At 51.2% G+C, this 136,992-nt stretch overlaps 7 protein-coding genes and 1 long non-coding RNA gene across 24 annotated transcripts in view; 3 read left to right on the forward strand and 5 right to left on the reverse strand.

The window, feature by feature from the left end:
* The first annotated feature begins 19,224 nt into the window (after window positions 1-19,224).
* Window positions 19,225-21,945, forward strand: HYI (hydroxypyruvate isomerase (putative)). 3 transcript variants are annotated; one of them, XM_036086072.2, is made up of 8 exons: window positions 19,225-19,498; window positions 19,589-19,700; window positions 20,687-20,801; window positions 20,993-21,071; window positions 21,164-21,213; window positions 21,327-21,396; window positions 21,521-21,655; window positions 21,781-21,945. In XM_036086072.2, the coding sequence occupies exons 1-8, from the start codon at window positions 19,300-19,302 to the stop codon at window positions 21,852-21,854; spliced, it is 834 nt and encodes a 277-aa protein (XP_035941965.1). In that variant the 5' UTR covers window positions 19,225-19,299; the 3' UTR covers window positions 21,855-21,945. The 3 variants fall into 3 exon arrangements, with proteins under 3 accessions (XP_035941965.1, XP_035941966.1, XP_035941967.1); XM_036086073.2 differs by lacking the exons at window positions 20,993-21,071; window positions 21,164-21,213; XM_036086074.2 differs by lacking the exons at window positions 20,687-20,801; window positions 21,164-21,213.
* A 145-nt stretch (window positions 21,946-22,090) lies between these two features.
* Window positions 22,091-71,826, reverse strand: SZT2 (SZT2 subunit of KICSTOR complex). 8 transcript variants are annotated; one of them, XM_036086054.2, is made up of 72 exons: window positions 71,695-71,826; window positions 61,940-62,065; window positions 61,461-61,634; window positions 61,006-61,176; window positions 57,376-57,507; window positions 56,538-56,679; window positions 56,020-56,126; window positions 52,807-53,017; window positions 52,422-52,592; window positions 51,776-52,010; window positions 51,456-51,585; window positions 50,645-50,787; window positions 50,264-50,416; window positions 50,015-50,129; window positions 49,582-49,799; window positions 49,276-49,491; window positions 48,803-48,881; window positions 48,487-48,581; window positions 48,059-48,227; window positions 47,746-47,860; window positions 47,519-47,632; window positions 47,140-47,310; window positions 46,878-46,972; window positions 46,514-46,637; window positions 46,248-46,412; window positions 45,953-46,157; window positions 45,547-45,662; window positions 45,181-45,427; window positions 44,173-44,314; window positions 43,920-44,012; window positions 43,701-43,779; window positions 43,301-43,594; window positions 42,996-43,137; window positions 42,712-42,819; window positions 42,561-42,624; window positions 42,156-42,341; window positions 41,626-41,793; window positions 41,454-41,532; window positions 41,247-41,318; window positions 40,858-41,059; window positions 39,988-40,087; window positions 39,150-39,279; window positions 37,253-37,405; window positions 37,069-37,171; window positions 36,874-36,979; window positions 36,675-36,786; window positions 35,927-36,045; window positions 35,656-35,820; window positions 35,324-35,408; window positions 35,016-35,180; window positions 34,769-34,936; window positions 34,290-34,423; window positions 33,709-33,875; window positions 33,489-33,586; window positions 33,265-33,397; window positions 33,011-33,141; window positions 32,809-32,909; window positions 32,574-32,735; window positions 32,088-32,355; window positions 31,911-31,990; window positions 31,698-31,823; window positions 31,374-31,573; window positions 29,272-29,362; window positions 29,043-29,123; window positions 28,886-28,960; window positions 26,213-26,426; window positions 25,673-25,826; window positions 25,403-25,525; window positions 24,888-25,293; window positions 24,642-24,758; window positions 22,980-23,048; window positions 22,091-22,844 (listed from the first exon to the last, which is right to left on the reverse strand). In XM_036086054.2, exons 1-72 carry the CDS (start codon window positions 71,719-71,721, stop codon window positions 22,701-22,703), a joined length of 10,275 nt encoding a protein of 3,424 aa, XP_035941947.2. In that variant the 5' UTR covers window positions 71,722-71,826; the 3' UTR covers window positions 22,091-22,700. The 8 variants fall into 8 exon arrangements, with proteins under 8 accessions (XP_035941947.2, XP_035941946.2, XP_077929401.1 ...); XM_036086053.2 differs by having other exon boundaries at window positions 32,559-32,735; XM_078073275.1 differs by lacking the exon at window positions 61,006-61,176 and having other exon boundaries at window positions 32,559-32,735.
* On the forward strand, window positions 71,800-88,348 carry MED8 (mediator complex subunit 8). 2 transcript variants are annotated; one of them, XM_036086067.2, is made up of 8 exons: window positions 71,800-71,931; window positions 73,275-73,393; window positions 74,232-74,376; window positions 74,904-75,044; window positions 75,251-75,332; window positions 75,705-75,953; window positions 76,771-76,831; window positions 88,036-88,348. In XM_036086067.2, exons 1-8 carry the CDS (start codon window positions 71,926-71,928, stop codon window positions 88,346-88,348), a joined length of 1,116 nt encoding a protein of 371 aa, XP_035941960.2. In that variant the 5' UTR covers window positions 71,800-71,925. The 2 variants fall into 2 exon arrangements, with proteins under 2 accessions (XP_035941960.2, XP_035941958.2); XM_036086065.2 differs by lacking the exon at window positions 88,036-88,348 and having other exon boundaries at window positions 71,889-71,931; window positions 73,212-73,393; window positions 76,771-77,151.
* LOC118531840 (uncharacterized) lies at window positions 85,393-88,041 on the reverse strand. The gene is made up of 2 exons (XR_004915417.2): window positions 86,075-88,041; window positions 85,393-85,454 (listed from the first exon to the last, which is right to left on the reverse strand). It is a non-coding gene; the product is annotated as an uncharacterized LOC118531840 (long non-coding RNA).
* Window positions 88,349-88,383: 35 nt separating the features above from the next.
* Window positions 88,384-93,156, forward strand: ELOVL1 (ELOVL fatty acid elongase 1). Its single transcript, XM_036086069.2, has 8 exons — window positions 88,384-88,459; window positions 90,946-91,005; window positions 91,177-91,367; window positions 91,542-91,622; window positions 91,779-91,835; window positions 91,922-92,027; window positions 92,117-92,253; window positions 92,418-93,156. Exons 2-8 carry the CDS (start codon window positions 90,960-90,962, stop codon window positions 92,637-92,639), a joined length of 840 nt encoding a protein of 279 aa, XP_035941962.1. The 5' UTR covers window positions 88,384-88,459; window positions 90,946-90,959; the 3' UTR covers window positions 92,640-93,156.
* A 135-nt stretch (window positions 93,157-93,291) lies between these two features.
* CDC20 (cell division cycle 20) lies at window positions 93,292-104,607 on the reverse strand. 3 transcript variants are annotated; one of them, XM_078073278.1, is made up of 11 exons: window positions 104,520-104,607; window positions 97,632-97,820; window positions 97,368-97,516; window positions 97,183-97,279; window positions 96,873-97,001; window positions 96,581-96,777; window positions 96,373-96,467; window positions 96,012-96,240; window positions 95,721-95,846; window positions 94,676-94,793; window positions 93,292-93,541 (listed from the first exon to the last, which is right to left on the reverse strand). In XM_078073278.1, exons 2-11 carry the CDS (start codon window positions 97,810-97,812, stop codon window positions 93,363-93,365), a joined length of 1,500 nt encoding a protein of 499 aa, XP_077929404.1. In that variant the 5' UTR covers window positions 97,813-97,820; window positions 104,520-104,607; the 3' UTR covers window positions 93,292-93,362. The 3 variants fall into 3 exon arrangements, with proteins under 3 accessions (XP_077929404.1, XP_035941956.2, XP_035941955.2); XM_036086063.2 differs by lacking the exon at window positions 104,520-104,607 and adding an exon at window positions 97,966-98,296; XM_036086062.2 differs by lacking the exon at window positions 104,520-104,607 and adding an exon at window positions 97,966-98,295 and having other exon boundaries at window positions 97,632-97,861.
* MPL (MPL proto-oncogene, thrombopoietin receptor) lies at window positions 102,701-116,842 on the reverse strand. Its single transcript, XM_036086059.2, has 12 exons — window positions 116,737-116,842; window positions 116,455-116,587; window positions 115,958-116,136; window positions 115,120-115,418; window positions 114,577-114,739; window positions 114,195-114,321; window positions 109,594-109,772; window positions 109,290-109,432; window positions 106,969-107,128; window positions 106,718-106,814; window positions 104,520-104,607; window positions 102,701-104,313 (listed from the first exon to the last, which is right to left on the reverse strand). Exons 1-12 carry the CDS (start codon window positions 116,813-116,815, stop codon window positions 103,921-103,923), a joined length of 2,040 nt encoding a protein of 679 aa, XP_035941952.2. The 5' UTR covers window positions 116,816-116,842; the 3' UTR covers window positions 102,701-103,920.
* Window positions 116,843-126,229: 9,387 nt separating this feature from the next.
* The window catches only part of TIE1 (tyrosine kinase with immunoglobulin like and EGF like domains 1), a 19,962-nt gene continuing 9,199 nt past the window's right edge, over window positions 126,230-136,992 (reverse strand). Inside the window, exons 11-23 of one of the 5 annotated variants that reach the window (XM_036073435.2) lie at window positions 136,758-136,895; window positions 136,261-136,557; window positions 135,361-135,651; window positions 134,881-135,071; window positions 132,410-132,620; window positions 132,130-132,240; window positions 131,785-131,975; window positions 130,691-130,804; window positions 130,519-130,589; window positions 129,348-129,388; window positions 129,164-129,260; window positions 128,982-129,081; window positions 126,230-126,916 (exon numbers count right to left, since the gene is read on the reverse strand). In XM_036073435.2, coding sequence (XP_035929328.1) covers window positions 126,845-126,916; window positions 128,982-129,081; window positions 129,164-129,260; window positions 129,348-129,388; window positions 130,519-130,589; window positions 130,691-130,804; window positions 131,785-131,975; window positions 132,130-132,240; window positions 132,410-132,620; window positions 134,881-135,071; window positions 135,361-135,651; window positions 136,261-136,557; window positions 136,758-136,895 — 1,925 coding nt within the window. In that variant the 3' untranslated portion in view covers window positions 126,230-126,844. The remainder of the gene's footprint in view (window positions 126,917-128,981; window positions 129,082-129,163; window positions 129,261-129,347; window positions 129,389-130,518; window positions 130,590-130,690; window positions 130,805-131,784; window positions 131,976-132,129; window positions 132,241-132,409; window positions 132,621-134,880; window positions 135,072-135,360; window positions 135,652-136,260; window positions 136,558-136,757; window positions 136,896-136,992) is intronic. The other 4 variants (XM_036073436.2, XM_036073437.2, XM_036073438.2 and 1 more) reach the window with 4 other exon arrangements.

Raw genomic sequence — 136,992 nt, forward strand, 5'->3', positions numbered from 1 at the left:
ATTCCAATTAAAAGGTGGAAATTGACAGACTAGAATTTTTTTTTTTTAAGCAGGACCCTTTAATTTTTCTTGAGCTTTGTTCTGGGGTGCAACTAAGTTACTTTCAAACAGTTTGATCCTTTCAGGTCTTGTTTTTATGATGTGTTAGGTGCGTCCGCAGCAGTGCTCAGTCTAAGACCAATTATTTCCCACTCCTGAGGGGCATTTCTACAAAATGCCTGAGTACTGTGCCTAATACCTGGTGAATTAAGAGTTTTCTAGTGTGGACTTGTGTAAGTGCCAGTGGTTCCCTCTAATCCTTTTCGATGATTCTTTCTCCAGTCTCAGGAGGTGTCCTCACATACATGCGCTGCCCAGGACTCTGTTGAACACAGGAGTGGGATCCTCTGTAATTCTTCAGGGTTTTCTCTCTGTGCGGCTCTCCCCACTCCTGTATTCTGTTCTATAAACTCTAGCTGCCTTGTCTCCAGACTCTCAGTTCCATCTTCTCAACTCATGGCATGTCTGGATTCTACCCAAGTTCTTCCTATTTATGCCATGACTTAGAAACTCTCCCAAGGCATTAAGTTTGGACAGTCGTAAGATTTATTTTTTAAAAAATATTTTATTTATTTATTTATTTGAGGGAGTGTGAGTGGGATGAGGGACAGAGTGGGAGGGAGAGGGAGAGAAGAATCCCAACCAGACTCCATGCCAAGCACAGAGCCCAATGCTGGGCTTGATCCCATAGCTCTGAGATTGAAACCAAGAGTCAGATGCCCAACCAACTGAGCCACCCAGATGCCCTGACAGTCATAGGATTTAAATCATTTGTTTCCCCTCTCTCAGGGATCACTGTTCTTCTTTGCCTGATGTTCACCATCTCGGAAACTTCTGTTCCACATACTTTGCCTGTTTTTGTTTCCAGTGAGAGGGTAAATCTGGTCCCTGCTACTCTATCTTGGCTGGAAGTGTAAGAAATTGTTTATGGCTGTTTTAATATTAGAAAAAGTAGACTTTTTTTGGTGAAGAGCACTGGGTGTTGTATGTAAGTGATGAACCACTGAATTCTACTCCAGAAACCAATTTTGCACTGTATGTTAACTAAGTAAAATTTAAATAATAAAAAATAAAGTTTAGATGAGGGAAAAAAAGAAAAAGTAGACCTTAAGACAAGGAATATTAAGACAAGGAATATTATCAGAGATAAAAATAATCATTTCTTAGTGATAAAAAGGATCAGCCTTTCAAGAAAGAGGGTGAAACCTCCAATGATTGTGGATTTGACTAGTTCTGTTGATAGTTCTGTCAATTTTGCTTTATGTATTTTGAAGCTGTTATTAGCTGCTGTCATGGGTTGAATGTGTTCCCTCACCCCCAAATTTATATGTCGAAGCCTTAATCCACAAAGTGATGGTTTTTGGAGGTAGGGCCTTTGGCAGGTAATTAGGTTTAGATGAAGTCATGAGGTGGGGCCCTCATGATGAAATTAGTGTCCTTATAAGAAAAGGGAGAGATTAGAGCTCTTCCCCTCTCTGGCATGTGAGGATACAGTGACAAGCTTGGTTGTCGGCAACCTAGGAAGAGGGCTCTCACTCTGAATTGAGTCTGCTAGCACTTTGATGCTGGACTTCCCAGCTTCCAGAACTATGTGAAGTAAATGTCTGTTGTTTAGGCCACCCAGTTGTGGTATCTGGTTATGGCAGCCCGGAGCTGACTGATACAGGTACATGTACATATTTCAAATTGTTATCTCTTCTTGGTAATTGATAAAAGAAGTGCACTAAAAATCATAAGGATACAGAAAATTTGAACTAACATTATCAACCAAATTGACCGAATTGACATTTATAGAACACTGATTTCAAAACTTCAGAATACATCTTCTTTTTAAGTGCACAAAGAACATTTACCAAAGTAGACTATTTTCTAGGCAATAAGACAAGTCTCAGTGAATTTCAAAGGACTTTAACCATACAGAGTATGTTCTCTCATCACCATGGAAGTAAAAACAAACAAAAATAAATTTAAAAATCAGAAAATACCTAAACATTTTGATATTAGAGGACACACTTTTAACCCGTATGTTGATAAGAAATCACAGGGATATTAAAAAATATTTGGAAATGAATGATTATGAAATTATACCCTATCAAAATTTGGGGGATGCAGTTAAAGCAACACTTAGAAGGAAATTTATAGCTTTAAATGCTAACGTTAGAAAACAAGAAAGTTTAAAAATCAATTATCTAAGTGGTGTTAGAAAAAGAAGAGCAAATTAAACTCAGATAATAAAGGAGAAAGGAAATAAAAACAAATGAAAGAGAAAGAGACAAATAAAACAAAAAAAATCAACCCTCAAATCAGTAAAAAAGACAAGTGACTGATACATGTCATAACATGGTTTGAATCTTAAAAGCATGTTAAGTGAAAGAAGCCAGACCAGAAGAGTACATACTGTTTGATTCCATTTATATGGGGTTCTAGATGACAGCCCATTGGTCACATCTGGCCTGATACCTGCTTCTCTGTATGACCTTGAGCTAAGAGTGGTTTTACACGTTTAGAGGATTGTAAAGGAGGAGGAGGAAGAGCAATAGTCATGATGCAAATCATTAAGTGGCTGCAGAGCCTGAAATATTTTCTATTTGTCTCTTTTTAAAGATCTTTTATTTTTAAGGAATCTCTGCACCCATCGTGGGGCTCAAACTCACAACCCCGAGATCAAGAGTCTCATGCTCCACCAATTGAGCCAGCCAGGCGCTCTACTACTTGTCTCTTTACAGAAGAGTTTTCCAATGTATGATTCAGACAAACAGCTATGACAACAGATATGAGAATAGTGGCTACGTCTGGGGGCGAGGGTGGGGGAGGGGTGACGGCAACAGGGCAGGGGAACTTTCCTGTGTAATGGAAATGTTTACTATTTTGATTGTAATGATGTTTGTATGTATACTCTTGTCAAAATCCATTAAAATCTGAGCATTTTATTGCACATAATAATATTTTGCCTTAATAGAAGAACCAAGAGGAGGTCCCCCCACCACACCCATGAATTGTAGTCATTAATTAAAATAAAAATGGATCTTTAAAAATCATGTTTAACTTTCCCCCCTAATATCTTTTCTTCTAAGTGGGATTGATATCTGGAACAGAGAGCTTTGTTCTAGAGGTCTTCTCTGATATTTTAGCTTGATTGAGGGCCAATCAAATAAAAAACGGTGTTTATAGGGCTTCAGAAATTATTGTTTCCTTAAGATTGTGCTTCCCAAGTAACAATTTAACATGATTGAAAATACAAATTTATGCTGTGAGCTGATGTTCTCTTTCTAACGTCTGTCTGCCTATATGTGAATGGGGCTGAGCGGTGTACACTCTGCTCCACCTATGTTAAAATTTATGAAAAACGCACTAAATTATTTTGCAACATATTCTGTTTTCCATCCATTGGAATGAATTTGCCTGATAGAAAATTGGCTTGGTCTTTAAACTGATATTAAATTCTGTTCTAGCATGACTTGGTTTTGAGAATCCAAGGTTATGAATTCCTTCTTTCACATTTATGATTTTTTTAGCACAAAATGATGTTGACCTGTGTTTGCTTCATCTGTACGTCAGAAGACCTAGCTCCCTCTTCCCTCTGATCAAGTGATAAAATTGAATTGTTAGAAAAAAACTTCATAATATAGATTTTTGAGATATGTTTGATTTATTCATAAAGCAATACACAGGAGTAAAAATCCCAGAGCCACTAAAGGAGTGAATACGAGTACAATTTTTAATTTTGGGGATATTTCACTTAAAAATAGGTTTCCATGACTCTTAGATGTCCTGCCCCCATGAGCAACAGGAAATAGAGTGGAAATATTGTTTTAAAAGTTGATTTAAAGGATACCACCTCTGGGGCGCCTGGCAAGGAGTTTGGACTGGAAACCTCCAGGTGAGACTGGCATTCCCTGCGGGTTAACCAGAGACATGACTGAGCTGAAAAATGTTACCGACGGAAAAAGACAATGAGGATGGGGGCTGTCCTCACTTGGAAGTGATGCCTCATACTGTGTGTCCAAAAAACCTCTCAAGTCTAAAACTTAGAAGTGACTCTAGGTTTGCAGTACCTCCAACTAGTTGGCAGAAGCGAACATGGAAGATTTCTCCTTGGAGGAGCACATTTTCACTGAGGCCTCCCTTCGCACAGATAAATTTCCAAAGAACATGAATTCATACACACTTTATTTATTACAGTTTGTATTTTTAAGTAATCTCTACACCCAACATGGGGCTCAAACTCACAACCCCGACATCAAGAATCGTGTGCTCTACCGACTGAGCCAGCCAGGTGCCCCCTCCATTTTTATTTTTATTGTTTGAGTGGGAGGGGAGGGGCAGAGGGAGAGGGACAAGCAGACTCCAAGATGAGTGCGGAGCCCAAGGCAGGGCTCCATCCCACCACCCTGAGATCATGGCCTGAGCTGAAATCAAGAGTTGGATGCTCAACTGACTGAGCCACCCAGGCACCTCAAGAAATACAAAAGACATCAAAAGTTTGACAAAGGAGCAACAGACCATCAGGAAGGATTAGGCAGAGTTGAAAAGAAACCAAATAGAAGTTCTAGAAAGTAAAAGTAAAGTGGGAAAGAAGAATAGAGACCACAAATGGACCCACATGTAAGTGGTCAATTTGTTTTTTTTTACAAAGATGCAAATGCAAATGTGGAGAAAGGATATTTTTAATAAATAGCACTGGAACAATTGAATATTCACACGCAGAAGCTGAACTTTGACGCATACCTTGCACTTTATATAAAAATTAACTCAAAATGGGTCATAGGCTAAATATAAAATCTACAGCTATAAAACTTCTTGAAGAAAACATAAAAGAAAATGACTGTGTCTTTTTTAGATATGATGCCAAAAGCATGATTCATTTAAAAAAAAAAAAACTTCAATTAAAAAATAAATTAGACTTCATCAAAATTAAAACATTTCTGCTCTGTGGAAGGCCCTGTTGAAGAATGAAAAGACAAGTCACAGAGTAGGAGGAAATATCTGCCCAAAATATATCTGAAAAAGGATATGTATCTAGAAGATATAAAAAAAAAAAAAAAAAAAAAACCCATCTCAAAACTCAGTAATAACAATAGCTCAATTTAAAAATAGGCAAACCTTTGTAACAGACACTTCACTCAAAAAAATATTTGGGTAGGAGGGGCGCCTGGGTGGCTCAGTCGGTTGAGCGTCTGCCTTCGGCTCAGGTCATGATCCCAGGGTCCTGGGGTCGAGCCCCGCATCGGGCTCCCTGCTCAGCGGGAAGCCTGCTTCTCCCTCTCCCACTCCCCCTGCTTGTGTTCCCTCTCTCGCTGTCTCTCTCTCTCTCAAATATATCAATAAAAAATCTTTAAAAAAGAAAAAAAAAAATATTTGGGTAGGAAATAAACAAATGAAAAGATGCTCAACATCAGCAGGTATTAGCGAAGTGCAAACAAAGTCCCCAATGGCACCACCACGCGGTTATTAGGGACAGAGGGCGGAGCAGGCCAGGGGGTGAGAGCTGACCATGCCAAGTGTCGCAGGCCGGTTGGAGCGGCGGGGACTCCCACACGGGCGCTGGTGAGCCCGAGAAAGTGGAGCAGCCACTCTGGGACACGGTTTGGCAGTGTCTCACAAAGGGAAACGTACATTTAACATGTCATTCAGCAATCACACGCCTAGGCATTTTTCCGAGGAAAATGAAACCTTATGTTTGCACTGAAATCTATACACAAATGTTTATAGCGGCTTTATTCATAATTATGGAAAACTGGAAGCTCAAATATCCATCAACTGGCAAACAAATAAACTGCAATACATCTATACAATGTGATACTGCTGCATGCAACATGACAGAGTGGCAAAAATGAACTGGCAACACGCGGTGGCAAGAATGAGTCTCAAACCTTAATGTCAGGGATAGAAAGCAAATCACAAAAGAGAACATACAATATCATTTCAATTTCACTTGCAGTAGGGTAACAACACAGGCTAAACCAAACAATATATAGTGTTGTATAGTATATATACATACATATATATATATGTGTGTGTGTGTATATATATATATATATATATATATATGAAATACAAGTATAAAGAAAAGCAATGAGGGGCGCCTGGGTAGCTCAGTCGGTTGGGCGTCTGCCTTCGGCTCCAGTCGTGATCCCAGGTACTGGGATCGAGCCCCAAATCGGGCTCCCTGCTCAGCGGGGAGTCTGTTTCTCCCTCTGCCCCAGCCCCCTCATGCTTGCGCTCTCTGTCTGTCTCTCTGAAATGAATGAATAAAATCTTAAAAAGAAAAAAAAGAAAAAGAAAAAAAAAACAATGAAATAACACCAATTTGGGATAGTGGTTACCTCTGGGTTCAGGGAGGAGGACACATTTGCCTTTGAAGAGGGGCACATAAAAAACCTCAAAGTTCTCTTCTTATTCTACTTCCTAACCTCACTATTATATTTTATTATTTTTTATATTGTTGAAATATGTATTATCTTTTATTATTTTTAATGATTTACCTATGTTATACATATCCTTTTGAATGTATTCTGTATTTCATAGTGTAACCCAGAAAAACACCTAAATATAGTAAAAGGCAATGAAGAGTAGCTTGTATTGGACTAACTTGCCCCCTGGAAATAAGTATAAAAGCTGGACAGGATTTCTTTTTTTTTTTTTTTGTATAATTTTTTTATTGTTATGTTAATCCCCATACATTACATCATTAGTTTTAGATATAGTGTTCCATGATTCATTGTTTGTGCATAACACCCAGTGCTCCATGCAGAACATGCCCTCCTCAATACCCATCACCAGGCTAACCCATCCTCCCACCCCCCTCCCCTCTAGAACCCTCAGTTTGTTTTTCAGAGTCCATCGTCTCTCATGGTTCTTCTCCCCCTCCGATTTCCCCCCCTTCATTCTTCCCCTCCTGCTACATTCTTCTTCTTCTTTTCTTCTTTCTTAACATATATTGCATTATTTGTTTCAGAGGTACAGATCTGAGATTCAACAGTCTTGCACAATTCACAGCGCTTACCAGAGCACATACCCTCCCCAGTGTCCCATCACCCAGTCACCCCATCCCTCCCACCCCACCCCCCACTCCAGCAACCCTCAGTTTGTTTCCTGAGATTAAGAATTCCTCATATCAGTGAGGTCATATGATACATGTCTTTCTCTGTTTGACTTATTTCGCTCAGCATAATACCCTCCAGTTCCATCCACGTCGTTGCAAATGGCAAGATCTCATTCCTTTTGATGGCTGCATAATATTCCATTGTATATATATACCACATCTTCTTTATCCATTCATCTGTCGATGGACATCTTGGCTCTTTCCACAGTTTGGCTATTGTGGACATTGCTGCTATAAACATCGGGGTGCACGTACCCTTTCGGGTCCCTACTTTTGTATCTTTGGGGTAAATACCCAGTATGGACAGGATTTCTAAACCGGCTGTTTGGAACATTGGAGAGCAACCAACATAGGCCAGACTGCAATCTTTGACACACATAGGCTTGTGGGTATTAATTGTGCAGCTGTGTCTCCTTGTCTTGCCATAATATTACAGGAGGGGGACTCAGTCATCTTGAAGTTCTACAGGATGTCACCCTGGTTCATTCCAGTGACGGGTGCTCTGCTGACTGACCTGGTGAGGGGGAAGTGCTTAGCACTCTAGATGCATTTGTAAGATGTATGTGTGCCTGGGGCTGAGAGCCCTACCACGTAGGTGCAATTTCTGGGGCCTCAATGGTCTGGGGTCTCCTAGAGTGAAAGGCAAGGTGCTGCCTCTTGGATTTCACAGCACAAAGAAAGACACACTGGGGTTGGAGGGAGGACCTGGGACAACTCCATCATGGAAGGAACAGAGCTTTGGGGAGTGGGAGAGGGAGAAGCAGGCTTCCCGCCGAGCAGGGAGCCCGATGCGGGGCTCGATCCCAGGATCCTGGGATCATGACCTGAGCTGAAGGCAGACGCTTAACGACTGAGCCACCCAGGCGCCCCCAGAGCTTTGTTCTTACGGGTTAAATACGTATTCTGCTTGTCTTCTCTGCCTGGAGCGCTTCTTCCAGCATCATGTGCAGACTTAGAGAACACCTTAGCCTTCACTGAGCTATCAAACATGGCACCGCCAACATTTTATGGCATAAGGAGTGTGGCCGTTGGCGCATGCCCGTGAAATTCACTGGTATTACCATGTGGCTTACTGCCTAGGATTGAGTAGCTGGAGAGAATGATGAAGCGGATTAAAGCCTCAGTTACGTGCCAGCAGGAAGAAAACAACTTCCAAAGAGCATATGCTTGGGGGCACCCAGCTGGGTCAGTCGGAAAAGCACGCGACCCTTGATCTCAGGGTCGTGAGTTCAAGCCCCACGTTGGGTGTAGAGTTTACAAACAAACCTAAAAAGAAAAAGCATAGGCTTTAAACCGAGGTCAGTATATGAGCCATCTCCCCCAGAGCCAGGATGCGTGGTTCAGAGAAGACCATTTTGCTCTCTGTCCTCAGAACGGCAGGCTTGGGGGATCCGAAGGTTCTAGTGTGCACTGTAGCAGTTCTTCCACCAGGAAGGACGATCATGGTGCTCATGAACTCGGAGCTGAAATTGACCCTGCTCATTTTAGGCTCTCATGTCCCCACTCAGCCAGGGCGGGGGTTCTCGAGCGTGGCTGGGGTAACATGGCTTCTGATCACCAGGGGGAAATTGTGTTGCCTCAGTGAGGGCAAGGAGGACTCTGCAGACGGTATCTCTTCTCTTGCTCTGAAGCTCTGGTCAGTGGAAGATGGACAACCCGGTACTGTCAGGACTACCGATGACTCGGCTCCTACAGAAGGAAGGTATGAGTCATTCCACCCAGTCAGGAGACTCACCCAGCTGAGGTACTAGAAGGGGGCAGAGGGCACCTGGATCGAGTGTAGGCAGCAGCCTGCTGGGATATGATTTAGGCCCTATCACCAGCTACAGAGATGAGGATTGTAACAGCTATGCTTATGTGACTTTCCTGTTCACCCCCTGTTTGGTTTCTATTGCTATCTGACACGTTATCACGGATATACCAGCTGAAAACAACACCCATTCATCAGCTCCCATTCCGGAGGTCAGAAGTCCAGGCATGGTGAACATGGCTGGGTTCTTGGCCCAGAAGGCTAGTATCAGTGTTGAGCTGCGTTCTCATCTGGAGCTCAGGGTCTTCTTTCAGGAGCATGTGGTTGGAGCAGAATTCAGTTCCCTGTGGCCGTAGGCTGGAGGCCTCCATAAGTGTTCTTCGGGAAGAGCCCTCACCCTTTCAAGAGCTCACCTGATTAGGTCAGGCTCACCCAGGGTAATCTCCCTTTCATAACTGGTTTGGGACAGTAATTACATCTGCAAACTCTCTTTCTAGCAGTGCCTAGATAAGTGTTTGATTGAATATTGGAGAGAAGGTGTGTGCATGCCTGGGAGCAGGAATTTGAGAGGCCACTTCGGGATTCTGCCGGCTCGCTTCCCCTAACTTTCACCTGATTCTTTACCCAATGAATATCAGTGGTAGTAATGTTTTAGCTTTCAGGGGGGGATTATGCTGGATTAAGATTGCTTCATGGTAAAACAGTAGCCAATGGGGCTCTGTGCATCCCGTGGGCTGGGACATGAGTTTCTCACTCAGATGCAGAAGAAGAGTGTATCCCGAGGCAGGAAAGATGTGAACTGTGCCAGATACATCGTGTTTGTCCCTCCAGAGCTTGTTTCCTCCTTGCTCTCTGTCCAAGTAGGCAGATCTATGTGGATTACATCAATGGATTCCCTTTGTCCTCCGTGTCTGTTTGGTTTGGCTTATCTGTTGGTTTATTTAGAGATCGGAAGGGGGGAGGAGAGGAAGGTCAGGTTATCTATTTCTTGGGCTTCCTCCCTGCTGGCTGCTTCAAGGCGCCAGTGTCCTTCAACTGAGGGCTTCTGCTCCTTGGGGGGCAGCTGTCTCCACAGGACCCGCTCCTCCTGGACTTGAGTCACCGTGTCCCCCCTCCCCTTCACCTTGCCAGGCCTGGGAGTGGTGGCAGACGCGCTGTTCCTAGCCCCAGGTTGCTGGGCTAGCCTGCGTATCTCACCTACGCCCTTCCCACACCTTCATAAATGGTGCCTTTTTTAAATCTCCTGAATTATCCTAATTTGAATGTGCCATCTGTTTTCTGTTTGGACTCTGACTGATCCAAGAACCTATCAAGAGATAGACACAGGAGTGTGACAGATGGAGAGACAAATACTACTTTTACCATCCGGGACAATATGGCTTAGGTCTGCTAGGCAAGCAGGTTTGCTGACATTCCATCCTGAGGTCAGCCCTGTGAGGGCCGACCTGTAACACTTGAGGCCCCCGGCAGAGTAGGAGGAATGCTCTCCCACAGAGATCAGGGAGGATGGGACTGAGCTGAGCATTTTGGCTCCTCCTTTCTGCCCAAGTTACCAACCGCGAGAGTCACTCCTTCGCCCGGAGAAGACTGAGGGCAGGCCTCCTTCCACACAGGAAGCTCCATGGTAAGGCGGCCCTCCTCCACCACTCTGAACAGCAAATGTTGCTTTAAATAAAGTGAAAGATAAGCAAAAGAGCCAAAGACGTAATGTCTGGAATTTCTATAAAGAGCACCCACAAACTGATTCGTGAGAACACTAAGAATCCAATTGAGAAGCGGACAAAGGCTACCAGTAAGCAAGTCACAGAAGAGGGAATAATAATGGCAAATAAACATCTGGAAAGATGTTCAATCTCAGTAATGATCAAGGACTTGATTTTTAGAGATGTTTCTTCTGGGGCGCCTGGGTGGCTCAGTTGGTTAAGCGGCTGACTTTGGCTCAGGTCATGATCCCAGGGTCCTGGGATCGAGCCTGTGTCAGGCTCCCTGCTCAGAGGGGAGTCTGCTTCTCCCTCTCCCTCTGCTGCTCCCCCTGCTTGTGCTCTCTTGCTCGCTCTCTCTCTCAAATAAATAAAATCTTTTTTAAAAATTAAAAAAAAAAAAAAGACGTTTCTTCCCCTTCAGGTTGGCAAAAATCTTTTTATTTATTTATTTATTTATTTATTTATTTTAGAGGTGGGGAGGGGCAGAGGGGGAGAGAGAGAATTTTTTTTTTTAAAGATTTTATTTATTTATTTGACAGAGACACAGTGAGAGAGGGAACACAAGCAGGGGGAGTGGGAGAGGGAGTGTTTGTCCCTCCAGAGCTTAGAGATTGGAGCTCTCACCCTTTCAAGAGCTCACCTGATTAGGTCAGGCTCACCCAGGGTAATCTCCCTTTCAGAAGCGGACAAAGGCTACCAGCAGGCCTCCCACTGAGCAGGGAGCCCTATGCGGGGCTTGATCCCAGGACCCTGGGATCATGACCTGAGCTGAAGGCAGACGCTTAACGACTGAGCCACACAGGCGCCCCAAGAGAGAGAGAATTTCAAGCAGACTCCCCGATGAACACGGAGCCTGACGTGAGGCTTGATCTCACAACCCTGAGATCATGACCTGAGCTGAAATCAAGAGTCAGGCACTCAACCAACTGAACCACTCAGGTGCCCCATGGTTGGCAAGAATCTTAAAAACTGATATGATTCACTGTTGATGAAGATGTAGGGAAACAGGTACTTTGATAGAATGTTAGAAGGAATGCAAATTGATAAAACCCTTTGAAGAGCAATTTAGCCGTGAATTAGAGCTTTCTTTCTTTTTTTTTTTTTTAAAGATGTATTTATTGATTTGAGAGAGAGCAAGGGGTAGGGGCAGAGGGAGATGGAGAGAGAATACCAAGGAGACTCTGTGCTAAGCACAGAGCCCGATGTGGGGCTCAATCTCATGACCCTGAGATCAGGACCTGAGCTGAAACCAAGAGTCAGTCACTTAACTGAGTGAGCCACCCAGGCGCCCCGAATTACAGCTGTATGTCCTATGGCCCAGCAAGTCCACTTATGGGATGGATGCTGGAGAAATACTCATATTTGTACACACACACAAAACATATACACGAATGCTTATCGTTGGTAATAGTGATGATTTGGAGGCAATCTTGTCCACCAATAGGGGAATAATAAAAATCTTCATGTTTTGGGATGCCTGGCTAGCTCAGTCAATGGAGCATGGGACTCTTGATCTGGGGGTTGTGGGTTTGAGCCCCATGTTGGGTGTAGAGATTACCTAATAATAAAATCTTTAAAAAATCTACATATTTTGGAATAAATTGCAGTTAAAAGAATGGCCAAAGGGGAAGAGAACAGTAAGGTAGACTGAGTTTATTTATATTTTCCTAAAAATATATTTCCTACATATATCTGATATATGTTGAAAAATAAACAAGCAGCAAAAAGTATATACATAACACCAAGAGTAGAATTCACGTGTGTAAAGATTAAACAAGGGAAAGACAGGATTCTGTAGTCAGGGTTACTGAGATTTTTCAAAATTTCCAATGTAAAAACCAGCTTTTTGAGTATTCACACCTGTACTCTTTGAGTCACACATACACTGGTGGAATTTAACCAAGTTTAAAGTTTGCATATGGATGGGTGGGTGATTAGTTAACACTCCATTAGTTAAGACTGCCAAGAGCCTTGGGGGTCACTAATAGCACGCATATGTAAGGGAAGGGCACAAGAAGAGTGTCTGGATGTGATCCGACCACCAGTAATAGAATAGAAACCAAAGGGCCAGTTATAGGCAATCTCTTTTGCAAGATGAGGGCATATAACATGAAACAGCAAGTATGATAATACTCTTCCAAGAATATTATATGATCATTTGTGCAAATTTCATAAAATGATTCCATGCTGTTTTGTATAATGACGTTACTCAATGTACTGTGTGTGCAAGATGATTCTGTTTAAATGTGCTGAAATTTTAGTGGGAGAGTCCTAATGTAAATGCACCATGGATATTTCTCTATGATGTGCTTGGATACAAGAGAAAACTATGAAAGAAAAACTTTACCAAAGACTTAGCTTCCTTTCTGACACAGTTCCCAGCAAGCAGGGATCTGTGTGATATGGGCTATCGCTGGTATACTGAGAAAAGCAGGGAAGATCAGTGCCAAAGCCTTAGCAGTGCAGCTTCGATAGCTCAAAATAATAATAATAATGGAGTAACACTTGAATGTTGATATTCTTACATCTGGGCACCTGTAACTGAACACATGGTTGGATGTGAAAATATAGAACATGATATGTGGAATCCGATTTGAGCATTGCTGTATAGAAGTGGTATAAAGACCAGTAGCTCAGGAGCGCCTGGGTGGCTCAGTTGTTAAGTGTCTGCCTTCCGCTCAGGTCATGATCCCGGAGTCCTGGGATCAAGCCCCGCATCAGGCTCCCTGCCCCGCGGGAAGCCTGCTTCTCCCTCTCCCACTCCCCCTGCTTGTGTTCCTGCTCTTGCTATCTCTCTCTCTCTGTCAAATAAATAAATAAAATCTAAAAACAAACAAACAAAAACTTAAAAATAAAGACCAGTAGCTCAAAAAATAAAGTTAAATATAAATGAAGATGCTCCTGTATTAGAACAAGGTAGGAAAGAGCTTAAGGAAGATGGGGTGAAATGAAAAATATCAGCATAAACTCATGACTTCGAAAGATAAAGACTCTGCTACAGGCTATATGAAATTATATAAATTCAGAAAAATGACATAAATACATAGCCCCAGGGTTCAGGTCTTTAAATTGAGGAAATTACATTTTACCAAGAGAACCAAGTGTTTCCTGAAATGTGCACTATGCTGGATCTTGGGATGAAAAAAGCAAGTTCGTTCTGGGACATCTGGTTTTTAGAAAGAGTTAAGATGAAGTAAGAAGGCCAGCCTGGTTTCAAGTGCTGAACACAATGCTTCTCGGTTTTTCTTTGCTACTTTGCTCTGTATGTTAGCTTTATTCTCTCTGGCTGACTGTCCCCATGAGCTATGGTTCTATTAGGAAGGAGAAAAGAGGGAACAGATGTTGGGTAGGTGACCTACAATGTCTGTAACAGGTTATATGGGTGATCCAGTTTGGGTCAGGTGCCCACTCACTGACCAATCACTGAGACTTGGATGAGAGAATCATATAAGAAAATGGCAGCACCCATTTACCGCAAGAGTGGTAGAAATGACATTGTTTCCTCAAACCAGGGAACTTATCCCAGAAGAAGAAAGAGATCCTTTATTTGTTATCCACTGTTGCCGACAAATTACCTCAAAACTTGGTGGCTTAAAACAACAAACATTTACTATCAAAGAGTTTCTGTAGGTCAGGAATCCAGGTGTGGCTTAGCTGATATCTCTGATTCAACCCCTATCTATCTGTCACAAGGCTGCAATTAAGATGTTGTTCGAGGTACAGTGTTGAGGCTTAATGGCAGCAGATCTGCTTCCGAGCTCCCTCACGTGGCTGCTGGCAGGCCTCAGGTCCTCGCTGGCTGTTAGCCAGAGACATTAGCCCCTTGACCTGTGTCTTTCCATAAAGCAGCGCACAACACGGCAGCTGGTTTTCCTCAGAGCGAGGGAGTGAAAGAGTGAGGGGGGCGCCCAAGACAGAAGCCACAGCCTTTTTGTAACCTAATCTCTGAGGTTCTGTTCTATTTTTTAGAAGGAACTTGCCAGGTCCAGCCCACATTCTAGGGGAGAGGGTGTGAAGACCAGGAGGTGGACATCATTGGGGGACCATTGGACAGGCTGCCTACCATAGGTTCTAGGCAGGTAATACGATAAAAGACCACTACACGGAACAGTGACACACTGAATCCAAAATGGGGTGATTACAGTCTATTCCAAACAAGCTGAGTCTGTAGGAAAAGCCTTGCGATTAAGATGACGCGACCAGAAGGATGTTAATGCAAAATGTGCTAACAGGTGGCAGTAATGCTTACAGAAGGTTTTACAAACCATTTTTATTAAATATGGAACAGATACAAAATAGTATTTATAAAAGAGATGTGAGATAGAAAGAGTAGTGATAAAACGGAGGTGCGTGCATACAGGATCATCTCAGCCGGTGTAAGACAAAGGGGATGGTCATCAGTATTGGAGCCTCTGATGCTCCCCTCTTCCCTCCCCGTCTGGAGCTCACTCTCACCCTGAATTTTGCAATCATTATTCACTTGCTCGTATCCTTACCCAAGATATTGTTTGGTCTTCCCTGCCCTGGACTTTGTATAAATGGGATCACACTCTATGTATTTCTCTGTGGTTTGCTGCTTTCACTCAAGATTATGTTTCTGAGATTTATCCGGTTGATGTGTTCACACCGATGTTTCCAATTTGACCCAAACTTCACTAAGCTCTTCATACATCACTGGAATGAATACAAGAGCAAACTCAATTGTATTATTTGAGCCATCAGCTTTCTCTTCACTTTTCTATACAACACTGGATGGCTATCCTGTGACTCATCTCTATATATATTAGTGGACATTGGGGTTCGTTCCGTATTTTTGCTACATAAATAGTGCTGCTATGAACATCACGGGGTTCCTGGGACACCTGTGCAAACATTCCTTCACGGGATATACCTGGGAAAGGAACTGTGGGATCAAATGTATATGGATGTTCAGCCTTAAGAGATACTGCCAGATGGTTTTCCAAAGTGATTGTAGTGATTCACACACTTCTACCAGCAGTGAATAAATGTTCCAGTTGTTCCAAATCCAATCCAATATTTGATGTCTGACTTAAAATTTGTTGTCAATCTGGAAGGTATAAAATGAATTTCATTGAGGTTTTGATTGGCATTTCACATGAGCTGTGTGTGTATTTTTTAACCACACTGGCAAGTGCAATCCAGTGATCAAACAAGACTCTGAACTCTACACTCAAGTCTTAGCCACCATCCACGTAACTATTTATAAGTTGTTGTTACCTTAACTCATTGTCATACCAAATTCCTTAAAAGTTAAATGCAAAGGGGCACCTGGGTGGCTCAGTCGTTAGGCGTCTGCCTTCGGCTCAGGTCATGATCCCGGAGTCCTGGGATTGAGCCCCACATCGGGCTCCCTGCTGAGCGGGGAGCCCGCTTCCTCTCCCTCGCTCCCCCTGCTTGTGTTCCTGCTCTCGCTATCTCTCTCTCTGTCAAATAAATGAATAAAATCTTAAAAAAAAAAAAAAAGTTAAATGCAAAGAATCAAGATTTGGAATAATAACTTAGTGTAATGCCTATGTTGCAAAGTGGTATATGGTAGAAAGTCAAACAGTGAGTAAAGAAAATAATTTCTGGGGCGCCTGGGTGGCTCAGTTGGTTAAACGACTGCCTTCGGCTCAGGTCATGATTCTGGAGTCCCGGGATCGAGTCCCACATCAGGCTCCCTGCTCGGCAGGGAGTTTGCTTCTCCCTCTGACCCTCCTCCCTCTCATGCTCTCTGTCTCTCATTCTCTCTCTTGCAAATAAATAAAATCTTAAAAAATATATATATATAGAAAAAAAAGAAAAAAAAAAAGAAAATAATTTCTGGGGTACCTGGCTGCTCAGTTGGTGGAGTATGCGACTCTTGATCTTGGGGTCGTGAGTTCGAGCCCCACATTGGGTGTAGAGATCACTTAAAAATAAAATCTTGAAAAAAAAAGAAAATTTTCACGGGCATTGTCCTCCTTTTGCATTTATTTTGATGTATTATATGAAGGTGTTGAAGAAAATTAAGGGGGAAAGTGAGTCATGCCCCTCTAGTTTATATTATACATCATCTTTGCCGCCCTAAAGGGTATACACACAAAGGAGTGGACCCCAGCAGATGGTGGTACTTTTAAAGTCTTAAGTAGAATTTACATACTCAGAGATTTACAGTGAAGTGTTAAAAAGGAATTACTTTTGGGATACCTGGGTGGCTCAGTCAGTAGAGCGTCTGCTTTCGGCTCAGGTCATGATCTCAGGGTCCTGGGATCGAGCCCCACATCGGGCTCCTTCCTCAGCAGGGAGCCTGCTTCTCCCTCTCCCTCTGCCTGCCGCTCCCCCTGCTTGTGCTCTCTCTCTCTGTCAAATAAATAAAATCTTAAAAAAAAAAAAAAGGAATTACTTTCCTTAGATGTTATTCTGCATGGTCAACATTGGACTACAAACATGCTGAAGTTGGGATTGATTAAAATGTTAAACTTAGTGAGGTCACATCCTGATTGGACTATACCCAAGAAACACATTTCAGGACAAGTCAAAGTTCCAAGTATAACACCAGCTGCAAAGGGGCAAGAAATCAGGTGATCAGGACTGGCTGGTGGCGGTCTGTTCTTAGAGGCAGAGCTGAAGAAACGGAACTTGCTGGCTGCTTGGATGAACTCTGATGCCCGCCTGGACCCCAGGCGTCTGAGTGGGCCTGCCTTGGGATAGAGGCCAGCAGCAATGGAACAGGCAGTGGAAGTTGGGTGCTCCTAATGTTGCCCTTGGAGCTTCCTTCTGTCAAAGCTAGCACAGAAAACAGACCAAGAGGACTTCCGCTCACGTACTGGTGGAGTATAAACTTGCAATAATTTTGAAAAGCAATTTAGCAGAGCATCAAGACCTTAAACATGTTCCTATTTGCTATGTAATTCCAACCTTAGGAATCTTCCCAATCACTCAGGTTATTGAGGATGAAATAAACTCATTCGCATTCTCTCAAGAAACATTAAGAAGCTACAGAAACAGAAACCCAGGAAAGTCTAAACATCCCAGCCTGGGAAAGTGCACAGACCCGATGTAGTTGTGGGTTTCGCCAGCCCGAGAAATTCTACGGAGAGGTTTCTCAACTTGCTACCTCTACCCCTAGTACTCTAGTGCTTGGTTACCCCCGTCTGCGCTAGCATTCCTTTACCGACTCCTGCTCACTTTGTTTCTACAGCCACAATCATTTTTTGGCAAGACTACCTCTTAGTTGACTTTCTCAGTACTTCCTGGTTTGAACTTTGAGAAAGAGAATCTGATTGGCCAGATCATCTTTCCAAACTAGGCAAGTAATGGGTCTTCGGCCAGCAAAGGCATTGGCTGCCCTTGGATCAGATGTCCTCCTGTGGCCCAATCAGCTGGGGATAAGAGGGAACAGCCCACCCATAGCCGCTCAGTGCAGAGACCAGTGGTGAGGCCAGTTTCCCTTATAAAGGACTTTGGGCTGGCAAATACCGTAATGGACATCTCAAAGGAACCTAAGAAAAAAATTCAGAGATGGAGCTAAGAGGTGCATTACACACACGAATGGCGAATGCACGCACACACGAATGTTGAAAAACCCTAATGACCATCAACAGAGCAGTAGGATAAATTCTGGGCTGCGGGTATGGCACAATGAGCAGCGAATGCAACGACTTTGAGCGATACTGAACACGGGAAAATGTTAACAAAATATTAAATGAAAAAGCAGACCATAAAACTGCATGTACAAGTATGATCAGAACTCTCTAAGAAAAAAACCCCTGCTTTTATTTTTTAATCTGTAAGGGAAAGTTAACGGTTAGTGGTGTAATGACTGGTAATTTAAATATTCTTGATTTCGTCGTGTAGCTTTCAAACGTTGCATAATGAACAGATACTATTTTTATAATGAGGGTAAATACTAAGTATTTGTTAAAGTTCACGTTCCTCACTTTTAACTGGGTTCTCAGGACGGGCCAGCTCTCTCTTGCCTTATCTCCGGGCTCTCAGCCCAGGGGACCCCAGCCTTCCCCCCCCCCCTCCCCCGTCTACCCTCCCGTGGTTGGAGCGGGGGGGCTCTCCCGCCCACACCAGGGCCAAGCTCCTCTCGCTCGGTTCTGTCACCTCTCCCACGTTTCCCCTTCTCCAGTCTCGAAAAATGTCACTTTTCTGAACCATCCGCGGTCTTTATCTCACACTACTTTTCTAATCAAAAAAGGCTGGCACAGAGGGCTCTTGGCTCGGCTTACGGCGCCAGCGCGCCCCCAGTCGGGTCGGGCTCCCCAGACACGCTCTCCCCTGCCGGGCCAAGTCCGGCCCCGCAGCGCCCTCCCCCGGGATCGGCGATCCCCCGCCCGACCCGGCCCCGCAGCGCCCTCCCCCCGATCGGCGATCCCCCGCCTGACCCGGCCCCGCAGCGCCCTCCCCCGGGATCGGCGATGCCCCGCCCGGCCCAGACCCGCAGCGCCCTCCCCCGGGATCGGCGATGCCCCGCCCGACCCCGCCCCGCAGCGCCCTCCCCCCGATCGGCGCTCCCCCCCTACCCGACCCGGCCCCGCAGCGCCCTCCCCCCGGATCGGCGCTCCCCCTCCCGACCCGGCCCCGCAGCGCCCTCCCCCCGGGATCGGCGTTCCCCCGCCGGGCGGGGTCAGGTCCGTTCCGCGGCGCCCCCGCCTGCTTCCGCCTTCCGGCCGGTCCCGAACTCTGCCCTGCGCGCGTGTCCCCGGCCGGCCATGGCTCCGCTCCGTTTCTCGGCCAACGTATCGTGGCTGTTCCCCGAGCTCCCCGGGCTCCCCGCGCGGCTCCGGGCGGCCGGCAGCTCGGGCTTCGAGGCCGCGGAGGTGGCCTGGCCGTACGCGGAGCAGCCCGAGGCACTGGCGCGCGCGGCGCGGGAAGCGGGGCTGCGGCTGGTGCTGATCAACACGCCCCCTGGTGCGCCGCGGGGTCGGGGCGGGGGGACGCCGGGGGGACGCCGGGAGGCCCGAGGACGCGAGCCTGGGCTGAGGCCCGTTCTCTCCGCAGGAGACCGAGAGAAAGGGGAAATGGGGCTGGGGGCCGTTCCCGGGAGGCAAGCGGCCTTCCGAGAGGGGCTGGAGCGGGCAGTGCTGTACGCCAAGGCTCTGGGCTGTCCCAGGTATCCTACCCTCTCCTCCACCTCCTCCCCATCCTGCCCTGTCCCCTCCAAGACCCTGCCCCACGTCTGGGGTCTGGGAGAACGGAACGCCAGGTTGGAGAGGTTCGGGAGTCAGCGCACGGGCCCTTCTCCACTCCGCCAGCCCCGGTCCTTTGTAAATTGCCTTTTGTGTTTTATTTGTCCTGTGTCATTCTCAGTTGGCTACTCTCATGCTGGGATCCCGTGCCAGGAGCTGCCTGGCTAGGGAGATAGCAAAGTAAACCTACGGAGTGATCCATTGGAGGAAGGGTCAGTTTATGGCACCTGTCTGGGATCAGAGGAAGCTTCTTACAGGTAGTGATGTTGAGCTGGGTCTCAAAGGAATGAACAGGCATTTGCTTGATGTAAGGAGCACTGGAGGCCAGGATGCAGCAGCCAGAGACAAGAGAAGGCTTGGGGTGCTCAGCAGAGTTCCTGAGGCTGGAGATGTGGCCCTTTGCAGCTGGGTGTGGCCAAGAAAGATCAGGAGGTGGCAGCAGGAGGTGGAAGAGGCACAGTGGGGCTGATCAAATAAATGTCAGACCCCGCTGAGGGTAAGCGGGCTGAGATGGAACCGGCAACAGGGGTCATTACTGGTGAGTGGTGGGGGCTGAAAGCAGATGGGAAGGCTTTAAGGAACAGATGCAAGGCATGGAGACAGGCAGCTCGGAATACTTAAGGGAAAGGGTCAAAATACTTGTTAGGAAGAGAGGCTGCCGTGCATGTTTATAGCCCCAGGAGAGGGCCCGCTGGAAAGGAGGGCTAAATGAGAGGTCTCTGCGGTGGGAGGATGGGGTGACCCTCGGAAGGTATCTCAGGCTGACACAGGAGGGCAGGTGACAGCCCAGCCAGCGGGGGGTGGGGGGCTGGGAGGGCAGCTGGAGGCGGCGCACACTGGGAGCCAGAGGAACGAGGGCCCTGCAGTCAGGATGGCCTCCCCAGCCTCCTCCAGTGCCACCTTCCCCCAGGATTCACCTGATGGCTGGCCGGGTACCCCAGGGGGCTGACCGAGCAGCAGTCAGGAGTGAAATGGAGACGGTTTTTCTGGAGAACCTGAGGCATGCAGCTGGGGTTTTGGCCCAGGTGAGACCAAGGACATGCAGACACGTGTACTTACGTGTGCGGAGGGGGGCGCACAGTGGGGCGAGCAAATGAGGCACGAGGCCCGGCACTAGCCCAGCTCAGAGGGAACGGTGAGGGGCTTCACCAGTGACTGGCCAAGAGGGGGACGAAACTGGAGCAGAGCTCTGTTCACGGGTCCACCGTGGTGCTAGGAGAGCCTCGTGGGACTGCTGGAGCCCATCAATACCCGCATCACTGACCCCCGGTACTTCCTGGACACCCCCCAGCAGGGTAGGACCGCAGCCCTGTGCCCCCCCCAGAATCCCCTCTGATTCTTGTGCTCTCCTTGGGTCTCATGGCCCCCTCCCCGGTTTCTCTCCCAGCGGCAGCCATCTTACAGAAGGTTGGAAGACCCAACCTCCAGTTACAGATGGTAGGTGGGAGAAAGGGAGTGCTTCTCAGAAGGCCTGTGTTCCCCACATCTGGGGAGAATGGGGCGGGGGGCCAGGGGGCCTGCAGGGTCTCTGACTAGTGTTCTCTACTCAGGACCTATTCCACTGGCAGATCATGGATGGGAACCTGACAGGAAACATACGGGAGTTCCTGCCCCTCATTGGTGAGAGGAGTCTTTGCTCCTTGTCTGCTGTGCTCCCACCCCTTCAACCCCCACGCCCGCTCGCATTTGTCCCTCAGGCCTCAGCTGGAGCCTGGGCCCCACACCTGCCCCCATCTGTGTCTAGGGCACGTGCAGGTGGCACAGGTCCCGGACCGGGGGGAGCCTGACAGCCCCGGAGAGCTGAACTTCCCCTATCTATTCCAACTGCTGGAGGATGAAGGCTACAGGGGCTTTGTGGGCTGCGAGTACCGGCCTCAAGGTGAGGAGGGGGGTGCTGGGGCCCCAGGCCGGGCCCTGGGGAAGGGAGCTCTGGAGGGACAGGTATTGGACATGGCTGCTTTTGTCCTCACTGGCTGAGACGCGGCCACCTCCCTCTCTCCCCAGGAGACACAGTAGAGGGCTTGAATTGGCTTCGTTCGTACTGGGATAGGCGGGGCCGCCCACAGGCTGGCCGGTGAGGTCCTGCCCTGCCCCCCCCCCCCCCCCGCCTCTGTGGGACAGGGCGCCAAGCAGCCTGCATCGCCTCAATTAAAGACCACCTGCTCAACATTTTCCCGTGTGCGTGTGTGTGTGTGTGTGTGTGTGACTGGGCGGGTGGGGGACAGTGTCTAACCGCTCGCTCTCCCGGGGCTGCTTCCCTCCTGGTGAGACGGGACGAGAAGCGACGAGAAAGGATGGACGGCTCACACTCAAGTGCTCCACTCTCCTGTGCACACGGGGGTTTTTGAGTCCACCTCTTCATTTACACACCACAAACCGCAGGTCAGAGAGCTGAGGGACTGGCCTGTGGTCACAGAGGCTTCAGAGGCAGGGCTGACATTGGAACCAAGGTGTCATATCTCAACGGCAACATCCAGCAATGATGTTCAAGTGGGAAATGAAGACCAGAGGGCTCAATGTGGGGCTGGGGTGGCTGCCGGCAATCCGAGGCTTGGAGGCAGCGTTCAGGCAGAGGGGCTCTCGGGGTGAGTGCGTGCCACCTGGTGTGAATTCCTGGGACTCCACCAGGTGAGCAGGAGGGGGCAGTCCCTTTCTGGAAGGGTCCATGGGCCTGAAAGGAGACGGGCACCTCAGGGAGTTGCTCTGCCCCTCTGGAGCGCTGGGCCGGTCAGCAGCGGCAAGTGCTCAGGCGGGCAGCTTCCACTGCGAGGCTGGGGCTGCAGACCCCTGAGATCTAGTCACAAAGCTTTTGGTGTCCTTTAGTGTAGTGTCTGGGCCCAGAAGGGCTGGTCAGTCCTGCTTCAAGTGGGCAATCTTCCAGGCCCCCATGGTTTGAGGAACGGTGACATTCACTGGTCTGGGCCTCAGAGGAGGCGGGTCCAGAGGGTAAAGCAAGCTGTGTTGATGACGGACTCAAGGTGGTGGTAGGTGGAGACCAGCTGGGCAGGGGGGCTCTCGCTGTCCTGGGGCTGTACCGGGAAGGGCTCTCGGAAAACCACTGTTAAAGACTGTGGGGAACATGGCAGGGGTGCAGTGGTGAGAGGTGGGGGGGAGGCACGGGGAGCAGGGCTCCCCAACCTCAGCAGGCTCCAGGGGGGAGCCTCCCACTAGGCTGACACAAAGCCCCTCACCCCTGTTCTCACCGTCTTTCCTAAGTGGGAATCCAGAAACACCAGCACAAAACAGTCCGTGAACTTCTGATTCAGCACAACCTGCAGTGAAAGACAAAGTGACATGGGGAGTGAGGTCTGTGTCACCTGAGGCGGCATTCACCTTCCTTGAGGGCATTCTGGAAGTAGGACCGGTGTGAGGAAGGCCTGTTTCCATCGCCACACCTGAGCCCACCTGCATTCCGGTCACCCAGGACCTTGTCTCTAAACTGAACCTCAGTCCTCATCCTCGCTGGCTCCCCGGCAGCCCAACCGGCCTCATCACAATGAGGGGGAGGCGCCCGACTGGAAGGTTTCAGAACTTGTCTATCTGGAGGCCCCGTACAAAGCTAGCACACTGAAGCTCATCAGTGACGGAGAGTTCCCTACCCTGGGCACAACCCCTCCTTGCCTCCTGTCCTGACTCTTGTAGCTCTTTGACCTCCCCTGGGACTGTCCCCCTATGTCTGACTGTCCCTTTGCTCAGCTCTGTGATCTCTTCCAGATGATTCCTTCTACTCCCAGGCTTCAGTGACCACCTGTTCACATAGATGCTGCCCAGGTCTCTCTCTCTCTCCTGGGCTCCAGTCCATAAACCTTCTAGAGTGTGGTCCTGGGAGGGCCTCATGGACCTCCGACCCAACTCCTCACCCTTCCCCCAAAGCCACTCCTGCTTCAGTGCTCCCACCACCCACAGGAGCACCCCCATCTGCTCAACCCCCCTGCAGCCTTACCACCTCAGCATGCCGGGACGCCCCTTCACACCCTGAAGCTGGCCTTCCCCACAAGCAGTGCTGCGGGACCCCTCCCTATGGGCCAACGCCTACTTTTTTGGGAGTCTTCTTCTGAACGCCTCCTCCCCACAACCACCACTCTCGTCAGGCCCACTCTTCAGTCTCTCAGCCCCCATGCTCTCTGGCCACCACCTGAGCCTTTTTCCCTCTACCTGGCCCAGGTAGTGCTTAGCCTCTCACGTGCACCTGGGGTTTGGGCTAGAAAGCACGTGCTGAGTCAGCAGGTCGGGGCTGGGGCCCAAGAGTCTGCATTTTGGCACACTCCCAGGTGCTGCCGCTGCTGGGGTGAAAACCACACTTTGGGTAACGAGGCTTTAAAGCCACAGAGGTCCTTCTTGGGATTCCAGCCCCTAAGACCAACCACTGATGAGGTTCCAGAGCTTGGCCCTCTGGATCTCTAGCCAAAGGTCTGTTTTTTTTGTGAGCTTATTTTTATTTATATATATTTTTAAAGATTTTATTTATTTATTTGGCAGAGAGAGACAGTGAGAGAGAGAACACAAGTAGGGGGAGTGGGAGAGGGAGAAGCAGGCTTCCCGCCGAGCAGGGAGCCCTATGTGGGGCTCGATCCCAGGACCCTGGGATCATGACTTGTGCCGAAGGCACACGCTTAACAACTGAGCCACCCAGGTGTCCCTTTCTGTGAGCTTTTAAGGTCAGAGCTCTAGGTTGTTCTCACAATTCCTATGTTGAGGCTTGGTGCTCAGTGCTTGAAGGGTTTCACATGGACCCCGTTCCATCTAGGCCTCCCACCAAAGCAGGCCTCATTTAGTTGGGCTGGGGCTCCTTCAGGGACCTGTTATCTCTCTGATGAGGCCTTCGGCTACATCTCCCCTTTCAGAGGAGGCTCAAAGAGACTTACCAGGTATTGAGTTCCCAAGTCTGGGCTCTGGAAATGGCGACAGCTCTGAGGAAAGCGGCTTAGGAGAACCTTGATCAGGCTCTGGTACCAGGAAACCGTCATAGACAGGAAGCAGTCCTAGGGGAAGGTCCATGGGGCTGGATCTGCTGTCTCAGAGCCACCTGAGATCTCTGCACCGTCTCCCCTGGCTGCTGCTAGAATCCCTAGTATCCAAACCAGCTCCTTCTAGAACCCACAGCCGCTTACCAGCTGGGGGTCAATGTCGCCAATGGATTTGGCATGGACTGCTTCCAGGAGTTCCTCCAGCTCCGCCAGGGCCAGGCGCCCCCCCAGCCGTAGCCGGTCAGGCCCCGGAGGCTCCAGCAAGAAGAGGCGCTTCCAGAGGGTGTCCCGACGGCAGTGCCCTCCAGCCAGCCGGACCAGCTGAGCCAGCCGTGCCCGTGCCACCCCCACCTCTGCAGCCAGTGGGGGGAACAGGGGAGCTGGTCCAGGGGCCAGACCAAGCCCCGAGGCCTCCCCAGGACTACCAGCTGAGCTCCCAGGAGCTTCTGGCTCAGGGGGTAGTTTGGGTGGCTTCCGGAACCGGCGCATGTCCGCGGTGAGTCTGGGGAAGAGCTCTCGTTGGCTGGTGAGCACCACGAAGAACTGCAGCCTGGGGTGGGGAAGGGGTAGGAATGTGGTGATCAGAGCAGGAGACACAGAGAGCAAGGGTACAGGGGAGGCTGGGCAACGAGCACACTCGAGGCGGGGGATCCGCTGACCGCAGAACGTGCCGCTCGGCTTCTCCTTGCTCTTCAAAGGGTGCAGCACAGTGACACACCAGCAGAGACACATCAAAATCGTCCTGGTGACGAAGCCCCTCAGAGTCCAGGTAGGAACCGGAGCTGTACAGTGTGGGTGGGGAAGATGCCAATCCCGAGGTTCTAATGAAGCCAGGGGCTTGAGAAAACACCAGTCTCCCTCCTGCCCGGGTGGCCCTGACCTCAGCTCTGCCAGAGCACATGCTGGTGCCCCCCCCCCGGCCACTTCACCTGTGCCAGGCCGACACCAGGGCATATTCGTTATGTTCTGGGCCTCCTGGCCGGGCCATCCGCAAGGGCTTCATGTGGTAGGAGCCGGCGTGGTCCGCTACGTAGTTGTACAGCTGGTGGGCAGCGATGAGTGGCGTGGAGAGCTCCAGCGTCCCTGAGGGCAAGTTACAGGAGACGCTGAGCCTGCGACAGACGCACTGAATAGGTGGGACGGGGGACCGACGTTCCTAAGGCTCTGATCGACAGGTGGACTGGCTCTGTTTTTCTGGGGGACTCCTAAGGTCCTGCAGAACATCGACATGGGCCCAAAGTGGCTCAGAACAGACAGACCGAGGGCAGGACCTAAACTCTGATAGGAAACAGGGTGAAGAACTTAAGACACAAACCAGAGACACGGGAACATGGTCCAAGTGACATTAAGGTGATTAACAATACGGGACAGGAGGTGAGGAGGTCTGGTCCCAGGAAGTGGTCCCATTGGCCCTGGTTTGACGCCCTGTGGTCTATCTCTGGTTCACCGGCCTGCCCTTGAGCACCGACCTTGGTAAATGTGATTGCGGCCGAAGTGGGGCCCATCGGGGTGGTGGGCCAGGAAGTGCCGCAGGAAGGTGGTCAGGTGGTAGCCGTGCCGCAGCACTAGGTGGGCGCCCAGAACGTGCTGGTGCACGAGGCGCAGGTGGAAGTCGTAGCTGAACGAGTGCACGTGCATCAGGTCCCGCACCTTGTCGCATTCCTCCGTGAACAGCATGGACAGCTGGGGGGGCGGGGCGGGGACCGGGTTAGGGCCCGGCAGGCCACCCGGCACATTCCCGTTTCTCTCCCTCTTCCACGGGAAGAGCAAGTTCAAGGGGAACCCTGTTGCTGTGGGCCCAGGGGAACCCCCTTCTGCCGGAATGACTTCTGTGGGAAGCCCTCCTCAGTGTATCCCCTTTTTCATGCAGAACTATCATTCTGTTTACGTGGAACTATGACCGTTTTGATAGAGGGGCCTTTTTACCCCAGATTCTGCTAAAGTCTGGCACAGATCCACCGATGCTAAACATACTTGGTTAGTACCTGCCCGGTACCGTTCGAGGCGCTGGGGATACACTGGGGGAAGAGCAAACCCTGCCCTCAAGGAGTGTACATTCTAGCAGTGGGCAGATAGGACGGCCAACGTTAGGCCACAGAAACGAGTATGTAGAACGTCAGAAGATGGTGTTATGGAAAATCTAGTGAAGTGCCGGTTTTATGCTGGTGGCCAGGGGAGGCCAGGCGTGGTGGAATGTATACATTAGGATGTCTTTCCTGGCTCCTCCCATTTCTCCAGCTTGACCTTCCCATCAGACTACCTGCTCTTCCCAGTACATCATATGTTCTCTTCACACTTTTGTACCTGCTTGTTCTCTCTGCCTGGAATGCTGCTCTCCCCGCTCCCCAAATCTGGCTAGCTCCTACTCGTTCGTAAAGCGTCCTCTGGGACATCCTGCCAGGGCTAGGCCAGGGTGGGCCTCCTCTAATTGATCTGTGAATGAATGAATGAACCATGGATGGAGGAAGAAAGGCAGACAGAAACACGGAGCTGGTGCTTTCCTGGTGGAAGTCACCATCACTGAGAGTGTGTTAGCGGCTGGATCCATGGCGCTGGGCTGGCAGGATCTATAGGCCCAAGCCCTTGGAAGCACTGGGAGCAGGAGTTATTAGGAAAGGAAAGAACTGGCTATTGAAGAAGCGACAGCCTCGGGGTCAGAGCGGCTGTCTGGCCTTAACTGAGTCACAATGTCTCGGTTTTAGCTCCCTCATCCACACGGAGATAAAGCACAGGTCTTTGCAAAGCTAGAGAACGTGTGGTAAACTGAAGGGCCCACGGATTATGATGATCATGAGCACTAGAGTGGGAAGGGCTCAGGATGCTCGTGGAGGAGGGGAAGAGGAAGAGAGGAAGGCCGGGGGGACATAATTCAGGCTCAGGGACATCGCTGACTTCATGTCGGGGATGGCTCATGATGGTGCATGTTAGCTGAGGGCTCCCGGCCACAGACCTAGATTTCAGCCCCAGTCCTGCCCCCGACTGGCATGTTGCAGGGGACACATACTTAACCTCCATGCAGGTAGGTCCCCTATGTGTACAGCACGAGGAAAACTCTCTTCTACGCTGAGTATGCATACTCTGCACTTAGTAACAATGGCAACAGTTCAGCAATTTAGCAATCTACGTAGGGTCAGCGATTACACAAGCAGGGGCGGGGAGAGCCAAGCTTGATGGAGATCAGGGGCAGGAAACCACAAGGACTTCAAGAAGCCCGAGAGTGTCATGGGGCTGGGTCTTTCCCACCAGCACGACAGCAAAGTGTGAAAGCATACCTGTCCGTCCAGAGCTCCCCCCGGAGCACTCTGGCCCAGGTAGGTTTCCGCACACAAAGTTACCACGCTTTTCTGGGTCACCTTATCCCATGATGGCTGGACTAGGTGTCCACACTCAAGTCAAAGGCAACCATCCCCGGGCTGGATGTGAGCTATCCAGATAAGAGGAGTCAGGCAGACTAGGCCCGGTCAGATCCTGATCTCAGGAACGAAATGAGAGGCACAAAGAAGGCACAGGCCCTTAGTGACGTGCCTGGTGACCGAAGTGCAGAGGGCTTCAGGTCCCCGACCTCACTCGATCTTGACTCATTCTGTGCACTCCTGGGAGCTGGGCCCTCATGGATACAGAGGCCTTGCCCCGAGGGAAACAGGGACATAAATAACAACCAAGGGCCAGGGGTACGCTGTGTGGCTGGGAACTCTGGTCCTCATTCTAAGTGTTAGTGGCGATCCTGACAAAGCCTGGCTGTCTCCAGCTCTAGATCAGGCCAGGACTGCCCATGGCATCGGCGTACCCATGTGTCAGATTACCCACTATGTTCAAAGGTCCTCACTGGCCATCTATGGTTATGGATCGACCACGGTGCTGGGCTCCTGTCAGTCCCACGATGAACACAGGACCAGAGCAGGCCACTGTGCTGGACTGCCTTCTGCCTCCAGTGCTACGGTGGAATACAGCTCTGGCCCACTGACAGAGTGAGGCTGATGGGTAGATGACCCAGTCATGGCGCCGGAATGGCCACTGACCTGGCCAGCCCAAGCAATACATCACCACTGGCCCAGACTACCCGTGCATTCCTCTTATTGGCCACAGTGCACTGGGGATGCACTATGTCCGAGACCCCCTATTTCTCTGTCCCCACCACATACCTGAGAGTTGACAGCTTGCCCCATGGGGATTCGGGAACATTCTAGGGCAAACTGTTTGACACAGAAGTAACAGCCCTGGAGAGAGGGTGAAGATGAGGTCAGGAGGGCAAGAGACAGATGGATCCGGCTCTCCCCACTCACTGTTCCTCCCGCTCACCTGAAAAGCCAGCTCCATGAGGATGATGCCCCCGGGCAGTGCCCGCTGCAGGTGGTAGGTAGTGACTGGAGAGCCAGTGCTCTAAAGAAAGGAGAAAGACTAGGGTTCAGGGGCAAGCGTTGGGGATTCACGAGTCTTGAACCAGCAGGGGAGTCCTTTGGGTCAGTGATTCCTGGGTCTGGGGCATCGCTGACTGCACTGTCAGGGAAGGTACACGATGATGCGCTACCTTGGGGCTCCCATCAGTCTTGGTTTTAGGGCAGGAAAAGGAGCCGCGACCCTCCGTTCCAAGGATGGCCATGGCCCGCAGCCGGCTGGTGCTGCAGAAAAGAAGAGGGAAGAGGATGAGGCAGGCCAGCAGGGGAAGCAGTCCGGCCAGCAGACCCATAATCACTTTCATGGCCAAGTGTTCTGCAGGACTGGAAACAGGGCGGGAGAGGGAAAGGACTTGCTTGGGGTACCATGTTGGGTAAGTGGCTGGGACTGGAGTCCAGGTCTAGACCGCGGGGCAGCAGGACTCACAGCAGCTACTGGTCTAAGGGGAAGCTGGAGGGGTGCTCTGTGGGAGGTGGAGAGCAGGCTCCTTTTCACCAGTGAGAGGAGAGGGGTCGGGTTAGGGCATGAGAGGCTGCTGAGACTACGGGGAGACACCGTGAGGGGATGGAGATATCCCTGACCTGGGGGGAGTGGGGATGGGGGAGAAGGAGAGGCTGATGCACGTCTAAGATTTCAGGAGGAAAATTCAAGGACATGCTTGATGCCCTGGTTAGGTACTTTCTTCTGAGAGGGAAAAGGAGTTGTCTTTTGACTGAGGAATGGCAGTCTCAGGGTCCCCTAGACCTACTCTACTCAGCGGTAAGGGGAGAAGAGAAGCAGGAAGGTACTGTGAACGAGGAAAAGAGCAAGGGCCAGGAGGATGCACTCGTTACCTCAGGAGCTATAAACCGCCAGGACTCTTGCTGGCAGTCTGGGGTTGGGGGTGGGGGGGGCTGTGTCAAGACCTCTGGCGAAAAGAAACGTCTCATTTAATCCTCAATGAAATTGGAACAAGACTTAAGCAGTGATTTGTGATGGTTAAAGACTGGTGAGAGAGGAAGGCCTGACTATAAATTTGGCTCCAGAAATGTATTTTTCATCCCAGTGTCTTTTTAAAAAAATTATTTTATTTCTTTAAAGTAGGCTCTACACCCAGCGTGGAGCCCAACGTGGGGCTTGAATTCATGACCCTGAGATCAAGACCTGAGTTGAGATCAAGAGTCGGATACCCAACTGACTGAGCCACCCAGGTGCCCCCAGTGTCTTTTGTTTTAAAAAGGAATCCAGACTTTTGGGAATAGCTTCAAACTGAACGGAAAGTATGGGAACTAAAGTCTCTCAGAGACACTTCTTTAGAGGGACTGGTCAGGGCAGCAAGCAGAGCTCCTCCTCAGGCCCTGGTGCCCAGAAATGAGAGGGGCGGGGTCCCAGAGGAACAGGCCTGTCCTCTCTTCCTAATGCCTGGAAGAGGGAGGGAGGCCTGAGAGCTGGACAGCTGGTTTCAGAAACACTGAAGCATTGGAATTGGCTTTCTGGGCCATGTGGTGTCACGAGTAAGAAAGTACAACTCGTACACACAAGTAACTGTGTGCAACACGAAGAGGTACGTTCCCACAGCCACTGGGAAGGGGCTGGGAACACAGAATCTGGAGGCTCAGATATTGAGAGGAACATAAAGCAAGGGCCACAGAAATGGGAATTTGAGATTTGACACAGGACAAGAAAGGTGGTCATAGATGTGTCACTGTGCTCAGGGGAGCTGAAAGGTGGCAACAGAGGAACTGCCTACTTCCCAAGACTCAGACCTGTCACGACTGCCTCAGACCGGGCCGGAGGACAGTGACGCAGGTGGGCCTGGGCAGCGGTCCCTGGTGAGGGAGGCTAACTCAGCGAGGGCAGGGCTTCCTGGGCCACGAACTATGTGAAATACCCGGAGAGGCCCCTGCGGTGATGGGGCCAGGAATCATTAAGCCCCAGATCCAGAAGCCTAGGAGCTTCCCGTGCGCGGATGTACACCAGCCAGTCAGCATGCAAGATGTACGTGGGCGTGAGCCTGTGAGGATGTACATAGCTGTGCGCACACCTGTGCGGCCGTGGGGTTCACAGGATATGCCCACGGCCCGCATGGAGGCGGCCCAGACCCTCGTGGATGTGTTCGCCTGGTGGGGTGGACGTGCACAAGGCCCACATGGTTCAGACGGGGCCCGGGGGAAGAGAGCCAGGGTGTGTGGGGCCTTGCCTGCAGCGGAGGAGGGGAGGAGAAGGGGAGGAGGAGGGGAGGAGGAGGGGGCTCACCTGCGGGCGGGTGAGGGGGGCCGCAGCGGCACGAGCACGAAGCCCATGCTCTGCAGATACTGCACGTACTGCTGCAGGAAAGCCAAGCTCAGCTCCTTCAGCCAAGGCTCCTCCCGGGCTCCTGGCGGAGGCGCATCTGAGGATTCGCAGCCTGCGGGGGCCTCCCGGCTCCCAGCCCCTGACTCGGGGCGATGGCGCCGCTGTGGGAGTGGAGATTAAGGCAGGCTCTAGCCTCTGTCAACCACAGCACAGGGGTGGAGGAATGGAGGGCACGGCGGGTAAAGGGAGGTCCCATGGGAGAAATCCAAGAGTCTGGAGCCTCACCTGGCCCTCGGGGGGCCCAGAGGTCTCGGGGGGCCCATGCAGCCAGGCAGCTGGGTCGAAGAGCAGGGCCGTTGCACAGTAATGCACCAGGCGGGATGACTGCTTCAGGGTCTCCAGCTCTGCAGCCTGGGGAGATGAGGCGGTGAGCGCTAGAACGGTGGCCAGGGAAGGGTCACAGGATGCTCATGGAGGACACGGGCTCGGGCCACTCACACTGATGGGCATGCTGGCTGGGGCAGACCGCTGCTGCCAGGTCACAAACAGGTTCTCCATCTTCATCTGGCGCTCCAGCTCTGCGGGGTGCAGGCATTAATAATGACCCCCCCAGAGCTGTCAACCCTCTCCCTCCCACACTGCACAGACTGCCCCTGCCTGGCCCAGGGCCCTCACCTCTGCGCTCTGCCATCTTGATCTCCAAAAACTGTTGTCCATGGTAGGTGACAGGATCAGGGGGTCTGGGCACAGGGCCGAGTGAAGAGCTGGGGCGGGCAGCTGTGATATCCCTCAGGGCCTCATCGAAGGGGAATGTGTCCAGGGGAAGAGGGCCCCCGCCCCGAGAGGATGCACTCAGCCGGCCCTGTTCGCGGCTCAGGGGGGGGCTTGCACTCCGGATGAGGGTCTCTGCTTCCATGGTTGGCAGGAGGAATGGGTTTGGCTCCTGAGAGAGATGGAGTGTCACAATGGGTTCATGGCCTTTGCCTTCAGACCCTCTCTCCCACCCCATGGCCTCCTCTCTCAGATGCTCCCTCCCCACTACCTCTGCCCTCAGTCTGTCCCCTCTCCCCTGCTTCCGGACTGGCACTTCCTTGAACTAATCCCTCAGGAACCAGAACTAGAGGAGGGAGCCCGAGCAACGGGCACCTTTTCATCCCGCACCGGGAAGTCCAACTGGCCGTAATGATGGAAGAGCCCAAGCTTCTGGCTGAGGAGGCAGAAGATGAGGTGGGCACGCGAGTTCTGCCACTGCACGAGGCGAACCAGCGCTCGGCCCAACGCCGCTCCCAGGTCTGGAGCCCAGTTGTAGGTCAGCAGCTGCAGCTGGAAGTCAGGGGTCAGGGTCAGTGACATCACTGAACCCCTTCTCCCACCCAGCCCCTGGCCCCCCATCTACCTTCTTGTCCACGACCTCCAGCAGCAAGAACCTCTGCCGGGGAGCACTTCGCCCGGAGCTCCCGTCGCCTCCCGGCTCAAAGCGCTGCACGGCCTTGGCAGCTATAGGGGGAGCGTTCAATTGGGGTCTGGAGGCAGATCCCCTTGAGCCCACCCTGGCCCCGCAGAACTCTGAACTCACCCCCTCTAGGCCATGCCCTCACCCTGCTGGGTTGGTCTCCTCCACTGCAAGAAGTTCCTTCCTAGAAGCAGCAGATGCCGCTCCGTTGCCGGGCGTGGCGTTGGGCCCAGTTGTCCAAGGGAGCAAGGACTGAAGATCTCTGGCTCTGAACCCCTGGAGGGAGGATGGGAGGCACAGAAAGCAGACCATCCATGCACAGCCCCATTCCGTGGCCATCACCTCCCAGGCCTAGCCCCCACCTGTCCGAGCTCAGCCCCCAGGACACCCCAAACTCACAACTGCTGCTCAAAGACACGGACACTGGTGTCTCCAGCCATGGAGGTGACCAGAGTGGTGAACTCAGAGAGGACAGATGGAAGGAGGAATCGGGACACCATGTGGGTGGAGCTCCTGGACACTGAGGCACAACCTGGAACCGGGGCAGAGAAGTCACGGTGAGGCCGCAGGCTGGGGACCAGGCCATGGGGTTGAGTACAGGGACGAGGGGGCTGGGGTCTCACCAATCTGAACCATAAACTCCATCCAGCGCTGAGTCACACGAGCAAACACAGGCTGCAGGGTCCCCACCTCACCCTCTTCTAGCTGTGTGGTCCTGCGTCTGAAGACGCAGCGGGAGTTAAGAGCCTCACCTCCACATGTGACACAAACCCAACACCCACCTGTGACTTCACGCCCCCACTCCCGGCATGACGCAACACCACAAGACACACACACACACACCTTTGTCTCTGGGCTCCAGAATCTGGGCCTGGTGCCCGCTCAGTTCCACCTGGAGTCCGAACACTTTCAGTTTTGTGACGCCTCCGGCCCCGGGTGTCTTCTGGCCGATCCAGGACAATGTCATCAGTTGTTTTGGGGGAACCCAAGTCCCCACATTCTGTTTTACTCTGGGGGCAAGGCAGTGAATGAGGAAGTGCTGCTGGGAATGGGGATGGTGTGGAGGATAGGGGCGTCGTGCACCAGTAACGAGAGCCGGGGGTGGGGGGGCTTGGCGGCCTAGGCGCAGACCCTGGCCTTGGGCAGCACTCAGTTTTCCCGAGCCCTGGCACCCTCACTGGTAAAAGCCCTACTTCTCCTGTGGGCAGCTATGAGAGCCCCATGAGAAAGAGGGCAGTGAAGGTGCTTGCTAAGCTGAGGCTCTCTCTGTCAGAGAGAACCTGCCCCGCTGCACACCCCGAAGGGATAGAACCGTTTTATGTAACAGGCCATCTGGGGAAAGGTCTACGGGGGGTGAAGGGGAGCCAGGAGACAGGCAAGAAGGCAGACGCTGACTCCACCAGCTCTTCCCATCCTCTGATTACCAGCATATCCCAGAAGCTACGGCGGCCAGCTTTGCTAGGGGGAGTCACAGGCTCCCCAGGGCCAGGGCCAGGGGGAAAGGTGCTAGCTCGGCCCGCAGGGCTCTTGGTTTCCAACGACCCGCTCCGGAGACTTCCTGTGGACATCAGACATTAGAGACTCCTGTCACTGACCATCAGTGCCTATTTCAGACGGCCTAGCCCCTCTGCCACCTGCTAGCCAGTAGAGGTGTACGCAACTGAGAGCTATGTGTTTGTGTGAAGGGAGCTCCTGAGGAGGTGTCCCTCTCGGAGCGGGGGGACGACCGCACGTGTGCACTTCTGCCGGCATGTCACCTTGCGGACGCAGAGAAGATAAAGGACAACTGTGAACGTGTACTTCGGAGGTTGCCTCTGTGATGCTTTCCTGGACCCCCTCCTTTGCCACCTCACCAGAGACACGGTCTCGCCTGGGCCTGGCACGTTCCCTGGACGCCACGTACCTGGAGATGCGTCCTCTGTACACAGCGAGGCTGGCAGCAGCCGCAGCTCCATGATGGCATCGGCCAGGGCCTGGCGGGCTGCTCCCCGGAGCTTCTCCTCCAGCTGCACGATGCTGATGTTCCCCTTCTCCCACACGTCCAGTCGAAGCCATGGGGCCCCACTGTGAGCTGGAGGAAAGAATGGGGGTGACATGAGGGTGCCTCTGGTTCCCAGAGCATTAACTCAACACCCCCTCTGCTGACCCACCTGAAGAACTGTCCGGCATGACTGGACAGCGAGTGACCTGGGTCAGCTGCTCAAATTCCTCCTCTTGCAGCGGGTCGAGGGGCCCCGGAGAGGAGGGGGGCCATGATGCCAGTGAGATGGGGCTCCCCCCTTCATCCACAAAGGCTAGAGTGATGCAGGCGACTCCTGCAGAAACCCACAGGAAGGCTCGGGTCCGAGGCCTCCAGACTGCCCTGAGCTGCGAGGCTGGGCAAGGCCCCGCCAGCCACAAGGCAGGAAAAGGCTCTCGAGCGCTCAGCGGTGGCGTGGGCCTGCGCCCCGCAGCATACCTTTGCCGCCGGTGCCCTGTCCACCAGGCTTGTTATACAAGTAGATGTCCAAGTCGGGGAGGCCGCCCTGTGGTGGCAGCGGGTGCTGGGGAGACAAGCACCACAGAGAACTAAGCCCAAGCGGACGGACGGAGAGCATCAGGGGATGATGTCCACAGCGGGGAATGGCGGACGGGCACCGCTGGGCGCATAGGAAGACACAGGTAGACAATAAAGGTTTAGGGGGTGGGGGAGGCAGGGGTGTATACGGGTCCACGGGCAAAGGTTACCTGCGGCACCCGTAGGGAACGGTTCCACCGTCAGGGGGAGTGTGGAGAGGGGCTGAACCTCACCTGGAAGTGGTTGCGGCTGTTGCTGTCCGTGTACTTGGGAGAGTGCAGGAAGATGAGCAGGTTCTGCCTCAGGTACCAGGCCAGGGCAGGAAGCCAGGGCCTGCAGGAGGCAGGGAGGGCCAGATGCAGCACTTCTGAGGGGAGACTGCCGGGGGGCTGGATGAACTGCAGAGAGTGGGAAGGGGCGTCAGAGCTGCATGGAGAAGGTAGAGCGCAGACGGTTCCCGTGCCTGAGCCTTGGAGGGCCGCTGGAGGCTGGGAGGGAGCTGACCTCCACATCAGCGGGTGTCAGCTTGCAGTTCCGAACAAGCATGACCGTGATGACATCCAGGGTGGCCTCGTCCAGGCGCCGACGCAGGACCCGTACCAGCTCGTCGGTAATCTCGGGACCTTGACACAGCCATGGCAGGAAGGTGGAGACCCTGGCAGAGGATCCAGCAACCCCCAGACTGGCCCTTGACCCCCAGACTTGAACATTCCCCCACATACTGGAGGCAGCCAGCACTAGGTTCTAGTTCTAAGTTCTAGTTCACTGTGACTACGGACAGGTGAATGTCACCTCTCAAAGCCTCAGTGTCTTCATCCCTAAGACGGGAGTAATAATGCCATCTACCCCGGATGTTAAGAGTCTTAGCCCGAGACCTGGTACACGTTAAGCCAGCCATGAAAACGAGCTGCGACATCCAGCTGCCTACCGGGGACCTCATGCTCACCATCTCCCAAACATGACTTTCATCCCAAACCTGCCCTTGGTCTCCAGCCCGTGGAGCCACCATCCACCCAAAGTCACCCAGCCTAGACACCCGGTGTCAGCTTTAATGGCTACTCATCCCCAAGCTGCATTTCAATCAGCTGCAGGGCCTACTCTCTAAACATCTGTCTGTCTGTCCCGCCCAGCTCCTGCTTGAGGGAAACCCAGAGCACAGCATGAGCTAGAGTAGGAAGGCGCTACGAGAAGTCTCGGGAGGATTCCGGAACCTCCTCCGGTCACTCCCCTGCCCCCTCCGCGCAGTGCTTACCTGCCTGTCCTACACCATGCACCAGCAGCTGGATATGCCTGTCCACTTGGCCCACAGGACGAGCAGCATCGGAACTGCGGCTAGAAGCCATGTCCAGGGGAGAACGAGGACCCTACAGGGAAACTCGGGTAAGGGCCCGGCTCCAGGGGGCAAAGTATGAGGGGAGTACAGGGGCCTCGGGGGTGGGGGTGATACGTGCCGAAGCTTCCTCAGAGTAGATGGGCTCCTGGCTTCTGGACAGAGCTAGGGAGGGGGGCAGCGCATCACCTTCCCACGGCCGCTCGCTGCAGGAAGTCTCCAGGAGCCTGGGAGAGAGGGGCACAGTCTTTGGACATACCTCCTCGGCCAGCATCCTCAATCCCTGCCCCACCCCCTCTCCTCAGGGCCCACGTACCGCAGGTAGTACACAGCCTTCGTTGCTCGTTCCTGATAGACAAACATATTCTTCCGGTTCACCACAGAGAAGGCATTGAGCACGGAGCGCAGGGCCTGGATGGCTGTGGGAGTGACAGGGGCTCAGGACACCCCCTTCTCCAGATTCCCTCCCCCTCCGCCTGCCTCTCATGCCCGTCACACACCACGAGAGACCCCCATGCTGGGCCCCATCTTCAGGCGCGAATGGACTCGAATCACGGTTCCCCACACAACGTCACAGGAGAAATGGCCAGGGACAAACTGCATTGTGGCGGCTAGGTACCCTCGGGGTGCACAGCTCTCATCAGCAGCGTAATCTGGGGGGAAGGGAGACAGCGGATCAGAAGCGAGACACGGCCCTCTGCCCTCGCTACTTCTCACTTAGGAACTGGCCTACTTGTCCTCACTCGCCAGGACTCCTTGGCCCCATCTATTACCCTGCAGGGGAAAGCTGGTCATTTCGGGTAACAAGGCAGGACCATGCTCTTAGAAAGCCAGGTCACAGCACAAAGGCTCTCAGGGAGATGTGCAGAAGGAGCTAAGAAGAGGTGTCAGGTAAGGCAGAGCATGAGAAAATCCTGAAGATAATGTCCAGACACTGGCTGTGTCATAATATAATACATAACATACACCCCATCTGTCATACTCACAAAGAGTGGCAATGACAACCCCGTTAGAACCAAGAGGATAGGAGTGCTGATACACACCCGCAGAGTGAGGGAAAACCCCGTGCTCTGGAGGACAGCCACCCCAAAGAACCCATAGGGCAGCAGGGCAGAATGCAAGAGCCCAAGGACACAGGCCAGTGCCTTGTCTGACCCTTTCCAGCTTCCCAGATGATGAGGAGCCTCCCGATATGGCAGAGGTGGCCATCTGGTTTCCCAGAGAAGCTGCTGCCAGGTGTGAGCAGTGTACAGAGCACACAGGAGGCTGTTTGGAACGGAATGCTGCTTGCTGAGGGCCCCAGCAAAACCGCATAGAGAGACGGTAATGAGGAAGGGCTGTCTCCGGGCTCCAACCGTCTTCCGTCGCACGCTGCTAGAAGGTATTTGCAGCAAAGGTGCGTGGCTGTCCTAGCTCATGCTCAATGTGCAGAAAACGCCATCAAACCCTGGGAAGTCCACTAATTAGGGGAATGGTGCTTTGATATGGAGCACATCTCAGGATGTGCCGAGAGACATGATGTCCGGGACTGTTAGGAACGTTCACCTACCGACTTGCTGAGAATATTAAAAACAAGAAGTGGTCTGATTTTATTTTTAAACCAGATGGGAGAACTGCAAAAGAATGACATCATTTGGCTTTCCCCTCTGAGCTGCACTGAAGGGTCATCAGGAGTAAGAGAAGAGAGTGGAAGTGTTAAGACTTCAATTAGCATCTTGAGTAGAGTATAGGTTAGAGTCTCGGACTTCCTAACTGCGACCAGAAATCTCTGGAAGCCCAAAGGGGCCCTGTGCCTGCCTGTCGGGAGGGACAGCCGACCGGAAGGCAAATCCTCCTACCGGGCCTTAAGCTCCTCCCCTCTGGTCTTCTACCTGTGACTTGGCCGACTCGCCCACCCCTCCACACCATTCCTCGGCCCTGTGACCCAAAGGGGAAAGAAGGTCATTTTGGAAAGGAAGGTGGGGCCAGGCAGAGGCACGGCCTTAGGAAGACAGGTCATAGCTCCTTCCACGGTCCCTTTTCTCCTGTGTTCCTCAACCCTTCCTTGTCTCCTGGCTCCTTCCCTGTGGAACATACATGTGCTCGAGTCTGCCTTTTTGTCAAATTCCTTCCTTGTGTGCCTGCCACGCTATTTGAATGAGTCATTCTTCTCTGCCCCACCTGTGTAAGATCCTCTCACTTCTGGCTCCTCTGGTTCCTAGTTCCACCTCTCTGCCAAAACTATGTTCACTAATGACACACGGGAACTCTCAACGGCCAAACTCAGTGACCTTTTCTGTCCTACCCTCCCTGCTCTCCTGGCACTGGTGACCAAGTCACGGCGACTCTGCGCTCGTCTTCCCACCCAAGCACGGACACAGGAAGGGCGGCAGGGAGGCTCCTAGGTGGGGGTCTCACCATCGCTGGGCAGCGGTGCCCGCTGACGGGAGTGGAAGGGGGTCTCGCTGCGCCACAGATCCTCTTCGCTCTCAGCCACCAGAAGAGAGTTACACACGTGACTGTCATGGAGGTCCTGCAGAAGCAGCCGCTGGGAGGAGGAGCCGGGTATCAGGGAACTGAAATATTCCTCATACAATTGGTGGTGGTGGTCAGGGGTGATCAAAGGCCAGAGAGAATGCCCGTTATCATGGGGGGTCAGTGGTCAAGAGAGCATCAGTAATCACTGGGGGGTCAGAGATGTGTCCCACAGTCACCGGGCTCAGGGCTCTGAACCCAGGTTAGGAACATTCGTCCCTCCTCTTTGCCAGAATCTGCTCCCCACCCTTCAGGTCTCAGCTTAAAAAATCAATTCTTTGCCTGACACTTCAGAAGGTTAGACCCTGTCATATGCTCTCATCGCAGTCTCTACTTTTCCTCTGTACCATTCTTTACAATCGTAATGGGAATGATTCATGTAATTTAGTTGTTCAAGGTCTATCTCCCTCACTCGACAAAAGCTCCAGAGAGTCAGGGTTTCCCTGACTTGTTCACTATTATATCCCTAATGCTAGCGCAAGGCCACAAGATGGAACAGCTCATAGTCAGGGTTTGGGAGAGTAACCCACATTACTAGGAGTGGGTGAGGGAGCATTCCCCAGTTTGTAGAGCCCAGGCAGTAAGAGTACCCCAGTAACCAGGTGTCAAAGAAAATATCCAAGATGGATCAAGAGCCTCTGAAGGTCAAGTTCCTAGAAACTCCTTCCTCATCTGAGCAGTGTCCCAGGCCTAGAAAGCCCTGCTCCCAGCTGTCCCTTACCTGGTTGACCTCCCTGCAGATCTCCCCAACTCGCCTCACCAGGAGCTGCTGCAGGTGGCGACACTCGGTGCCTGGCCCCCCATCTTCCCGAATCAGGCTCCTGGAGGGGAGGGATGGATCAGACACAGTTGGGGGAGCGGGGGCTTGGGAGCTGGGGCCAAGAGAAGCCACGAAAAGGGAGTAGGACTGGACCAAGGGAAGCAAACATGGTGGAAAATGGGAAAAGCGGAATTCTCCATAGCAATTACAGAAGCACAGGCTCCAGGCTTGCTTTATCAGCTTCCACGTGGGCAGCTTCCGAAGCTACCTTCCTCTCCATTCACAGATCTTGAGCAGAAGGATGGTCCTCCCTTCTTAAACCCACCCCACCCCATGATGGGAGCCATATTTAACCAGGGGCCTTGCTGTGAGTCCCGGCTCTGCCCTTTCCTGTGACCTTGGGCAAGTATTTAACTTACCTGTGCTTGAGGTGCCCCCCTTAAGGAGAATAATACTGTCTAGGACCATGGCCCAGATGAAGGAGCTGACCCAGGTGGAACACTAAGAACAGCGTCTGCCACATAGTAACTGCTCGTTACATATCACCTGTTATTCCCACGTCAACTTCTGAAGCTGCTCTGAACTGGAGAAGCTCTTAATGCTTGGCTAGGAGCCCAAATCCTACCAGCTTTGAACTCCATTAGGAAAGCAGAGTGACCTGCTTTGCTCAGGCTGTGGGAAGTCGTCAGGACCCTCCAGCCCCAGAATACAGTCAGACCTCTCCCCAAACCCTCAGTCCCAAGTCTTACTTTGGAACGACCCTGGAGAGGAGTGTTGTGGGACCAGGGAAAAGCAGCAGACATCAGAGTCAGGGTGCGGGGCCCTACTTACCGTGCGTGGGCGTACACCTCTACCCGATCCTGCAGCACCCGAACGATGAGCCAGAAGTCAGGCAGACAGGGCCCGGGGAGGCCTGAGAGCGAAGGCTGTGGAGGGGCTGGCCCAGGCGGGGTCCGCAACGTGAAGGGAGCCTTCTCCCCTAGGGTCTCACTGGGACCCTCACTGTCTGAGCCACTGCTGCCGCCATCGTAACCTGTGTCAAATGTGCTGAGGTTCAGCTCCTTCCTATGGCTCATCTGATCTTCCAAGTGTATCAGGCTTGATGGGCCCGGCCCCTTCACATCAGTCCCTTCTGATGCCCCCTGCCCAGTCCTTCTGCCAGGCAGCCCTGCGTCTGCCTCCTGACAGCTTAGAGTCCTCCCTGCGTTGTCCCAGCTTACCCAGGTGGTCAGAGTCCACACTGCCCTGACTGGACATAAGGCTCAGCCCCCGGCTGGGCCCAGGCTGGCTCCCTGGGAAGAGACGGGAAAGGCCTGGAACCTCTGTTGATTTTGCTTAGGACCGCCCTCCGAAAATGGAAGCAGGTCCGGGGATCTACAAGTCCCTGGTCCTAGCCCCCAGACTTTGTTGCCCGAGTCCTCTCTTACCTCCCTGTGGCAGGCTGAGGAGGGGGGTGCCCTCAGAACCTTCTGGGGAGCCAGGGGCTTGGGGGCTGGCTGTCAGGGCCTGAGGGGCAGGAAGTAGAACTGAATACAGGCCCCCCACACACCTACCTCCACCCCCCGCCCCCATTCCCAGGTCATCCCAGGAAAGGCTCACCTCCCCTTCGATGCCTTCGGCCCTGTCCTCGTGGCTGTGCCAAGCCCAGGCTGCTGAAGGGGGCTCCCCCTGGGACGCACCTGGCTGTTGGCCAACTGCCACAAAGAAGAAGCCACTGTCAGGATCCTCAAGAAGAACATGGCCAGGGAGGCGCAGGCGGCGAAACTCCTGGGAATCAGGAGCCAAGGTTACAGTTCGGGCGGGAGCAGCCCGCCCTATTCACGGCACCCCACACTTCATCAGACCCTCACAACTCCCCGGTGAAGCAGACACCGGCACCCCATTGTTGAGGTGCGCAAAGGGTCAGGGACTTGCCTAAACTTCAACAGGCCTAGTGGCAAGGAGGGGAGCTGGGTCTCTTCCCACTGAGCTGGGCCTCCAGGCATGGGGTGAGGGACAATGTGGTGAGGAGGCTGTCCGGAGGGGAATGCTATGGACTCAAACCAGGAGAGGCCCTTCTACTTCTGTATCTGGAGTCCAGGGAAGAACGGGCCCCAGGATGACCGGGGGGTGTTCTGGGGACAGCGTACCTCCTTGAACTGTGTGAGGGAACGTTCTGGCCCAAACACAAAACTCAGTGGCAGGGTCTGGCGAAGGCAGGTGGAGCGTCCAGGAGAGCTATGGATGTGGGCAGCTGCCCGCTGCAACGCAGCGCTCTGGGGGATGCCCCCTCTTCGGAGGGCCCCCACCATCTCATCCTCCAGCAACCAGTGGATCTACAGTCGGAGAGCAATCCGGGAAGTGGCAAGGGGCACCTCCCTGACGCTTGGGGTATCATCTCCCTCGCAGATTAGAAGACACTACCTCAGAGATTGAGGGTGACCTTACTTTGATCGCAGAATAAAGAGGCCCCTTACTTTACTCACATGCTGGCAAGGGTATCAGTTACAGTGTTAAGGGGTTGTCACCTAGCTTGGGGGAGGGGAGGCCCTCACCTCACTCATGGTGGTCTCAATAGCCAGCCTGTGGGGTGTGGCCAAGTTGGATAGTCCAGGATGCCTAAGTGGAAGAAAGGTTTAGATGTTGGTTTCCAGAAAACAAAACTGACAGGGAGCAAGGAACTCTGCGAGGCGGAAGGGGAAGTACCTGTCTTCTTCTGGGGGTGGCAGTGGGGGCCCCAGGCCATCATCCGACCTTAAAGATGATGGCTGCCCTGGGGATCGTGGGAATGAAGCACTGCTTTCAGACGTGGACCTGAATAGGGTAGGAGCGAAGGTCAAAGATCAGCAGCTACCCTCTCCCTAGGCCTCCTCAGCACTCCTTCCTTGGAATCCTTAAGGGGTTCTGAGTCCCCAAGCGCCTCTAGATTCCTTTAATGGGACCCTGCCCCAGCAAGGCCCAGACCCCCCCCACCAAACTTGCTGCCACACCGGTGGTGCTGAGGGTCCGAGGTCGGGGGAAGCTCCACTTCCAGAGGCAAGGTCAGCACAAAGACGTCCAGGGTAACACTGAGGTCCCTCAGGGGCACTCGGCCTCCAATGGGGGGACCCTCCAGACTGGAAAGCACCTGACCTGCGAGAGGGGGAAAGTCAGGGGTTGCTGGAGCCCGGGGATAAGCACAGACTTCAAGTCCTCAGTGCTAATGAGTTCTTTCCGTAGGCTCTGCCCCCAACCCTCCAACAGGCAGGCGGGCTGTACGGGACCTGTGGCCCACCCCCGGGCACCCTGGACTCACCGAGGCAGGTGGGCAGGCTGCACACGGGTACTGAGCTGTGTTGCCCGCGCAGCCGCACAGAGCACGTGAGGTGCAGGAAGAGAGGCGGCAGGTCACGCACCAGGCTCTCGGGCCCCGTCGGTGAGTCACCCCCCAAGATACTGAAGGAGTCTTCATCGGGGTTCACGGTGTCTGCATCTGACAGCGAGGCGGAGTCGAGCCCCGCTGGCCCCAGGTCTGGCTCACGGCTCTCGCGGTATTCTACCTCGAGCTCTGGGTCACTCTCGGTGACCACACAGCAGGCTGACGTGTCTCCTAGACAGCGATGCATGTCGTGGGCTTAGTGGGACAGGCTGGCAGTGGAGGGCCCCGAATCCCGGCTTGAAGCAGCCTTCCCACCTCTCCCCACTTGCCCACACACCTTCTTCTCCTATGAGCTCAGCCTCTGAGAACTCCAGATCACTGACTTTTCTGTCTGCTGTGTCCCGGGGGCCCTCATCCTGAGCAAAAAAAAGAGACCGCTTTATCCATGGCTGGACAAGAGCCACATCAGGGCCTCAGAGAGCCAAGAGTCCAGAGGGTCTGGGTGGGCACATGGGGCTATGGCTCGGGGGTCCGAGGGAGGGAGGAAGCCGCTGACCTCTCGCCGGCTGGATGGAGGGCAGTAGAAGAAGTAGTGTGGATTGGAGGGCACCGTGCGGAAGTGGAGACCACTGATCTCTAGGAACTTCTCCTGTTTGGGGGTTAGAAAGAGCCTATTATGTCAGCCCGCCGTCGGCAGAACACTCCCCGCTAGCCTAGAGTAGACACCTACATACCCCCGTCCCAAGAGAGCACACTGCGCCCTGGGGCAGGCAGGCCTCCACCCTCCTCTTCCCCCCCAAGCGTCTCACCTGGATGAGGCTATGAAGGGCGTCATGTGCCTCTCCTCTGAGCTGGCAGACGTCCGTCAGAGAGATCTCCAGGCTAGGGTCTGGGTTGCCAGGGACACGGCTGTTCTGAAACTCAGGCTCACTGAGGTCCTCGGTCTCTATGCTGAGTGGGCAGGGTGGGGATGAAGGGCGTTGAGGCCTTAAGAGCCACCAAGTCCCGGAGGAGCCTGCGTCCCTTCTGGGAGCGGCACACACCATCTTTGGTTCTAGCGAGGGTGCTTAGCACAATGGCACGGGCAGTGGGAGAGGCAAGGAGAACCACCCCACCCACTTTGGCTCGAACTCCCACGTTTCGTAACGACTGGACATTTCTGTGACACAGAGGAATGAGTAAGGAGGACTCCCAGTTTCCTGACTCGGACCACTGGGTGGAGGGTGATCTCATTCACTGTGGAAGAACACAGGTGGAGAAGCAAGGTTTGGTGGGGAGAAAATGCACGGATTGGGGGGCACAAAAGGTGGAGGGTCTAGAGCTCCAGACAGGGAACTGGGCTAGAGTTCGGACCTGGGCGTCATCAGCACCTTCCTCCCTCTGCTTCTTTTGCTTCCCGGATGCTAATACACTACAGGGGCCAGACGCACAGCTGTCTGCTAGCTTGCCTTTCTCCCTCCCTGCATCAGGGACTTGCTGGGCCCCTCAGGTGAGCTGGGGACTCAGCAGTGAGCGACACACTCTGAAACTCACGGAGTGGTTCCAGGGATTACTACTATTGCACGAGCATCCTCAGAACAAGCTTCTACTTTCACTGATGGCAGCCGGCAACTCTCTACCCCTCACCCAGCTCAACGCTTCATGCCAGAACAGGACAGACAGAGAAGAGACTGGAAAATGGGAGCAAGAAGCTGGTGACAAAGCAACCGCCTCCCCAGTGTGTGGGCATGACCTTGCACAGCCCCACCCCTGGCTCGGAAGGGCTGTTTACAGGGACCTCGCGCAGCCCTGACACATCATTCTGGGACCATCCTAACCTGGACTCAGAAGCCAGGACAGCTCGGTCCCGAGGCTCAGGGCCCTCCTCGATGCTGCTGCTGAAGGGCCCAGGGCTGAGAGGCCCAGGGCTTGGGGGTGCCTGGGGCAAAGCCCGAGTATGGCCACACAGTGCAAGCAGGAAAGGGGTGATGTCTACTTCTTGTAGTAGCTCCTCACAGGCGTCGACCGCTATCAGCAAGTCCTGTGAGGAGACGCTCTGTGCTTGCTGCAAACTCCGGAACAGCCCTGAGGAAGTGGAAGGGACCATGACGGTCAAGCTCAGGAATGGCCCCTCCAGTCCCTGTGCCCGTAATCCCGCAAAGACTCCTCCTCCCTGCCACTCCCTAACGTGGCCTCCTGCTCACCGCGGACGTAGCATCGCTGTGCATGCTCCTGCAGCAAGGCACAATGGTTGGCTGCCTCCTTGAACCTGGGCTCCATCCAGGCTGAGGATGGGGAGGGCTGGTCGAGGAACTGAGTCCTAGGAATAGGAGGGAGAGGAGCAAGCTTGGCTGACTCTCCTAAGGGATATCTCAGACTCCCCATCCACCCGCGCTCCCGTGTACTGTCCATACGTCTCTACTGAATATATTCAAGGCCCAGCAAGTTCAACTGATTTGCTGAAGGAAGCTAAGCCAAGAGCCGGCAGGACATGGACTGAGTTCCTGCCACTGATCATCAACCTGTCTATACCCCTGAGCATGATGGTCATGAGCCCTGGCTGGGGGCCACGGTTGGGGGAGGACCTAGGTCAATACTGAGGGTACTCACCGGAAGACGAGGTCTCGGGGTGCCTGAGGGGGTTGCAGGCCAACCATCTGCTCCCTCAGCGCTTCCAGAGCACAGCTGTAGATGTACACAGGACACCGGGTCCGGGGACCATCTGCACCCTCTGTCTGTGGAGCCTGACGCCCAGCGTAAGCTTGTAAGTCCCGACGGAAAGGTGGGCTTAGGTCTCCTGGGTTCTGGGCAGTGTCTGTGGGAAGAGGTGTCACATGGTCTCCAAGCCTTCTGTTTCTTCCCATTCCTGCTCCTGCTTAACTAACTTAAGAGTTAGCAGCCTTACCGCCGGCTGGGGTGACACTGAGCGTGGGGACCTGGGCCTTTGCAGCCCTCACCCCAGGTCCTCCCAGATCTTTCAGGCTAGCGGCCCCGCTCCAATCCCCGAACTTAGGCTTTGTCTCCTCTGGAGAGGGTCCCTCCAGGCCATAGGCAGCCAGATGTAGGACATCTGAAGAGGAAAAGAGACAGAAGTCAGAGCTGCCTGGTAGGTTGGTGAGGAAGTCCAGGGGTTTGTATGTGGGGCTAGTGACAAAGGTGAGCAGGTCGTACCTGAGAAGGTAGCCGGGAGGAAAGTGAGAAACACATGCTGGGGGGTCAGAAGCCTTGCATAGCAGCGCCACTGAGGGGGCTGGGCAGAGATGAGAGGCTTGAGAGGCTCAGGAGGGCCTCCACCCTGTAAGAGAGAAACAACATCAGAGCAATCTGCAAGGGACCACCCCACCCCTGCTCCCTTCCTGCACCGTGGAGTGCAGCCCTAGGTATAGCTTGTAAGATCCAAGACACAGGGGAGTGACAGCATCCTGTCTCTGGCAGGAGGCACTTAGCAACCCCGGTGATAGGAAGTTGGGGCATGGATATGTGCTAACAGAAGGTCAGTGCGAAAACGGGCTCAAGGAGACGAAGCGGTGCTGACCAGGGCAGGAGGCGCTGAGTCTCCAGTGGCTTGGGTGCTGCTGACTGCTCGATCCTTTAGGGTCCCGTGGCCCCCCACTGGTGGCTCCTCTGGACCTGCAATGGGAGCAGAGGTGGGCAGACGAGGGCAGGGCCGGCAGAGAGGCAGGGCTCTGAGGTGAAGAGACAGGGAGGCCCAGACCCAAAGACAGAAGCCCCCCTGAGGGGTAGGGAAAAGGGGGCTGGGCCAGAGTGTGCTGTCTGGGGAAGAGGTGGGAGCTCACCTGGACTGTGGCAGGCCCGTCGCAGCACCTCACTCAAGAAGGCGGCCTGCTCGGCGGCGGTCAGCGGGGTCTCCCGGTCACTCAGCTCCTGCCCCAGGCAGCTGTGCAGCAGGCACAGCACCGTGTCGTTGGCGGGGCAGGGCCCCTCGGCGGGAGGGACGCCCTCTGGCTCTGCCCGACACACACTCCGCTCAGCGCCGAGAGCCTCCTGCTGCCCGGCACCCTGGCTCAGCCCTGGCCATGGCGGCCGTCGTGCGGCCTCCAAGCCTCCTCCTGCCCCAGCGCTCCTCTGGCTCACGTGCAGACTCATCTGCTCTCTATGCTCTATCATTCCCACGCCCGCTGGCCCTGTGGGTCAGTAAGCAGGAAGTTCACCCACCTCTGGAAAGCAGAAGGAAGAACATCTGGAGCTGTTGACACTGAGGCAACAGTCCCATTAGGTCAAAATGGAAAGGGATCTCGTGGACACAGGTATCTCCTCCCTGGTCCAATCCTAGGAGGGAGGGAAGGAAGACGAGACCCATGGTGAGACCCAGATGCCCCAGCTATGGTTGCCCCCCGCCCTCCCCTCTCCTGCTCCACCCCGGGGGCCCCTTCCCCACTGACCATCAGAGACCCTTGGCTCCGGGAGCAGGGGACTCCATTCCTTGCTCTGGCACAGCTGTACCAGGTATTCAAAGCTCAGCATGGAGCCTATGCACGCAGCATCCCGGGGGTGGAGCTAGGGCATGAACAGCAGAGGTCAGGGGTCAGCCTGCCCTAGGCCCGAGGACTCTGGTGTCCAGCTCTTCAGGAAGCCCACACAGAGACGGGCAGAGCACAGAGCTTCAGAGGGCCCAGGAAGGGCACAGGCTGTGGTACTCCAGAGGGGACGGCGCCTGCCCCGGTAAGGTGTGGGGGTCCTGCAGGGGTCACTCACAGCTCGAGGGATCTCGGAGTAGGTCAGGTCCTGGAGATGCTTCCAGCTCTCAGGGCCGGGTCCCACCCGTCCATACTGAGGCTCCACCCACACCTCGGTGACCAGGTTGAGCTCTGAGTCTCCTTCCAGGGCCTCCACCTCCACATCGTTGTCGTCATCTGTGGAGAAGCTAAAGGAGGAGGAGCCCTGAGCCTGGCAGAGAGGAGAGTCCAATCCATAGCCGAGTGGCAGGGGGTCAGTCCACGGGGGGAGCACAGGACGTACTTAACTCCCACGTGGCCTTTCCAGACCAGCATCTGCCTGATGAAGCATCTGGAAACAGCACCCGCTACCCCAACTCCCTAACAGCCCAGGAGACAACTTCAGGGGCAGTAGGGACAAGTGGGAATGTGGAGAGAGGCGGCTCCCAGAGAGGACCTGGGCCTCACCTGTCTTTGGTGGAGGTAGAGTGTGGGGGGAAGAGAATGTACTGGACAACGCAGGTGTGCTTCTCTTCGCCTGCAGCCTGCCCCAAGGGCTCATTCTGAGGGCAGAACGGGAGATCGTGGGCAAACCTCAACCAGGCCAGCTTGGGCCCTCAGAACCCTAGCCCCCGCCACATTGTCCTGGGACTGGCCTCAGGCTTTGGGTCCTCTGACCACAGGGTCTCCATGAGGCCGAGTTTACAGCAGTCCCAACCTGGCTGACAGGCAAGTGTCAGATGACGGGCCCTGGTGGGGAGGCGTCACGAGGGACGGCACATACCTGAATTGGAAGCTCCAGGACCATGTTGATGATTCCTTCCCCACTGCAGGCGAAGTGGAAGCCTTCGGAGAGTCGGACTCTGAAGCCCCACAAAGGTGGGGGTGGGGACGGGATGAGATGGGGGAGAGACACTCAGAGTCCATCCTCCTGCCCCTCATGCCACTTATGTGGCCACTTCCAGCAGCCGTCCAGCCAGACTTGTCTGCTGGCAGCCCTGCTCAGACTACTGGTGCCTCAGGTGCAGTAAGTTCTAGCTGCACAGGCCACAATAAGTCAACTGTGGCAGGTGCGGGAGGCGGGGGAGGGCAGTGGCAGGCGCTGCTCTGCGCTAAGTACCGTGCGTAATGGCGGCGGCGGCACAGGGGCTCAGAGACGGCCAGGGTCTGACGTAGCCTTTCTGCCAGGGCCGAACCCAGAGTCTACACCTGCTCTCTCCCTGCCCCAAGCTGCCCGGCGGGGCCCGGGTGACGTACTCAGTGAGGATGGACAGGAGCTGTGCAATGGCGCTGAGTGGCAGTGCGGGGGCCAGGCCCGATGGGACGCTCCAGAGCCAGCGCTGATGGTAGAGGTAGCGGGACAGCGACGCTAGGCTAGAAGAGGCTGAGCGGCCTGACACCAATGGCAGTGGCCCTGGTGGCTCCAGTGTCAGTAAGAAGGGTGCCCGGTAGTCCAGGGGTAGCTTCTCATACCTGGGCAATAGAGGCAACCCCTCGATCTCCACTCGGACCCAGCTGAGCCCCAGCCTGAGCCCCAGCCCGGGCCCCAGCTTCTACACCAACCTGATGAGTAGCTTGTCCAGGGGCTTATGCAGGACCACAAGGCAGGGCCGGTCAGACAGGGCCTGCTGCGGGCCCAGCATGGGGGGGGACTTGGAGGGAGAGCTGCCCCCACCAATGCCCCCCAGCCCTTTCCGTTTGACCTTGGGTGTTGGCTCCTTGCTTTGCACCCGGTGGGGGAAACGCAGCCGCAAGATCTCTTCCCGTAAGCCTGACACGATCTGGGGGAGAAATGTGATCAGATCCTCTTAACCCCGTCCCCTCTAGGTCTGGGAGAAGGGGCCCCCAGACAAGGTGAGAGAGCCCTCTACTCCAAGCATTCCTTGATCTGGGGGCTCCTCTCTCCACTGGCCCTGGCCCTGTATGGTGTGGGGAGAAAGAGTCAGTCCACCCTCCAGGGCTCCTGGGTCTGGAAGTCAGTCAGGGCCCAGCTCACCTTGTGTCGGGCCTGGGCCGGTGTGCCGATGGGAAAACCCAGGCGAAGGACCATGCACGGGGCCTTGGAAATGATGCGGACCATGTAGAAGGAGGAGGGGGGCTGGTCGGGGGCACTAGGGAGAAATGGGGGTCAGTGAGCAGCTCTAGGCTGTCAGTGGGCTGAGAAGGAGCGGTAAGGTCTGGGGTTAGAGGAAGAGATGTGGGATGCGGTGGAGGGGGAGGAGCGAGGGCCCATCACTTTGCACACCTGGAGAGCAGCTTCACATAGGAGTAGCCCTCGACCAGCACGAAGCTGCTCCAGTCCCGAAGCAGAGAGGTCAGCGAGGAGTGTGAGATCCTGCACTGCACGGTGCTGTAGCGCCCGTTGCTGCCGGGGGTGTGCAAGTGCTTGGGGATGGGTCTGGAAGAGCGGTGTGGGCCGAGCTCAGACCTCGCAGCCCCAGGCTTGGAGGCAGAGAACAGACTGCTGGTCTCTCTCTGCCAGGTCCCGTCTGAGGATGTGGGCGTGGGTAACCAGGAAGGCTGGGGAAGGGTCATCATTCTTCCTTGGCGCGGTGGGTGAGGGCTCATCTGCTGCCCCCTCCTTCCCCAACCCTCCCTGTCCCCTCAGCCCACAGAGGATACCCACGTGTCGTGCTCCAGGATGAGCACCAGGCGATGCATGTGCAGCCAGCGCTGCCAGGAGTTGGCATCCATGGACAGCACTGGCTTCCAGTAGGCCGCAAACTGGGCGTGGGAGGAGTCGGACCCACTGTGCTGAAGGGAGAGCACCTGGGGACGGGAAGGACTGCCCTGTAGGAGCATTCATGGAGAAACAGGGCACGAGGGCCAACCGGCAAACAGGACCGTGGGGTCCAGGGGTCAGAGAGGAGCTCAGAGCCCAGCCTGGGACAGGAGCAAACACAGAGGCCTCTAGGATGAAGGCCAGATTGGGAGGAGCCCAGAGACAGACTGGGTGGCCCTTTAAGCTAAACCCAGGCAAAGGGTGAGGCGGCTGCGTGCTAGCAAAAGCTGCGCCTGGCGGTGCGAGGCTGACGTCCGTGGGCCGAGGGTGAAGTCAGCACAGGACAGAGGAAGCTACGGTCTTCAGGCAGTGCACGGTTCATGGTGGTTGGCACTGGTGGGAAATGGGTGAGGCTGCCGGGAGAGGCTAGAATACTCCACGTGGAGATGGGGCGAAGGGGCTCGTGGGAACCTCTGCGTTCTCCAAGTCTTTACGTCTGGCACCGGGGGTCTGCTGAGGACAGCCTCTCTCTATAGATCCTTCTCTGTCAGGAACTTGGAAGGAGGGAGGAGAATTGCTCTCAAGGCTAAAGCTTAGGAATTTTGGTTTAGGTTGAGAGGGAAGGAAAAAGAAGGTGGCTCTGGGCTCTAGAAGCTGTGCTAGTCTGAGCCTGGACGGGTGTGGAGTGGGGCTGCCGAGCATCAGAACCACTCACCGGGGTGGCAGAGCCGGGCGGGATATAGAAGAGCGGCACTCCACTCTTGGTGCTGTCAGGAAGCGTGAAATGTTCTGGGACTGAAGAGAAAGACTGAAGGTGGGCTAGCATCTGGTCCGTCTGGTTAATGCTGCAGAGCAAGGGTCAACCCTGAGCCACCCCTGACTCCAGTGGGCACAGAGGAAGGGAGCCCCAGGGGGACGTGGGACCCTGGACACAAGCCTGGGCCTCAGGGGGGCTCTCACCAGCTCCCAGTTTCACACCTCTGTCTCCCCACACAACAAACGGGGCATCACTCACTGAGCGGTGACCTCATTCACCTCTGCAGCGTGTTCCAGAACCGTCGGATAACGTGGGTACGATAGAGTGAGCGAATGGGTTGCCTTAGTGCACAGGAAACGTCATGCAGAATGTCATAGCCCCCTTCCATTGTCACTTCCACCCGTGTTCCTCGAGGGCCCTCAGGCTCCAGGGGCCAGGGCGCCACAGCCACATACTCGATGCGCATGTTGTGTTTCCACAACAGCACGAGCTTCACCTCCAGCTGAGACCCTCCTTCAGGGGAATCAGGAGACTAGTTAGGGGAAGAAGGCATAGGACTCCAGCCTGGGACTGAGTTCTATCCAAAAGCCCCACCAACCTCCTGGAACTCTAGCCTGGCTAAAGGTTCCAAGCACAGTTCCAGAGATTGCAGGCCTAGAGCCTGCCAACTGCCACAAACAGAAGTTTGCAGCAGTGATGTGAAAACAGAGTCAAGTTCAGGACACCACACCACCCTCCGATGACCCACCCCTGGCAAAGATAGACCCGGGAGGCTAAATGATAAGAGAACGAGGCCCTGAAGGCAGCTCAGAACCCACTTGTCTCCAATGACAAGCAGAATCTCACGGGTGATACCTAGGCGCCTTCCGCTTGGTCTGGCAGGTCTGAGGCTTGCGAGACGGGGCAGAGGCTAGTGACCCTCACCTTTGGCCAGTGTGACCTCTCGGACACTGTAACCCTCTCGAAGCCGTACAGACACTGTGCTGACCAAGTCAGCAGGCACCTCCTTCTCGGTGTGCTTCTTCCGACGTAGAGCCAGGGCAGGGTTGCTGCTTGCGGAGACCAGGTGCTCATTAAACAGGCGGTGCTGAGAGCCTAGAAGACCAGTGAGGTGAGGGAGGGGCGGGTGGCTATCCGTGAGCTGACAGAGAGCTGGGGGGTTGGGGGGGGCTATGCTGCCATCCCAGGGGAGAGAACCGTGCCAGAACAGTCAGCCCCAGGCCCGAGCTCAGGGACCCCTTCCTGCATCACCTCCGTGTCCATGCTACACTCCCCAGCCCCCCACCCCTGGCCCCAGTCTGCCCCTCACCGCAGTAGTACTCGGGGTTCAGGGCTTCTCCACTGCGCAGGAAGGAGTAGAGGAGAAATGCCCGGTGGTAGACAGTCAGACCCAGGCTGCCTGGTTCCGGCTCAGGACAAGTGGACAGGTAAGAACCAAATGTGGCCATTGCGATGAACTTCATCAATTCCACGTTGGGCACGTGGCCAAAACTGCAGTCATAGGAGTAAACTCCTCCCACCTAGAGAAAATGAACAATAAGAGGCCTACCTCCAAAACAGGCACCCGAGAAAGAAGTAAAAATAAGAGTGGAAGAGATTGGGTTGGTGGCTATTCCCACCCCTGGGGACCACAAAGCAGGAAGTGGGTCAGTGTTCTCCTGGGACAGACCACTGCTCTGCAACTTTCCTTCCCTGGGCCCCTGGCTGAAGCCACACCCTTTTGCAGGACATCAAACGCCAGATTGCACCACTCACTAAAGATTTTGAGAACTGGTTCACTGGCTTCCTGTTACCATCGGAGGGACTTTAGTGTCTCTAAAAAAAGTGCTTTCAAACCTTAGGGTTTGAAAACCTGGGGATTTTGTTAAAATGCAATAGGTCTGGGGTGGGCCTAAGATTTTCCATTTCTAACGAGCTCCCTGGTGATGCCAACGCTGCCAGTCCATGGACCATACTGTGAATACTAAGCCCGTAGATCAGAGATGGGCAAACTACATATAAGCTGTGGGCCAAATCTAGCACATCACCTGTTTTCGTGAACAGGTTTTACTGGAACACAGTCATGCCCATCACCTTGTCTACGCCTGCTCTGACACTACAAGAGCAGAGCTGAGTAGCTGTGACAACCGTATGGCCAGCAAAGCTTAAAGTATTACTAGCTGGCCCTTGACAGAAGATGGTGACAGACCAGCTCGAGATGTTTCATTCAATTCCTTGACCTCTCTGTTCCTGAGCCCTCATCTCCAGGAACTCCCTCTATTCCACTCGCCTGCCCGCTGCCTACACGCTGGCCCTTGGCTTCTCTTGGACCCACTTCATTTTTGCAATTTCAATTGCCACATCCTACCGATTACGCACCATTATACCCCTTTGGATTTCTTCCATCCTCCTTCTCCTGCCGCTCTTTGACCTCATTAAGACGGCCAGCCCTTGAACCTCTGCTTTCCAAGTCTATCCCTGGCCCTCTTGATTGGACTCTGCTTTGACTTCCAAACCCCAGCGAGGAGCACAACCTACCCACAGGACCCCAACTGGAGAAAGGGGCACTGTTGTCTAGGTTGGCACCACACGGGAACACGTGACACCCAGCCCAGCAAGCCCTTCAGGGCTGTCCTCAACACGGTTCTCCCCGATGCTGGCCGCCCCTCCTCACAGTACTCACCCCCACCTTTTCCTTCAGAGAGGGACGGGAGGCCCTCGGTCCAATTCATCCCCATCGTCACTTCTATCCTTCTAGTTTCAAAGGAAGAAAGGACTCCTCTCCACTCCCAAAGGGTCCTTCGATCTACTTCTTTGAGCCAGTGCCCTCTTGTCAACAGAGAGACTTTACTCCATTAGGCCTCCTTTTCTTTCCCTTATTTTCAAACTCTGCTTCCTCACGGGTCCTTAGAAACGGGCTGAAAGTCTCTAGCTTCAAAACCAAACTGACAGAACAAAGCACCTGCCTCTTCTGCCCTGCACTTCCCTCCAGCTTCCATTCTCTCCTGCCCCCACCTGATCTGAATAGCCACAGTCCTCGTGTCTGCTTGTCTCCGCTTCCTTCTCTCCCACCCATTGCAATCACTTCCCTTTGCCACCTCTTCACCGAAATGGCCTGAAAAAGGTCCCGGTGGCGTCTTCATTGCCAAATCAAGAGGGTGCTTTTCATTCCTCATTTTACCCGATCAGTCTGCTGCATCTCACACTGTTAACTGCTGCTCGGACTTCTCTGACATGAGAATCTCCTGGTTCTTGTCTGATTCTTTCCCTTCCTTCTTTGCTGGGCCCCCTTCTTATGAAAAACCTCTCAACACTGGTATTCCCCAAGGTTCTTCAGGGGCCCTCTTCTCTGCTCAATTGCCATCTGCAGGCTGACAAAACCTAACTCTCTCAACTAATGCTGTCTCCTGAGTACCAGATCTGCATATCCAACTGCTAACTGCTATGAAAAGCAGCCGTCTATGACATAATTATGCACTCTGCTGAGCACTTTAAATGCATTGTCTCACTCAACGAGGGAGGCACTGTTATAATCTCCACTTACAAATGAATCCGACCAAGAATCAAGTGATGTGCGCAACGTCACACAGCTAGTAAGTGGAGCAGGCATGCCTAACCCCAAAGGTGATGCTTTCTGCTGCTATCCTGTTGACCCACAGGTGCCTCAAACGCAACATGCACAAACCTGCTTTTATCATCTTGTCCTCATTCCACCCCAGCTGCTTCTCTTCCCATTTAGCTCTGCCAGCAACCCAGTCACCACTGAGGTCACAAACGTGGGAGACATCCTTGACCTCTCTTTCTTGCTCACCCCTCACACCTTGCTAATTGTAAGTCATGTTGACTACCTCTTCGTTTTCTCAATTCTATCCCCTTGTCTCTTACCCGTTATTCCCCTAATTTAAGCCCTGTTCCTCTCTTACCTTGAGCACTGCAATTATTAACGCCCCTGCTTCCACTCCTGCCTTCACGCAGCAGCAAGAGTGACCTTTATAAAACGTAAACCCAACTAGTGACTTTCCTTGTGCTTCCCTCCATCACCCACAGAATTATCCTGAAGTGTCTTAATACAGCAGAACCAGCTTTTCATGTTCTGGCCAATGCCTACCCTGTGGTCTTGTTTCCCAGAGCACTTTGCTTCCCACCCTATGGCCCATCAATCCAAATTGGCTGTGGTTTGCTGAATATTCCTATTCTTTCCTTTGCTCAAGCCAGTTTGAGTTGGGTTTTCTGATCCGTGCAATCAAAACAGTGATGACTAATCTAACAGGGGAGATGAGGCTGGACATGACTGTCAGATTTCAAATTCAGCACTCTTTTTCCTATAACATGCTGTCTCCCCACACCCTAAGGACGAAGATGAGAGTCCTCTCCCACCACTGCCACCTACCCTGTTCTAGACATGACACCTATGCACCCCACTAACACACAGACAACTATGTTATTGGCTTTACGTGGGAAATCATCACTTATAAGAAAGTAACCAGCCATGTCCAACTTTGTGACATACTACACTTCCCTCTCCTTCCTACAAAGTCCTCACCTGCACAAAGGAACAAGCCACGGTGCCACTGCGGAGCTGGTTCAGCAATGTCTCACAGACAGCAACATCAGGGACACTGGTCACCCCATCTGTGATCACGATGATACCTGGAGCAGGAAACATTGGACAGACCTGGGGACGCTGACCAGATCAAAGTCACAGGGGGGCATCCAACTGATAGGGCCCTGAAGACCTCGGTGCCCACCAACCGATGTGTTTTATGATCTGCAAACACCCTTCCTTCTTCCCTTCCGTCCTGCTTCTCCCTCCTGAGTGCTGGATCTCAGTGTCCTAAGTGATGTCCTTGGAGCTCTACTCCTTCCCACTAGGGTCCCTGATGGTTGTCAGAGCTGATAATATTTGAGAGATACACTCATGCACATTCACCTTCCTCAAACAAGGAGACAGATCCTCTTCCCGGGGACCCACTGGTGCCCTGGAACCTTGATGGATACTGATAATGTCCCCTTCTTATACCCTCCTATTTCCCCAACCCCACCAACATTCCTTCTACTGACCTGCACTAGAGTTTGAGGGGAGCAACTGCAGTGCCAAGATGCCCTGACGAATCATACTGACCAGCCCAAGATCAGCTGTCACCATGGAGACTCCCACCTTCCGGCCTGGGGGCTCCCCTGAGTCTGGGGACTGGTCCTCTGCCTGGCCCAAATTACAGAAGAGACAGAATTGGTCAGACGGCATTAGTGTCCCACCCACAGCCAAGCCAGAATTTATAGCCCAGCACTGGCCAGGCCAGAGAGGCCTAATCCTCTGAGGAACCTCAATCTCCCGCTATGCAGCCGAGTCCTGACTGTGCTTGCTCTCCCAGGGTGTGCTCAGATGCCGACCCGCAGATGGACAGGGAGTCCGGCACCGGATGGAGCACCAGATTATACTGAGCAGGGTTCCCCACCTTTTGTCAATGAGGCCCCTTACCCAGAGTTTCCCATCACTACGATGAAATATTCTCTACATCAATCAAATTAAGTCTTCACACAGGTAGGACTCAATTTCCTTGGCTATTTCTAGGATATCCAAAGGAATGAGCAAGTGCATTCAAGTGAGTCCAAGCAGCTTTATCCCTGACTGTACAAAGTCCTAGAGAACAAAGCCACCCACAATCACCCTCTCAGATCCAGTAGGGGAGGAGATCTAGGACTGAAAACACACAGGCAAATCGCCTTCACATTTTCTCCCAGCAAGAGTGTGTGTCTTGGGGAATGTACCTGAGCCCTCCTCCAGGAGGGAACATGTTGTGTGTGCTCACCAGCAATTCTATCCCTGGCTCCTTCTCCCTTCTGTCCCTTAATAGCTCCTCTTTCTAAGTGGTCTCCGCCTGCGTTCTCTCGCACATACCTGACTCTGGGGGTCATACTGCTGCTGCAGCATGGTGGCCACTTTATCCTCAAAGAGACAGAGCTGCTCGTATACCTGCTGCAGGAATGCCTCCCGCTGGGAAGGGTCCAAAAGGCAGCCCTGCACCAGCACCTGAGAAGCACAAGGGAAAGACAAGATATGAGGGTCAGGGGGACACTGGAAAGTCCCCCTCTGGTCTCCCTATTTATTCTCCACAGCTACCTCTAGGCGATCCTGACTTTTCACCCAGGATCTCAAGTCAGCTAAATCCACAGCCAGTTCCTCTCTTATCAGATCATCTACTCCATCAGGGATATGGGGCCATTCGTGACCTTAACCTGGTTCACAATCTTCCTCTGCTTTCAGTCCCGCACACTGGGTTTCCCCAAGCTCCCGCATGGGGGTGCCCTAAGATTTTCCATCTCAGGTCACCAGACTGCCCCACCTCAGCCTGGCCAAGCCTTTGTCATTCTGACTCATGCTTTTTTATTCTTGTTGATTTCTAAGCATGGCACACAGAGGCGGCTCTGGACCTTTTCTCTTTTAGGTTCAAAATCATCTTCCCAGTGAGTGCTCCCTCCTTCCTTTTACCCTCAGCAGGTTAACTTCCACCCCCCTCTTCACAGAGAAAGGAAACCAGCCAATGGGAACTTCTGGCTTACTTTAACCAGAAGGGTGTACTACTCTCCAACCCACTGAAAATACCCACAATGTCTGCCCAATGTTTACATCTATCTATGTTTTTGTTGTTCTTTTGAGGCAAGAAAAGATCCCTCCTCTGCTTTTTTCCCCTAAAGCTAATCTCTCCAACTAAACTTGGACCTTTTGCCTAATACCTTCATTCTTTCTCCATGGGGTTCCTTTCCTCCTCCTTTCAACATAAATATAAGTGCCCCCACCCTAGAAATTTCACACAGGCCTGGAAGCCCCTGTGATCTCTCCTCTCTGTCAGGCCCCTACTATCTTCTCACATACACACTACTCCCCTGCCCCTGCCCTCCTGGGCAACAGCTACCTCTTCACTCCCTACTTGGGGCTGGGCAAGTGGGTGGTCACAGCCAGAAGAGAGGAGAGGGGGGGCTCTGTACGTCCACAGGCCTGACTATGAGAAGAAAAACAGGATCAGAGGAATAGTAGGAACTGGGGCTCTAAGGTGGGAAAGATGTTCACAGCGGTACTGTTTACAGGAATGAAAAGTGGGTCAACCCAAGAGTCCAACAATAGGGTTTGGCTAAATATAGAATGATAAAATGTGATAAAATATTAAGCCAGGCAGTAATTAAAAATCGTATTTTCAAAGAATACTTCCTGACAAGGAAAAATGCCCAGATTACACATTAAAAAAGCAGGACGTCAAACCATGCGAATCGCCTGATGTTTCTCCTCTCTTTGGATGGAGGGGTGGTAGTGAGCAAGGATAAACAAGTACTCAAAGACAAGAAAGAAATTCCATCAAATGTTCATAATACTTATTTCTGGGTGGCGTATTACTGGTGAGTTTTGTTTTTCTATTTTATGCATTTTTCAAATTTCCTTCAATGGACATACATTATTCTTGTGATCTTTTGTTTTGTTTTAAGGAACAGCAGGATACATCTTGGGGAAGGAAGCTAGCCTGGGGCTGACTCTGGGGTGGGGGGTAACCTGAGTAAGCCTCCTCTTTCTCCACAGCTGGTTCAGGGCCCACCTCTTCTCCAGGGCTGCAATCATCTTCTGCCCACTCCCCTCAGTACAGAATTTGTCCTCCAATCCATCCTCCCAATGTACAAATCTGATCCCATTACCGTCCATTTAAAAACCTTCCATTTTTAATAATAACTGAACAGTTTTAATAGCTAACATTTTTGCATGTTTTCCATGAGGCAGGCACTGTTCTAAGTGCTTGATATATATGAACTCAGTCACCATATGATATTGGTACTGTTAATATCCCTATTTTGGAAAAAAAGACAGATGTGCAGAAAGGTTAAGTAACTTGCATAAGGGCTCGCAGCTGGCAAGCAAATACAGGGGTATGTGAATCCAGTTCAGCGCTTGCATCATCACGCTAAACTCTTCTATAGAACAAAGGACAAGTTCTTAGCCATGACATTCAAAGCCTCTCATAATTCTGCCTCCACTTATCTCTCTCTTTTTTAAAAAAGATTTTATTTTTAAGTAATCTCTACACCCAGCGTGGAGCTCGAGCTCACAACCCTGAGATCAAGAGTTGCACGCTCCACCGACTGAGCCAGCTAGGTGTCCCTCTCTTTCTCTCTCTCATCTCCTCTTTACTACCCCTCCCCACCCCCACATTCAAGGTTACTGTGTCAAACAGAATTACAAAATTACTGTGTCAAAGGACACCTGTGATTGGGAGGGCCCTCTGTGGCTTTGCTTTTGGGCCCCTCTGTCTGGAAAGCCCATTTCCCCTTCTTTGAAGAGTTAACCTCAATCCTTCCTCCAGGATTCAGTTCAAATGCCTCTTTGTGCAGAAGTCTTTCCTGTTGCAGCCCCAGGCTTGGCTGGGTGCTCCTTCTCGGTGCTCCCACCGCACCTGAGTCATTACTTATCAGTGCCCTTATCACATTCAACTGGAATTACCTCCTTCAATATCTGTCTCCCCACCACTAAACTCTCAACTCCTCCCATCAGGACAGGGACAGTGTCTGATTCATCTGTGACTCCAGGACGTAGCCCAGGCCTTGCAGAAATCGGGCTTCGGTAAGCATCTGGCAAAATGAACCAAGCATTGAGTGATTACCTAACACCTATACCTTCCCTGTCTTGGCTATTAGTGCCTGCAAAGCTCGGCCTCTGCCTGGGGATGCAGCCTACAACCAACAGTCCTAACAGCTGTGCTAGAAAAGCACTTTAAACCACAGCAGACGGCTGGGATTCAGACATGCACCAATTGCCCTGTAGATTTCAGACCCTCAGGTGCCAGTTTGACAGCTAAGGTAACAACATGGCCATCAGGGACAGTTTCAGGGTAAGCCCCTACCAATGAATTGAGGGTGGTTAAGAGCAGATGAGGGGAAATTGGGCCACTGCTTATCTAAGCCCAAAACAGATATTCCAGTAACAGACTTGGCCATTGTCCAAAAGGAGTGTCTTGTGCCAGCCTGCCTGGGTGGTGGATAAGCCCTGCCATTATCTCTATGGTCAGTGTAACACCCAGCGGTTCACAAGGCCCTCACAGGAAATGACCCTCCTCTGTCCTTGGGAGAAATTATGTTTCTGGGTATTTGTTATATTTCAAAATCATAAAATTATTCTAAAAGATCATCTCCCAGAGGTAGTGCCAGGAGTTAGGATACAGAATTTGTCCTTCCAATCAAATTAGGAGGGTGGTGGTGGAGGCCTAAAACAGAGACCTCCAGTGGCCAGAACCACAGACTTACAGAAGAAGTGAGAGAGGCATTTGTCTCATCGAGGCCACCTGACCTAAAGCTCACGAGCAGGCTCTTGAAGAGCAGAGGAACAGATTCTTCTCGAGAGGAGAGACTCAGAGATGACTAGTAGAGAGGTTCAAGAAGCCGGCGGAGCTGGGGACTCCGGGCACAGACTGCAGAGATGGGACAAGGACTTGGTCAGTAGACCATCAGAGATGAGGTCTGAGGGTACAGACTTGGGGAAAGGGTGCACTACCTGGTGGGCCTGCAGGCCAATGATTGAGGAGTAGGCCTGGATGGTTACGTAGATCTCAGGCTGGAAGTCGAGGCAAGATCCGGGCACGCGGAAGGGTCGAAGCAGCCCGCCTAGGCAGCGGGAGAGGGCATGGAAAACTTCATCAAACAAGATCTCTCCTGTGGAATCATCCTGAGGGCAATGCAGAGAAAGATCTCTCAAGTGTAACCAAAAGCAGCCCAGAGCAGAAACAAGCAGCTTCCATGGGAATTCTTTTCTGAAGGTTGATCACACCCCCAAATACAGTGCCACGGATTGGGGGGGGGGGGTCTGTCTTTCAACACTCACCATTTAAAAGCCTGTTTCCTTCCTCCAATGGTAGGTTGGGATCCCTTTTCACTTCTCTCAGGCCTCTCCCTCTCTCCCTCACCCTCTACTCCCTCCTTTCCTCCCACTGTCTCCCCCCAACCCCTTACCACAATGCCAGTAGATGGGCTCAGGTCGAGCTCAATGACAAATCGATACTGCCAAGCCAGGAAGGTGACCCGGGTGGAAGGTACAAGGAGGAATGGCCTTGAGACCACTGGTTCATCTGGCTGCCACCCAGGGGGCAGGACACTGAGGACTTCCAACTCCTGCTCAGACTGGAGCTGACAATTAGGACAGAGAGAAAAACAAAGGGTCTGGGAAGAGTCACCCCTTTATTTCCAGGACCTGAACTTCTGTATCCAAAATGGCAAACCATTGGCGCCACCTCCTGTGACCCAACCATATATTCTTCCCGTCTGGAAAATTAAACAGCATTTCCCCTGTGGAATCATCTTGTGGGCAAAGTCACTTGCCCATCCTAGAATTGGACCCCTCAGAGTTAACCTCCCCTCCTGTTTCTAGGATCCTCTTAAAAAAGCAGATTCTTTTGGGCCAGCCCCTCGTATCCTGTGTTTCTGAGCCTCACCAGCATCTCCTGGGGTGTGGCCTGCACAGTTTGATGCAGGTGATTGAGGAACCAAGCCAGGCGGACATTTCGGGAGATTCGATAATCCTTTTTCATCAACAGGAACACCTGCCCAGCTTCTTCTACCTGGAGACAAAGAGACATTTAAAAATTTCTAACCATTCACTGAGTTCCTGGTATCCGCAGGTGACCGCACATGGAACATGTTCAAGGAGTTCATGACACGTGAGTGAGAGGCAAGGCAGCAGAGGCGAAAAGTTAACTCCCACCTCAGTGCATGGGATTCCCAAGGGCTCGGTTCTCTGCTCCTGCTCCCCCTACGTGGACTTCTAGGTTCATGAAGTGACCTTTTCACGTTATCTAACATTTAATAGGTGTTTCTCCTATAAGCCACGAGCTCGTTGAGGGCAGGGACTGTGCCTTGTTCTATTTCTGTGTCCCTATGTGTGGCAAATTGCTTACAACAGAGCAGATACTCAATATTGCTAGATGATTCCTCCTAAGAAGCCTTGACCACAGTGGCCACTAAAGGACTCTTCACTGGGTGACTAGCAAGCCTGCTGAATGCCTCAAAATCCAACTTCTTTGGGTCACAACCTACACTTTTCCCACCCTCCACACTTCTGAGCGGTCAGCACTCTAGACCCTTCCCACCACTGCCTCACAGCCGTTGACTCAACAGTGTCCTGCCAAGCATCAGCTCCCTTACCTGTGTCCTTGTCCTTCCATTCACAAGCCCTGCCAAGTCGTGATTCAGGATGGATTCGACATTCTGTCTTATCCACACACATACCACTGCCAGCTGCACTTCGACACGAAGAAACTTGTCACCTTGCCGTGCCACCTCTGGCGGGCCTTTACCCATCCTTTTACTTCTCCCTGCTGAGCAACCTCTCCTGTTTCCCCTAGAATGTTTCCCAATCTTTCAACCCCTGGAGTCCTGGCAGATAAACTCACCTACTGTCTCATGCAGAAAACAAGGGTCCACTGGTCTGAACTCCCCCGTTTCCTCCTGATCAAGGTTTATCTGAAATTCCTTTACTCCCTTTCTGAAATTCCTTTACTCCCTTACTCTAGCCTCTGATGAAAAGATTACTGTCCTCCTGGTTTACACAAATTGCAAATTGCTCGTCCTGGGTCCCTGACGGGTGAGGGGGAGTTGCCAGGCTACAAGCACTGAAGAGAGTGGTAGAAGAGAAATGAATAGAGGCCAGTGACTGCCTGTTAAGAAATGTGGTATGGAAAGGAAGGGAACTTTTTTTCCCCTAAGTGGGGGAATGGGGAGAAGGAATAGAAAAAGCCCTGGAAAAAACACTATGGAAGGGTGCTAGGGGCAGAGAGGAGGGTGGAGAGCAGAGATGAAAAGCCTTTCTTCTACAGGACAGAAGGCACACAGCAAAAGATGCAGAAACAGTCCCCAGGATGTGGCACGGGTTAGAACAGAAGGCAAGAAGAGGGAAGGCACTCCCATTCCTTGAGCACCTAGAATATATCTAACAGTCCCCTGGAGAGGCTAAGTGCAAGAACTTCAGACTCAGACAGCCTGGCATGAGTCCCAATTCGGCCTCTTAGTAGCCTGTGAGGTCAGGGAAAGGGTACTTAACCTCCCCAAAGCTTCAGTGCCCTCATCTGTAAAATGGATCTAGTGTTGTTAAGTGGGTTAAGTGAAATCAGGTACATGAAGTGCTCAGCACTGTGCCTGGCACTCAGAAAGAATATGATACAAATTAACTATTACAGGTTATTACCAGGCACAATACAAGGCTCTTCACACAAGTACACTCATTCAGTCTGCACATAAAACATTTAACAGAAAAAAACTTGAGGTCCAAAAAGTGAAATGATTTAACACAATTAGTAGGTAGAGGATCAGAAGTCAAACCCAGGCCTCATGAGCCACAATGCCCAATGACTGAGAGTGACAAATGGATAAAACTGGGGAAAGAGCAGAAAAGATCTGGGGTGCCTGGATGGCTCAGTTGGTTGAGCACCTGCCTTCGGGTCTTGAGGTCCTGGGATCGAGCCCCACACGTCGGGCTCCCTGCTCAGGGGGGCAGTCTGTTTCTCCCTCTCCCTCTGCCTCCCCAGTCTCTCTTTCTAGTTCTCAAAGTCTTTTTTTAAAAAGCTTTTATTTATTTGTCAGAGAGGGAGAGAAAGTGTGAGCGCGCACACAAGCTGGGGGCGGGGGGGGGGCAGGCAGAGGGAAAAGCAGGCTCCCCAGTGAGCAAGGAGCCCCATGTGGGACTCGATCCCAGGACCCTGGGATCATGACCTGAGCTGAAGGCAGACGCTTAACTGACTGAGCCACCCAGGCGTCCCTAAAATCTTAAAAAAAAAAAAAGAATGATGTGTCTCTACAGGCAGAAAGGATGCTCTGGCATAATCAAAAAGATAAAAAAACAATTTAAACATCAATATGATGTGATTCAATATTATTTTGTGTTAGGTCTCTACACTAAAATCACACAACTCTCTATTATACTGTTTCCCTACACTGGGCTCAGGTAGGTGCTGGCCGGGATTTTGGATTTTATCACCAGAGTTAGGGCAAGCTACTGAATTTTTTTTTCAGCAGAGCAGTAACATTATATCTGCATTTAAAAAAATTCCCTCTAGCTACCATGTGATTCAGAAAGATCCCCTAACGACCAGGGGAGATGACCGTGGCCTAGACCAGAGCTACTCAAAGCAGCCATTCTGGGAACTGTGAGACTGGTCCCCCATGAGACAGCAGTTGTGCCAGAATGTAAAGCCAGCACTGCCTTTCATTGAGAAAGCCTGGTTTTACACACACACACAGTCAGCTAAACTAACTTTCAAGACAAGTGAGCTTAGCTGCCATTTTAAGGAATCTTTGGAATAAGACAAAAATTGGTGATTAATTGGAAAGTAACAAAAAGGTGTCAAGGATGGCTAAGATAGCACTGGAAACCAGTAAGCTGCAGAATGATTTCCAAGTTAAGTAGAAAAATCAGATATAGGTATTTACCATCACTTCTAACCACCATTCCCCAAAAAGGTCCCATCAGATTGTACACCCTCATTGCCAAGATGCTAGAAACAGAAAAGGGATCTACTGGTAAAGAAGGAAACTGAAGCAGTTACTTGCCCTCTGCCTGGCCCTTGGTCTCAGACTGGGATGCTCTCATAAACCAGTCAAGCTCTCTCTCAGGCCTGGCTGAGCTGGGTGTGGGTGTGAGATGAGTGCCCACTCTTGTCTAACTGCTGATGCTGGATCCCTGCCAAGGGTCTTATCTAGAAAAGGATAGGCTGGGGCTCGGAGTGTTATCAGAATAGGAAGGATCCCCAAATTCAGCAGTCCTGTTTATCACTCTATCCTCAGAGCCTACAGCAGTGCCTGGCACATCAGATGTTCCACATGATTTTGCTGAATAAGTGAATTCACCATATGTTCTAAGCAAAGCAAAGTTGATGTTTAAAACTAATAATCAGGGGGCGCCTGGGTGGCTCAGTTGGTTAAGTGTCCAACTCTTGATCTCAACTCAGGTCTTGATCTCAGGGAGATCAAGTGATTAAGTAGGCTCAGTGTGGAACCTACTTAAAAAAAAAATCAAAACTAATGATCAGTACAACTCTTCTCAAGGTGAGATAATATTAACACTAATCTCGGTACTATTTTCCTCTTGTTCTTCTTTGGTAGTTAGTGAAGACTTCTTTCCAAACACCAATCTGTTTCAGCTATGCAAGGAAACACCAAAGGGAGTTTGGGCCCCAACTGAGCCGGGTTAAACAGGGGAGAACGCATGTCCATGGGTCAGCACCGTAAGAACAACTGGGAACAATTGCTTATTCCATCTTCTAGGACTAAAATCTTGGCGATTCTGGGTTTAATGGATGAATCTTTCTATGATTCCCTACACTGTTAGGTACCTCCATCAGGCATTCACAAGGCAGTCTATAACTCTTCTTCATAGCACCCACCAGTTTGTAATGAAGAATTTGTGTATTTCATAATGTCTGTTTCCCCTACAAGTCTGGAAGCTCCAGGGAGGTAGAAGTTGTGACTATATACTGTTCTTTGCTGTATCCCTAGCAACTAGCACAGTGTCAAGACACACTAGGTGTTCAAATATTTGAATGAATGTATAAATGCGGGAAATTGCTCTCATAAGCTTTATTTATTCTCTTTTCTGTTTCAAGCTATGTTCTGAATTTCTTACCAGTGATTCCTAGTTTTTCACTGTTATCAACATCTGCTCTTTGTTGTTCAAGAGTTCCTGTCCTTCTTCCATCTACTTTATGGAAAAACTAGCCTATTTTATTGTTTGGAGTTTTCCTTTGCTTCCACGAAAGTTGTTTTTACCAGGTTTTCACTAATATGTGGTTTTCTAATATTCTCTCTCTCTTTTTTTAAACTGTTCTTGGAATCTGGGGAGGGGATGCTGGTGTGGGTTCTAATAGATTTGTTTTGAAAGTATGCTTTGATAGCTAAGCCTCTGGGCTTGAGCTTTAGTTTCCTCCTCTATAAAATATGATCACCTCCCCAATGGCATGTAAAAGGATAAATGCATGTATTAGTGTAACAATAACAAGTAATTAATCGAAAAGGTGCTTCTCTAAGTCAGGAAGGAGTCCTGCATAGCCATTCACCAGCTTTTTTGCTCTTCTCCAGTTCCCTGGCATTTTTGGGTGTTTCCTCACACTAAGCCAAAATGTCTTCTTGATATAATCTTGACCCATCCTTGAGATCTGTTTTCTTGAAAACATCTAAACCACTGTTGGTTTTACCTCCTAAGGTCCCACAGGAAAGTCTGACCCTCTGCCAAAGGAGAATCTATCAAACTTCTGAGGGCAGTCCTGAGTCTCTGCTTCTCCATAGTAAACATCTCCCAAGTTCTTTAGGTATATCTCAAATGGCATGGTTTCCAGTTTCCTATTTTATTTCGTATATCATATGCCTATGAACACTAGCTGTCTCTTTTTCAACTTAAAATGTGGGGGCCAGAATGGAACACAATACCCAGGTGTGATCACAGATTCAGAGTCAGAATTCTAAGTTCTATTTGGAAGCTTTCCCATACCGTTGGCGCAGGCAACCTTCATGACTTTCTCACTTGCATTGCTGTTAAGACATATCCTCCATTCTGTCCTCATGCAGGCTTTTGGGACACATACAATTATTCAATTAGTCCTGTACATTGGATAAATTCAGTCTATTATTCTGTTGTGAGGCTCAGAGTGCTGTTTTGCCTTCTAGCAAATCTCTTTCCAGCTTAATTTCCCTCCTAATTTGATCACGATGCCATCAAGTCCTCATCCCGGTCCAAAGCGGACAAAGACAAGGTGAGTGTGCATTCATTCATTGATCAACAAAATTTATGGAGAGCCACCTACATGCTAGCACCAGGCTATGTCCTAAGGATACCATGGAAAGCAAAAATTGGCATTCTCTGCTCTCACAAAATTTACCCTATAATGGAGAAAAAAATTAATCAAATAATCACTCTAATTACTGTATTATTACAAACTGAGTAAGTGCACCAAAGGAGAATGTGGTTCTATGGTAGCATACAACAAAGTAACCTGACCCAGGCTAGATCTTAGGAGAAAGTGACCCTGAAGACTGAGGAGGGTTTGCTAGATGAGGATGGAAAGGGGGGATAAACCAGATGGAGGACACGTTCGGGGGCTGTGGTCTTAGAAACGTTCTTTAGATTACTAGTAGTTAGCAGGCTGCTTAATTCCACTACTGTACTGCTTCCATTTCTCTACCTTGTCTTTAAAGTTATTTTGAATGATGGACTAACTGCCCAAGGCCAAGCTGAAGCCCACCTAGTTCATCAACCAGTTCTTACAGAATCCATCTCTTGAAACCGGGGTGTTCGCTCAACATGAGCTTTGAAACCAGGGGCGTTTGCTCAACGTGAGCTTTCTCACAACATTCTCCCTCATCCACGATCCTTCGAAGTCAACAGCTATGTGTTCAAACCATCATCTCGAAGAGGTCCTCACATGCAAGATGTAACTGATCAGAACCAGAAAACTTAAGAATTAATTTAAGCAGCTAGAACAGTAGTTTTCAAAGTGTGATCCAAGGACCAGGTGCATCAGAATGGCCTGAGGTGCTTATTAAAATGCAGATTCCTGGGCACCACCCAGACCAACTGAATTTGAGTTGATAGGACTCGGGAACCTAAATTTAACAAGCTCCCCAAGGGATTCTTCCACTTTAATGTCTGACAATCTCTGAAATAGTTGTGTTCTCCCAGCATCCACACTCACATGGAGCTTCAATTCCCTGATATTTAATCCCAAGTCTGAAGTGCATTACTCTTGGAGGAAGTCTGGCAAAGAGAAAGCAGGGTTCTGGAGTCAGAGATCTGCATTCAAATCTGATTCTACTACTTGCTATCGATGTGAGCTTGGACAAGTTACTTCATTTTTCCAGGCCTCAGTCTCTTCATTGATAACATGTAGGTAAGAATATCTACTTCATAAGGATGTTGTTGCAATTAAACATGAGAATCCGGACAATGGGAGAAGAAGCCTAGCATTCTTTGGAACATTTATTGAGGCCTATATACCATGTATAACAAGATGAATACTACAATATTAGGCACTGTGCTGCATACCATGTATACCAGGATGAAGGAAACATCGGCCATCTCAATTTGTTGGCTTTTCTTTATTCTTTGCACATGTCCCTTTGTGGTTAAGGTATAATCAATCTTTGAAGCCTTTTCCAACCCTCATGCTATTTTCTGTTAACAGAATCCCGTGAGATAATTTAGACACTTTTCCCCCTTCCTTCCTACTGTGTGTATGTCAAAGTCCTGAACCTCTAGCATGGGCTCAACCTCACTCTTCTTTTCATCTCTCCCCAATCTCCCACCGAATTGGAGCACCTAGGATCTTTTAAACACTGGTTCTGCTGCTGCTTATTGGTATAAGGCCTTGGTGAAGTTACTTAAACTCTCTGTGCCTTAGTTTCCTCATCTGTGACATCGGGAAAGTAATAATGCCTATTTCATGGAGATTTTACAAGGACTAGGTAATACTCAGTAAGCACTCCGGAAGTGTTAGCTACTCTCATTGTCACGCTGCACTCACATTAGCAGCTGCTTCTTCTGTTCTCTGAAGGCTCTAAGCTCCTTCTCACCCCAGGATGTTCACTATTGCCTCTGCTCATGGCCAACTTCTACTCAGTCTTCAGGCTGAAATGTCATTTCTCTGAGAAGGCATCCCAGCCCCCCCCCATACTTCTTAACAGAGTCGGTTAAGAACCCCTTTTAAACACTCATTCACTCTGTAGTTTTCCTTTGCAGCCCTCATTATAATTCAGTGTTTGTTTACTCCATTAAAATAGGGGACATGTCTGTCTTACACTGCTCGGCATCCACCCTGATACTTGGCACAGTTCTGAGTCCATAGTAGCACTCATAAACCATTTTACGTATTTGATGAATAAACGATTTCTTAAATCTGACTATGCCCAATTTTTTCCTCTTGGGATTGTAACAACCTCTAAAAGTCAGTCACTTTTCTGCCCAGAGGCAGAACTCTTCACTCCCCTTACTTTCTGAGATAAAATTTTCAGAAATGCAGACCAAGAACTTAACACATGCTTAACTTTTGGCTGAATGAGACTCCCACAAATATGTGTCTTGACTCCAAGTTACTACAGATCTGCACTGATCAATACTGTAGCCACTACCAAATGGGGCTACTGAGAACCTGAAATGTTGCTAGTCCAATAGTCCAAAATGAGATGTGCTGTTAAGTGTAAAATACATGCTGGATTTTAAAAATTTGGTAAAAAAAAGAATGATAAATATCTCATAATTTTTAATATTTATCACATGTCAAAATGGTAATATTTTGGAAATGTAGAATTAAATAAAATACATTACTAAAATTGACTTCTTTTTACCATTTTAAATGTGGCTACTAGAAAATTTACATATATGGCTTGTGTTAGATTTCCATTGGACACTGCTGGTTTTTTTAAAGATTTATTTATTTATTAGAGGGGGGAGGGGCAGAGAGAGGGAGAGAAAGGATCTCAAGCAGACTCCCCGCTGAATGTGGAGCATGACCTGGGGCTGATCTCATGACCCTGAAATCATGACCTGAGCAGAAATCAACAGCCATATGCTTAACCAACTGAGCCACCCAGGTGCCCCTGGGCAATGCTGTTTTAGATTACCTGCCTAAAAGGTATGTTGTATTTCCCTACAACATCCTCCCATTTCCTCTCATCTTAATCCTTAGAGAGATGTACTTCGAATTCTTTCCTTCTTTCTCAATCTTGGTATTTCTGATGCATGGGCTATTCCACCATCCCTGTGGAACATGTCTGATTCTTTTAGTTTTTGTTTTTTCCTAAAGATTTATTTACTTATTTGAGGGGGGAAGGGGAAGAGGGAGAGGGAATCTCAAGCAGACTTCCTCCCAATGTGGGACTCGATCTCACCACCCCGAAATCATGACCTGGGCTGAAACCAAGAGCTCAACTGACTGAGCCACCCAGGCGCCCCATCTGATTCTTTTAAACAGTACAAGGTTTCCTACTTAATCTTGGGTCTCATCACATCAAATCCCAACAAATTGGAGATTTACCATCCTGTGGCTACGTTATTATACTATAATCATGATGGTTAAAAACTTAAGATCTGGAGCCAGGCCACCTGTTTGGGAGTCCTGGCTCTACTACTACTTAATAGCTGTGTAACCATGTTACTCTGGTGAGCTCTGTGCCTCCATCTCCCCAAATGAAAGATGGAGATGATAAAAGTGTCTAGGGATGAGAGCACTAACTGATATTGGTAAAGTGCTGAGAATGGTCCCCGGCATGCAGTAAGCATTCAATAAGTAATGACTACTATTTATGTCATTATACACATCCCTCACCCTTCCCACATACTCTCTTAGAACACTGGGCACCTCTTCTAGTGATGTTCTTTCCAAATCTGATAGATTCTATGCTCAGATCTTCTAACTTCAAAACTCTGCTACTTCCCAGCTGAGTAGCACTTGGGTAAGGTACTTAACCTCCTTCACTTTTCAGTTTCCTTATCTGTAAATGAGAACGGATATTGCCAACTTCCCTTCCTCGCACAAGTATGAATAACCTGTAGGTTTAAGTTCCTTGCATTGGCACCAAATGGATGCCTCATACACGTTTTCTGGCTTAATACATAAGGTCCTCACAACACACCATAAGACAGGTATTTTATGAAGAAGGAAACAAGATTCGGATAGTCAAGACTTGCCCAAAGTTGCACAGATAGCTAAATAGCAGCGCCAATATTGGGACGAGGTTTCACTCCGAGTCAAATGTTTTTTTCACGAAACCAAAGCTGCTCCCAAGTGCATGAGCGTTACAACTAAATTAATTCATGCTGTTTATGTCATTCCAATGTTTGTAGAAATGCATAAACCAGCAAAGTAGGTCTACTGCTGTGTTGCCTACGGAAACTGCAGCAGAAAATCAAACCACAGGATCATTATTAAGACCGAAGAATCTGAGAGCCCTAGAGTCGGCGACGTGTCTGAAATTTCAATAAAAAAAAAACAAAGCGACAAGTTTCTACTCTAGCCGCCCCCTGAGGAAACTGCGGGCCCCGGGGAGGAGGTTCAATTGTCGGGCCTTCGGGGCTGGGCCGATCCCTGCCCAGGCAACTCGGCACGGCCGCCCCCAGACCGGGAGAAGGCCGCCGCCTCGCCGGGCCGCCGGACCCTCCCGCTCGGGGCTCGGGGCCCAGGGCCCAGCATTGCGCCCGCCCGCCCCTCACCTCCGGCTCCGGGCGCTCCGAGGCCATCACACAGCGCTCCCGCGCCGGCCCGGGCCAGAGAAGATGCTCCACTCGTAACCCCTGACCCGGTTACTGCGGCCTCGCAGGAACCGGAAGTGAGTGGGAGGGCCGAGTTCTGAGTTTTCTGATTGGGGGACGAAGCCCTCTCAGAGTGGCTCCCTGACTAGGAAACCGGAAGGGGAAGTCGTTGCCGCCGCCGCTGCCGACGCAATGCAGGTGAGAGCGGAGTTGGGACTGTTGATCGCTAGCTAGCTTCAGGTAACAGGACTGAGAGTGGGCTGGCGGAGGAGAGTGAGGAGTTGGGGCTGAGAGGAGAGGGCAGAGCCCGTAGCTGGCGGGTAAGGGCCCGCGGGATGGGGAGGGGCGGCCGACTGGAAAGGTGGGGGTGGGGCCCGTCTGGCAGGAGGCAGTGGCCGAGTCGCGAGGAAGGAGGACCCGCGGACTTGCTGTGGTGCACGAAAGGATGAGGCTACTGTACCCTGGGAAAGTTGAAATGCAGTCCAAGGAAGACGGCTCAAGAAAGTGGCGGGTTGGCTCAGGCCTCGGCCTAGGCTGTTGGATGGACGCTGTTGGATGCAGACATAACAAGGGATCTGGAATTGGAGAGAAACCCGAGGGGTGAAGGAATTGCTGGGGGGGTGGGGGGGTGGGGTAGGGGATGGCTGAAAGCGGAGCTAATTATAATCTGAGGCTGTGGGTGGAACCTAGGGTCAAGGCTCATGTCATACACATCGGTGAGTTTGCAAGACGATTTTGCATCATTCTTCCCATCCTGAGCCTGTTAGTTGTTAAGGATGAAGAAATTAAGTAAAACTGGAGACCACAGATGGGAGGAAAATGTTTGCGGACACCCCAGCATTTAAAATTGTTTCTCTGGTGCTTAGGAGCATGTGCATTTTTTTTTCACTTGCCACTTACTTTCCTGCACCTGGTTGACTGTCAGTGAATGTTTATGAGTTGACTAAGCTTGTGAAAGGGACACAGGAATATTGGCACAGAGATAAAATGAGTGCCAATTAATTCAGCAAGAAGAAATTTGAAAACATCAAAGGTGGAGGGCAAAGGAAGAGTGGGGGAGGGTGGAGGGAAGGGGTGGTACAAGCCTGGTATTCAGGGAAACCTTCATGTGTGGGTAGGATTCCCAGAGATTATGTTATTGGCAAGAACTACCAGGCTCACAAGGCAGGTTCTAGTACAGAAGAAGCTGAAATACATGTGCTGCAGAGGTGTACAAAGATAATAAAGCCCAGGCATTAGGTCTGGTGAAAGTGTCTCAATGAGAGAGTACAGAGTGTTTCCAATGCAGAGAAAAGCCAGACATGAATTAGGAGATGATGAGAGAAAGGAGGAATGGTGAGGCGAATGGATTGAAAGGTCTAAGGGTTGATGCTGTCTGTAACCCAAATACCAAAGATAGAAAACAACCTGGCTCTCCTGCGCTAGGGAAATCCTGTGTTACTTGACTAGTTTTGCATTCTGCCATCCTGGCTTTCTAGCCTTCCTCTGTATGTGTCATACTCATGGCTCTCTGGGTAACCAACCTGTTCCTGTCGGTGCAGAGGGAGGAGAAGCAGCTTGAGGCATCATTAGATGCACTGCTGAGTCAAGTGGCTGATTTGAAGAACTCACTGGGGAGTTTCATTTACAAGTTGGAGAACGAGTATGACCGGCTGACCTGGTAAGGGTTGCCAGGGCAAGCTGAGGTGGGCTCCATGGGTGCTGGGGGTGGGGTGGGGAGGCCTCCTGGTGGATAGGACATCTCCAGTGATGTCACAACTTATCACTTGGCAAACATCTTTTGATTTGGAAAGAGCTGGGTTTCCCAGCATTTAACAAGTGAAGTTTGTCTTAGGGCCATGGAAGTAGAGAAATGCCCAGTTTCCCAACCCAAGTTCTTTTTTTTTTTTCTTCTTCTTCAAAAGATTTTATTTATTTGACAGAGACAGGGAGAGAGGGAACACAAGCAGGGAGAGTGTGAGAGGGAGAACCAATGTGGGGCTCGATCCCAGGACTCTGGGTTCATGACCTGAGCCGGAGAAGGCAGACACTTAATGACTGAGCCACCCAGGCGCCCCGCAACCCAAGTTCTTTCTAGCTTTTGATTCTCACCCTTTGACTTCTCTTGGAGGAGGTACTCCCTCAGTGGGTCCTCCCACTACAGTGAGAATCTAGTGTTCATCCTGGATCTCTTACCACAGATTTGCTGAGTCTTTTAGGTCCAACCTACTCTGGAAGTGTGGATCCTATTTTCAGGCCTGAAAGGAGGTTTTTACCCAGTTTCTGAATGTTTAGTGATAGGTATAGCCATGGTTCTTATTTTGCCACTGGTCCTCACCCCATTCAAAGAATGAATTGCCTTATTTCTCCACCTGTGTCAGAAACTGAAAGTGTGTCCCTCCTGCCCAGTCCAGCTGGAGTGCTATGAGTCCTTTTGGGGTGAGCCTGGGAATTCCTAGTTTGAAGGACCCCTTCAAGGCTGCTTTACTGAGAACATTCTGACACCTTATCACCACCAGGCCCTCTGTCCTGGACAGCTTTGCCTTGCTCTCCGGACAGCTGAACACTTTGAACAAGGTCTTGAAGCATGAAAAGACACCACTGTTCCGTAATCAGGTCATCATCCCTCTGGTGCTGTCCCCAGACCGTGATGAAGATCTCATGGTAAGAGGAGGAGAAAGGTACAACATGGGAAATTAAATTCTTAGATGAGGACTTGGCACACAGTTGTTGCTTGGTTATTTTAGAAGTTCTGAATGTGTAGTGTGTGGCAATAGAAAGTAAGGGCTGCATTTTGGAGACCTTGCTTTTTTTCCTTCTGGAGTTGGGGAGCCGCTCCCAAATAGTGCCAAATAAACCTGAGGCCTCTGTCACTAAGGCAAAGACCTTTCTCCTCCAGTACCTATCTTGAGCAAAAAGTATGTTCTTTTGTGAGTTTGTCTATTTTGGTATTTTATTAAAACGTAGCAAAGAGAAACTTGCCCCTAGGTGTGGTAGAAATAGAAGTGTGAGGAGACAGAAATGAAGCAGGGAGTAAGGGCAGTAGTGTCCTTGGAAGCTAGGTATTTTAAGTGTCAGGTGGTGTTTTCCCTGAAAATGTACCGTTTGCCTATGGAAGGAACTATATATATTAGGCCAGACTGAATCTACTCGAATTGCATAGGAGGATCAATAAAATCTGTGTGTTACAGCGGCAGACTGAAGGACGAGTGCCTGTGTTCAGCCATGAGGTGGTCCCTGACCATCTGAGAACCAAGCCCGACCCTGAGGTCGAAGAGCAAGAGAAGCAGCTAACAACAGATGCGGCCCGCGTTGGTGCTGATGCAGCTCAGGTTGGACGGCGTCACTGCCCTGCTGCCCACCCCCCGCCCCCCATCCCTCAAGTCCCAGCACGAGAAGCTAGGCATTACCGTTTGTGTCTGGTGGGGATGCGCAGTTGGTTACCCATGAGTTGTCCCTGGAAGAGCACAAGGAAGAAACTTCACCACACTCATCTCTTGTTTGCCCTGATCTCTGCACAAATATATGTGTGTTACAGAAGCAGATCCAGAGCTTGAATAAAATGTGCTCAAACCTTCTGGAGAAAATCAGCAAAGAGGAACGGGAATCGGAGAGTGGAGGTATGGAGGGATTGGTGGCGAAATGGAGAAGGAAAAGCGGGAGAAGATCGCTGGAATAAGAGTGGTGGTTTTGGTGGTGGTGAAATGAGGACGGAAGACCGAACTGCTTAGGAAAGGGACATTTCCATTCTGTTCGCCGTGTGTACTTAGGGCTAGCCCTGGAGCAGGTGGAGGAAATGGGCAGAAGAGAGGGGAGAATTCTGAGATAGCTGTGAGGGTCTTTGGGGGCTCTTCCTCTGGGCTGCCTGTGAGTGTGGATGCTGCTGAGCCCTGGTGCTCTGAGCCCCTGGGCTCAGCCTGGTCTTCCTCCTGGTAGGTTCAGTCCAGGGTCAGAGGCGTACCTCAGGCTCCACACTTCACCTTTTTCTTCAGGTCTCCGGCCAAACAAGCAGACCTTTAACCCTGCAGACACCAATGCCTTAGTAGCCGCTGTGGCCTTTGGGAAGGGGCTGTCTAATTGGAGACCTTCAGGCAGCAGTGGTCCTGGCCAGCCGGGCCAGCCCGGAGCTGGGACCATTCTTGCAGGAGCCTCAGGATTACAGCAGGTGCAGATGGCAGGAGCTCCCAGCCAGCAGCAGCCGCTGCTCAGTGGGGTACAGATGGCTCAAACGGGTCAAACAGGTAAGGGGGCAGGGAATGACACGGTTGCAGACCTTGTGGAAGTAGGCATAAGCTGCATTGTCTGGGCCCCCAACATCCCAGAGCTGGAGATTTTCTCCCTTTCTTCTTGGACTGTGCCTCAGAAAACAATTTTTTAGGAGTAAAGATCTCCTTTGAGACTCTCTAGCAGGCACCAGACAAAGGAAGAACTTCGAGCAGTAGAAACTGCACCTCCTACCCCCATCTTAAAGTTCTGTCTCAACTACCCTTCTGGCCCATTTACTCTGGATACTAGGTGTGCTGTCAGGGTCTTTTCTTAGAGAGACTAATGGTCTTAAGACCGTTCAGTAGGTACGCTGAGAATTGACAAACAGGCAAGCTCCATGTACTCTTTCCTCTGTTTCCTCTCTCCTGCTTACCATTAATAGTTACGAGAACAGTCTGGAGGAGTTCAGATGTACGTAGCTAAAAGAGGTTTTTGTTTTTGTTTTTTTTCCCAAAGCTGTCCAGGAAAAGGAACAGTTACAATAAGAGAAAACTTTTTCTTTCTTTTTTTTTTTTTTACCTGTGACATTAAATGGGGTCTAACTGTCTTTTCTGGGAGTAGCTGAGCAGGAGACCGCTGGGGTGTTTTTTGACCCCTCCTACTATCAGCCCATTCCTCCCAGACACCTTCAGGGACCCACATCTCTGATCTTTGCTACCCAAGGTCAGAGGCCACAGAGGTTCTGAGATGATAAAGCAAGGGGGTGGCAGAAGGGAACCTGGGAGACCATCTCTCTGATTTATCATGAAAGTCCCACCATGCTTCAAGTGTTTTTCCTCATGTTCCTTTTAGGGAAAATGCCAAGTGGAATAAAAACCAACATCAAGTCAGCTTCAATGCATCCCTACCAGCGGTGAGTGTGGCCGGCAACCTCCACTCCCAGGTGTCCCTTGCAGAGTTGGGCAGTGAAATTGCCTTTTGCCCAAAGTGAACTACATGGGTACAATAAAGAGAACATGGGCTTTCAGCACCAGACAGACCCCAGCTCCACCACTGACTAGCTGAGTGACTTTGGGCAAGTGACCTCATTTTTCTCAGCCTGTTTTCTTGTTTGTAACTGGCGATGATACCTACCTCATAGGGTTGTTGTGAGGATTAAAATGAGAAAATGAATGTAAAACACTTAGTATAGTCTATGAAATGATGGGTATTCAATAAACTGTAGTTTCTACAGCCACTTCTCCCCACTGCCCTCCTCAGTCCTGGATCCAGAACTTAGCGGGATCTGACACTGCTGCACGTCAGTGGTGAGCTGACAGACCCAAGATCACGGGCTGCTCTGTTATGTTTGAAAGCCTGTGCTTACTTTGTGTGGCCAGAAACTGTCGTAGCCTCTGTATGTCCTTAGGGGCGTGCAGGCTCTGCAGGCCCCGCTGCCCAGGTTCCATCCTGGCCATCTCTCCGAGCTGCGGGCAGTGAAGCTTCTGGGCTGGGTCAAATGGCCCACCTGCAGCTCTGGTGAAGTGTGGGTCTGCTCTCCTTCTCTCCTCTAAGAAGCCAGTTCAGCTCTTACCTGGGAAATAGTCACAAAGTCGACTGTCCTTTACCTCACCCCATACACATGAAAGAAGAGGTCGCAGGTCCAGTAGGTGGGGGCTTCCCAGGAAGTGGCTCTACCAGGTAGGACTGTGTAAGAAAGGGATTTTCTTCAGGGTTTAGTTGGCCTCATAATATGCCTAGTGCCTGGACTCCAGCCAGGATGGCTTTCCTCCAGTCCACTGAAACTCAAATAAGAGCCAGATTGCTGGTGGGTGGGGATAGCCACCAGGACTTTTGCCTGCTTTGCATAAAGCTGAAGAGCAGCGTGAGTTGGGTCTGCAGCCTAAGCTGCCTTTCTCGCTGCTCCTTTGCAGGGAGGGGCAGGGTTTGAGTCCGGAGAAGACCAAAGGGTTTCTCTGAATAAAGTTTGTTTGTTTGTTTGTTTATTAGATTTTATTTATTTATTTGACAGAGAGAGACACAGCAAGAGAGGGAACACAAGCAGGGGGAGTGGGAGAGGGAGAAGCAGGCTTCCCGCGGAGCAGGGAGCCCGATGCGGGACTCGATCCCAGGACCCTGGGATCCTGACCTGAGCCGAAGGCAGACGCTTAACGACTGAGCCACCCAGGTGCCCCTCCCTGAATAAAGTTATTTAAATTGATGGCCACTGTGTCGGGGTTAGCTGACAGCTATTTATGAGGGAGCTATATAGGGATCAGAGACCATATGTCAGAAACTTTCAAAGTTGCTGCAAGGCAATTCTAATTTGTTCTCCATAAGACGTTTTCTTACCTTTGATTAGCTTTGATGTAAAAGTCCTGAGCAGTATGAGGAGGGCCTGCTCATACCTTCCAGCTGCCTTTTTTCTGTTCTCTTCTGTCACACAGTAGTGCTTCGGCATTTGCTTGGTGCCGGGCAGAATTCTGCCAGGCTGTGGCAGCAAAGAACTGGAAAAGTCCTCAATGTCACATCCATTCCTGCCCCATCAAGACAAGAGATGGTATCCGCAGAGTTCAGTGGTCATAGCACCCAACAGCGTGGGGAGTCCTTTTATCAGCTCTGAGGCAATGCCAGACCTTCCCCCCACTTCAGCAGTGCTGCCTTACTGCTCTTGTCAGCCCGCTCAAGTGTTCCTTATGTTCTTACAGTTTCCCTCCTTGCTGGAAGCGTCAAAGCTGTCATATTGGATAAAATTCAAGTTGTACGCCTCTAAAACCCTTGAAGGAGCTTTTGGTGACTGCCATCCTTAATTCCACCAGAAGATTCCCTCCTATTGAGAGGCACCAACCCCAAGTTCCTTTGTTGTCTCAGACTAATACTACCTTCATTCCCACCATAATATTTGAAATGGGTTCCTTGTCCTCCCGGAGTGGAAATGTTCTCCTGCCCCAACAGGAACATGTGCAGGACCTCACCTACATCTTGGGCCCTTACGCAAACATTCCTTACTCTGGAGGCACTCACATCTTTATATTCTTTACTCTGGAAACACAGGTTCTCATTTCCGACCCCCTCCTATCTCCACATCCTCTGGAGTACACACATCTATGTAGCATCGCCAACTTTGGGACCCATACAACCTGGTAAATGCCTCCATGGAAAGTATCTCCCTCTCCTCACCCACGCATTCCCTCCATTCCCTCGGGAACGAATATATATGGTGCTCCCTTTGAAGAAGAGGACGTGATGTGCTTACTTGTTCAGATTTAGGATTTTGTAAAAGATGGCTCTCTTGCTCTACTTTGGGGGTATTCCTCTGTTTCTGACTTCTCTGTTTTGCCTGGGGACTGTGCTTTCTCCTACTCTCGGGGCCCCTGGAAAATGAGATTAGGCCATCGTCTCCTGGGATTATGCCTAGGATGGAGAAAGAAGCACTGTGAAATCGTGAGATCTTACTGCAGTGCAGAGTTCATCCCGCTGAAAGCAGATTAAGAAAGCTTACTTAACCCATATATGCATGGACCATTGCCATTGCCTAGGACCGGTCCGTCTCCAGCTCTGCCCTGTGGCTAGAATTCTGTCATTGTTGAACCTCCCTTTCACTCATAACCCCAGTCACCCCATTCTCTACCCTTTCTGAGGTCTACTGCTGCCCTACCTAGCCAACTTTACTTAACCTTGTACTTTCTTGTGAAACAGCGAAAATCGATAGGTTGTAGCCAAGTGCTCCTTCCAGCTTCATAATGGGTTCTGTCTTGACGACTGAGCTGGAGGTGTAGACTGCTCACCTCCTGTCCTGCTGTCAGGGAGGAAGCTGAACTCTGCAGGAATGTCCTAGTGCAAGGCTGGTCCCTTTTCCCACCCATTCTCACCTCCCCCAGGCAGCTGGGAACAACCTCTCCCTTTGTCTGAGTTTCTTGTACAGAATAATCCTCCTTACGGACAATGTATTCTCTGTGCCCTGTGGACATAGGAGCCGTGTGAGCTGATCCCAGCACCAGGCAGGACGGAGGCTGAATCCTTCCAAATGCTCACCCTGGGTCAACTCCTGATTATTGTCCAGAGAAATTACTAAGGGATGTATGTTGACCTACTGGCTAAATCCAGAATTTTTTCAGTGCTCATCTTACTTGATCTCCATGGCGTTTCCTAGTGCTGACCATTTCCTTTTCATCTCTTTCTCCCCACTTGGCCCCTACGTCTCTGACCATTCCTTTTCTGCAGCTTTTGGCCTTTTATCCCTCTACCCGCTGTCTCTGTGACCACCACTTTTATTTTCAGCTCAGAGCTCTCTGCCCCTAGGATCCATAGGTACCTCAGATTCTGAATGTTCAAGTCCAGGCGTCCTTCCCTCTGAACCTGTTTTTTTTTTTTTTTCCTAGTTTCCTGGGTGTGACCTAAGCCAGGTCTATGGAAGCCATCCTAAACCCTTCCCTCTCTGTGTCCCACCCCCAGGTGCCAAATCCTATCTCTTCTGGCTCCCTAAAATCTATCCATCCTGCCCTGCATTTTAGGCCCTGGGCCTCTTTCCCTAAAAGTGTTGTTCAGACTCCCTGTCTCCCACTCCCACCCATCTTTGATACGGCTGCCAGGTCTTTCTAAACTGCTGATCGGATCACATTGCTCCTTTGATTAAAATCCTTTTGATAGTTCCCTCCCCATGTTTCTCAAACTGGAGTCCATGCACCTGGCAGGTTGGTGTGCCAGGCATGCTGAAAGTCCTTGGGTCAAATCACCCTGGAACACTCATTTTCTTGAGGGTAGGTAATTTAAACAGAGAACAAAAAACTATCATGTATGCATTATTAGGAGAAAATAGACTTGAAGGAATTCCTACTAGACTGAAGGGGTTCAGAGTAAGCCACTGGATTTCCTGGGGGATATTTCTTTCTGTCTTTTTTGCCATTACATTGACTTCATTGAAAAAGTTTGAAAAACATCTCAAATTTCCTGGAAAGGCAAGTAAGATTCTGTGTGATCTGGCCCCCTGACTTCTCCTGACTTAGTTTCTCTCTTGTCCTGCTGCCCACTCTGTTCTCGAGCCATACAAGCTGCTTGAAGTTTCCTGAAATGGACAAACTCTTTCTAGCCTCCGTTCTTTTTGTCCTACCATTCCCTCTGCAAGTAACATTTTGCCCCATCATTCTGTCTGATGAATACCCAATCATCTTTCAAAATTCAGCCCATGAGCTGGTCTTCTGTGAAGCTTTCTGACAACCCAGTGTGGGCACAACTCAGTGCCACTCTTAAGTAAGTAAGGTCAGTTACCTCCTCTTTTATGCTCTTTATTGTCCTCCAAGTTCAAGCACCCTGAACTGTCAGGGTTTGAATTCCAGTTCATCTACCTGGGAGCTAGGTGATCTTTGGCATGAATGTGTGTGTCTGGCATACTATAGCACCTGGCCCACCGTAAACACTATAAAGCTAGCTGCTACTATTTTTTTATTTTTTATTCATTTACAGAGAGAGACACAGTGAGAGAGGGAACACAAGCAGAGGGAGTGGGAGAGGGAGAAGCAGGCTTCCCACCGAGCAGAGAGCCCGATGTGGGGCTCGATCCCAGGACCCTGGGATCATGACCTGAGCCAAAGGCAGACGCTTAACGACTGAGTCACGCAGGCGCCCCGCTAGCTGCTGCTATTATCAGTAGTGTGATTTAGTTGACTTGGGGGGAGATAGAATAATGTAGCATTTTGGTTAAAAGAGCAGGTTCAGACTGCCTAGCTGTGCCACTTACTAGCTATGTGGCTTGGGAAAGTTAATTTACCTCTGTGCCTCAGTTTCCTTATTCCTGGGGATGATGATATTAGTGGCAATATTGTAGGGTTGCTGTAATGTTTAAATAGATTAATACATACTAAGTGCTCAGAATAGTGCTTAATAAAAGCTTGATAAATATTCGCTATCCTCAGGATAGTGTCTAGAACTCTGCTGTCAGTAATTGTTGCTTAAACCAATGATTGATCAATCCCTTTATGAGGACAACATCTTCCTCCCTGTGCACCTTGTCTATGCTGACGTCATGCGCAGCCTCAGGAGCTCAGCCTCCTGAGAGATCCTTTGTGCACATCTCATCCCCCACAGTGTCTCTTCAGCACCGAATGCAGAGCATTTTTACATTGGTTTACCTGGTGTCATAAGTCATTTTTGAATCTAGTTTTGTGAATTTTTTTTCTCCCACTTAGTTGACACCCATACTCTCCCATTAAAGCCCAGTTTGGTCTCTTAAATTGTGTCATTTTGCTTTGAGGCCGAATGACAAGCTCCCTCACCTGAAATGTTCTTTGTCCCCCCTCCTAAACTGTATCTCCTGTCCAACCAGTTGAAGGCTCAGTTCCGCAGTCTGCCTACAATTCTGTCCCTAAAGGGGGCCCTACACCATGCAAAGATCTCTCTGTGCAGTTGTGATGAGTTCCCTCCTCATTTGTCCATGCTTACCAGGTCTGGGCTCGGGTCTTCACGGGCTGCTGTTGTAATTCCCCGGGTATCACAGATCAGAGCTTGTGCTTGCCTCTCTTCACACTCACCACCTTGCTGTGTCACGGCAACTCCACTGTTCTTGCCACTAAGCTGTAAGTACTCTCAGCTGGAGCTAGGACCCGGGAGTGAGGTGCTGTGTCACACGTCTACTGCTCGCAGAGGCTCTGCCCTCTACTTGGACCGTCTGCCCTCTCTCTTTCCTGCTGCCAGTCCCCTTGTTCATCCTTCCAGTGTCACTCCTATCAGGTCTTTACCACCTCCTTCCCTGTACACTCGACCAGTCTTCAATTATACCTGATCTGGACACATCCATTGTGTGGCTTGAGGCAAGTTTCCTCCCTTCCAAGAACTCCAGTTTCCATCTCTGTGAAATGGGATTATAGCCCAGACCTCAAAAGGGTACCTTCAACTGAACATATTTAAAATTAAAGTGAAACCTTTAAGTAGCTCGTAATTTTCTACTGGGTAAAGTCCAAACTTCTTAGAAGGGCATAAAAGGCCCTTGAGGGATAGTCAGCCCTCAAATGTTAACTACTATTCTCTTCCCCTACTCTCCTGAGCAATTTCATTTTTTATTGCATCATGGTATATTAGACTGCTTGGATTAGAACACATTACAATTAAACTAGCCTCACCAAAAACAGAGAGGGGGACCCGATTATATTTGGGTTATTCAGATGGAGGGTTGAAGGGTGACTGGCTGCAGGGGGCTTGGATATCTGAGGCTCTCTGTATTTTGGCACTCTGCAGCAGTAGGGCTCATCTCATGCAGGAACTCTGACTGTTCTTGCTTGGATTCTGGGCTGTTAGGAGCTCGGACTGGGGGAAACTGGGAGAACACCATGATTAACAGGCCAGTGGAGCGGGGGCAGGAATTCCTTAAAGGAAATGAAAGCAAGGGGCTGGGAAAGTGAGCTCTCACAGTCCACTTTATGTGATTTCAGAGAATCCTTGGATTTTTTTTTTTTCCTTGAGCCCTATCCATTCTAAACTTCCAGAACTGTGTTTAAGATTACCTATGGAATGTGTCGTCTTACTTCACACTCCATATGTCCCCAAATGCATTCATTTCCTCCACTCTGCTCCACCTGAGTTATCCAGCATGACCACCTTCCTGTCAATTCTGTGTCCTCTGTCTGCTCTATGCTCTCAGGCCTTCTCTGTGTCACAGCTGTGTGTGTGTGTGTGTACATCACACCTGTGCATTGTAGCTGGTCTCAGCTGGCTCCCCTTCCTCTCCTTTCCTCCTAGTGATATATCATATTGTCCCCAGGTTTGTCTTTCTAAAGAACAATGGGGATCATAACCCCTTTCTTAAAATTCTTAGGGATGCCCCAGTACAAACAAAACTCCTCATTCTTTCACTTGGGACCAACCAACTCTTTCATCTTTTGGCATATGAAGGCCTCTTATTCAGCGTATGGTTTGGCCAAGCAGAATCAGGTGTAGCAATTCCCTGTATCTGTGGTGTGCTTTCCTCCTTCCATCCCTTTGTCCACACTTTTTCCTTGGCCTGGAACACCTGTGTTGCTTCTGCCTTATTTGCCATGTGACCTTGAGAAAAATCCATCACCCTTTCTGATTCAATTCTTTCTACCCATGAAGCGGCGATAACAGTAGTTATAGGACTGAACCATAAGAACGTATGGAAAGCAGCTCTTAGGGCCCCATTCTTACCAGAGAAAGTAGTGAATAATAAGCTACGCTTTCTCTTTTCCCCTTTTGGCCCCTCTCAACACATCTTCCAGATCTGGCTAACTGTCTTTCCCTCATCTTGATAACCTCCCCTGGTTTGTCCCCTAAGCAAAAGTCTCCCCTTTTCCCTCGCCACAGCTTTTTCTGCAGGTTCTATCACAGCCCTCTTCCCATACCTGAGTTTCTTTAGTTCTGTTCAGTGAGCACTGTATGCTACCCACAGTGTGTAGGCATTGGCTGCCAATGGACAGATGTGACGAGTATTCATGCACAGTCTCCCCCTTCTGCCAGCTGGATGTTTTTCCAGCTCTGGTTCCTTCAGCAGAGGTCTCAGCCTTAGGTGGAGGACACTAGCTAGTGGGCGAAGGCCCAAGGATATGCAGAATGATTAACTGACAACCCCTTCACCCTCTCTTCACTCCCCTGTCCTCACAGACTCAGCCCTCCCCCCCAACTCCTCTGTGTGGCGACTGTGTAGAAAGTGCCCTTTGTCCTTTACAGGATGGGGAGGGGAGAAGCCCGACACAGCCCCCAAGAGACTGCTTTCATCTCTACGTGCCACTCCTGGTGTCCGTTAGCCTAGACCCTCAGTTCCTATCATTTTTAGCCGACTCCCCACATCTCCCATGCTCTGTCCCCTCCACTGCCCCACCTGTTTGCCCACCTGCTCACACACACACAGGCATGCCTTTTTCCATTTGTTTCTCATTGCTGTTCCTGCTTCTTTGGTCCCAGTTCCTTTTAATATTTCTGCTGAAACATGTAAAGCCTCAGATAATCATGGGAACGGAGTTTGCGTTCACATGGATGGTGGTTTTCAGACTGAACCCTTGCAGAAAATAATCAGTGGTTTATCTTCTGGGGAATGAGCATGGAGAAGGGCCCCTGAGAGAGCAGTGAGTGAGCAGTGAGTCAGACAGGGTGGGACCCCGGGGGGAGTCACCTCACTTCCAGTTAGTCAGGAAGGTTCCATGAAGGAGGCAGAATTTTAGCTGTTGGACTGGGGCTTCTTCCCCGGCAACCCCCTCCCCAACACCTGGCTCTCGTACTTATCGAGCCTGTGAGTTCCTGGACCCCTTCAGTTTCTCCAGTTTATCAGCCTGCCCCTTCCACCTGGCTTCTCTGCAGGCCCCAAATGACCTCCCCTCCCAATCCCCTGACAAATTTACCCTTCTTTTCCGTACATGTCAGTCTGTGAGGTGTTCTCCTTAGCCAAAGGCTAATCCCTCTGTGTGTATGCTGGATCCCATTGTCTCCTTCCACACCGCACATAAACATGCTCTAGCCTCTTCCCGTCAAAAACAGCCATTAGAATCAATCTGAAGGTAAGAGCCAGACATTGATATTTTAAAAGCTCCCCAGGTGATTGTGTGCAGCCAGGGCTGAAAAACATAAACACAACAAAATCCACACTTCTTACCATGGCATTCAGGGCTCTGTAGAAACTGATTCCTGCCTGTTTCCCGCCCTGACCTCTCTGCCCTCTGAGCTGGAGCCACACCGAACTACCTAGAGCTCCCCAAACCCGCCACATCTCTTGCTTCTGTGCCTTCACACCCATGCTTCCCTCTGCCTGGAATGCGTTTCCCTGCTTTCTAGAAAGTGCCCTTCAACATTCAGCTTAGTGTCCTTTCTGTGAAGCCTTCAAGAACTCACCCCCACCCTGGGGTAGGGTGCCCCTCCTCAGTGCTTTCATAAGCCTCTGTGTTTATCTCTGTGGGAACACTCGCCGCATGCTAACTATGATTGGTTTCCTCCTCTAGATTTGGAGTGTTTTGCAGGAAACCCAGGGCCGTGGAGACGCCATTTGGTAGGATGTGGGGCCAGGTGATCTCTTATCAGAGATGCTTCTGCCCAGGACTAGGACAGGAACTGAGCGAAGTGAGTCTGGGTGCATGTTCACTCATGTAGTCCGTCAGCGTTGACTGACGGCATGCTGTGCTCGTTTACCACTGGGGCGCAGGTGAATAAATGGGTAGCTGAAGTTCCCCGCCTCTCCTACCTTTCACCTCGGTGACTGCACATCCTTTCTGGTCATCTGCTTTGTTCGTGTCTCATTTGTCCCTAGGTGGACACCGAATGCCCAACCTGTCAGTAGAGCTCTCCGAGCAGCGTGTGCACACAGTAAGCGCTGAGGAAGCATCTGTCGAACCAGTGCTCACGAGTCCACACACAAGACTGACATACTGGTTTTCGCCAGTGGTATGTTCTTGACGTATGGGTTGCTCTGCACCCTGTCTGAAATGTTGAGCCCAGAAGCAGGGCTAAGCGCTGCACGTGGCCCAGCTCCTTCACGCTTCGCGAGGATGGGGGAGGCACTGCAGTTGCCATTGTATAGAGGTTCGGCAGCTTGCCGAAGGTCACGCAGGTACTCACTGGAAGATTTAAACTCAGGCCTGCGGAGTCAGGGGTGACCCCAAAGCCACCAAAGTATACCTGGAACACATTAGGCTTTCAACAAATATCTACTGACTCAAGGGAGACTGCCACCCCCAGGGAAGTAGAAAGCCTTCTGAATTCTCACCGTCCTCCCCGCCTGACTCTGGGTCCTTCGACCTCTCTTGCCTTTCTCACAGTCTCATTTATTCTAATATTCACTCCACAAACATTCTGAAGGATCAAATGAGCCAGCCAGTGGGCAAGAGATACGGAGCCGACTACCACGTGCCTCTGGCTGAGAGGAACTTCGAGTGGGGGAGGTTGCAGACAATTGCATCGCTGTAGGACTGCTGTAGGATTGGGGGAGCAGCGCGCGGAGGAGGGGATTACTACCTGGGAGAGCTGTGTGTTCCTTGTATTGAGCCAGGGGACAAGGCTTGGAGGGGTGGGAGTGTGTGAAAGACGCAGACATCCTTGGGGAGCAGTTAAAGCCTAGCACAGGAGAGTAACACAGGTAGAATGGGAGGCTGAGGGCCAGATCAGGGAGGCCTTAATGTTATAACGCTAAGAAATTTGAGCCTTTTGAATTCTCTTTCCTTTCAAGGGTAGCTGCTCACAGGCTGGATCATAGATCTAGTTTGGCTCTGACCTCTTACCTCTAAGACTAAGCTACACGGCTGCATCCCACCATTTATGAGCATATTATTTCTCCCAAACCACAGTCTCTTCTGAATTCCCTTTCTGTCCACATTTACACCGTCCGATCCGACAAGCAGTTATTGGGTCACGAGATGCAAAGCACCGCTCCAGGAGCTGCTCAAACTTAGTCCTCACCCCAGTTCAGTCTAGTGGGTGAGTGTGTGGAGCTGGGAGGGGAGTGCAGGAAGTTGGATAGACAGCTAAGTATAGAGAGTCAGTTCACCTGTCTTGGGGACATCTCCAGTGTCTGCCACTCATATCCCATCAGTTTCCAAAGCTGCTTAGGTCAGGCTGTTAGCTCTCACCTGGTCTGCCTCAATAAGCTCATTGCCCTGGCTGCCAGAGTGACGTGACTCTGCTAGCCCGTAAACCCCGGGCCAGGACAGCAGCATCTGCTTCCTTCACCCCTGTGTCACTAGCACTTACCACAGTCTTGCACATGGTAGGAGCTCAATAAGTATGTGATCATACAAGCCTGATTGTAGCCTCGGGAATCTTCACTCTTTCTCCTCTGCTTCCAGAATAAAACCAAACTGCCCGGGTTGGCCTTCACGTCCTACTAGATTCAGCCACAGTTGGCCTCACTTCCCTTTCTTTTCAATACCTTCAAGGCCAGTTTAGCCAGTGATTCACTGTTCCTGCCCCAGGCCACTTGTATTCTCCCACTGTGAAGTCCTCTTAGCAGTTCCTAATGCTAGGGCTCAGCCAAGTTTATGGGCTGTTCGAGAAGGCTTCCTTGCCCAGCTGCTCCCTCCGGCTGAGACCTCTTTGCTACCCCTGGTTAGCCCTTAGCACACACGTGCTGCCTCCCGCCCAAACCTCCCACCATCCCCTGGAGAGAGAGCTTTGGAGGAAAGGGCTGCTGAGGCCTGGAACTTTCCGCAGGGTCCCAAGCTGGGTAGGCCTGCGACGGACAGAAGATGTGTTGGTCGCGTTGGTGGACAGTCACTGGAGGTCCCAGAATGAGGCTGAGCGTCAGGAAGAAGCCAGGTGCACCTCCGGCGAGCCAGGGCCGGCCCAGGGCGACCCGATGGAGCCGGCGGCGCGTTGCCGAGGGAAGGGGTGGGGAGTCCTGGCTGGGCGTGCTTCCTGCCCCGGAATCTGGCGGCCCGCCCCTGCGCCCGCCCCTCGGGCCGAGCCGAGTCGGGGCCAATCAGCAGGCGCCCCCCGCCCGGCCCGCCCCGTCCCCCTCTGGTGACAGAAAGTCGGCCCAGCAGATGAGGAAGTGGCAGGCAGGCTGGCCCTGGGGACTTCTCTCTGGCCCTGCTCCCTCTGAGCCCTTCACTGCTGCCCGCCTGGCCCCCCACTGGTGAGTCTGGACCTTCCACGGGCGGGCTGTCCACGTGCCCGGGCACCCTGCCCGCTTGGCCCTGCCCTGCCCTGCCCAGCCTGTGGGCGAGGCTGTTCCCGGGACCGTGGGTGGGAGGTCCCAGCTCTCTGGGGCCGGGCCTGGCCGGCAGCCTCCCTCCGATCCCGGCCCCTATTTGCTTAAACCTAGGCTTTCTTCCACCACCTCCCGGTCTTGTCCCTCTAGGCTCTTCCCCTCCCTCTCCTTTGCTCCCAGTTCTTCTCTTTTCCCTTCCCCTCCCCCCTCCTTTGCCTGTCTTCTTTTCCCTTCCATCCATCTTAAAGGAAGGAAGCACCCGCCTGAGTTCCCCTACCAGGGACACACCCAGTGCTCCTCAAGCAGGGGGAGAGGTCCTTTCCAGAGCCTCGAGCCACTCCTGACCTCCAGGGGGCATGAGTGTTTGTTGGGGGGTGGTGGTGGTGAACTTGAGGTGGTGGTTGCGAGAGTGGGAGAGATAACCAGCTGGCAGGCTCACATGGGTCAGGGAGGAACTGTGTGTGAGCACAGGCCTCTGCCAGGTAGGCCCCACCACAGAAGAGGCAGCCAACGAGATCTGATTGTGAATGAATGAATGGTGATTGTCGTCCATGAAAGAGATCTGTGTGCAAGACCGAAGGCAGGTGTGTCTGCATGTGGTGAGGGTGACTTTATGTTCATTCATCTCTAAGTGGGGTGTCTGAGTTTATGTCTGTGACCACATTTATCTGTGACTCACGTACGTGTGAGTAAAGCTGCGTGTGGGCCTGGGGGTGTGAGCATGAGCATTTGAACGTGGTAGTGCAGGACCAGGGAAGGCGGCCGTGTGAGTGTTTTGGGTGTGTTGCCAGTGTGAATGGAGTTAGGAGTGGGTCTGAGTATCAGAAACTCTGCATGTCAGAGTCCATGGAGGCTGTTTGGGTGGTGTGTCAGAGGGGGTGGTGAATGCCAGCAGGAGGTGTGTGGGCCCTGCGTGTACATAGGTGTGCCAGCCCTGGGTCGGCCTGTCATTGGTGCCGGAGAGAGCTGTGCGAGAGGGAGGACTTGGGGCCTGACCATGGTGGGGGCAGTTGGGGGTCCCCATGGAGGCTGTGAGAGCATCTGTGGGATGTGTGCCCAGCAGAGTGTGTGAGGGGCACGCGGATGGCCTCGTGGAGATGTCAGAAGGTGGATGTTCTTCACTTAGTGCCTGCACGGCTTGTTCCCTGGACAGAGGGGACCTGGCAGACTAGAATGCAGGCAGCTCGCAGAGCATCTGCTACCCTGGCCGGTTGGGGAATGCCTTGCCCCTCTGGGACAGCCTTGGCATCCCAGGCTCTCCTGGGTCTGGGCCGAGGCTTTTGTGTCCCAGTGCGCCCTCCCCCGACATTCCTTCAGGTTCTGAGGGGGAGAGGACCTGGCTCATTAGGACCCTCCCTAAGGGAGGGGAAGATTCCTGAGACCTCCCCCACTCACCCACCTCCTCACATGCCACTGGCCTCGCTGCCCCTCCCAGGGAGAGAAGGGTGATTGTACCCATTCTGAAGCAGGACAAACTGAGAATTTGTGGCTAGTTTAGGAGAGGATGCTGGGTGTGGGTTTTCAACAATTCTCTTTGGGCCAAGGCTAGGCCTGGGCTGGAGCCCTGCGAGGTTTCTGGCTCAAAACTAAGCTAGAGCCTTAGCTCATCAGGCTATCCAGGGTGGGTGGGTGGTGAGTCCCATGCTTTACTCTTGGCTTTCTCAATCCTGGTGGGTCTTGCTCCTCCAGGCCCTGACCTGTGGCCTGGACCCACCCTCCACCCCATGCTGCAGTGCAGCGGGGGCGGGTGGAGGGCGGGGCGCTTCCAGATCTAGTCGGACAGGTGGAGCCGCTGGGGCAGGAGTCTCCTAGAGCCAGGCTCGGGAACGGAAGGGCAGGAGGGGAGTGCCGGAGAGGAGGGGAGCGGGGAGCGGAGAGAGTCTCTGGAGGTGAGAGCCCGGGAGGGCAGAGGAGAGGAGAAAGGGGCAGGGGTGGGGGGGTTGTGGGGGCGAGCATCCCGAAGGTGGACCGGAGCGGTTGAAGGGGAGGATCCCTGGGGAGAAAAAGGACCATCTCCCGCTGGAGAGGTGGGAGACTGGTGGGGAAGGGAGAGGCAGTCATTCTGGAGAGGAGAGTTAAGATTCTCCGGAGAGAGACCGGAAATGGAGAGTTCCCCTATGGAGGAAGAGGGGAGGTGAGGGCGGGTGGTAAGAATCTCGGTGGCGGAGCAGGGAGTGAGCGAGGCGAGTGAGGTGTGGAGAGGCGGGCAGCACAGCTCTTCCCAGCAGGCAGGCAGGCTGCGCGGGAAGCCGTGCCTCCTACCTCCGGTCCCGGCAATTCCTTCCTCTCCCTCCTCTGTCCTTTCTGCAAGGAGGTGTCGGGAGTTGTCTCATCTGGTCTGTGTCCTGTCTGTGTCAGGGGTGGAATGGGGGCACAGCTGGCCCTGACACCCACCCCCCATCCCTCCCCAGAATCTTTAGCCAGGATGGAGGCGGTTGTGAACTTGTACCAGGAGATGATGAATTATGCAGGTAAGATGCTGTCCTCCCTCCTGCCCCAGGATCCCTGGATCTAGGGCTGTCTCTTACTGGAGAGTCCCTGCGAACCCCTTGACCCTCTGTGACCCAACCCCATGCCTGTACACCTGGTGGGGACCCTTTGGACCCTGTGACTCTTTCTGACTCCTTGACCCTTATCCACAGATCCTCGGATCCAGGGCTACCCTCTGATGGGGTCCCCCCTGCTAATGACCTCCATCCTCCTGACCTACATATACTTCGTTCTCTCACTTGGGCCTCGCATCATGGCCAATCGGAAGCCCTTCCAGCTCCGGGGCTTCATGATTGTCTACAACTTCTCACTGGTGGCGCTCTCCCTCTACATTGTCTATGAGGTGGGCCTCTGGGATACCTAGGTTTTAAATCCTGCTGGCAGGATAAGGGGCAGGCCTTGGGGTCAGAGCATGGCCTCTCCTTTCCAGAGAGGCTCAGATCCATTTCTTCAGCTAGGTAGCAGGAGGGATTGGGCAGGGTGGATCCCTGGTGGTCTAATCCACACCCCTTCCTAGTTCTTGATGTCTGGCTGGTTGAGTACCTACACCTGGCGCTGTGATCCTGTGGACTATTCCAACAGCCCAGAGGCACTAAGGGTAAGTGGGGGCCGAGCGGGGGGCGGGGGGTTGGGCGGGCAGCTAGGTTATAAGCACCTTGGGGATAGCAGTTTGGCTGTGCCCTGGGCTTATGGGCCAGTTCAGGGAAGTTTTTGGAGTAGCATGGGGGTCCTAAGGCTGCCTGACTTCTTGCAGATGGTTCGAGTGGCCTGGCTCTTCCTCTTCTCCAAGTTCATCGAGCTGATGGACACGGTGAGTGGTTATAGGAGATTTCTGAGGACCTGGGGGGAGAAAGGAGAGGCCCTGGCTCTGAAACCCATTTCCCCCACTCTTCTCAGGTGATCTTCATTCTCCGGAAAAAAGATGGACAGGTGACCTTCCTACATGTCTTCCACCACTCGGTGCTTCCCTGGAGCTGGTGGTGGGGGGTAAAAATTGCCCCGGGTGAGTGGTGAAGGCCACTGGGGGGAAGAGGGGCAGGCACTGAGGACCAGCAGCTCGACTCTTCCTGACCTGGTTCATTGTCCTGGCAGGAGGAATGGGCTCTTTCCACGCCATGATCAACTCTTCTGTGCATGTCGTCATGTACCTGTACTATGGGCTGTCCGCCCTCGGCCCGGTGGCTCAGCCCTACCTGTGGTGGAAAAAGCACATGACAGCCATCCAGCTGGTGAGGGGCCTGGCCCATAACCATCCCCCCAACCTTCCTTCCTGGTCTGGATCCTACCTTTATTCAACCTGCGTCACCTTTGACCCCATGCCTCCGCATTCAACATGCAGTCTTTCTCTACCGCCTCTCACTGTTCCTCTGACCCTTGCCTTTTTCTATTCTAGATCCAGTTCGTCCTGGTCTCGCTGCACATCTCTCAGTACTACTTCATGCCTAGCTGTAACTACCAGTACCCACTCATCATCCACCTCATCTGGATGTACGGCACCATCTTCTTCATGCTTTTCTCCAATTTCTGGTATCACTCTTACACCAAAGGCAAGCGGCTGCCCCGTGTACTTCAGCAAAATGGAGCTCCAGGTACCGCCAAAGTCAAGGCCAAATGAGAAGTGTGGCCTAGCTAGGTGCCCACCTAAGTGCCTCAGGACTGCGCCTTGGGCAGCATCTGACTTCTCCCCACCTACACCGGTGACCTGTGACCAGGGCTTAAGTGGTCAGGACTGAGCAGGGGATCGGCCCTCCCCTCCCCACAGCTGGTACACAGGGACCACGGCTTCCGTTCCTCACCCACTTCTCCCGGCCAGCTCCAAGGACATGGCCTCATTGCCCTCTGCCACTCCAGAGCTGGGGGCTGAAAGGGCTGGACACTTATTTCCCCCTCCCTGCCTTAAACTTGGGAGAGGAGCACTCAGGACTGGCCCCCACCAGGGTCTTGTGGCCTTTTTCCTCACACTGGAGGTCAGCAATAATCTGTCACTGCAGACCTATGATCCCTCCTTCTCTACCCCACACTGAAGCAGAAGCTTCTTGGCCAAAGGTCAGGGTGGGTGGGGGGCCTGGGAATACAGCCTGTGGAGGCTGCTCACTCACTTAGGTCTTCATTAAAAGTGACAGAGGAAACCACCAAGGCTGTGTGTTACATGTGTGAATGGAAGAAGTGCTAGCCCTGTCTGCAAACAGGAGGGATGGTTCTGGCTCTCTGAGGACAGTAGAGAGGAGCCTCTGGTAAGGCTGCTGGGACAGAGGTCATGCAAGGAGAAGAGAGGGAGACATGACTTTATTAGAAAAATAAAAAAAACCCGAAAACAACTGAGGTGATGAGTTGGTCCTTAACGGATGCCTTGGTGGATGAGGCTGCTCTTGGCTGCACTGGCCTTCTCCCGCTCCCGCCGCCGCGCAGGGTCCAGCTCAAAGCAGCGCCATAGCCGCAGGGTCTCATCTGCTGCTGCTGAGGCCACGGTGGCCCCATCTGGGCTCATGGTCAGACTTAGGACCCGGGCAGTGTGACCTGAGGCGTGAGGAGGGAGAGCAGTGCATGTGAATGCAGACACACCTCCAGCCTCCCAATATTGAGGGCCACCTACCTTTTTTGTTTTTTATAACACTTCTAAGATAATAGAATTCATCCTTTTAAAATATACAATTCATTGGTTTTTAGCATATTCACAAAGTTGTGCAACCATCACAACAATAATTCCAGAACATTTCATCGCTCCATAAAGAAAGTCTCTCCTCATCACCTTCTCCCCCCAGCCCCTAGCAACCATCAATCTATTTTATTTCTTTGCATTTTCCTCTTTTGGACACTTCATGTAAACAGTCATATACAGTATGTGGCCTGCCTTTTGTGCCTGGCCTTGATCACTTAGCACCTACCTTTTTTAAATGTTGAACCATTTTTAAATTTAAATTCAATTAATTAACATATAGTGTATTATTAGTTTCAGAGGTAGAGGTCAGTGGCTCATCTGTCTTCTATAAGACTGCTTGACTGACGTCCCAGCTTAGTATCTCAGAGGCAGTTCAAACTTCACGTGTTCAAAAGGAAACTCATCACCATTCATATCAAACCTGTTCCCCTCATGGGTTTTCCTTTTTTTTTCAGTTTCAGAGGTAGAGTTTAGATTCATCAGTTGCATATAACACCCAGTGCTCATTACATCACGTGCCCTCCTTAATGCTCATCACCCAGTTACCCCATCCCCCCACCTCCCTCCCCTCCAGCAACCCTCCAGTTTGTTTCCTGTGATTAAGAGTCTCTTATGGTTTGTCTCCCTCTCTGGTTTCGTCTTGTTTTATTTCTTCCTCTCTTCCCCTATGATCCTGTTTTGTTTCTTAAATTCCACATGAGTGAGATCATATAATTGTCTTTCTCTGATTGACTTATTTCACTTAGCATAATACCCTAGTCTAGTTCCATCCACGTCATTGCAAATGGCAAGGTTTCATTTTTTTTGATGGGTGAGTGGTATTCCATTGTATATATACCACATCTTCTTTACCCCATTCATCTGTTGATGGACATCTGGGCTCTTTCCATAGGTTGGCTATTGTGGACATTGCTGCTATAAACATTGGGGTGCAGGTGCCCTTTGGATCACTACATTTCTATCTTTGGGGTAAATACCTGGTAAGCACCTACCTTTAAGCTCAGCCACCTTGGCCATGGTTGGGTACCTCCAAATAACCAACTGGTTCTGGGCAAAGCCATGGCCTGAGATGAGCTCCTTGTAGTGGGGAGACCAGAGGATGGAGCACACCTGTGGAGAGGGGTTGGGATGTGGGCACAACATAGAGCCAACACTACTCAAATGAGAACTAAGTCCATTTGAGTGTTAGGCCCCCTGCCAGGTGCCAGACTCAGACTTGAATCATCACAGTTCTTATAAAAGCTTTTTGAGAGAATTATTATCCATTTTAACAGGTAAGGAATCAAGCAGAAGGAATTTCAGCAAGTTGCCTAAGATCACATGCAAATTTAATAGGTGGCAAAGCCCGAATTTGAACTCTGGCTCCAGAGCCCAAGTTTAGAACAGAATGAAGACTGCACGGGGGAGATGAGGGTGGAAGGAGAGAAAGCTGGAGTAGGTGCAGGGAGACCCCCCAGCAAGGGCCTCAACTGTCATTCTACCCAATGTGGACTGAGTGCTGTAGGTGCCAGGGAGCTACTGCAGGGTTTTAGGACAGTAACAGACAACCCAGATCCAGTGCAGAGGACAGACTGGAGGAGATAAGAATGCTGAGGGACCAGTGCAATGGGCCTCCACTGAGAAGAAGAGTGGCCGTAAGGGGAGGGGACACATGTCAATGATACTGAGGTAAAAATGATGTGTTTTGGGGACTAGCTGAGGAGGATGAAAGATTCTAGGAAGTCTGGCAGATTTCTGAATAAAGTTCTATCCCACTCAAACAATATAAGAGGAGAAGGAACACATTTCAGGGAGACAAGGAGTGACAAATGTAATTTAGGACATAACGAGGGTGTTGCCGCCTATAGGGCATGAGGTTGGCGTTGAGCCACAGACATTAGTGTGGTCTGGACCTCTTGAACGAGAGCTGAGTTAGAATTTTGGAGATCATCAGGGCAGAGAGTTGGTGAAGCCGCTGGAGGGGACAGTTGCCCAAGGAAGACTATGCAGAGTAAGAATACTTCCGGGAGGGAGAGGCTGGAACAGGTAAAAGACTACCTGGGATTGAGCATCCACAGCACTCAGACAGGCCCCAGAGCAGACATTCCAGATTCGAATGTGTCGGTCGCTGGTGCCCCCTCCTGTTGCCAGGACATTGGACTGCCAGGGACACCAAGCTACAGCCTAGGTAGGAGAAAGGTGGGGTCAGCAGGTACTAGAGCTAGACAAGGAGCTACAGGGGTCACAGGGTAATCCCGTCCCATCCAATCCTACCATCCCGTCTCCCCTTAACAGTCCCCAGGTTCTGGGGGAGGGTCTGCAGAGGCCCCAACCCAGCCCTACTCTCACCTTGACAGCCCCTTGATGCTGGGTGAATGTCTGCAGGGGAACCCAGCCACCCTCTCCAGGAGCACTGGGCCACACGTTGACCAAGTTATCGTTGCCACCGCTGGCCAAATGTCGTCCATCTGGGGCCCAGCGCAGCCCACACACCTCCTGGCTGTGGCCGCTCAGTGTGGCCACATGGTGTTCCGCCACCCGAACATCATGGTGGTGGATGTGGCCAGAACGTGAGCCACTGCAGGAGGGAAGGGAATGAGGTTCAGCGTCAGTGCCACCAAACTCGGCCAGCAGCACGGAGTTGCTTCAGTTCAGAGGTGTACCTCTGGGGACAACTGGCAAAAACCACAGACCAGCTAAAACCACAAACCTGGACACGATGTAGCTATTCCAGCACAGGGAGCTCACACGGGCAGAATGACTGGTCATGTTTCGAAGCCGCTTCTGCTGCTGCACATCCCATAGCTAGAGAGAGAAGGCCGCTAGGATCAGACTGTGACTTGCCACGAACACCCTCCCGCCCGACAAGCCCCCTGGGTGTGGGCGCCCCAGAACTGGAGCACAGGGACAAGTCTCACCTGCACCTCCGCACTGCTGGTGCCCACAGCCAGGTAGTTGCCCTCTTTGATCCAGGCCACAGAGGATATATAGTCCCCAGGCTGCTCCATTTGCAGCAGCTGCAAGATGTCCCCAGAGCTAGCACTCCACAAGTACACGCTGTTGTCCAACGCCACCGCCAGCACATTCGCAGCGCTCCAGTCCACAAGGTTCAGGTCTGCCAGAGCAGGGAGAGGGAAGAGCATGAGCTTGTTCGCCTGCTCCCCAGGCCCTCTTCCTCCATCCGATGGGCAAAGAGGAGGCTGCACTCACAGTAGTCATTCCGGATTTCAGGGGCGTCCAGGATTCGGTCTGGCAGGGAAGGAATGTAACGGCAGGTCTTCCGGCTGGAGCCAGGCGTGGCCTTCTGGCTGTAAAGCACTTTCAGTCTGTTCTGGTAACCTGTGGCAACGGAGTGGGTCCACACACTGGGACAACGGACTCTCCCCTGCGGCCCTAGCCTAAAGGTCAGAGGAACACCTCTCCTCCCCTCTCTTAGGTGGGAAGAGCAGACAGGCATCTCCTCTCAACTGTAGGGATGGGCTGACACCTCCCTCCAAGAACCAAGAACTTTGGGTCTTACCCTCCGGGGCATTTTGTGGTTTTCCACTGAGCCGAAGGATCTTGGCTTCCTCCACATCAAAACCGTTCAGGTTCAAAGCCCAGGCTTTCTGATGTTCCTGGCACAAAGGGCGAGGGTGAGGCAGGATGGCATGATCCAGATTACACAGGCGGGCCTTGTGCCTTAAGCCCCTCTGGGACACATACCTTCTTGGTGGGCGTCTGGCTATCTTCAGGCTGGTTTTCCTTGCTCAGGAGGAAACTGGCCACTTCCATCTGGGAAGCACTGCGATGGGGGATATAGCGGTCACCTCCAGGTTTGCTGGGAGTGGTCTGAGCCTTGGAGCTGGATTTGCCTGGGGCAGGGAGAGGGAAGCCAGAGAGTCTGACCAGGCTCCTGGGGGAAGAGGCATGAAGGCCGCTCTCAGCTGTCCTCTCTCCCTCCCCGATGTCCCGCCGCACCCCACTGACCGGGAGTTCGGCCTGGGGTCCTGCCGGCGCTGTGGGATCGGTTGGCTGCCCGCATGGGTGAGGGAGCCGGCCCCGCGGCTTCCTTAGCTTTGCGCTGCCAGCGCGCGGGAGGTGCATTGGGGATAGGTGCGTCCAGCTGCAGCAGCGAGTGCAGGTCACTCTCGAACACGAACTGCGCCATGGCAGCGTCTGCAGAGGGAGGGGTCCTTGGAGTGGGTGCCCGCCGAGTCCTGGAGGAAAAGGCCACCGTGCTCGATCTGGGACGGCCGGCCACTCACTCAGGGCCACCCTGGCCGCAGCCCCGCCCGACCCAGGACCCCCGACCGCCTCTCACCTTCAGCCCCCAGCAGGTTCCAATCCCAGACCGACTTCAGCACTGCCTACCTACGCTTCTTAAACTCTCCGCTCCGAGCACTCATTGGCTCCTTCAAAACCCAACCGTCGCAACCGTCGCCTTCGCCCATTGGCCTTTTACGGCACAGGAGGCGGGTCTTCCGGTGCAAGTCACAGATCTCACGATAATCCAGCCATGGAGCGTGATTTGAAGAGTGAGAGAGGGAAGGCCGGTCCCCAGAGAACGGGTGTCTGAAAGCGAGAGGGGCGGGGCGGGGCGCGCCTGGGGGCGGGGCCTGCGCTGCCGCCGCATTCCCGAGCCGCTTCCATTCATTCCTCAGCTTCCCCTCATCCGCCCTTTACGCTTAAAACTGCATGTGATGTGCGCCAGGAGTGCATTTGTTGTGATGTGTGGAATTGTTGAATCACTTTTTTGTACACCTGAAGCCAATATAATACTGTATGTTCACTAACTGGAAGTAAAATAAAAACTTAAAAAAAAAGAAGATACATATAAACACACATACAACGGAATATTACTCATAAAAAAGAATGAGATCTTGGCATTTGCAACAACATGGATGGACCTAGAAGGTATTACGCTAAGTGAAACTAGTCAAAGAAAGACAAGTACTATGTAATTTCACTTATAGTGGAATCCAAAAAAACAAGTGAAAAAAAAAAAACCAGAAAAAACAAATACAGAGAACAAACTGATGGTTGCCAGAGACAAGGTGGGTGGGATGATGGGTAAGATAGGTGAAGGGGATTAAGAAATACAAACTTCTAGTTATAAGATAGTCACAGAGGGCACCTGGGTGGCTCAGTTGGTTAAGTGTCATGTCAGGGTCCTGGGATTGAGCCCTGCATCGGGCTCCCTGCTCAGCCGGGAGTCTGCTTCTCCCTCTTCCTCTGTCTCTGCCCCTACTCCCCACTCATGCTCGCGTGTGCGCGCGTGCTAAGTAAATACATAAAATCTTTTTTAAAAAATAAAAAAATAAAATAGAGATGAAAAGCACACCATAGGGAATATAGTCAATAATATTGTAATAATGTATGGTGACAGATGGTGACTACACTTATCATGGTGAACATTGAGTAATACATAGAATTGTTGAATCACTATTTTGTATACCTGAAACTAAAATAACACTATACTTCAAAAATACATATTTAAAAAAAATTTTAAAAACTGCACGTGGATTGTATTGATGATATAGAAGTGCAGATCTTGGTGGAGTGACCTAAAGCACTTGAGCCGTTCAGAAAAGGGAAAGGCGGCAGGTGGGCAGGGGTGGGGAAGGAGTTGAGAAGGTTAGGCACAGAAAGAAGGCCAGAGCTAGTTAGCTTGGTGCCTGTAGGAATGCTGTGAGGAAGGAAGTAGCACGTGTGGTTTTTTTGTTTTGTTTTTTTAAAAGATTTTATTTATTTGACAGAGAGAGCGCAAGAGCACAAGCAGGGGGAGCGGCAGGCTGAGCAGGCAAGGGAGAAGCAGGCTCCCTGCTAAAAGCCTGAGGTGGGGCTCCATCCCAGGACCCCGGGACATTTAATCGTCTGAGCGACCCAAGTGCCCCACGTGTGTTTGTTTTTAAAAATTGTTTTGTTGTTGTTTTACAAACAGGGAAAATGAGGCTGGAAAAGGGATGAATTCCTTAAGGTCAAGAAAAAAGATCAGGACTCAGACCTGCCTGTCTGGAGATAAGATTGGACTCCCTTTGGAGAGACATTGTGACTTATCTCCATGGGGCTTTAGAGGCATCAGGAATTTTGTAGATCCACTAGTCTAATCTGTGTGTGGTGCATCCTCCCCATCCTGGCAACATACCCATATTTTACAGATGAAAAAGCCAAGGCCCAGGGAAGGGATTTGCCAGAGACCACACAGTTGGTGGGAAGCCAGGTCTGACTCCCATTCAATCCAGTGCTCTAATAAGGACTTGAATGAATTGTGTGAATATGCTTAGAGGTGAAGCAGCAATAATAAAGATAATAACCATTTATTGGCCATCTACTAACTACTGTGTTTAAACAGTTTACATACATTATTGACTTTAATCCTTAATCCCATAAGGCAGATATTCCATTCCCTTTTTATAGAAAAAGAAACTGGGTCAGAAAAAGGTTAGAAGCTTGCCTGAAGGCATACAGCCAAAAATAAATAGCGGAGCCAAACTATCTGGCTTATACCTGCATGTGTAACCATATGCTACGCTGTCCCAGAGAGAGGCTGGAAAAATCATGTTTTCAATCATTACCTTAGATCAACTCTGATGATGACAGAGAAAAATCTAGGGCTCTTAGCCCAAACTTAATGTTGTTATTATTTTTGATTTTGAAGTATTCATGTTTTTTTTTTTTTTTAATTTCCAATTACCTGGATGACCTGGAGTTAGCAACAGGGGGACCCTGAACCTCAGAGAACATAGAAGAGGTTTTTTAGAGTCAGGCTGGTCAAGGCCTTAAATGTTAAGCTAAGGAGTTTGGACTTTATCAGCTAGGTATCGTGGAATCAGTGAGTTTCTGTGTAGAGAGGAACCAAGCAAAACATGTCTGAACACAGGACATGGCCAGTAAGCTTCTGGAGTAAGGGTAACTGTAGAGGAAAAGAAGGATAGAGTATAAATATGGCGACAACCTCAGGGAATTCATAGATTTTAAAATAAAGAAATGAAAGAAGCCAGTGGAGATTATCCTGACATGGACCTTGAAGAGGGAGGACTTCTAAGATATGCAAAATGGTCAAGAAGACTGATGACAGAAAAGGTCAGATTTGGCCACTGACAAATAAATCATCAGTGACCTTGGAGAGAGCTGGATCAGAAGAGTGCGTGCTTGGGGAAGGGACTGTAGAAAAGAAGGCTGGGGATGGGAAGAGTATAGAGGCAGCAAGCATGGGATACTTGCGTGAGAAATTTGGGATTGAGAAAAGGGCAGTGCACGGGAACTTGAGGGAACCAATACCAAGAGGCTGAAGTATGTTTGAAGGTGAAGGCAAAAGAGCCAAGGGAAATGAAAGAAGCCGGGAAAAGGCCAGCTGATAGAACAAGGTGCTTGGATTACCTTACCCAGGAAGAAATGGGATAGAAAACACAGGGAGCTTTCCAGTCTAGGAAAGAAAGATCACTTCCTCTTACACTGGAGGGAAGGAGAACAAGGCTTTAGAGAAGGATAATTAGAGGCCAAGGAGCTGGTTAGATGGAAGAACTCCCACCTGAAGGATTTGAGTCTAGGAAAGCAAAGGACATGGAAAGAATAAAATATAGGTGACATCTAGGCGGTGGAACAGCCCAGTTGGGATGATAATAAAAATAGCTCAATAAACATTGAGTATTTACTATGTGCTTGGCATTATGTTAACACTTTAATCCTAACGTAGGAAAACACTAGACAAAGAAGAGATCAAGTTCTGAAGAGTGAAGCTAAAGATTTAGGGGTATGGAGTGGGATAAATAGGAAAATCAATCTGGTGGCAGCGTACAGGCTGAGTTTAAGGAGAGATACTGGAGGCAGAGATATTAGTTAGAAGGCTGTAGCAATAGCTCAGTGGAGATGGAGGAGATGGACCCTAGGAAGTCAATGTAGTCAGGACATGATGGCTGAGTGGGTATAAAAGTGAGAAGTTTGGTGGCTTGGATCTCAATCCTAGCCTTGAGGCCCTAGGATTAGAGTCAGAGCCTTGACCATGGCTAGGGGAAGGAATTATGGAAAATGAGTATAGTGGATGTCATCCATTTGTCCCACTCAGACCTACTCTTCCGTCCGTCTCTACCATGCCCTGTGCCTTGTGAAGCTGATTTGTATGGCCTCTACAATGGATTCCCTTGGGCTTTGGCTTCTGTTTGGGTTCCATAAACGGGAAGATACTATGGATTAAATTTTGTCCTCCCCCTAAACTCATATGTTGAATTCCTAAGCCCCAAATACTCCAGAGTGGAACCTTATTTGGAAATAAGATCACTGCTGATGTAATTAGTGAAGATGAGGTCATTTGGGTGAGGTCATTTGGGTTATTCAATCCAGTGAAACTGGTGTCCTCATAAAATGGGGAAGCTTGAACACAGATACATGAAGAGAATGCCATGTGAAGATAAAGGCAGAGATGGGGGTGATGCTTCTACAAGCCAAGAAACACCAAGATTGTCAGGGAACCACTAGAAGCTAGCGGGGAGGCATGAACAGACACTTCCTCTTCCTTGTTAGGAACCAAGCCTAATGATGCTTTGAACTTCTAGCCTCCAGTACTGTGAGACAGTACATTTCTGTTGTTTAAACCACCAACTTTGTGGTCCTTTATTACGGCAGTGCTGGCAAACTAATACAGAGGAGAATAGAGGATGGAGGGAGAGGGAGCCTGAGCCTGACTCCCTCCGTGCCATGTCCTCACAGGTTGGCTCTCTACCAAAGGTCACTCCAGGCAGCCCTCTCTTAGAGTGACTCTCCAGATCTAGTAACCACAATCCCCCCTTACCCCTTGATGTGCCTAGGGGTCGTACCAGCTCCCAGCTATTTTTAGCCCTGGGGTACTGCACTCTTCCTTGATGGTTTTCCTAAATCCTGCCTTATCTTTATAAATACGCCCTTTATTTAAATCTCATCAAGATGCCCAGTTTGAGTGTGCCATTTATTTCTGCCAAGACCCTGATTAATACAGTGGGTATGTCTGGAGCAAATAAAAACTACCATTTATTTGCAAATTCGAATGAGTCAGGAGAATCCATAACCAGAATGGCCTAAGCACATTTTTTAAAAGATTTTATTTACTTATCTGAGAGAGAGAGCGAGTGAGCAAGTGCACGCACAAGTGGGGGAGGGCAGAGGGAGAAGGAGAAACAGACTCCTTGCCGAGCAGGGAGCCCAATGTGGGGCTCAGTGCGGGGCTCCATCCCAGGACCCTGAGATCAGGACCCTGAGATTGGAACCTGAGCCAAAGGCAGATACTTAACTGACTGAGCCACCCAGGCGCCCCTGGCCTAAGCACGTTTACTGCTGCAAATGAATGGCCTAGAGGATGAGGGTGCTTGGCATGGGGTTAAGGTGGCATTGTCTGGAAAGAGTTCCTTCATTTAGAAAACATTTATTGAAGGTCTACTATCATGCACCAAGCACTGCTCTAGGTGCTGGGGGGCAAAGACAAATAAATCATGGCCCTGGCCCTCAAGGAGCTCACTCACAACCTAGTAGTAGGAGACAGACACATAAATGGTTACTTGCATAAAGCAGCACAGGTACAGTAGAAGTCAGGGTTGGAGATAAGAACTTTGCAATCGTCAGCTTACAGGAAAGGCAATGGACTCTTGAGGAAGTACAATAATTAAGGAGTGGGAGAGATGCCAGGATAAGAGAACAGGAAGGAATAATTATAATTCAGATATAAACATACATCCTAGGCATTGTGCTCTACTTACACTAGGTCACTTATCCTCTTCACAACTCTGTGGGGTTCTGGCATTATCCCTGTTTTATAGATGAGAAAATCAAGGCACAAAGACTTTAAGTTCTGTGCCCAAGGTCACACAGCTAGCAAGTGGGTAAGAGAGGAATTGAACCCAGCTTTGGCTGTTGAGTTTATGCTTTTAACTACTCGTATACTCAGAGCCAGGAGAGATGGTGATACTATGGAAGCCAAGGTAGGAGAGAATTTAAAGGAGAAATGAGTACTCCCCATGACAGAGGCTACGGAGAGATCAAATAAATTGAGGATTGACAAGATCCTACTGGACCTTGCAATCACAAGGTTTGACGTGAACTCTGCCTGAGTAGTTTCCTTAGCAAAGCGGGGGAACGAACTGAAGTCGTCTGAAGAGCAAACGGGAAGTGGGGATGCGGAGACATCTTTTCAAGGAGTCGAGCATTAGGGAGGAGAGAGAAAGCAGGTGAGTGAGAGGAGCTTAGTCAAATGAACCTGGAGTGAGGAGGGGGGGTCCTGGCTTTATGTCTGCAGCAGTACCAAACGTCGTCAGTGTCGGGGAGCCCAACTATGAGGACAGACAGAGGGGGATGGCCGTAAGGTCTGAGAGGTTTGTGCTGCGGGGTTGGGGGTAGGGAGGTTGGGAAAAGAGGTCGGGCGGGTTTGGATCTGTCCAGGGTATGGGGAGAGAGGGGCCTGCCAGCCGCTCAGAGGTAAGTAGGAATGGTTGGCGATGTGGGTGGTGCAGTAGGACCCCGACTCAGCCATGCGGGGGCACACACACAGGGGCACGGGCCCCGGGCAAGAAGGGGGCAATCCTCGGTAGTCCATCTGGGTCTGGGAGGAACACAGGGCCACGGAGATCTTCTCTGAGGACTTGGGTAGAATTTCAAGGGGGCTGGGTTCCACTTCCTCAAAGGCATCTGAGATTGCAGCCTTGGGCTGGGACAGTTGGGGGGAAAGAAGTCTGGATTAGAGCTGGTGCAGTGGGGAGGAGGACCTGGACTGTGCAGGAAGGAGGGTTAGCTGGGCATAGGGCTCAGGGATGGTATGCTGGTGGGCAAGGGCCTTGGAAAAGTGTGCACTGGGGCAAGGATCCGACTCCAGGCAGGGCTGGTGCTGGGGAGTGGAGAAGGGGATGTACTCACCGGACTCAGCGATGCCGTATCCCTAAGGTACTGGCCTAGGACCCGGTGCAGGTCTGGAAGTGAGGGCCACAGGGCATGCTTCAGGCTCCTTGGGGAGAAGGAAGAGGAGACTGAGTCCCAGGAATGAATTGGGATGGAGGAGGAGACTACTGAGGTGGTGGGGGGTTGAGGCTGAGGTTAGGGAGTAAGGCTTGGAGAAGTAAGTGTAGTCAAGACAATAAGATAAGGTAGAGGGGCATAGGTGAAAAGGAGGGAAAGGGGAGTCAGGGGAGGGGAGGTTCAAAAAAGGGGTTTGAGTACCCTCAAATATCCCTGCTTCAGACATGCTTGCTGTACTTGCTCTTCTCTGCGCCTCTTGATTTGTTCCCTTATTTCATTTAGGTCTCTGCTCAAATGTCATCCTGAGAGAGAAGCCTTCCCTGACTGCCATGTCTAAAACAGTACCACCTCCCTTCCCCGTTCCTGTTTCCTGCTCTGCTTTATTTTTCTTTACAGCACTTGACTTATTGTATACGCATTATATTATCACACATATTTGTGTTTGTCTGTCTCACTCCACTAGAATATAAACTCCATGAGAACAAAGAGTTTGCCTATTTGCTCAGTCCTCTATCTCCAGGGGATAGAACACTGTCTGGCTCATAGTAGGTCCTCAAGAAATTAGTTCAAAGGGTGAATGAAGAGAACCAGAGCGGCTTATTACTAAGTTACTGGGGAAGGTGGTCTCTCTGGGAAGAGTATGGATTAAGGTAAGTTGGGGCAACCTGTAATTCTTTAGGTTTGTATTTCCACGTGGAAAGACTTGAGTTGAACAACATTTCAGGCTTCTTTTGTGACCTCACTCATATCTCTCCAGGGGAGGAGTGATTTATCTGGCAAATTGGGGAAAAGGAACTGAGTATGCCTGGTTCAGTAGCATCACCTTCCTCTTCTCCCCCAGCTTTTTTGTTGGCTCTGACTACCTGCATAGAGGCTACAATCTGGTCTGCTCACACAGATGAGTGAATTAAAAATTGAAAGAAAGACATGTTCAAGGAGAGATGGGAGCATAAAGGAGGGACATCTAACCTAGTCTAGGGTCACCAAGAGAGGCTGCCTGGAGGAGTTGCCTTCTGAGATGAGTCTTCAAGAACCAGGAGATGTTACCAACTGAAGGACTGAGGGGGTATGGATTCTATCCTCGTGTTTGTTTGTTTTGTTTTACTTTTCTATCCTCGTGTTTATAACTTCCAATGACATTTCTCTTCAGCCTTAGTCTTCCCACATAAACAAGTCATTAATAACATTTATTTAAGGGTGTGCTATTTGGCAGGCACTGTGCTGAGGATTTAAAGATGACCAAGTAAGGTATAGGGAAGGCATATAAAGAAGTAAATACTGTAAAATGCTACTGATACTGTGACAGAAGTCGGTGCTGGGGCACAAAGAGAGTAGCCAATAGGGGAGGGTTTAGGAAAGGTTTCTAGGAGTTGGTGGAGAAAGATATTTAAAGATAAAGGGGTATTAGTCATCCAAGGAGGATATCCCCGGCAGAGAGGACATCATATGCAAAGGCATTGAGAAATAAAACCACTGGACTTGTGGAGGAAATCACTAACAGTTTGGCAAGGCTGATGCACAGGGTGGGAGGGGGTGGGAAGGCGGGCCCTGGGCCAGATTTTATAGAGCCTTGCTTGTCGTTCCAGAGTCTGGACTCTATCCTGGGAGCTAGTAATGAGACTTCAGGAGGGGAGTGACAAGTTCATGTGTGCGTTTTAGAAAGATGATTTGGGCGGCTGTGTGAGACTAGATTGGAGTGAGAAGAGGCTCTGTTTCAGCGAGCCCGGTAGTATTCGTAGGGCTAAAAAAGGGGACCATTGTTTGAGCGAGGTTTCGGGGGTGGAATGAGCAGACCAGGCCAGACTAGATAAAAGGGAGGGAGGCGCCTAGTGTTCTGGTTTGGGTGATGGGTGGACAGCAGCCCTGCTGCTGAGATGAGGAGCCAGGAGGTGCGGTTGTTTGGGGGTCCGGTATAGCGGGCATGTTAGAGTGTACGGAAGCGGTGCGACTCCCAGGGGAGACTTGCAGGAAGTGGCTGAAGCCAAAGGTGTGGACTTGCGGTCCTCGGTCCTCGGGAGAGCGGGTGTCATTGGGTAACCCTGGGATGCTTGTTTAGAGGCCTCCGGCCCCACCCGTCTCCTGAGTGACCGGGGCGGTACCTGTAGTGCGCAGGAAACTGCCACCTCAGCAGCAGCAGGCCCAGGAGGGCACTGAGGCCCAGCACCACGAGCAGAGCGGTCACCAAGGAGATCCAGGCTGAGGGACAAAACCAGTCAGACCTCTGCCGCCCTTGGCCGGAGCCCCGCCCCCAGGCCCGCCAGACCCCGCCCCTCACCGCCCGCCCCTCGCGGCGCCGGCGCCCCTCCACTCGCGCAGCCGCAGAGCGCCTCGCCCCCCGCCGGGCCCTCACCGATCTCGGAGGTGGTCTCCACGCGCACTGGGTCGGACCAGGCGCTCCAGGGGCCTTGGTACGTGGGGCCGTGGAGCCTGGCGCGCAGCTGTAAGCGGTAGCGAGAGCGCGGGCGCAGCTCCAAGGTCTCTCCCTGGGCCCCGAGAGGCGGCTCCAGCACCTGCGCAGAGCGGGAGCGAGCGGGTGGGCAGGCTCCGGGCGGCGGTACCCCGCCGTCGGGGCCTCGACAGCCTGGCATCCTTTTGGCCAAAGGCCTACCGCTTTGAATCTCCGGGGTCCCCCCCGCCAACGAGCCTCCCTGACAGAATACATGCATCCCGGAGAAAACTTGCAAGGTAGAGCACCCCGACAGAGAGGCATGCCCAGCCTTAGGGAAACACGCCCCGACACACACACGCTGGCACACAGATCTCGTGTGCACAGAGAACTAACGACTCATCCTGACACAAATGCAAACACACACTGACCAGGTCACGCGGACATCCCGCCAGAAGTGCTCCTCAGGATCCAGGTCAGGCGACGGAAACCCCGGGCACATTCAGATACTCAGGGCCACATAGACTGTTCACAAGTAACATGCATCCAGGAGCGGATGCTAGGTGCTGAGGGTACAAGGACAGATTCCGAGCGGAGGGAACAAGCATCATGTGGACAAGCAGGGAGACTAGCTAGCCATCATGTAGCAAACATTATGAACTGCGGGTGCTATGCCAAGCACTGGGGAAAGGATAATGAAACATGGTTTCTTGCAAGTCTAATGAGGAACACATGCAAACCAGTAAATAATTACAAGTAATTAGTGCTATAATGATGATATAAGTAAGGCAGAATGGGCGCATGAGGAAGCATGTCATGCTGCCTGAGCTGCTTGGTTGGGGGTTACAGAGTAGTTCAGTGTGCTAAGAGCATGGAGCATGGATGGGCAGGCGAGGTGGTCAAAGATGAGCTAAGGCAGTGGTAGTAGGGATTTGAAGACAGTTAGTACAATAAACTCAGCTTCCGTGTTGATGAATGGAGGGAAGGGACAAGGGAGAAGGAAGAAGAGTCAAGGGTGATTCCAGGCTTGGATAACTAGTAAGTGGTAGAGCCACTGTCAGATAGCAAACAGAGAAGTACGTTTGAGGACGAAATACCATATGGTTCCATTTTATTAGGTTCAACAACAGTCAAACCTTATCAATGGTAATGTCTGAACAGTGGTTATCTTGGGGTATATGTGACTGTAAGGGGCATAAGGAGCTTCTGAGGTGCTAGAAATAACCTATATCTTGATTTGGGTAATGGTTAAATAGGTGAATACATGTACAAATTGATCGATTGTACATATTTTTTAAAGATTTTATTTATTTATTTGACAGAGAGAGACACAGTGAGAGAGGGAACACAAGCAGGGGGAGTGGGAGAGGGAGAAGCAGGCTTCCCGCGGAGCAGGGAGCCCGATGTGGGGCTCGATCCCAGGACCCTGGGATCATGACCTGTGCCGAAGGCAGACGCTTAACGACTGAGCCACCCAAGCGCCCCATTGATCAACTGTATATTTAAGATCTATGTATTTTACTGAATGTAACATACCCCGATAAAAAGGTAAAATAATCTTGGGGAAGAGGATGAGTTTAGTTTTGGATATATTGGGTCTGAAATGCCCCAGGGGGCTTTTATGCGGAGCTGTCTGGGAAGAAGTTGTATATACATGTGGTTAATGAGAATAAAAGTAGAGAAAGTAATATTTAATGTATATTGAGTACCTTCTATCTGCCAGGCAGTATGCTAGATATTTATATATTTAATTTTTACCACAGCTCTGGAAGATAGATAGTTGTATCTCCATTTGACAAAACTGAGACTTCCAAAGTTTAGGTAATTTACCTAGGGCATAGAAGTTCCTTTCCATATGGGTGTTGGAATGGTAAGATTGGGCGGGTTTAATGCATAGTCATTAAACTATAAGCTCTTACCTAGGATGAGCATGTATATTTATTGAGAAGAGAAAAGAGTCTAGAATGGGACTATAGGAAACACAACATATTAAGGAAGGGTGGAAAAGGAGGAGCCAGGAAAGAGGGAGAAGGTTCAGCCAGAGAAGTAGTATGAGAATCAGGAGACTGATATCCCAAAGGCAAAGGAAAGAGAAAATTTTAAATGGGAGTAGTCAACAGTGTCAAATGCCCAAGAAAGATTAAGATACCAGTTGAATCAGATCAACATAGATATACAAACCCAGACCCAGATACATGGATACCTTCACTCTTGATAACAGACCCGATGAATCTTAGGAATACCCTGTGTAGTGAGATCTGTGGACATGTTTTCCTCGATCGTACCTTCCAGTCTTGATGGCCTTCTCCTGTGTATCGGAGCTGATAGCAGGTCTCTTGGGCTCCCCAGGATGATGGGTGTTGCCATTCCAATTCCAGCTGCCCACTGGAGACCTCCCTCCAGTGCAAGTTTGGAGTGGGGATGAGCACTACAGGGAGCCAGCAGGGACTGGCCTAAGCCCTTCTGTGCATGAGACATCATGCCACTAGGGCCATGGGTCAGAAGTGCCAGAGCTGGTGGTGATCCTGGGTGTGGGGTCAGGAGCGGTAGGGGCAGAAAGTATGTGGGAGAAGGGAAGAAAGTTCTTACCAGCCTGGTGGATCCAGAAAGGGGAGCCCAGGTAGCTGTGAACAGCACCCTGGGCTGTGGTCACCTCCACAAGGATGTGAATAACACTGTCATTTCGTGACTTGAAGTGGCAGCGGGAGAACTGGGAGGGCTGTAATCCTGGATATTTCTCCTCTTCACACTTCTCCCAGATGGGGTCCCTAAGAATCATCCCCGTAGTCACTGAATCAGGCCTGCCTCTGAGACTAATCCTGATAATTCCTATCCCAAAGGGGATATGGCCTGTGGGGATTATAATCCAACTCCTCCCTTGGATGGGCTTCCAAGGCTTTCTCTCTGTCTTCCTGCCATGATGTTTTGTTTTCTGAATCTGACTTTGGTGTCCAGCCTCTTCCTCTTAAGGAAAGAGCTAGATGATTCATGAACACAGTCTGGGCTCTACAGCTCAGGTCTTAACTTGGTCTACAACTCTGGTACATGATTGATCTCTGCTCCCATTTCCTCATCTGCAAAATGGGTTAAAAATCCTTACCTCACAGGATTGTTTCAAAGAGCCTTCATCTTTATGGTGGAAAGATCCTCATGTTTTTAATCTCATACAGCAGGCCTGTTAGTCACCTCTCTGTGTTATTCTACTATTAGATGATTACAACAGCCTCCCAGCTGGCTTTTCTGCCTTCATTTTCACCACTCCCTTGTGGAGTTTGTTCTCCACATGGCCACCAGAATTTGCTTCCAAAATTTTGATCCGATAATGCCCAGAAGAGATCACAAATCTGTCCATTTGTTTGAATCTTTCCCAAGGCCACATTCAATGAGCCACCTCTGTCTCCGGCCTGGATTAAGGCAGACTTCTAACTGGTGACTCTGCTTCCACCTTTACTTCATCATTTCACAGAGAATAATACCTTTTTTAAAGAAAAGTCACATCATGTCACTCTTCCACTTGAAATCCTTCAGTGGCTCCCTATCCCCCCTTGAATGAAATCCAAACTCCATGCCAGGGCCCACAGGACTCAATATGGTTCAGTTCCTCCCTACCTGGCCATTCTCATCTCCTACAATTCTTACACCAGTCTGCCACCCTTCATTCACACAAACCTTCTTGCTGCGCTACAAATATGTCCCACTCACTGCCTTTGCACTACACCTTGCCCTCGATTGCTCTGACTCTAGATCTCCATGTGATTCATTCTTTCTTTGCCATTTAGGCCTCCTGGTGAGGCCTTCTCTGACCACACAATCTAAATTAGGATCCATCCCCCATCATCCCACTTAGTCTCTATCATATAACCTGTTCTTTGGTCTCTTTACTTCTTTGTCACCCTTCCTTTCCCCCCCCAACTAAAATGGAAACCCCAACAATGTGGAAACGTTTCTCTTTTATTTATCACTCTAGCCCCAATGCCTGGCACATAGTCACTCTCAATAATTGTTTATTGAACAAATGAATCATGTCTCCTTCCTGATTGTCATTCCTAAATGGCTAGTTCTTACTAAAATTATTTATTAATGTATTTATGTGTTTACTTCTTTATTCAACAAATAATTAACACGATGTGCCAGGAACTGTGCTAGGCACTATGAATACATAGAGGAATAATCAAGGAGCTCTCATTCCAGTGGGAGAGGCAGAAAACCAGACAGATGGTATTTTTCTGTGGTGTGGACTGGCTGGTTTGGGGGTTATCAAGGAGGATAATCTAACCCAGATGGGGAGGGTCAGAGAATACTTCCTGGACAAGGCAGTGCTTAGACTGAGTCTTGGACTATAAATAGGACAGGCAAAGGGGACAAACAGGCATCCCAGGCACATGCTTGTGCACAGATAAGAGATATGGTGCTTTGGGGGAAATTCTAAGTGGTATAGAACTCTCTTAGCTTAGAGGGCCTGGTGATGAGTGGTAAATGGGAGAGGGCAGACTAAGATCATGGATGGTCTTATGGCCTTTCTGAGGAGCTTGAACTTAATCTTGTAGTAATCATGGAGACGTATAAGGATTTTAAACAGAAACTTGTCATAATTAGCATTGTACTTCGGGAAGATCACTGTAACTGCAATTTGTAGGAAAGAATTTGTGAGGACAGACTAGAAGTGGAGAAATCCAATAGGACACTTTTATGGATGAAGGACCAGAAACAGGGTGGCGGCAAAGAAGGTGGAGAAAAAGAGATGGATTCAAGGGATACTGAAGAGGTAGAGACGATTAGACTGTTTCTGATTGGACCTGGAGGGTGGGGAAAAGGCAGAAGTCCATGGAAATCACCATGTCAGGCCTGGAAAATTGAGTTGATGGTAGGATGGGGGACAATAGGAGGAGGAGCAGGTTTTGGTAGAAGAAATGATGTCAGTTTTGCTTCCCTTTAAACCATTCATGGCACTTCTAGACTATGGAAATCTGTGCAGTTATTAAAAATAATCAGTTACATCTTTTTGTAATGGGCTCCAAGACACATTTTTAAGTAAAAAAAGTAAGCTGGCAAACTATATATATAATGTGATCCGATTCATATTGAAAATGAAATGTTGTGTATAGACACGTATAAGTACGTAGAAAAACTGGAAGAGAACATTAAAACTGTTAATGGTGGTTTTTTCATGATTCATTAATTTAGCGATTTTTTTTACCGAGTAACTGCTAAGTTCCAGGCACTGTGGTAGGTAAGAATACATTAGTGAGTAAAAGCAGACGTTGACTTTGCCCTTAGGGATCATGTATAGTCAAGATCAGCCCCTCTCAACTGGAGTTTTGAGACAGGATGATATTATCAGTCAAATAACCACATAAAGTATAAATGTAAAATTGTAACTGTGATAAGTACTTAAGAAGGAGAGGTAAATGGTACAGTAAGTATGTATAATAGTGCTATTGGACCTGATGAGGAAGATCAGGGGAGGTTTCCCTGAGGAGGTTACATTTGAGTTGAGATCTGCAGGATAAGTAGAAGTTAAGACAGGAGGGCTGGGTAGACAGCATGCACAAAGACCCAGAGGCAGGAGAGAATATGGCAGACAGAAGGGGACAAAAGAGTCATAGAGGGGAAAAGGCAGCATAGTGTTAGATGAAGCTGAAGGCATTCAGGGGCTGAGTCTGTTAGTACTCTATAAGGCCACAACAGGGTTTTTCTTCTTCTTCTTTTTTAATCCCAAGATCAGTAGGAAGCTATTGAAGATTTTTAAGCAGAGAGTGTTATGAGAATGATTTGGAGGATTTAAGAGGTGATCGGTTAATAAGTCTCCTCAGTAGCCCAAGTGAGACATCATAACGGCTCATACTAGGGGAATGGCAGTGATGAAAAAATGTGGACAGATTCTAGAGATATTTAATAGGTAAAATCAACAAGACTTGGTAACTTTCTTACACCATACATAAAAATAAATTCAAAATGTTTGAAAGACCTAAATGTGAGACAGGAAACCATCAAAATCCTAGAGGAGAACACAGGCAGCAACCTCTTTGACCTAGGCTGCAGCAACTTCTTACTAGACACATCGCTGGAGGCAAGGGAAACAAAAGCAAAAACAAACTATTGAGACTTCATCAAGATAAAGAGCTTCTGCACAGCAAAGGAAACAGTCAACAAAACTAAAAGGCAACCTTCAGAATGGGAGAAGATATTTGCAAATGTCTTATCAGATAAAGGGTTAGTATCCAAAATCTACAAAGAACTTATCAAACTCAACACCCCAAAAACAAGCCAGTCAAGAAATGGGCAGAAGACATGAACAGACACTTCTCCAAAGAAGACATACAAATGGCTAACAGGCACATGAAAAGATGCTCAACATCACTCATCATCAGGGAAATACAAATCAAACCACAATGAGATACCACCTTACACCTGTCAGAACTAACAACACAAGAAACAACAGGTGTTGGCGAAGATGCAGAGAAAGGGGAACCCTCTTGCACTGCTGGTGGGAATGCAAACTGGTGCAGCCACTCTGAAAAACAGTATGGAGGTTCTTCAAAAAGTTAAAAATAGAACTACCCTACAACCCAGCAATTGCACTAGTAGCTATTTGCCCAAAGGATGCAAAAATACAGATTCGAAGGGGTACATGCACCCCAGTGTTCATAGCAGCAGCATCATCAACAATAGCCAAACTATGGAAAGAGCCTAAATGTCCATTGACTGATGAATGGATAAAGAAGATGTGGTGTGTGTGTGTATATATGCCATATATATATGTGGAGTATTACTCAGCCACCAAAAAGAATGGAATCTTGCCATTTGCAACAATGGAGCTACAGTGTATTATGCTAAGCAAAATAAGTCAGTCAAAGACAAATACCATATGGTTTCACTCATATGTGGAATTTAAGAAACAAAACAGATGAACATATGGGAAGGAAAAAAAAAGAGAGAGGGAAGCAAACCTTAAGAGACTCTTAATGATAGAGAACAAACTGAGGATTGATAGAGGGAGGTGGGTGGGGAATGGGCTAGATGGGTGATGAGGATTATGATGAGAGCATCTTATGGGGATGAGAGCATGGAGGCCAGTTGGTTTTGGGACAAGGGAGGGAAGTGAAGAGGATCAAGAACAATGTCTCCCTTTCTGCATGATCATGCTTCTCTCCCATGACATCAAGCTCAATCAGCAGTTCAGCTCTCACCTGTCTCTGGGGCAGCACCGTGCCCTGCTGTGGTAGAAGAAGCCTTGGGAGCTAGCATGGTCCTGTTGCTGCCACTGACAGGTAACATTCTTCAGGTTCAAGGTAAAGCACTGCAGTCCAATTTCCACTGAATTAACAGAAGAAAGTCCCATCAGGGCCAACACATTCCCACTCTATAGGGTATCCAGATTATCTTTACACACATAACTTGGAATATTTACCCCCATTCTTTGTTCTCTCCCTGAATATAGTTCACTCTGTCTGTCCAGTGGCAAGTCTGAGGTTATCAGGAAGGACCATGGTTCTCAGAGCTGCCATATCTAGTCCAGACCTCTCTAGAGATCTATCTCCTCCCCATCTTCCCACTCTTTTGTTGACTCACCTGCATCTCCAGGCAGGTCCACAGTTGCAGGGAGGGACCAGGATCCCCAGGAGCCAAGGAGGGAGACCCCATCGGGTTGGCTGCGCAGCTGGAGCCAATAGGATTTACCAGGCTGGAGCCCTGAGATGAGGCAGCTTCCACTCCTCACTGTTAGAGACGAAGCCTTGGGAGAAGAATCCCAGCCTCAGAATCTAGGTCTGCCTCAACCAAGACAGCCTCCATCTCTTATATTTGAAGATGGAACTGAAACGCCCATTTCCTCACTGGATAGATATGCATACAGACTAGGGGCCAGGTCAGTGGGTTTCGGGTGGTATTCAGAGCTTTTTAGGGAAATCCCTACTAATTCAAAGGCCTGAAATGCTCAATTTTGTTGGTGTGAATGACCCAAAGTGGGAGATTCCTAAATAGACATGGCTCCCAAGCCCATACTAACTTCCCAAGGACCAACGCAGTCTGGAATCCCCAAAGTATGGCCTATCCTTTCTTGGGGCAAAATTTGGGGTAGGAGATAGGAGGTGGGGCAGAAGAAAGCCAGGATACTTCTCTAGTTGGGGAAGTCTGCTCTGGTCCATCCTGTTGGGGCATCATGGGCTGAGCACATGGAGACTGGTGCAGAGCTGGGACTGGGTTTAGTCTCTGCAGAACTGGACAGCAGGTTTCTGTGGGCAGCAGCTGCATGACTGTGGGACCAATGGAGTTGCTGGGATCCTTGGGGCCGTAGCGAAGTTCGTGCCTCAGGAAATCACTGATTTCGGGAGCTGGGGTCTCCCAGCTGATCTGCAGGTCCCCTGGCTGGCTCCCACCTGAAGCCTTAATGATATCTGGGGGAGCTGGTAAGCCTGGGGGCAAGACAGGGTACACAGAACTCTCTGAGTGCCACAGTCTATGGCTCAACCCATGGACTGTACAGAGGGGAGCAGGAAGCTGGGTTGGGGGCAGCCCCTGGATTCTAGAAGATCACGGGCCATTGCTTTCTTGGAGGCCAGGGCAAGGAGGCTCCTTATCCTGTTCTCCTTTCCTCATTAGAACAGTGACCTCACTGTGGCTTTGTTAGACTCAGTGCTCCCAAGGGCAGGGATCTCTTCCTCTCTATAGCCTTGTCACCTAGCACAGTGCCTGGCACATGGTAGGTATTCTGTAACTGTGGAATGAGTCAATGAATAGGTTCATGATGGGGCGAGGGCACAGGTTGTCTCTGGTGTGAAATGAAATCTAGCTCTGGATGTGAAGAATGATAAGGGGGTCTTGAGGTACCTCTGGCGGTCTGGTCATGAAGGGCATCCACGTTGCCCTAAAAGAGCACAGACCAGTCTGATCCCAGGAGCTGGACTGAGGGCAGCAAAGAGGGTGGCCAGGGTGACAGGAGGATGGCCCTTACCCACACTATCCACAAAGAGCACCCGCTGGGTCAGAGTCTGATTCAGAAACATGTTCTTCACCCAGAGGTGCAGTGGAAAGAAGAGGCGAACTTCATCCTGGGCTGGAAACTGACACACATATCGGGTCCCAAAGGGGGGCACGCTCTTGTAACTCAGGGGGCAGGCACGGGGCTTCTCCCTGTGGGCGTAGGAGAAGTCTGTCCCACCTACATGGCCACCACGACAGGCCCTGAGGACCCAGGTCTGGGCCCAAGCCCAACTTCTATTTCCATTCCTGCCATTTTTCTACTCAGTGCCTAGGACAGGTGGGGTTAGGGGTTATGTATGGGCTGGCGCTGGGGATATCCAAAGCACATCTGTTCATTAAGTGGCTACTGAGGGCATGTACTTGGAGTAGTCCTGTGATAGGGCCCAAAGGCGGGGAAGCTCCAGGAGCTGGGCTCACGGAGGTAAGGACAGGACAGATACAGGGGAGCTGGCACAGCCCAGCACATACCCTGGGTACGCATACAGCAGCTGGTATGTTCCATTGGGCGCTGCTTCTTCCTCATCCCAGAAGCAAGTGAGGTCCTCAAATGTTCGAGAGAAACAGTTCAGGGGCTCTGAATCCAAGGCCAGAAAGGAGGCATCTGAGGAACAGTTGGTGAGTTGAGCTCTGGGTGCTCCCAGGCATGTTTATGGGCAAGAGTAAGGGGCTGGTGGGAGCCTCCTACCTTGCACCCCTCCCAGGGCTCCCTCTTCCTGGGTATAGGTGATCTCCACCCTCCATACACCTCACCTTGGCTGGTGACTTGTGCCAGGTTTTGGGGGGCCAGGAGGAGGCAGGAGGTGACCACCAAGAGGGCCCACGAGGGCATCTTCTCCGGCACTGTGTGCCTGGCTTAGCCCATCCTCCCCTCAGGAAGCCGGGCCCCAATCCCCTCCCAGGCCAGCCCCTCAGGTTCCTGTCAGATACAGCCCCACGTCCTGTCCCTGTCCCTGCCCCTGTGGGGCCCATCCAGACCACACTGGGGCCAGGGGCCAGGGGAGGGGGAGTGGGAGTGGGCAGGAGAGTAAGAGGAATTTGAAAGGGAAGATATAGGCCTTTTGGTGGGAGGGAGATGGGGGTTACATTTTTGACTGTGAACCAGAAGGAGACTGAGCCTATGTGTGTGACGATGTCAACTCTTATAGAAGGGTGTATTATCAACAAGAATAGCAACATTTACTGAGCACTTACTAAGGACTTTGTATCTATTGACTCAGCTTATCCTCACAATAGTATTATTTCCACTATGGAGATGAGGAAACTGAGATGCAGAGAAGTTAAAAGATTTGCCTAAGATCACAGACCTACTGAGAAATAAAGCTCAGGAGGTCAAGCTTCAGAGCCCAAGGGCTGAACAGCTATGCCATGCTACTGGAAGGCGTAATCCATCGAGAAATGACTGCTTCACAACCATAACAAAATGGTGGCTATTTCCACTTAAATGGGTTCTGTACCTTTGTGCCCAAACACATTCTCCCTGGAATTGGATGTGTACCCTCCCTGGTGGGGAGCCTCCAGAGCTGCCTCTTGTCCTTTGCTACTCAAAGTGTGGCCTGGAGACCAGCAGCAACAGCATCACCTGGGTGCTTGTTAGAAATGCAGAATCTGGGGCACCTGGGTGGCTCAGTCGTTAAGCGTCTGCCTTTGGCTCAGGTCATTATCCCAGGGTCCTGAGATCGAGCCCTGCATCGTGCTCTCTGTTGAGTGAGGAGCCTGCTTCTCTCTCTCCCCCTCACTCTGCCTACCTGTGCTCTCTCTCTCTCTCTCTCTCTCTCTCTCTCTGTCAAATAAATAAATAAATAAAATCTTAAAAAAAAAAAGCAGAATCTTAGGCCCCACCCCAGACCTACTAAAACAGAATCTGCACTTGACCAAATCCCCAGATGATTTGAATACACATTTCAGTTTGAGAAGCACTGGTCTCAGCTCAGCTGTGCTCATCTTCTTCACGTTAGTAGCAAAAGAGTAGGTATGATGCCTTGTGTGAAGCCCAGGCTGCCTCCCGGGAGTGCTGTAACTATGGGTGGCTTTTGTGCCACTTCTCAGAAGCTCTGACTCTTGCTGGAATAGGGGGGACCGCATGCCACATGAACTCCTGCATTGAGCCCCTCCAGCCTCAGCTGGGGCTGCCATTGCTGGCTCTATAGGGTAAGTGGCCTCAATATCAACCTTTGCTCTCCTCCTGAATTAATGTTACAGAGAGATTTGCGGGAGGTGGGTGGGCAGGGAGTAAATGGAAATCCTTCAGCCTTCCTGTGAGGTCTTAGTTTCTCTGACACCATTTGTCTGCAAGAAGTCCCTGAGGCCAGGCTTGTCCTGATTCCTGTCCAGCTCTCGGGTTACAAGGACCAGCTTCCTCTGTCCAACGGGGATGACTTTGGATGCCTCCCCCAGCCCCCAATCAAGGGCCACCCAACCTCCAGGTCAAGTGAGAGAGGAAATACATCTCTAATGTTCACACACTCCCAATGCTTTGATGCTCTGTATATGCGGATGACTTCAAAATTAGTCTCTCCAGCTGTGGCTTCCCTGGGCTCCAGATTTGGATCGCCACCTGCCTGCCTGGCATCTCCACTTGCACATCTAATGGGCATCTTATGCTTAAGATAGCCAAAATAAAACTCTCGATTCTGGTTCCCACCCCGAAGCCTGTGATTTTGTTTCTTTTTCCTCTAGTCTTACCCACCTCTGTAAATGGGACCACCGTCTACTCAACTGATCAAACCCGAAACCTCAGTCCTCCTTGATTCCTATCTTTCTCTTACCCTACATTCAATTCACTAGTAAGTCCTCTTCGATATTCTTTCAAAATGTACCCTGAATGTGAATACTTTTTACCACCTCCCGCCGTCCTGGTCCAAGTCTGGGCTACTGCAGTAGGTTCCTACCTGCCTTCACTTGTCCCGGGTAGTCTGCCCTCCAGTCCTCCACAGGACAGAGGGAGCTGTTTAAAATGCAAATCAGACTTCTTTGCTCCCCTGCTTAAAACCCGCTAATGATTTCCTACGGCACTTAGAATAACATCCAAATACCTTCTCAAGGCATACAAGGTCCTGCCTGGGGATACAAGGTCCTGCATGATGTGGCCCCTGCTTACTTAAATCTCGTCTCCTACCGCTGTCTTCACTCTCAACCAGCCACAATAACCTCAGTGTGTCTCTCATCTCAATCCTTATCACGCTCAACCTTTTTGCAACATTTGATATTCTCCTCCTTCCTTGGCTTCTACAAAGTATCACATTCTCCAGGTTTCCTCCTACCCCCTGGAACATTCCCTCCCAGTTTCTTTCTTTCTTTACTCTTTCTCTTAAATGTTGTTGTTCCCCAGGTGTCCTTGCTTTGCCCTTTATCACCCCCCACCCCGGAGTGATCTCATGGCTTCAGTTCCATCTATAGACCAGTAACTCCCAAGACTATACCACTCTCTTGAACTTCAAATTCTTAGTTACTTATTGGATGTTTCTATTTGTTGTTCCATAGGCACTTCACCTAAATGCACCAAGTCCCAAATGCAACTATCACTAACTCCCATACACCCTTTCCGATTTTTCTCTTCCTATGTTCTGCATCTCGCCCTTGGTTCCTAGGCATTTAAGCCTGGAACCTGAAACTTTTCCTCAAATCTTCATTCTCCCTCCACTCCTGCATCCAAGGCTTACCAAGTCTGTGACTTCTACAGAGAGACAGTGTAATAGTGGTGAAGGATGTGGAACCGGCAAGACAAGGGGCTTTGTCTGTCAAGAGTTGAGATGGGGGCTCTGCGAGCCTGCGTGAAAGGAGGTCCTGTCCCTGTCAGTTCCCCATTTTTCTCTGTTTCCACACAGCTGGGAAGAGGTGTCTTCCCTAGTCCTTTGCTCCTTTAGAATATCAAGGGGAGCTAGTAGAAGCCTAGGGGAAAGGAGACCACTTAGGTATGCCCGTTCTTTGGCCAAAGAGTCCAGTAGGCTCCTCAAGGTCCAGCCCAGGACAGCAGGCCTAGGCTTTTCTGTTGGGCTATAAGGCCAAGGCCCCAGCTTAGAAAAGCCTGTATTTGATCTCTGTGCAGCCGTTGCTCAGAGAATTTAAGGGGTTGCTGGATGAGGCTTGGCTCAGGCAGTAAGTCTGTTAAACTCCTCTCTGGGGGCAACAGCGAGCCCTGTTTTGTAGCATTTGCTGCTTTTTTGGTGCAAATACGCCACCACGGCCAATTTCAAGCTGCTAAGATGATGTCGCTCAGTAGTGAGTTGGGAAGAGACTTGGCTCTCCTGAGCCCATGCCCGTCTCCCCATTTCCCCAGATTTCCAACACCAGTCAGACAGTCGGAGATAGGTAACTCTAGGCCCCTGGATTGTCCATCTCCCCGTCACTTACTTCCCCAGCGTTGCCAAACTCCTCTCCAAAAGGATTGTTCCACTTGTTCGATTGTTCTAGCAGGGTGTCAGAGCGCTGTCTTTTCCCCACACCTATGTCACTGTTGTTTTAAGTTTGCTATTCTGATAGTTGACGAATTGTCCAAGCACTTTCTGAAGCTCAAATTTGCTTTTATTCTTTCCCTGCTTAAAATCGTTTCATGGCTCCATAGGATCCTTTGGACCAAGACTCATCTCCAGATGCTGAAACACAAGGCCCTTATGCCTTTCATCTTCCCCTTCCTGGAATGTCTTTCCCAAGATGCTCCCTTCACTATTCACAAACCCAATCCCCTTTCTGCTACAAGGCTTTGGTCCCTTGCTTCCCCAGCACAGGACCCTCCAATCTCTCAGCCTGTTGGAACTGTCTTTGTGATTCAAGACCTGACCCCAACTTTTCTTATCCTCCAACTATACGTAACAGAGCAGAGCATTCCTTCCAGAGGCCTTGTAGGTCTTTTGTGATTATGACTCACTTGGTGAGTCTTTGGTCATGGCCTTGGTAAGAAGGAGTGAGAGAGCCAAATTTGCTGAGTATGAAATTGGTGGGGATTTGAGAGTATACTGTGGTAACTCCGGAGAAAAAGGAGGAGGGCTAGTAAGTGAAAGACTGCAACCTGAGGAGAAGAAAGTCTCACGAATGAGAAATTCCAGTAGGATTGTCGGAGGAAAGTTTCAGCACGGTGATGCCTAATGCCCAGTCTGAAGGGTACTAGCTACTCTGTGAATTCTCAGCTGCCCCAGAACCGCCCCTCCACCCCCCCGCCCCCCCCGCCCCACCATTCAGTGAACTTGTCCTCGACACACAACCTTCATTCGTGGTGTTTTCGGAACAAAGGGAGAAGAGTAATGAAGAGTGGAGAGAGGATGGCAGCCACAGAATTCAGGTTGTGGGGTGACCCTGAGGGTGTGAACACCATGGGAGGGAGAGTCCAGTAGGAACAGAGGAGGGTGTGAACTTCCCGAGGATGTGGAATACGGACTGAGCTGTTCTGATGGGATATAAATGGAAAAGGTGGTCCCAAAGGGCTGCCCTGAGGACATTTGGGTTGCGTACACACAATCTTTCCTTCCTCTCAGAAACCCCCCAGAATTTTGTGCTTCTATTGGGATGCTTTTCTATGTAAGCAGCTGTGCTAGCCTCCGCCTGAGCTGGATAAGCCGAGAACCCTGCCAGAGGGCAACTGTCATCCCAACTCACTCCTCCTGGGTAAAAGCTGGGTGGGAGCGGGCCTGGCCCTTCCTCCCCAACCCCTGTCCCAGCCTCGTAGCAGCTACTGCCAACGAACACGGGCCATTCGGCGGCATGATGCTAACGCACCGTCTCATGTCTTCACACAACGACTCTCTCAGGTGCCCTTGTCCTTCCTTTAGGGAAGCGGAAATGCAGGCTGCAAAGGGTTAAATGAGTTGTCCAAAGTCACTGTTCAGGGGCACAGCAGAGATGTGAATTCAGGTCTGTTTGATTCCAAAGCCTGTTCTTTTATTTATTTATTTTTTTTTTTTAAAGATTTTATTTATTTATTTGACAGAGAGAGACACAGCGAGAGAGGGAACATAAGCAGGGGGAGTGGGGGAGGGAGAAGCAGGCTTCCCGCCGAGCAGGGAGCCCGATGTGGGACTCGATCCCAGGATCCTGGGATCATGACCTGAGCCGAAGGCAGACGCTTAACGACTGAGCCACCCAGGCGCCCGAAAGCCTGTTCTTTTAACCACTGCCTAGACACCTCTCACTGTTTCATCCATTTTATTCACTTAACAGTATGCGCCCGGCCCAGGGCCTGCTGTGAGTCTCTCCCACAGTAGGAGGCTGAGTTCAAGACAGGCGTCAAGAGGGGCTTACTTCAAGTAAGTGGGAAAAGGACCCCCAGTATGCATCCAGCAGTGACGCCCAGCGAGAGAGCTGCAGGGGACCCGGTCCGGTCAGCCCTCTGTCCTCCATCCTCCGTGAGACGGCCAGGCTCCTGAGCTGCTCTTACTCAGCTGCTGGGTCTCTTTGACCCCTGAATCCATGTTTCCTGCTGAGGAAACAGGGGGACCAGACACTGGCTGGCCTGTTGCCCTGGGAGAGGGCCTGGGGTGAGATAAGAGGATGCATAGCCCGTGGGAGGAGCCTGAGCAGGCCAGAGGGCCAGGCAGGAAATCACCCCTTCCTTGGGGGGCCAAGAGGGAATGACTCAGGGCTCACTGGCGGGAGTTCCGTTTTTGTGGCCAGAACCGGCTGCCGTGAGGCCCCTTGGATAATGTGCTCGGGGTCGCCTTCCCCAGCCGTCTGCCAAATGGGGCTTGGACAGGTGTGCCTTGGCCTTTCCTCTTTCCCTTTTCCACCATTTCTCTGGAAACAAGTGGGCTGGGCTGGTCTCTTGCTCTACCCCTGCCCAACCCAGGCCATCCCCTGCAAGGTAGAATGTAGCCGTAGAGACAGGCGGTGAGGACTGAAGCTAGGTAGCCACGGGACAGCCGAGGCTGAGAATCTAGGTGCTCTGTACCTACGGTCTGCTGCCTTGTCTCTAGCGGGGCTCTGGCTGCTAGGAGGCCACAGTGGAAATGTGGGCATCTTCTGCTGGGGGAGGGTGCCCTTAGCCTAGGACTGGGGCTGATCTGAAATGTTCACCTCTTGTCCCCCTGTCCCCCCACCTTCCTCCCAACCCCAAACAACCACTGAGAATGAATAACTGAGTTCAGCAAGGATGCGGGACACAAGATCGACACACAAAACACAGTTTTCTTCTATAGACTTGCAATCTACTTTGTATCTCCATAGATGTGCCTATTCTGGACATTTCATATAAATGAAATACAAGCAAATGCAATGGGTGGTTTTTTGTGACTAGCTTCTTTCGCTTAGCATGGATTTCCCAAGGTCCAAGCATGTTGTGGCACAGATCAGTACTACATTCCCTTTTAATGGCAGAATAATACTCCATTGTATGGACAGACCACATTTTGTTTATCCATTCATCATTCGATGGACATTTGAGTTCTTTCCACGTTTTGGCATTACAAATAATATTTCTATAAACATTTGTGTACAAGTTTTTGCGTGGACATATGTTTGGATTTCTCTTGGGTAGATACCTAGGAATGGAACTGTTGGGTCTTTTGGGCACTCTTAAGGAAACTTATGTTTTATTGACGAACTGCCAGATTACTTTCTGAACAGGTTACACAATTTTACATCCCCACAGGTGGTGTATGAGGGTTCTGATTTCTCCTTGCCAACATCTGTTATTATCTGACTTGTTGATTACAGCCATCCCGGTGGGTGTGAATTTGTATCTCCTTGTGGTTTTGATTTGCATTTCCCTGACAATTAATCATGTCAAACAACTTTTCATGTGCCTATTGGCTATTTGTAGATCTTCTTTGGAGAACGAGCTATTCGAATCCTTCGCTCATTTAAAAATTGGGTTATCTCTTTATTATTGAGTTGTAAGTCTTCTTAATATATTCTAGACACAAGTCCCTGATCAGATACATGATTTGCAAACATTTCCCCCATTCTGTAGTTTGTCTTTTCACCTTCTTGATAGTGTCTTTGGATGTACAAGTTTTCTACTCTGATGTCTAATTTATCAGTTTTTTATTTTGTTACTTGTACTTTTGTTGTCCATAGAGTCCATTACCAAATCTGAGGTCATGAAGATTTATTTCTATGTTTTCTTTTAAGGGTTTTATAGTTTTGGCTCTTACATTTAGGCCTTTGATCCATATTGAGTTAATTCTGTACATAGTGTTTGGGTAGAAGTCCAACTTCATTCTTTTGCATGTGGCTATTAATTTGTTCCAGCATCATTTGTTGAAGACCATTCTTTCCCCATTGAATGGTCCTGGTGTCTTTGTTAAAAATCAGTTGACCTTGGACACATGGGTTTATTTCTGGACTGTTGATTCTATTCATTTATTTGGTATTTGTTGCTTTGTAGTTAATTTTGAAATTCAGAAGTGTGAGTCCTGCAACTTTGTTATTCTTTTTCAAGATTGTTTTGGCTATTCTGGGTCCCTTGCAATTCTATATGGATTTTATTTTATTTTTTAAAGATTTATTTATTTATTTGTTCATGAGAGACAGAGAGTGAGGGAGGAAGACAGAGGCCCTCAGAAAGAAAGGCGGAGCAGGGAGCCTGATGCAGGACTTGATCCCAGGACCCCGGGATCATGACCTGAGTCGAAGGCAGACGCTTAACTGAGCCCCCCGGGTGCCCCTGTATGGATTTTAGAACTGACTTGTCAATTTCTACTAAGAAGCTGGACGAGATTCTGATAAGGATTTCACTGAGTCTGTGGATCAATTTGGGAAGTATTATCATCTTAATAATATGAAGTTTTCCAAGTCATGAACATGAGAGGCTTTTCCACTTATTTAGTCCTGCTTTAATTTCTTTCAGTGATGTTTTATAGTCTTCAGGGTATGAGTTTTGCACTCCGTTAAATTTATTCCAAAGTATACTTTTTTTTTTAACTAATGGTATGTTTTCGTTTTGTTTTTTAAAGATTTTATTTATTTACTTGAGAAAGAGAGAGAGAGCAGGGGGAGGAGCAGAGGGAGAGGGACAAACAGATTCTGGCTGAGTGTGGAGCCCAGCCTGGGGCTTGATCTCACGACCCTGAGATCATGACCTAAGCCAAAACCAAGAGCTGGACGCCTAATCGACTGAGCCACCCAGGTGCCTTCCTCTCCCCCGGCAAAGACAACTTTTTAGTCTCCACATCCTGGACCTCAAAATATCCCCGCGGTCGATCTGAAATTTCATTCTAGCAAATCCTACCTCCCCTGTCCTGCATAGCCTCCCAATTACTCCAGTTTTGTTTCTTCTTAAATTCAGCCCCCCACTCCAACCATTCAAGTCTTTTTAGAATACAGATTCTGCTAATCACCACCCATTCCAAACTCCTTGCATTTGTGTATACGATCAGCTGACACTGAGCACGCACTAGGTACCGGGCCCAATGCAGCCCGTGCCCGTGTGATCTCACTTAGTGCTGACAACAGTGAGGTAGCTATTACTAACCCCATTTTGCAGAGGAGAAAACTGAAGCTCAGACAGTTTAAGTGACTTGACCAAGGTCACACAGACCGTAAGTGATTTAGCAGGAACTTGGACATGGGTCCATGTGATTCCAGAATCCGTGTTATTACAAAACTGTGCTGTTATACCTTCTTTGATTTCATCTGATTCACTGAAGAAATGTGTGAAGCAAGACAAACCTTGTTTCTTAAGGACCGGTGGGAGAGAAATCTGAGGACAGCCACATAGCCTGAGGCAGTGAGGCAGGACTAGCTTTCAGGACCAGAGCCCCTCCCAGCACACTCGGAGATAGATCCTGAGGAAGGCGAAGGAATCCTGCCGTAGCTGGCTGAAGTCGGAAGTGACCTCTGCCTTCCTCTTTGGGGGCCCGCAGGCCGGCCAGTAAGGTGGGTACCAAGCCAGGGAAGGCCACCTAGAGACCTAAGGAGAAGTGAGAGCTCAAGACAGGCCAGAATTGGTCTGGTGCTGAGGCGTCAGTGAGCTGAGACTGAGCTAGTGCTGATCCTGGCCCGGACTGTTTGGACAGAGCCGACCCCTAGACTGGCAGTTACCAAGAGACGTAGGGAGAGCTGCTGGTGCCGGGCGCTGGAGAGCAGGGAGGCGGCCAGGGGAAACTGGACTTCTCATAGAACAGAGAGGTGAGTGGTGGTGTCTGTGTAAAATGGGTCTTCCAGAACATTCCCCGGCACGGAGAGCCAACCCCAACTCGGGCTGGGGGCTTACGACTGTGTCCCTGGGGACAGCGTTTCTTTTCTTGGAAAGTCCAGTTTCTCTTTGGTTCAACTTTTCCTTGGGATTGGCCAGCAGTGAAAGGAAGACATTGGATGGAGCTTCTCATAGCATTTATTTTTTTTCAGATAATAAAGCCGGGAGTGCGGAGTAGCCAAAAGGGGAATGTTAGTGGTGTGGGGGCTGGCTTGGGCGGGGGAGCTGAGGAGGGCTTGAGTGTGGGGAGTCGCAGGAGAGGGTGCAAATGTGCAGCAGCTGAACTAGAAGGAGAAATGTGAAGAGTCACTGTAAGAGTAGCTGCCGAAGGCATGGAACAGCTGCAAAGGATGAGGACCCGAGTCCCCTAAGCCCACCCCACCCCTGGGTCCCCTCTTTTATTTTTTTCTTTTAAGATTTTATTTATTTATCTGAGAGAGAGAGAGAGAGAGGGGAGGAGCAGAGGGAGAGGGAGAAGCAGACTCTGCACAGAGCACGGAGCCCAATGTGGGGCTCGATCCCACAACCCTGAGATCACGACCTGAGCCAAAACCAAGAGTTGGAAGCTCAACCAACGGAGCCACCCAGGCGCCCCGGATCCCCTCTTTTCTTAAGTTAGAAAAAAAAAAAATTCCTCGAGGCAGCTCAGGTCAGAGGCTGCAAGGATCCGAAGTCACAGGCGGGAGAGTGGAGTTGGCTCTGGCCAGCAGAGCCCGGTTCTGACTTGACAGCAGCTCAGGCCTCCTCGGCTGTGGCGTCGATGCCCGCGTAAGTGAAGTTCTCAAACAGCGACATGTTCACATAGGCCTGCGGGACAGAACAGGCTTTAGTGCGGGCCGGGGGCGGGGGCGCCTCTCGCTGGAGCTGCCTGGCTTCCAATGTGGTAGCGCGACTTGAAGAGACACTGATTTAGACTCAAGATGGCCCCATGGCCAAAGGCGGCCCTCTGCAGCCAGAAGAGACCACGGTTGGGGGTTCAGGTGAGAGCCCGTTGACACACTGTTAAACGGGAGGGTTTTTTCTCTTCTTTTAAAAAATTTTTCATTGAACTGTAGCTGACATATAATATTATGTTAGTTTCAGGTGTACAACAGAGCGATTTGACAGTCACCATCTGTCACTACTCAAAGTTAGCACAGTATTGGTGACTATATTCCTTATGCTGTGCTTTCATCCCTGGGACTTACTTATTGCATAACTGGAAGTTTGTACCTCTTGTACCTCTTAGTCTTCACCGATTTTGCCCAAGTGTGGAGGCTTGGCAACCACTAGGTTTGTTCTCTGGATTTATGAGTCTCTGTTTTTTGTTTATTCTTTGTTTTGTTTTTTAGATTCCACATATAAGTGAGATCAAATGGTATTTGTCTTTCTCTGACATATTTCTTAGCATAGTGCCCTCTAGATCCAACCATGCTGCTGTGAATGGCAAGATTTCATTCTTTTTTTTTTTTTTAAGATTTTATTTATTTATTTGACAGAGAGAGACACAGTGAGAGAGGGAACACAAGCAGGGGGAGTGGGAGAGGGAGAAGCAGGCTTCCCGTGGAGCAGGGAGCCCGATGCGGGGCTCGATCCCAGGACCCTGGGATCATGACCTGAGCCGAAGGCAGATGCTTAATGACTGAGCCACCCAGGCGCCCCAAGATTTCATTCTTTTTGTTGGCTGAGTAATATTCCATTGTACACACAACTGACACTGAACAACATGGATTTGAACTGTATGGGTCCGCTTACACCAGATTTTTTTCAATAAACACTGTACAGTGGGGTAAATGTATTTTCTCTTCCTTATGACCTTCCTACTAACATTTTCTTTTCTCTAGCTTATTTTGGTGTAAGAACACAGTATATAATACATACACAAAATATGTGTTAGTTGACTGTTATGTTAGTGGTATGGCTTCTAGTCAACAGTAAGCTATTAGTAATTAAGTTTGGGGGGAGTCAAAAGTTATATGCAGGTTTTTGACTACCTAGGGGATCGGTGCCCTTAACCCATCCATTGTTCAAGGGTCAACTGTATATACCACATCTTTAACCATTCATCTTATTATGTACCCATCAAATGAATTTATTCATGCATTCATTCATTCATCTATTCATAAAGCTATTTTTGATCATTTATCCATTTATGTGGTTATTTGATCATTCATTCATTCTTGTTTGTTTGTTGAAAGGTTTTATATTTAAGTAGTCTCCACACCCAACGTGGGCTCGAACTCATCACCCCGAGATCAAGAGTCACACCCTCCACCAACTGGGCCAGCCAGGCCTCCTGATCATTCCTTCATTCTTATGACAGTTTATTAATTCCTACAGCTACTTAGTCATTAATTCATACGAAGAACTCTTTTTGCATTTGCTCATTCTGATATATTTCTTCCTTTATATTTACCTGATAATTCATTTATTCACATGGTTATTAGATTCAGTTATTTAATTGTTTATTCATATGCTTATTATATCACCCATCCACTAACTCTACTCATTCATTCACTTACTATATCATTCATTCACCCATCCATCCATTTGGTTAGCTGGCCATTCGTGCACTGTCACTCTGGCTCTGTGCCCGGTGAGGAGAAAGGCTCCAAATGACAGTGGGCTGATGGCCCCAGCAGAGGAAGACAGGTAAGGAGTCTGGGACCTGGGACCTGGGGGAGGGATTGGCTGCCGGGGCCTTGGAAGAGTTAGGAGGCCCTAGTGTCCAACCCATGGAGAGCTGGAAAGCGGGGGTTGGCATCCTGAGGCCCAGCTGTCCCGGCAGCTAGTGGTGGGGATAAGGACATGGAGGTGCTGCTCTCTGGCTTCTATGAGAGAGCACCCCCGGAGCCTGCTGAGCCCTAGTCCCCGTCACCCCCAGTCTCCTCACCTTCCTGGCTTCCAGCATCCGGCCCAGCTGCAGTGCAATCTGGGCAAAGGGGGGTCGCTCGTATGGACGGTCCCGCCAGCACTGACGCATCAGCTCGTACCTGCGGATGGGGCATTGCTGAGAAGAGGGGTCAGGGCTAACTGGGCTGAGGGGGTCTGGGGCTCCAGGCTGAGGACACTCACACTTCATCGTCACAGTTACGAGGCTGTTCCATGCGGTAGCCCTGAGGCAGCTTCTCATAGAGCTCAGCACAGGTCATGCCACAGTAAGGCGTGCCCCCTGCAGGAGGGGACGGAGCTCTCTCAGCCCAGGGAACGGGGGGTGGGGGGTAAGGAGAGGGCTGGGGTCTGGGGCTCTGGAACTCACCAAGGCTCACGATCTCCCAGAGGAGGACCCCAAAGGACCAACTGAAACGAGAAGGATGTACTTAGTTCCTGTCTAGGCCCTGGAGCCAGCAGTTTAGTGTCTACCTGCCCCGGGGCGCAGCCCCTCCCGGCCCCTGCGTGGGTCTACACTGCAGGTGTCCGCCTTGGCCAGCCGCTGTCTCTGCTCCACTGAAATTCCTTCATAGCCGCTCCCAGGCTCAACATCAGCACAGCTAACATTTTAATCACGCACTCTGGGCCTCGCACTGATCATCTAACGTATATGTTCATGCGTTCAACCCTCGCACCAGCCTTATGATATAGGTGCTATTGTTATGCCCATTCTACAGATGGAGACACTGAGGTACTGGAGGAGTACTGACTACTGAGCTAGCTTGCCCAAGGTCACACAGCTCGTCAGTGGTGGAACTGGACTCAAGCCCTCACAATTCAACTCCAGAGCCCTTGCCCTTAACTGCCTCTCACTTTCGTAGCAACCTCTATGCAGGTGAGACCAGGATGGAAGTTCTAGTGGGGGGAGGGCATCTAGGGGTTTTGGGGGCAGAAGCAGGAAGTAGCTGAGTGGTGGTCAGAGGGGTGGTCACTGTGGTGGACAGTGAACAAGGCAAGACAGGCCAAAGGGCTGGGGGCCAATGGGCAAAGCAGGCCGGGTTCCCTGGAAAGAGGAGAAGGGGGGCCAATATGGTCGTCTGGGGGTGAGGAGCATAAAGAGGGGACCTTGGCGGTTATGCTCTGGTTACGTTCTCAGGTGGGGATGACCCCGTCCTTCAGAGATGAAGGTGAGAACATTCCTTGAGTGATCTCTCCATCCACCCAGGCATTATCCCCCCACATTCCCGAACCTCTCCAGTGTATCTCCCAGTGTTAGATGAGCACTACTCTAAAGTCCCCTACCCCAATCCTACCACTGAAACACCTTCCAAGACAACGCCTCCTTCCAGCTAGCCCCCCACCTTCCCACTAAGATGCTGGGCATCGCCAAGGTCTACCCAAGACACACTTGTATCATACCTGTGTCGTGTCTGGAACATACCCTGGGAATGCCCACGTCGTGCTTATACACCTGACACGGGCCTAAAATGTGTCTAGTTATGTCTGTATGCATCCTTGGGGGACCAATCCCTCCTGCCCCTTCTGAGCCCCACACTCACACATCACTCTTGGTGGTATAGACACTGTAGTTCAGAGACTCAATGGCCATCCAGCGCACAGGGAGACGCCCCTGGGAAAGAGTTTGAGGGGTTGGGTGAGGAGGAGGGGCCTTGTCAGGGGTCCTGGGGGGCAGGGCAGGCACGGAACCTGAGTGGGGAGACTGAGACTTACCATCGTCTTCTTCACATAAACCTCCTCCCCCCGAGAGAGGCCAAAGTCAGCAATCTTGGAGGCCAGGTTCTCTCCGACCAGCACATTGCGGGCAGCCAGGTCCCTGTGGATGAACTGTAGGCATGGTCAGAAGTCAGGAAAGACTGGGGATGAGCAAGCCCAGGATTCCTGGGCCCGTGAGGGATCTGACCTCACAGGTGGTCTTTGTGGGCACCCTCCGTCTCTATAACAGCCCCTTACCCTTCTTCCCAGCCAACCAGGCCTTATCCTGGATCAGCGACTCCTGCCTCAGAAAAGTCACGCTGCTGGCTGTCCCTTCTTTCTTGGGATCTGGCCACGGCCAAGCTCAGGCAGTGTCCCTCTTTTTGGGACAAGGGCGGGCTTGTCCCTGGTGACCACACTGCATCCTCCCCTCTTCACTTGTTCCCTTCCCCCTTTCCGCTCCCCTCCTTGATGAAAGTGAGGGATGCCCTCCTCTTGCCCAAAGTGACCTTTCCCTTGAGTCCCAAGTCCTCCCCGCAAGACCCTCCACCTTCCTAGGAAACCTCTCTCCATCAACCCCTCCCTCTGCCCTGGCGCCTACTCCTCTGCTTCAAAAACACTCGAAACTTCACTAACTTTAAAATGCCCTTCCTCAGTCTCATGTCCCCCTCCTGCTACTGTCCCCTCCTTCCTTCCATTCAAGCAGGGTGTCCTCAGGCGTGGGCTCAGGCCTCCACTCTCTGCCCCAGCCTCCACCCTGTCCTGGTGGGTCTCTCCACCCACCCCCTCACAGGGTCCACTCCTTTGCCATGAGACTCTCCACCATTTTGTGGGGTGATGGCTCCCAGATTGTTGTCTCTGGCCTCGGCCTTTCTCCTGAGCTCTAGGCTGGTATCTCTAACTGCCAACTCAACATCTCCACTCCGATGCCCCTCAGATGCTTCAAACGCAGCACCTGCCCCCAGACCTGCTTCTCGTCCCGTGCTCTCCTGCACGCGCCCGGGCCGGTGGCTCAGGGTCTTGTCGTCCTCTGTCTTGCCCGACCGCACACCCAGTGAGGGCCTGTGGCAGTGTGCCCCGTGGCAGCACGCCTTCCCCCCACTCGCACACACCTGCTTCTCGCTCAGGTACTGCATGCCGTTGGCCGCCTCACTGGCGAAGCGCAGCAGCTGCCGGGAGCTGAGGGTCGAGGCCGTGCCATGCTCTCGGGCGAAAGCTGGGTCCGTCTCCAGGACCCGGCTCTTCCGCAGAAAGTCTAGCAGGTTCCCGTAGGGGGCGTATTCAATGGCGATATACAGGTAACCTGGGCGGGCAGGAGCGGGGACAGCGGGCTGGAGGCAGGCCCCCCGACGGGTCGGAGAAGGGAGCCTGAAGCCCCGGCAGGCTGCTACCGTGAGGAGGGGATGGCTGTCGACGGGGCTTGGGAAGAAGGGGCAGGTGAGGAGCTGGGGGCTTACCTCGGTTCTCACAAGCCCCCAAGAGGTTGATGATATTGGGGTGATGCCCCAATTTGCACAGAACTTCCAGTTCCCCCGCAAAGTCCCGATGGTCATTTTCAGAGGCATACTCTGTGTAAAGAATCCAGTATCACTTTTGTCAGAAACAGTCCTGGAGAAAAGGCAAGGCTAGTGAGGGCTGCGGTGAGGTGCTGGAGGGAGCCAGGTAGGGCCTGGGATCTGTGGGACAAAGGAGAGGGGTGGGGGAGGGCCTGGGGTCAGGGGTCGCTCCTGGGGGGACCTTTCAGCATCTTGATGGCCGCGTTCATCTTGAGCCCGTCCTTCTTGATCATGGCCCGGATGACCTGGCCGAAGTTCCCCTCCCCGATGAGGTCCTCAAAGGTGATGTCTTCCCACTCCAGCACTGGGTAACTCAGGGGCTCGGGCTGTGGTTTCGGCCGCCGGGTTAGCGTCAAGGTGCCTGAGCTGAACTGCAGGATGGTTTCTTCGCCCTTCATGGGAGGGGACAAGTGGGCAGGCGGTCCGCACCAAGACCCGGGGCCAGCAAGAGGCACAGATAGACATCAAGGGATAGTTAGACAGATGGGCAGAGACCCCCGCAGAGGGCACTCTGGTGTCAGCCAGGAACAGACATGCAGACAGAGGACACACACTGAGACAGAATCACAGGAGATGAAGCCAGTGGCGGGCCGCTGGGTGGACGGATGTCCAAGAAGAGAGAGGCGAGGCCACAGCCGGGGATCAGGTATGGGGGGCTCCGGAAGAACAAGGAGTGGGTAAGGCTGCTAGAAGCCACGAAGACACGAGTCAATGGAAAGAGGGTATCTCCAACATTTCAAACAGGAAAGAATTGGAATGAGCTGTGCTGCGAAGCGGTAAGCTTCCTATTACTGTGCCAATCTCACAAGCAGGCTTTCTGGTCATCAGGGATGCTCTGGAGAGGATTGCAGCCTTGGGCTGTGCGCTAGGACACGTTTATTGAGCGCCTATCACATGCGAAGCCCCAAGCTGCTGGGGGTCAGTGGAGGGGTTTTCTCCACAGCAGTAGAAGCAGAGATGACGGTCTACCCAGCTGGCAACCATCTATAGCTCTAAAACCACCCAGGAGCTGAAGACAGAAAGACCAGCACAAAGAGGAACATCATTTCCCCCAACCGTGTAGGAGCTGGGCCACCTGGGCAGGGCGGATGGCAGGAAAGGGAAACAGCTGGGCAGGACCCAGGGCACGGCTGACAAGAGAACTGGAAGAGGTTGACAGAGACCTGGGGGTGGGGCTTCCTAACTGAGCGGCCGCCCAGCTCCCTAGGTGAGGGGCTCAGGACACGGGGCACACGGATTCACAGGAAACACGCACAGCGGAGGGCACCGTACGCAGATGCATGCACGCACATGTGCTCGGGGAGGGGCACAAGCACAGGGACACACGGGGACACGCACGGGGGTGCCCACCAGTGGATGCATATGTGCACTCCTGCGTGGAACACACGCACACCTTCGTGCGGGCACACGAGGGAGGGGACGTCTGGGCAGATGTTAGGATTATGTATATGTTCAAGGCTGCTTTCCCACCTCCTTTCCTCAACGTTTGTAGTGCCCTGCCCCCACGTTAGCAGTGGCAGCTTTCTGTGCGTACTGACCTCAGAGCGAGCAGCCTGGAACAAAGAAGCCAACTGAATCTGTGAAGGGAGTTTTTACTAATGTGTGGCAGAGACAATAGCCTTGGACACTAGGCTTTCTGTCATAAGGATCAGCCCTTGAGAGAGAAGAGGGGTTTTTTGTTTTGTTTTGTTTTTTGTTTTGTTTCTTTGAAATGCCAAAGCTTGGCTGTGAATATCAAAAGCCCCGGTGCGGAGGGCCAAGGGCAGAGTCTGGCTCATCAGGGACAGCTCTGGGGAAGATCTCAGAGGAGGCAGTAGGGCAGGCGGGAGAGAGAGATGGGAGGTGGGGACAAGAGGAGCGGATGCTGGGTGCTGGCAGAGGAGCCCGCCCCGCCCCCACCCAAGCGTGGGCCTGTGGCTGGAGGCACAGACTACCGACTACAGAGAGCTCAGACAGGTTTACAGCGAGGCCAGGGAGAGTGGAGGCGGCGCTTCCTTCCCCCCTGTAGCGACAGGTGAACCCCGGGCTAGCACAACTCTGGAGTAGAAACAGCCATGACAGGGGTTGCGACAAAGGGTGTGAGGGCCACAGAACATGCTGCCCTCCGTAGGGTACAGGGAGCACCTCACGGCTCTCAAGTTTCCCAGAGGAGACCCTGGCCTTTGCAGAGATGAGGCCGGGACGAGGAACTCACAGTAGGAGTGGCCTGTAGGCCGGACGCCACAGAAAGGCATCGGCCACAAATGTGTGCTGGCTCCCAAGTCCGGGAGGGTCTGCCAGGACAGGGGCCAGTATGAGGCCCAGGTGTCCCTGTCCCCCCCACCCCCCGGGTCATCACCATGCTACCTAGGCTTATAGTACCTCCAGTGAGAAGCGGGAGAATCCTGAATCTACCACGGTGAAATATGCACATACGGGGTTATTTTGAACTGGGAATATTAAATATTTCACCACTAACATAAACTGACTTATGAACTGAATCCAGTTCTAGAAAAATAAGGAAAATTGTATTTTACACCCCTGAGCATCGCTGAGTGAAGTCCTATACCCGCGACATAAACACGCACACGCACGCACACGCACACACTCAGGGGGCACAAGTACTGTGTGTGAGCGGACAGACGCATCTAGACACGGGGCCCGCGGACTGACCGATCCTGACTGGTACGTGAAGGTGCGTCTCCGGCGCAGGCAGCTTCTGCGGATGCACACCAGTGTCAAGAGGGCAGCCAGGATGCTCAGACAGGTGGCAGACACGGAGCCCACTACGGCCAGGATCAGCTGCCGATCCAGGCCCTCCTCAGCTGCCTGGACCTCTTGGACCGGGCCCTCACTCTGCAGCCCTGCACACAAGAAGGGGGGCGGATCACGGGGAGGGAGAGGTCAGAGATCCTAGTACCAGGAGGGACCAGGGGTGTCCGGCCAAAGGCCGATGGCTCACTGGAGTGACAGGATTTTCCTAGCATCAGGACGACAGAAGCAGGGAAGGGCCAGGGTGCCCAGGATCAGGACTGGTGTGACGTGTTGGGAAGAGCCTCGAATGTCCTAGCTCCAAAGCTGGAGATTGAGTGGAGGGAGAGGGCCCGGAGACCTACCCTGGGGCCGGGAGCCCCCGTGGCCCTGCTCTCTCACCATTGCCCAGGGTGGACTCCTCCACCACGCTGCTCCAGTCTCCGGGGCCCTGGACACTGGCCCGCACACGGAAGAGGTAGCGTGTACTAGCATTAAGGCCACGGACAATGGTGCTTGTCTCCTCGGGCCTGTCCACGTCCATCCACAGCGGGTCTCCTGAGCCCCCAGCCACCTGCACCTCCACGATGTACTTGGATATAGGCCCAGCTGAAGCCTCTGGGCGCTGCCATGTCAGCTGAATCTCGGAGTCTGAGAGGGCCTGGGCACGGAGGTGTCGGGGGGCTGGGGGCCCTGGGGAGATGGGGGTGGGAAGGCAGGGCTCAGATGGGAACAGGGTATGTAGCTCTGGGGTCAGATCCACTCTAGCCGTGTTCCCTGCTCTGTGGACCCCAGAATGCAAGCCATCCCACCAAACTCCTCCTTTCCCTTCTGGGCTGAATTCCGCTCCCTACGGCTCCCTTCACCCCCCAAGCTTCTGCTTCCCTTTGTTTTCCTTATGTGCCAGGTCTTCCTGGCACCCCAGATCCTCCCAGCATGCTAGGTCCTCCCCGTGCCCCCTGTGCCCTGTGTTCCCCTAAATCCCATGTCCTCCTGGCGCACCACATCCTCCCCATGACCCTTGATCTCCACATGAACCCTGGCCTCCCCATGTCTCCCCCGTCCCATATGCTCCTGGGGACCCACCTCCCCTGGCCTCCAATATCAGCCCGTCTCACATCCTCCCTGCGGTCATGTCTGTCTGACGTCTTACTTCCCCCTCATGCCCACGTTTTCCACACGTCCTGTGTTCTCTCCGTGTCCATGCACTCTCCGGTGACCTCCCATGTCCTTTTGTGTTTCCTGTGGCCCATGTCCTCCCCTCATCCTGCACCCGCAAGCCCCATTCCAGGCACAGCATACCGCTGGGGGGCAGAAGCACGCGCGCAGGGGGCGAGGCAGGGCCCAGGAGGGTGCAGTGGTAGAGCCGCACATCCAGCTGGTAGGGGGTGCCAGGCGTGAGTCCAGTCAGGAGGGCGGTGCGGGCCTGGGGGGACGAGACGTTCTCCCGCCGCTCCTGTCCCCGTGTCCCATCCCATAGGCGCAGCAGGAAACCATCGCCCACCAGTGGCCCAGGCACCGAGGGTAAGGACCAGCTCACTCGCAACCGGTCAGGGCCCTCCACGTGCCAGCCCTCCAACCACGGCTGCAACGAGGGCTCTGGGGCCGGAGGTCAGGAGTCAGAACTGTTCAGCTGGTCCTCGGGGCTGGACAGGACAGTGATTCCCCAGGGGACAGGGTGGGACACCCTCCAGTGGGAAAGGCAGGGGCCCCTGGCGTGGGGACAAGACAGGACAACTCCTGAGTGCACAGGACGGTAACCCCTGGGGGGACATGAAGGGGTGACTCTCGCCTCTCACCAGGACAGTCTGTGGTCATGAGGGTGGGAGGCCCCCAGGCCCCCTCCCCGCCTTCCCCTGGCCGGCTCAGCTGTACGCGGACACTGTATCCCGTCTTCGGCCTCAGGTTCATTAAAGTCACATTCTCACTGGGGTCCACTGGGGGCAGCGCACATCTGTTCAGCCCCCACCTCTTCCACAAGCTGCCATCCTCCCCCCTTTCATTCTGCCCTTTCCCCTCATTATTACCCAATAG

The sequence above is a fragment of the Halichoerus grypus genome, chromosome 5, assembly GCF_964656455.1.
Source record: "Halichoerus grypus chromosome 5, mHalGry1.hap1.1, whole genome shotgun sequence".
NCBI lineage: Eukaryota > Metazoa > Chordata > Mammalia > Carnivora > Phocidae > Halichoerus > Halichoerus grypus.

Coding starts and splice junctions, on each gene's coding strand:
- HYI (XM_036086072.2), top strand. CDS start 19,300: ATGGCTCCGCTCCGTTTCTCGGCCAACGTATCGTGGCTGTTCCCCGAG. Junction 21,214..21,326: donor CCAACCTCCAGTTACAGATG/GTAGGTGGGAGA, acceptor TTCTCTACTCAG/GACCTATTCCACTGGCAGAT. Junction 21,656..21,780: donor CTGCGAGTACCGGCCTCAAG/GTGAGGAGGGGG, acceptor CTCTCTCCCCAG/GAGACACAGTAGAGGGCTTG.
- SZT2 (XM_036086053.2), bottom strand. CDS start 71,721: ATGGCCTCGGAGCGCCCGGAGCCGGAG. Junction 50,417..50,644: donor CTCATCCTGGAGCACGACAC/GTGGGTATCCTC, acceptor CCGCTCTTCCAG/ACCCATCCCCAAGCACTTGC. Junction 32,736..32,808: donor TGGAGGTCGTGGACAAGAAG/GTAGATGGGGGG, acceptor CCTGACTTCCAG/CTGCAGCTGCTGACCTACAA.
- MED8 (XM_036086067.2), top strand. Junction 75,333..75,704: donor ACGGGAATCGGAGAGTGGAG/GTATGGAGGGAT, acceptor CTTTTTCTTCAG/GTCTCCGGCCAAACAAGCAG. Junction 75,954..76,770: donor GGCTCAAACGGGTCAAACAG/GTAAGGGGGCAG, acceptor TGTTCCTTTTAG/GGAAAATGCCAAGTGGAATA.
- ELOVL1 (XM_036086069.2), top strand. CDS start 90,960: ATGGAGGCGGTTGTGAACTTGTACCAGGAGATGATGAATTATGCAG. Junction 91,836..91,921: donor TCATCGAGCTGATGGACACG/GTGAGTGGTTAT, acceptor CACTCTTCTCAG/GTGATCTTCATTCTCCGGAA. Junction 92,254..92,417: donor ACATGACAGCCATCCAGCTG/GTGAGGGGCCTG, acceptor TTTCTATTCTAG/ATCCAGTTCGTCCTGGTCTC.
- CDC20 (XM_078073278.1), bottom strand. CDS start 97,812: ATGGCGCAGTTCGTGTTCGAGAGTGACCTGCACTCGCTGCTGCAGCTG. Junction 97,002..97,182: donor ACCACAAAATGCCCCGGAGG/GTAAGACCCAAA, acceptor CCGTTGCCACAG/GTTACCAGAACAGACTGAAA. Junction 93,542..94,675: donor CAAGGTGGCTGAGCTTAAAG/GTAGGTGCTTAC, acceptor CTCACGCCTCAG/GTCACACTGCCCGGGTCCTA.
- MPL (XM_036086059.2), bottom strand. CDS start 116,815: ATGCCCTCGTGGGCCCTCTTGGTGGTCACCTCCTGCCTCCTCCTGGCC. Junction 115,419..115,957: donor GCTCTTTGTGGATAGTGTGG/GTAAGGGCCATC, acceptor TCTTGCCCCCAG/GCTTACCAGCTCCCCCAGAT. Junction 106,815..106,968: donor GGAGACCACCTCCGAGATCG/GTGAGGGCCCGG, acceptor TTTGTCCCTCAG/CCTGGATCTCCTTGGTGACC.